The 139,379-nt window shown below is 53.1% G+C and overlaps 5 protein-coding genes and 3 long non-coding RNA genes across 20 annotated transcripts; 5 read left to right on the top strand and 3 right to left on the bottom strand.

The window, feature by feature from the left end:
• The first annotated feature begins 12,700 nt into the window (after positions 1 to 12,700).
• LOC125152570 (interferon lambda-3-like) lies at positions 12,701 to 13,481 on the top strand. Its single transcript, XM_047834650.1, has 5 exons — positions 12,701 to 12,710; positions 12,795 to 12,865; positions 12,990 to 13,128; positions 13,211 to 13,299; positions 13,386 to 13,481. The coding sequence occupies exons 1-5, from the start codon at positions 12,701 to 12,703 to the stop codon at positions 13,479 to 13,481; spliced, it is 405 nt and encodes a 134-aa protein (XP_047690606.1).
• A 13,469-nt stretch (positions 13,482 to 26,950) lies between these two features.
• On the top strand, positions 26,951 to 28,510 carry SYCN (syncollin). The gene is made up of 2 exons (XM_047835143.1): positions 26,951 to 27,528; positions 28,347 to 28,510. Exons 1-2 carry the CDS (start codon positions 27,134 to 27,136, stop codon positions 28,354 to 28,356), a joined length of 405 nt encoding a protein of 134 aa, XP_047691099.1. The 5' UTR covers positions 26,951 to 27,133; the 3' UTR covers positions 28,357 to 28,510.
• Positions 28,511 to 29,342: 832 nt separating this feature from the next.
• On the bottom strand, positions 29,343 to 34,440 carry NCCRP1 (NCCRP1, F-box associated domain containing). The gene is made up of 7 exons (XM_047834649.1): positions 34,393 to 34,440; positions 32,227 to 32,575; positions 31,554 to 31,616; positions 31,418 to 31,469; positions 30,739 to 30,834; positions 30,010 to 30,148; positions 29,343 to 29,877 (listed from the first exon to the last, which is right to left on the bottom strand). Exons 1-7 carry the CDS (start codon positions 34,438 to 34,440, stop codon positions 29,737 to 29,739), a joined length of 888 nt encoding a protein of 295 aa, XP_047690605.1. The 3' UTR covers positions 29,343 to 29,736.
• A 4,646-nt stretch (positions 34,441 to 39,086) lies between these two features.
• On the top strand, positions 39,087 to 46,621 carry LOC125152780 (uncharacterized). The gene is made up of 4 exons (XR_007147313.1): positions 39,087 to 39,163; positions 40,419 to 40,480; positions 45,866 to 46,048; positions 46,284 to 46,621. It is a non-coding gene; the product is annotated as an uncharacterized LOC125152780 (long non-coding RNA).
• A 1,102-nt stretch (positions 46,622 to 47,723) lies between these two features.
• PAK4 (p21 (RAC1) activated kinase 4) lies at positions 47,724 to 93,129 on the bottom strand. 9 transcript variants are annotated; one of them, XR_007147305.1, is made up of 11 exons: positions 92,978 to 93,122; positions 58,535 to 58,608; positions 57,062 to 57,320; positions 53,855 to 54,313; positions 53,203 to 53,640; positions 51,749 to 51,882; positions 51,404 to 51,530; positions 50,132 to 50,257; positions 49,165 to 49,299; positions 48,518 to 48,732; positions 47,724 to 48,378 (listed from the first exon to the last, which is right to left on the bottom strand). XR_007147305.1 is itself a non-coding variant. In XM_047835137.1 (11 exons), the coding sequence occupies exons 4-11, from the start codon at positions 57,263 to 57,265 to the stop codon at positions 48,577 to 48,579; spliced, it is 1,779 nt and encodes a 592-aa protein (XP_047691093.1). In that variant the 5' UTR covers positions 57,266 to 57,320; positions 58,535 to 58,608; positions 66,380 to 66,443; positions 66,897 to 67,128; the 3' UTR covers positions 47,724 to 48,576. The 9 variants fall into 9 exon arrangements, 7 of the variants coding, with proteins under 7 accessions (XP_047691093.1, XP_047691091.1, XP_047691092.1 ...); XM_047835137.1 differs by lacking the exon at positions 92,978 to 93,122 and adding exons at positions 66,380 to 66,443; positions 66,897 to 67,128 and having other exon boundaries at positions 47,724 to 48,732; XM_047835135.1 differs by having other exon boundaries at positions 47,724 to 48,732; positions 92,978 to 93,121.
• Positions 59,749 to 64,430, top strand: LOC125152778 (uncharacterized). Of its 4 annotated transcripts, none has more exons than XR_007147308.1 (3): positions 59,749 to 60,412; positions 60,974 to 61,199; positions 62,201 to 64,430. It is a non-coding gene; the product is annotated as an uncharacterized LOC125152778 (long non-coding RNA). The 4 variants fall into 4 exon arrangements; XR_007147309.1 differs by having other exon boundaries at positions 60,974 to 62,920; positions 63,970 to 64,430; XR_007147310.1 differs by having other exon boundaries at positions 60,974 to 62,932; positions 63,970 to 64,430.
• Positions 69,379 to 76,766, top strand: LOC125152779 (uncharacterized). Of its 2 annotated transcripts, none has more exons than XR_007147311.1 (3): positions 69,379 to 70,085; positions 70,627 to 70,722; positions 75,482 to 76,766. It is a non-coding gene; the product is annotated as an uncharacterized LOC125152779 (long non-coding RNA). The 2 variants fall into 2 exon arrangements; XR_007147312.1 differs by having other exon boundaries at positions 69,379 to 70,100.
• Positions 93,130 to 101,316: 8,187 nt separating the features above from the next.
• Positions 101,317 to 115,650, bottom strand: ACP7 (acid phosphatase 7, tartrate resistant (putative)). Its single transcript, XM_047836661.1, has 12 exons — positions 115,530 to 115,650; positions 108,923 to 109,123; positions 108,434 to 108,616; positions 107,429 to 107,552; positions 107,150 to 107,212; positions 106,938 to 107,052; positions 106,738 to 106,845; positions 106,590 to 106,647; positions 106,444 to 106,511; positions 106,262 to 106,333; positions 103,303 to 103,440; positions 101,317 to 101,382 (listed from the first exon to the last, which is right to left on the bottom strand). Exons 1-12 carry the CDS (start codon positions 115,648 to 115,650, stop codon positions 101,317 to 101,319), a joined length of 1,317 nt encoding a protein of 438 aa, XP_047692617.1.
• Between the last annotated feature and the right edge of the window lie 23,729 nt (positions 115,651 to 139,379).

Below are 139,379 nucleotides of genomic sequence, written 5' to 3'. Positions count from 1 at the left end.
CCTGAGCCGAAGTTGGACGCTTAACCGACTGAGCCACCCAGGCGCCCCAGGATTCTTTTTTTTTTTTTAATTAACATTTATTTTTAAGAGAGAGAAAGAGAGCATGAGCGGGGGAGGGGCAGAGAGAGAGGAAGACCCAGAATCCAAAACAGGCTCCAAGCTGTTGGCACAGAGCTCTAATTCACAAACCGTGAGATCATGACCTGAGCCGAAGCCGGATGCTCAACCGACTGAGCCACGCAGGCGCCCCTCTTTCATCGTATTTAACGAGAAGTCTGGAACAGCAGGGTTCGTGTGAAGCTGTGTTGACCCGGGTGGTCCACAGGCTACATACACCTAGCTAGTCAGCACTTGAAATGTAGCTGGTACAAGCTGAGCTCTGCTCTAAGTATAGAACATTCTGCAGAAATTGAGGAATTTTTATTAAAAAAAATTTTTTTTTTCACATCGGGCCTGCCAAGTTTCCCCACTGTAAAGCTACTCTTTTTCTCTTTGTAACAAGTAAGTGAGGAGACTTTGAGACTAGGTAAATGCGTATTCCTTCCCTACCTCTGACCCGTCCATGTTGGCATCCATTGACGGTGGTCATTTGACGGCTACTGTTAGGACAGTTACCGACGAGTGATTCTCTTTTTACACGTATTCGCTGGCATTCTACTCTTGGGAAGAGCTTTTCTCTCCTCCCTCACTTATGTATTTACCGATGGATTTCCATCAGCACAGACTCATGACTCCTTATTTTATTCAGTGGATTGTAATTCTTTGCTATCCTTTATTTTGGTATTTCAGTTGTTCCGGATTAGGTCAGTAGGGTTCAAGAGGGCGCCTGTGTCTTTGTGCGTGTTCCCGTCATTCTTTGAGCACCGCCTTGCTTTCTGGAATACAATTTTTAGTAATCCCCCCGCCCCTTCCAGGTCTGTAAAGAGCCACTTCTCCAAGGAGATCTGGTTATTTTCAGTGGAGCACAGTGTTTGGAGACGGAGATCTGGGTGCGAGGTGGGTTGATTGCTTCAGGAACACCATTGCTTCTACTCTCTCTGAGGACAGAGGGACAGAGCCAGGGAATAGATAGACGTACGTACAGAATTTTGGCTCAGTGTAAAAGGCTAAAATCTTAACAACTTTTACACTTGAAGGCACCTGGGTGGCTCAGGCGGTTAAGCGATTGACTCTTGCTTTTGGTTCGGGTCGTGATTTCACTGTTTGTGAGATCCAGCCCTGCATCAGGCGCTGTGCTGACAGCAAGGAACCTGCTTGGGATTCTCTTTCTCCCTCTTTCTCTGCCCCTCCCCCACTCATGTGCATGCTCTATCTCTCTCAAACTTAAAACAATTTTTTACACAGATTATCTGTTGAAATTATATATTTTTAAATATTATAAATATATTTGCAGATATGATATATTTAAATATATGATATTTAATGAATATTTCTATTATTTTCTTTTTCTTTCATATATTTATTGGTCACATGTTATTTCATATATTTCTTTTTACTTTTTAAATGTGGCTACTAGGAAATTTAAAATTACATACGTGTCTCACATAATACTTATATTGAACAGTGCTGGTCTAGAGGGCATGACGTCTTACTGGTTCTAGACTCTTTCCACCCGGCTGCTCCTCCTTCCTCAGTGTATCAGTACTGTCTCTCATCATGATCATAAAATGGCTGCCACAGATCCAGCCATCACACAATCACATAACGGACCAAAAAACCCAACCAAACAAAAAAACCAGAAGTGGCAAAGATTACAGCTAGCTGTATCTATACTTATTCTCTTTTTCTTCCTTTACTGAGACAAACTAAGTTTTAAGTGGATCCAAGAGCGCTCTCCTAAAGACATTTTCCAGCCTTCCCTGCAACTACAGCAGCGGGTATTGCCCAATGCATATGAGTGAAAGTGATCTGAGCACCCCATGAGTCATTCCTTTGAAGGAAATGGCAATGCCCGTCTCTTTCTCCTTTCTCCTTTCTTGCTGAATGACAAGAATGAGAACAGTCATTTTATTTTGCCTTCAGTTTTCCAGGGTATTTTCAGTGGCTATAGAATTCTGTGTTGACAGCCTTTTTTTCTTTCAGCACATTGAAAATTCAGGGTAAGTTATATATAGACCGAGGTCCTTTCTTTCTGGAGCTCCCTCCATATTGAGATTTCTTCTCTCAATTTCTACCTGCTCTGGAAGCCCCAAACTCTGGCATCTGACACCTCAAATGAATGATTACGATTTTCTGCTTGAGTTCTAGCTGCCTCTTCCCGCACAGACAGAGATGCGTCTCTAGGGGAAAAGCCATGTAAACTTAGATCTCATACAGTGCGTTCTTGTCTTTAAAAGGTTGAATCCTTTCCAAGTTTCTGCCTGCCTCTAGTTTCTCTCCAGTGCTTGTAAATAGTTATTTTAAAAAAAAAATTTTTTTTGGTCCAGAATTGGTAATTGCTGTGTGTGGGGAAGGTAGTCAGGGCCTTCTCACCTGTCCTTGTCCTATCCTTCTCCCTCTCTGGTTCCCTCTCAAGTGAGTGATTCCACTCAGGGTCTCTCCTGTGGTTGCAGACCACATGTCAGCTGGGATTTGATTGATCTGAAGTTTTGACTGGGCTGGATGCCATTGATGGCTCACTCATATGGCTGGCTGTGAGCTCGGCAGGGAGAGTTACCAGAGCACCTGTAAGTGGCTTCTCCATGCGATTTAGACTTCTCCCAGCACTGCACTCCCTGGGCAGTTGAACTTCGTACAATGGGGTTGGCTGACCTCCAAACGGTGTTTAAAGGACAAGATGTGAATGCTGGAGGCCAGTTAAGGGCCATGTCCAGAAATGACACTAAATTCTATTGGTCCCAGTAGTCTCAGGCCCTGCCCAGATTTGAGGGACTGGTGAAAAGTAAAACTCAGTCTTGATGGTGGAGTGGAAGTGCCACACTGCAGCAGAGCATATAATAGAGATTGCTGGAAAATACAGTTTGACCACAATAGACACAATTTCCCTCCACGCAATACTCTAAGTGTGTACGATGCTGTGTGAATGAATGTGAATGTCTGCCCAGGGTCCATGGCTTCCAGTGCCCTGGAGAGTAAAAAAATTGGCACACCTCCAGAGGTTTTGTCTACCACTAGTATTAGGGGATAGAAGACCAGTTAGTACCACTCTCCGTGGTCCTGAATCTGTGTGATTTCTCCCTGCCCAAAGCCATGCAGGAGAATGGTCCAACTTTACCAACACACACACACACTGCATGTTCTTTCCTTGTCAATATTGGCAAAAATTGACATGAAATATAATAATAGAAAAAAGAGAACCATTCTGTTTTATAACAATAGCAAGAAGTTGGTGACAGGTCACAATGGATCTGGTCATATTCTAAGCACTATCCCAAGGTGAAGTCCTTAAATTCACACAATAATCCTATGTTGTAGGTCCTATTATCCACATACATTTTGAGGCCAGGAATAGGGAGGAACAGAGAGGTAAATTTCCCACTCAATGTTACACAGCTAATAAGTTAGGATTTGAAACAAATTATTGTGGTTTTTTTTTTTTTTTTTTGAGAGAGACAGAGACAGAGACAGTGTGACTGGGAGAGGGCAGAGAGAAAGGGAGACAGAGTCCCAAGCAGGCTCCACACTGTCAGTACAGAGCCCAACACAGGGCTCAAACTCATGAAACTGTGAGATCATTACCTCAGCCGAAACCAAGAGTTGGACACTTAATCGTCTGAACCACCCAGGCGCTCCAAAACAAATTATTGTTGACAGACTCCGTGCTCTTAACCACTATAATATATGGACTCTAAAAGAAAATGGGCAACAAAAGTAAATGTGAAAAGTAAAACTTTTTTTACTGATACCATCCTTATTTCTGGTTCTTCAACACTATTGCACGACAGAACCCAGTGGTTTTCTTTACACCCCTGTACAGACTCTCCCTGAAATTATGAATGAGGGTAGACAGGAACACAGATGGGGGTCAATGAAGTAGAGGAGGAGAGAGATGCCATATGGAAATAAAAAGACAGAGGTTAGTTTAAAATAGCATTTTCAAAAGTCACAAATGCTCATAGTTTTTTGTTTTCCTTGCTTTCTTGATGAAAAATTGGTAAAATAAATAAAGCTACCACTTTTATATTTCATTTACATCATTCATGTACTAATGGTAGTTTTATAGTTACAAACATTTTTGCTTTATGATTTTTGTGGTTTACTAGGGAAGGTGGCTCTGTTCTTACCCCCTCAAGAAGTTTCTGATATTCAACCATTCCCACAAAGGCCACTTCCAGGCTGGTGATAATGTGGAGGACAGAAAGAAGGGAGAGACCAGGAGAAAAGAAATGGAAGGGGAGATTCCAGGGGGCTGAACCAGATTTGCCATAAAGCTAAAAAAGTTCACCTTTGGTTGGGTTTCCTGGAAACAGAGTATGAGATGAGAGCCTCCTAGCCCAAGCTTTACTGGGGAGGATTCTCAGGAGATAGACATACAAGGGAGTGTGCAGAGCAGGACTGGGTAGAGGGGGAAGCTAAACCACCATACACTTGAAAACGAGGTCCTACAGGGAGCTCTGGAGCTGGGAAGGCCCTTTGGAATTGTTCCAAATTGACACAAGGAGTTCAGGCCTTTCCGTTTCTATATCAGTCAGTTAGTGGTTGTGGGACACCCTCCCCCCCACCAAGAACTGGAGCATAAACATAGTCCCAGCTGGTTCCCAGTGGATGATGGAAATTTCCATGGAGGGACCTGGCTGTGCACTGTCGGCAGCTTGGCTCTGACCACCACAGTGTCCACTACAGTCCACCCCTTGTCTTAGTTGAGCCGCTTGCTCCATATGCTCAGTTTGTTCCATCTGGGAAGAGTTTTTCCAAGATTCTGGCTAGTCCAGTCTTCTGGAGGAACTTGATAAAGAAGGTTTAGTAGGATGATCTACATCCTGCTTCTGCAGCTGGTCACAGGCAAGTTACTGATACTTATTATTCCCTTCTGCACCATACATTGTAGATTCCCTTCATCTTCAACTAGAAATTCTACTGGCTTGGATGGGTAACCCAGACCCTTATCCCAGAGTGGTGTGAGGCCCTTGCTACCATGACCTTCTCAATCTATGGCTGCAGTCTACCTGTGCATTTTTTTCCCCATCAAAGCTGGCCAACAGATTAACCGAACTGAAGATCCAGTGGATCACTTGAGTGCTAAACATATGCTTCCCCATCTCCACTGTACAACAGGGTCAATTTCCCCTGCCAAAATGTTGCTCATTGGTGTCTTCTCAGAAGAGCAGTGGCTGGGTAACAATCAGAACTTAAGGTTCAATGGGATTCTTGCTGAGTTTCAGGTGGAAGGGACCCTTGACTGGGAACCAGGATCTCTCATTCTGCAGAACCTAAATTTTTCTGGTAGGAAGCATGACTTTCTAAGGTGGGTCAGTGGAAATGATGGTAAGCAATGCCATTTTTGCATTCGCTCTTTGGTTCCCGGACTCATTTTTTCTACTCGCTGGGGGCCCAATACCATATGGTGATGGTTGATTTGTGGTATATGCTGCATACTCAGTAATTTCCATTGCAGAATTTCCATTGCAGGCGGAAGCCTCAGCTACATCTTTAAGAGGCTACTTCACAGCTTTATTAGGCCAAATCTTCTGGGTAGTGAGGTATGAAATGGGACCAGTGGATCCCATGGTTGCATGCCTACTGCTGGGCTTCCTTTGTTATGAAGTCTTTTGATTCATGGTGGTGTTATGCAGGATCCTATGTTGGTGGATCTGAGTTCTGACATCCCTCAGATGGTAGTTCTTGCTGAGGCCTTTAGGTAAGGAGAGGCAAACCCTTGGCTGGGCTATCCCGATCAGGATGAATCAGTGTCTTATTCAGGGTGGAAGGGATCCAATGTCATCAACTTATCACCCAGTGGCAGGTTGGTCTTCTTAGTTCATGGTGCTTCTGGCTAGCAGGCTTGACATTCAGCAGTGGCATTATCCAGATGAGTTTTGTGAGCAGCAACTCAGGCTGTTGGGCCCCATCCATGGCCTTCATCTTGCCACCATGGCTCCCCCATTCATGTGCGCATGGTAGCAGATCTGGGGAGGCTGATGATGGAGGCGGCTGATGTCAGCTGGCTAAATCATTACTTCCCCTTGGTTGATTAGTGTCACTTCTGTAGTAGATGCTCTCCGGTGGCGTTGACATGCAAAACCAAAATACGCTGTGTGTCCATTCCCCTGTGTCCATCCATATACCTCTATCCCAAATGTCCCCATCTGAGGTCATCTCGTCTTTTTCAGGCTAATTTCAAGCTGCTGACCAAGCGTCAGGGCCATTTTCTAGTGCTTATAAATTCTTGCATAGTCACCTTGGGCTACTTCTGTTTCCACATACTGGATGATCAGCTTTACCACCTGGAGCTCTGCCTATTGACAAGGTTTCCTCTCAAAGCTGTCTTTTGGGGTCACCCTTGAATGGGCTGTCATGAGACATAAGTCTATTTTCATCTTAGACCCAAGTACTGAGCCAATCCATCCATGGGCCAAACTTAGCCTCTTTCATTCTCATGGGCCAGTCACAAAGAACCCCCTGCCGTGTGGCCATACATGTGAACAGAGGAATAGGCAGCCATATAACAGCAATAGATGACATGGAAGCTTGGGCCACTTGTTCATGAAGCAGACTTGTCCTCTGGCCCTGCCTGTGTCTCATCTTAGATCTTAGATCTTACAATGAATGGCTGCTTAGATCACCTGGCCTTATGATTTGGTGGGTCAGACAGTTCATAATTGGTCACTTGATGTCTTGAGACATTGAACTTCCTGTCCACTGTGACCCAGCAGCACGCCAGGCACTGCTTTATGAATGGAGTGTACTTTGTTGTAGATGCCCTGACCTTGCTCCAGAACCCTAGTGGGCTCCATTGTGATTTTTCCATTGAGGTTTTGTGTAAATGCCACAAGTGGTCTTTTCTTACCACAGATACCTCAAGTTCCATAGGGTCTGTTGGATCATATGCTTCAAGTGACAGAGGACTCACATCACAGTCTGGACCTGCTGCAGAGTGCTTTTCTTCTCTGCACCCCACTCGAAGCTGACACTGTTTCACATTTATGGCTTGGAGCATTATTCCCATATGCTGTCTGCTGAGTCCAAACATGCCTAACTGGCATTGGGCCTTTTCCTTAGCAGGAAGAGGTGTGACTTGCAATAGTTTATTTTGAAGTGGGCATCCTGACATACCCCACGCCACTGGACCCCTAAAGACTTGACTCATGGAGCAGGTGCCCGGACCTTTGAAGAGTTTCCCTCCCACCCCCGGGAGGATATCTTCCACATACTTGTCACTTCTTCCTCTTACAATCTGATTAGCATGTCGCTGTCAAAGTGTGGGCCAACATGACGTTCCGTGTCCAGATGGTCTAGGTCCTTGCAGTTAATGTTATGGAAGAGGACAGGATGGGCTAACATATCCCTAGGGCCAGATTAAGTATGCATCTTGGCCATCCTGAGTAAATGCGACCGGCTTCTGATTCTCCTTTCCATAAGGGACAGAAAGACTGCATTTGCCAGGGCAATGGCCACATATCACACGGTGAGGCTGTGTTCATTCTCGCTGGCAAAGATACCCTGTCCAGCACAGCAGCTGCAGTTTGGGCTACTGCCTGATTGAATGTGCACATCCACTGTCATCCACCATGATCCAGACGGGCTTCAAAGGGAGCAGGCAAGTGAACTAAATGAGGGTATGACGGGATCACCACTCTTGCCTTCTTCGTGTCTGAGGGCACTGATCTCTGCCATGCCCTCGGGGGTGTGATGATTGTTTCTTAGTTATGATGATCAGGATGGGAAGGGGCCAGCTGCAGATAGTTCCATGATAAGAAGCCCTTCCCCATTGTAACAGCTCTGTGAGGGAGACCTGGGTCAGGATGCCATGTATCACCTGCCTCCATATGCCCCCCCACTCGAACGGAAGGGCCAGAATGGCATCGATATTCATTCAGATTCTGTGTTCCACGATCATCAAAAGGTCTGAGTTGTCACCTGTAACCAGTGCCCTTTTAACCAAGGTAACGGCCATGGGTAGTGGCTTCCTGTAAATGTTTACCGACTGGTTCTCAGAGAAGAAAAGCTCTAATTTGTAGCATTTTCCAGTTTCGATGGTGTAAATACAGAGGCTGCCAACATGGTATCGCTGAGCACGGAGTTTGGAAGACATGTCCGGCAGGACGTCATGATCTAGTATTTCTACGTAGAAATAATAGACATAATATTTTACTTGCCTGGGGCTCTCATAACAGAGCACCACGAACCGAGTGACTTAAAAATGGCAGAAGTGTGTGGTCTCACAGTTCTGAAGGTTGGAAGTCCAAAGTCAGGGTGTCAGCAGGGCCATTCAGGTTTTCGTCTGCAAACCTGTGCAGGAGAATTTCCTCATCTTTTCCAGCTGCCGGCATTTGCCAACAATCCTTGACATTCCTGGGGTGCGTCACTGCCATCTCAGCCTCCATTGTCACATGGCCACCTTCTTCCTCTGTGTCTCTTCTCCCTCTTTTTATAAGCACACCAGTTGTATTGGATTAGGGCCAAACCTAATGACCTCATCTTAAAAAAATTTTAATGTATATTTATGAGAGACAGAGCATGAGCGGGGGAGGGGCAGAAAGAGAGAGACACAGAATCCGAAGCAGGCTCCAGGTCCCAAGCTGTCAGCACAGAGCCCGATGCGGGGCTCAAACCCACGAAGCCTGGGATCATGATCTGGGCCGAAGTCAGACGCTCAACCGACTGAGCCACCCAGGGACCCTTGGGCAGAAGGCTTTTAGGGGAGGGCTCTTGGGAGGTGCACCTGTATGAATATGAGGAAGGCAGGATTGTGGGGGGCAAGGCAGTTCCACAAGACGTTAGCCCATCCTACAGAGAGCTCTGCAGCCGAAATGGCCCCTCAGACTTGTCCCAAATTGAAGCCAGGGACTCAGGCTTTGGTATCTCTATGTCAGCCAACCATTGGCCATGGCCAGTTCCCTGGGAGGGGGACTAATTTTGAAGCAAGGCAGTTCCTTGGAGCTGACAGCACTCCCCCCCCCCCCGGCGGGGGGGGTGGGTGGTGGTGCAGCTGGGAGCCATCAGCAGCTACGTTCCCAACCGCTGGGGCCTGAGCCTGCTGGTCTTGAAGAAGGGATGTGGGTGGAGCATCACCAGGCATTCGTATTCACAACACAGCCCAAGCTTCAGGGCCTCACCTTTGCATGGCCCTTCCCAGTCTGGGGTGGGGCCTTCTCCGCAGGTTCACAAGGTCACACGTTTGTGTAAAATAAGCAAAATAAAACCTTTTCCCCTGGTGGCTCAGTTGATTAAGCATCCGACTCTTGATTTCAGTTCAGGTCATGGGCTCAGGGTTTGTGAGTTCAAGCCCCATGTTGGGCTCTGCACTGACAGAACGGAGCCTGCTTGGGATTCTCTGTCTCCCTCTCTCTCTGTCCCTCCCCCTTTCACTCCCTCTCAAAAATAAAGAAACATTAAAAAAATATTTTCCCTTTCTGTTTCCTTTTTTTTTATTGAGATAAAATTGATGTATAGCATTATATTAACTTCAGGTGTCCAACTTAATGATTTGATATTTGTATACATTATGAAATGATCACCTCAATTAATCCCCATATATACTTATAACTTTCTCTCTTGAGATAAGAACTTTTAAGACTTACTCTCTTAGCAATGTTCAAAGATTCAATACAGTATTATTAGCTACAATCACTGTAAATCACACCCTCAATAGCTCTTTATTTTATAACTGGAAGTTTGTGCCTTTAAAAAAATTTTTTTTAATGTTTCTTTATTTTTGAGAGAGAGACAGACAGAGCACGAGTGGGGATGGGGCAGAGAGAGAGGGAGACACGGAATCTGAAGCAGGCTCCAGGCTCCATGCTGACAGCACAGCGCCCCACTCAGGGCTCAAACTCACAAACTGCGAGATCGTGACCTGAGCCGAAGCCGGACACTCGACTGACTGAGCCACCCAGGCACCCCGGAAGTTTGTACCTTTTGAACACCTTCACCCATCTTGGCCACCTTCATCCCCCTCACCGCCTCTGGCAACCATCAGTCTGTTCTCTGTGTCTATGAGTTTTTTTTTTTTTGTTTATATATAGAAGCTAGATATAGATACAGATATAGATGATATAGATATAGATATATACATGGCTTCTATATATAAGTGAGATCATATGGGGTTTGCTTTTCTCTGACTTGTTTCACTAAGCTCAATGCCCTCAAACTCCATCCATGTTATCACAAATGTCAAGATTTCCTTCGTTTTTGTAGCTGAATGATACTCCCTTGTTATATACAGTCCACACCTTCTTTATCCATTCATCCATTGATGGACACTTAAGTTGTTTCCATGTCTTGGTTATTGCAAATGATGTTGCAGTAAATACAGAGGTGTGTATATCTTTTGAGCTATTGTATTCTTATCTTTGGGGTAAATACCCAAAGCGCAGTTAGTGGGTCATATGGTAGTTCTATTTTTAATTTTTTGAGGACACCCCCCCATACTGTTTTCCATAGTGGCTGCATCCATTCAGTTTTTCAAAAGGAGCCTCTGAATGGTGTAAGCTTCAAGCCCCACTTAATCCTGGATATGCCCCCACGAGTGAGAACAACTCTAGACAATTCATACTAAAGAGTTTGCATAAAGGGTGAGCTGCTGTAACAAAGAGACTCTCAAAACCAGTAGATGAGACAACCCCACGGAAGTATAATTCTCTTCCACCCTACAGCCCTGAGGGCCGTGGTCCAGTTGACAGAACATCTCTACCCAGTTTTCCAGAGACCCAGTTTTTCACTCCCTGCCCCCCTCCATAGGCTCCATGCCCAGGGGGCTTGAACTCATGACCCTGAGATCAAGACCTGAGCTGAGATCAAGAATCAGATGCTCGGGACACCTGGGTGGCTCAGCCGGTTAAGCAACCGACTCAGCTCAGGTCATGATCCCACAGCTTGTAAGTTCGAGGCCGCATCGGGCTCTGTGCTGGCGGTGCAGAGCCTCCTGGGATTCTGTCTCTTTCTTTGCCCGTCCCCTGCTTGCTTTCTCTCTCTCAAGATAAACAAATAAACTCAAAAAAAAAAAAAAAAAGAGTTGGATGCTTAACCAACTGAGCCACTCAGGCAGAGGGCAGGCATTCTTAAACATTTTCACGCATTGGACCTCATGACAGCCTTGCAAAGCTTCTTGAAATAAAGGAAAAGACACAGGACAAAGAAATCCAATTTTTATTGTAACGCGGCTATCAAAATATTTTTAAACCCGTGATATAGTAATTTATGTGCTTCTTCGCTAATGCATTAAATAGAAAGCCACTCGTGGCAGCTTTAATAGCTACTTTAACTTGAAAGTAGAGATGAGCATAAATAATATTGCAAGATGCCTGTTGGAAAATAACATAATAAGAAAACATCTGTGATTTCTTTTGGTGATAAAGTCACAAGCTCTGCCAACACTTGTAGTCTGTTGTCTCCATTCGCAACAGACGAGCGGTGGACTGAATAGTGGCCCCCACAGGTGTTTCCAGTCCCTGGAACCTGTGACTATTTTTAATTTAGCTTATTTTATTTTTAATTTTTTTAACATTTATCTATTTTTGAGAGACAGAGCATGAGCAGGGGAGGGGCAGAAAGAGAAGGAGACACAGAATCCAAAGCAGCCTCCAGGCTCTGAGCTGTCAGCACAGAGCCCGACCCGGGACTCGAACCCACAAACTGTGAGATCATGACCTGAGCAGAAGTCAGGCGCTCAACCGACTGAACCACCCAGGCGCCCCCCCCCCTTTTTTTATTTTAGAGAGAGAGAGCAGGAGCAAAGAAGAGGGTCAGAGGGAGAGAGAGAGAGAGAGAGAGAGAGAAGCAGGCCCTGCGTTGAGCCTCAATCCCACACTTAACCCACTGAGCCACCCAGGTGCCCCATGAATACATTCTTGAATCAATGATCGGCTGAATGACTGAACAGAGAAATAAAGGAATGAGTTCCTTTATTCCACAATCATTTGGGTCCTTTGACGTCCTCAGCCGCACCTGAAGTCCTTAGCAGACACTCATTCCCATCTCGTATTGGTATCACGTGAAGGGGGGCCCAAGAGAAGCTTTCCTCTTCTGTCTCTGCCTTACTGACTCTTCCCCCTGCGTGGCTCCCTGGGTCATCCCAGGCTGTAAGCAGCCTCCCTCCAGAAGCCTTCAGTCCCTTTGTGGAGATGCTTTCTGGGTATCCCCTCACTGTCTCCTGTCCACGTTTGGGCAGCCTGCAGAGATGAGCTCCCCACCCCACCCGGACACCTGTAACCCCTGACTGTGGGTCTGAGGCCGCCCCAGCCCTGAGGAGTGTCCAGCTCAGGAGATCACTTTCCCGTGTCCATTTCCCCTCCCCAGGCTCCCCTGGCCCCGCCCTGCCCCCCAGCTTCCCCAGCCTGGGGCTTCCCCTGGCTCCCCAGACAACCTCGGGCTGTGTTCTGCCATGTCAGCCCAGACGGCCCGTCTGTCCGGGCCACATGGTGCGACACGGAGCTGAGGCAAGAATGAGCTCCCAGGAGGACGTGGAAATTTAGGCACTGTCATCGTCATTGGGGACAGAGCTGCAGCTGGCACCCGGAAGGGGAGACTGAGGCCCCAGGGCAACAGATCCCAGGGCAGCAGCCTCCTCCTCCTCTTGGTGAAAGAGGCTCAGGAGCCGGGAATGCAGCCAGGTGCGGGGCCCTAGAGGGAGGACACCATTGTGAATGTCCCCTTCATTGCTCCTGCCGGGGTCCACCTCTGCCTCTGCTCTCCAGAAAGAGTCAGTCGCCCCACAGGCCTGGACCTGCCGCCCCTGCCTCTTCCCCGGGAGCTGCGACAGCTGCAGGTGAGGGGACAGTCAGGCCCACCCCTGCCCTCACCTGTCCCCTTGCCCTTCTCTTTCTCACCGCCCCTCTCTCCTCACCCTCCCAACCTGTCCTCTCTCACCTGCCTCTGTCTTCCGTCCCCAGGTGTGGGAGCGCCCCGTGGCCTTGGAGGCTGAGCTGGCCCTGACGCTGAAGGTCCTGGGGACCGTGGCCAATGGGTCCCAGGGGGACATCCTGCACCAGCCCCTTCACACGCTGCGCCACATCCACTCCGAGCTCTGGGCCCGTGTGAGCACTCGGGGCACCCAGGCCGTGTCTGCGCTCCGACCACCTGAACGTCCCCCTCTGTCCTGGGTCCTGCCTCACATGTCACCCTCCTCTGCCCCCAGCAGGCCCCCAGACCCGAGGCCACCTCCACCACTGGCTTCCCTGGCTCCACAAGGCCCCGAAGAAGGTGAGTGACCAGGGAGTGACTGGTATCTGGGGACAGCTAGGAGCCCAGATGATAGTCACTGACCCATCCCTTCCTCCCCACTGAAGTCCCTCAGCTGCCTGGAGGCCTCTGTCATGTTCAACCTCTTCTACCTCCTCATCTGGGACCTGAAAGGTGTCACCAGTGAAGACCCTTGTGTCTGATCACTGAGACCCACCTGTAGCGTGTCCCTTGGATATTATTGCCACACCAACAATCTCCCCTAGATTATTGCTTCCAGATCCCTATTTGTTTATGAAGCCCCCAAAAGATGTTTATCTCATGCTTTTCATAAAATGTGTGAAAACAAACTATTTGTGACATTGATCTTGTTTATATGTGACTGCGTAAATGACTGCACGATTGCACAAGTGACTGTGGCCCTCTGAGTGTGTGTGTGGGGAGGGGGCAGCAAAGGAAGGGGGGAGAGGGTGATAGAGTTTATGAAAGAATGAATGAGGAGGGACAGGCTCACTAAGGACGCTTTCAGCTGCAAGTAGCGGAAGATTTCATTGCAAGCTACTTAAACAAGCAGTTGTGATGCCAAGTCATAACATGTCTGGATGGAGGCTGTGGCTGTCAGATCAGTGGGACAAGGGCTTTATCATGGACCTAGGGTCTGTATCTGAGTATTTCTAAGGATATGTGTCAATCTTGTGTTTGTGGTTCCTTCCCCTAAACTTACTGTGGTTCCCAATCCAGAGTGACAATTGTCATGGTGGAAATCTCTTGGGAGGGATGTCAGAGTTGTCACCAAGAAGTTATTTACGTTACACTGTGGACATCATTCTATGCAGACAGTTGTGTCTTTTGCAAACAGTTTTATTTATTCTTTCCCACCCTTTACACTTTTATTTCCTTTTCTTGCCTTATTGCACTGGACGGAACTGTAGTACTACATTGAATAAGAATGGCCTGAGAAGGCACATTTTCTCTCTTCTACAGGGAAAGCCTTCAGTCTTTCACCATTAAGCGTAATGTTAACTCTTTATCAACTTGTAGATACTCTTTGTAGACGCTCTTTATCAACTTGAGGAAGTTCTTATCTGTTCCTATTTTTATAAGAGGTGTTTAAAAATCATGAGTGAGTGTTGAAGTTTGGCAAATGTGTTTTCTGCATTGATTGATATGATCACATGAGTTTTCTTCTTTAGCCTGTTTTGGTGGATTATACTGATTAGTTTTCAAATACTGACCAGTCTTGCATCCTTGGACGAACCCCATTGGATCATGGTGTATAATTCTTTGATCTATTGCTGAATTCTATGTGCTAATATTTTGTTAAAGAGTTTTGTGTCTATATTCATTACTTTTGTGTGTGTGTGAGATAACAAATTCACCTCACTTTTTTTTTTCAACGTTTATTTATTTTTGGGACAGAGAGAGACAGAGCATGAACGGGGGAGGGGCAGAGAGAGAGGGAGACACAGAATCGGAAACAGGCTCCAGGCTCTGAGCCATCAGCCCAGAGCCTGACACGGGGCTCGAACTCCCGGACCGCGAAATCGTGACCTGGCTGAAGTCGGACGCTTAACCGACTGCGCCACCCAGGCGCCCCTCACCTCACTTTTTAAGCTAGTTGAGGTAGTACTTTCTGTTATTTGTAGCCAAAACATCCTTAATGACACACGTGGAAGTGAAAGGTGAGTTTCCCTCAAAGCTGAAGAATTCTGGCTGCATGGGATTATTTGTCACCATCATTCCCTGGGACTGCAGTCGGTATGAAGTGTCAAAGTATCCTTGTATTCAGTACCCATGGAGGAGAGTCAGGAAGATGGACAATCTGGGGCTGCAGTCTGGGGAACCAGCCTCTTCTGCCCACTCCCATCTCTGTGACACCACTCTTTCTTTAAATCTGTTTCTGGAATGTTTCACTCCAGCTCTTTCAAGTCTCTTCTTTCTCATATTCACTACTCCATCACTTCCTCTCTCTTTCCATACAGATTACCTTTCCCTCTACCTTCCAGAAGCTGCAAAGTAGAAATTCCTCATCATCTACACCACTCTCCTACCTTGCTCCTCTGTCCCCATGGATGAAGTGTCTCTCTGCCTGACTTGGGCCAGTGCCTGATCCTGGCCCCTCTTAATTCACTCCCCCATAAAATACCCTTCTCTTGTCCTCTAATTTTCAAAACCTTCTTTACAAGTACTTGCCCATCATCAGGCTCACCTTTCTTAGTCCATAGGTTTCTTTCCAACTATTTCTCCATATCTTTTTTCCATTGGCTCCACTTCCTTACCTACCCCAGTCTCCATAGCCCCTACAGTTGGCTTCTTCCCCAAGAGCTCCACTCAACACCAACAATCTCTTCACAGCTAAATCCTGTGATTGATTCTCTAGTTCTCACCCCAGATGGCCTCCCAGCAGCATAGAACCCATTCTTCATTCATTCCTTCTTGTAACTCTCTCCCATTTTGATATTTGTGATATTATACTTTTCTTATCTTCCTTCAAATCTGGCTGCTACTTCTCAGTCACATTTTCTGGTTCTCTTTCTTCTTCCTACCTCTTAGATACTAGAGCTTCTCAGAGTCCTGTCCCTTTTCTTGCTTCCCTCTTTATGGTCTTTCTGGACTTATACATTTCTATATACATGATATACATTCATACATACATGAATTCACCAACAACCTTCTTGCTGATTACTCTTGTATCAGTCAACATAGGCCAGGTTATGCTATCGTAACAAATAATTCTCAAATTTCAGTGGCTAGTAACAACAGTTTATTGCTCATTCAATATGACCATCATGGGTAGGCTGAGTCCCAGCTCCTCACTGGGATCCAGGATAAAGGTGTAGCCCTAACTGGGATATTGCTGGTCTTAGAGTAGAGAGATTAGAGTACATGGTGGTCTATGTACTCATTCTTAGAGCATCTGCTCCAAAATGGTACACATACTTTCATTGGACAAAACAAATGACATAACCAAGACTGAGGTCAATAGGGCAGAGATTTGTAATTCCTTCCCAATAAATGGATTCCTCACTTTAAAAAGTAAGAACAGGGGCACCTGGGTGGGTGGCTCAGTCAGTTGAGCGTCTGACTCTTGATTTCAGCTCAGGTCATGATCCCAGGGTTGTGGGATCGAGCCCCACATTGGGCTCCATGGTGAACGTGGAGCCTGCTTGGGATTCTCTCTCCCTCCCTCCCTCTGCCCCTCTTCTCTCCTTGTGTGCTCTCTCTCTCTTTCTCAAACAAACAAACAAACAAACAAACAAATAAATGTAAGAACATAATTTGAATGATAAGGCAGTCTAATACATTCTAAAGTCATATCTCCAACTCTAATTTCAAAGACAGGGACAAATTAGCTTTGTTCTTGTGCATAGAAAGCAGCTCAAGTTCAAATCCACACTGGACCACCTCATAAGCCAATAACAACAAAAACTCTAATTCTAAAGGTCCCCTTGCCATCTTCTGAATAATGATCCATAGAAAGGGATTGGCCCGCGGAAACCCCTCTAAGAGCCAGTCTACTGCACCCAGAAGGCAGCGCCACTGGCTGCTCTCCATGGTTCTGAACACCGCTATCTGCCAGAGCAGGGTGGTTTCTTCCATCCCTTGGATCTTGATGAATGCCTGTTAACATCTTCAGCCCTTAGAGGTAATGGTGGTGGTGGTGGCTTTTATTTTTGAGAGAGAGCGCGAGAGAGTGTGTGCCAGTGGGGGAGGGGCGGAGAGACAGAGGGCGGGGCGGGCGGGGGCAGGGAGAATCTCAAGCAGGCTTCATGCTCAGAGGGGAGCACAACATGGGGCTTGATTCCACAACCATGAGATCATGACCTGAGCTGAAATCAAGAGCCAGATGCTTAACGAACTGTGCCACCCAGGTGTCCCGGTTGTTTTTTAAACGAAATACTGTAGCATCACATATAGTTGTAGAACAAAAAGAACCATACCATTGTGTATTAAATGCAAATATGTTTATCAGGGTTTTGTTTTTTTTTTTGCTTAAATAATAGAAAACCCCAACTCAAAACAATCAGGAATTTGTAATCTCATATAACCAGAGGTCTAAGGGTAAAATAGGTCACGAGTTGGCCAGTTCAGGAACTCACAGTAATGTTATCAATAATCCAGATTCTTCCTATCTCTCAGCCTTGCCATTCTCAGCATTTTAGCTTCACCCTTAAGTTAGGCCAACTTATGGTCACACGGGAGCTACTACAGTTCCAGACATTACATCCTCTTGGCAATATCCAGAGGAAGAAAAGGGACAGCATCCTACCACTCCACAGATTCAGTTCTTCTCCAGCCCACCAATCATCTCCATATTGCTAAACTCAGTGGTTGATTCTCAGTCCAATCTTTCATGATCTATTCATAGTTGTTGATATAGGTGATCATTCTTTGTTCTGTGAAACATACTCTTCGCTAGTTCCCACTTGCCTGATATTCCTTCTACCTCTCTGGTGGCTCCTGCTCAGTCTTATTTTCTGATCATTCTCCTCCTCTCCCACTTATAGACATTGGAATATACCAGGGCTCATCCTGGTCTTTATCTTTCCTCAATCTGTGATGCATTCGTCTATTCTCATGGCTTTAGAACATAACCAGCCTCTTCAGCCATGGCTCCTGGGACAGATTGAATTCTTGCTGCAAATTCTCCCCCACACCCTCAAATCCACATCATTGGTATGGCCTCACTGAAGGCAGAGTTTACTTCCCTGCCTCTCGATTTTGGACCAAGTCATGTGGATTTTTAAAGCCAATGACGTATGTCTAAAAGTGATGATGTGTCGTTCTCAAGCTAAGCCAAGCCTCATGGGTTTCCACTTGCCTGGGCTTTGGCCATGGCAATGAGAAGAGCTCCCCTGGCTTGCTGCTGTCCTTCAGGCTGGCCTCAGATCTGAACCAGCCAGACCCACAGCTTGAAGCAGCGCCACCCATCTGAACCTGGCCGGAATCTGCCAGAGATTATCAGAGCCACCTCCGGCTGATCTGCAGATGCTGGGCTCGGTAAGTGGTTATTGTGGTTTTGAGATATTTGTGATTATTTATTACACAGCACAAAGTGACTGATACCACTCCCAAATTTTGATCTTCAGACCTCACCCCTGAACTCCAAGCTTATACATCAAAGTGACTACCGAACAACTTCATTTAGATGTCCAATGGGCTTCTCAAACTTATCATGCCCCAAACATAACTCCCGCTCTTCTCATGTTAACCCTGTTGTTTCTATAATCTTTCTCAGCCCAGTAAGTGGCAGCTCATCTTTCCAGACCCACAGGCGAAAGACCGTGGAATCATCCCTGGCTCCTCTCTTTTCTGTCATTTCTCACATCTGGTTAGTACACCCAGTTGGCTCTAATTGTAAGTATATGCTGAATCTGATGATTTCTCACTCTCTCCACTGCCCCCACCTAGTCTTGTCCACCCTCTTCCCCCTGGACCATGGCAGCAGCCTCCTCCCTGGGCTCCCAGTCTATTCCCCAAACACAGCCAGAGGGACCCTGTGAACACCTGAGTCAGGCCAGGACCCCCCTTGCTCTCTCCTGGCTCCATTTTGCTCAGAGTAAAAGACAAAGTCCTCATATAAGGCCCCACATGACCTGCCCCCCTGACCTCCCTGATCTCATCTACTCCTCTCTCTTCCCACCTCTCTCCATTCTGGCCACACGAATTCCTTACCATTTCTTAAATATTCTTTTGCTCTGGCAGTTCCCTCTGCCTGGAATGCTCCCCCACCCTCCCCCAGCATTGCCATAGCTCCCTCCTTCCCCTCCTCAAGTCTTTGCTGACTTGAGGTCAGGCTTCCCTGACCACTCATTCAAAATTGTTCCTACTCTGTTCCACGCCCGCTGCTTGATTAACTTTTCTCCGTAGCATGTACACCATGTGGCATTCAATCATTTCATTTATTTTCTTTTGCTTATTGCCAGTTTCCCCACGTGGAATGCAATCTCCCCAAGGGCACTGTCTTTTTGTCTCGTTAGTAAAGCCAATTACCCACCCCACCCCACCCCCCAGCCCCTAAATGTGACTGGTATGACACGTCGTTTCTGAGCCGGTGCACACTTTACCTGCTTTCTCCTATGACCAGAGACTGGCAAGGATCCGAGGTATTGTCTGAGTAAGTCGCCAAAGTGACTTGGATGAGCATGTGGTGTGAGCAAGAACCTTTGCAGACGTCAGCCCCTGAGGGTTGCTTGTTCCCGCGGCAAAATGCAGCGTGTCTTAACTTACCGGCTCGTCGTCACCAACCCACTGAGTGTCTATGAAGAGGAAATGAGAACATGTATTAGTACTACTTTTATCATTGCTACTGTCACTATTTTTTTTTTTTTAATTTACTACTCCTCCTACTTTGGGGTGTATTGGCACCAGTCAATCGAATTCATCCCTTGCCTTCTGGAAGTCCCCTTGCTCCCCACGATCACTTTTTCAAGACTTGAGGTATAATAGACATAGAATATTATATTAGTTCCAGCCATACAACATAATGATTCGATGTCGGTACGTATGAATAATCACCAACTAAGTCTAGTTAACATCCGTCCCCGTACATTACTACGATGTTTTTTCCTGTGATGAGACTTTTTCAGATCTATCTTAGCAATGTTCAAATACGGGCTGCAGCATTATTAACTGTGGCCATCATGGTGTGGTTACAATCCCGTGACATTTATTTCATAACGAAGAGTCAGTGCCTTTGCCCCTTTCCACCCATTTTTGTCCACATTCTACCTCTGCCCTGCCTCTGGCAGCCACCAATTCTCTATTTCTGTGAGTTCGGTTTTGCTTGTGTGTGTGTGTGTGTGTGTGTGTGTGTGTGTGTGTGTTGTTTTCATGCGCCACACATAAGTGAGATCCTACACTATTTGTCTTTTTCTGTCTGACTTATTTCACTCAGCATGATGCTCTCAAGGTCCACCTGGGTTGTCGCAAACGGCAAGATTTCCCATTTTCATGGCCAAATAACATCCCATTGTGTACCTATACCACATTTCCCTTATCCTTTCTCCCACTGGTGGTCACTTAGGGTGCTTCCATGACCTGGCTATCGTAGATAGGGCTGCGATGAACATGGGGGCGTAGATACCTTTTTGAATTCGTGTTTTGTTTTCTTCAGGTAAATACCCAGAAGTGGAGCTGCTGGGCCCATAATCACTGTGGTTCCCTGGAAGACTTTAGCCAACACCCAATTCCTCAGGGGATCTCCTGCCCCAGTTAGCTCTCTTAGGAGACATGAGACATTTTAGGGCAGAGTCACCACATTCATTTCCTATGGCTGGTGTAACAAATTGCCACAAGCTTAGTAGTCCGCAACAACAGCATTCACTCTCCGATAGTTCTAGAAGTCAGAAGGTAAGGACGAGACCTCAAAGGCTAAAATCAAGGTGTCGGCAGGGTTGATTCCTCAGGGGGGATCCGGGGAAGAATTCATTTCCTCGTCTTTTCCAACTTCCGCTGGTGGCCTGCATTCCTGGGCTTCGGGCCCCTTCCTCATCTTCAAAGCACATCGCCCCAATCTCTGCTTCGGCTGTCACACCTTTTCCTCTGTGGTCAAGTCTCCCTCGACTGCCCGCTTACAAAGACATGTGTTTGCGATTGGAGTTCACCCAGATAATCCCGGACAATCTCCCCATCTGAAGATCTGTAACGCATTCACATCTGCGAAGTCTCTTTTTACCAAATAAGGTCACATTCACAGCTTCCAGGATTGGTACCAGAATATTTCTGGAGGCCGTTCATCAGCCCACCGCAGTCAGCCTTCTCTCTACCACACCCAGGCTGTGGACAGGCTGGATCCCCTTTTCTCTTCTCCTGGATATCTGTCCCCTATCCGCCTCTCGTGCCATCCCTCGACCTGCCTCTTACCCAAGCTTTGTGACAATCCTTCAATGTTTGTTCTTTCTTTAGGAACAGGAAACTTGGTCTGCCAGCAGGCAAATGGCTAACCCAAGACTCATCTTCGTGTGGCATCATGTGCTCCCCTGGAGCTAAGTTCAGTGTCATGTGGCACTTCTGGGAAAGACCTAAAGGGTAAGGCATTCACTCTTCCCTCCCTCCCTCCCATTGTCCACCTGTTGTCTGGGATTGTGGGTGTGAAGGATGGAGCACAAGCAGCCATCTTGGACCATGAAGAGGAACCCACATATTGACGATGGAGCCACAGTATAGAAGGAGGTTGGGTCCTGACACTGGAGCCCCAGACGGCTTGGGCGACTGCCTCTCTTCATACAAGAGAGACTACTCCTCCTTTATAGTAAAACTCAATACTGATCTGCGATAGGCAGAGTAACTGTCCCCCCAAGATGTCCATGCTCTAATCCCTAGTCCCCATGCAAGTGTAATGGTGGTGGCGCCTGGGTGGCTCAGTCGGTTAAGCTACCAACACTTGATTTAGGCTCAGGTGATAAACCCAGGGTCGTGGAATCCAGCGCCGCCTCGGGTTCTGTGCTGAGCATGAAGCCTGCTTAAGATTCTCTCTGGGAAAAAAAAAAAAAAAAAAAAAAAGATTCTCTCTCTCTGCCCCTCCCCCTCTCAAAAAAATATACCAATGACGAATATAAGCAATAAAAAGGAAACGTCCCATGCAAGCCTCAAAGCTAAAAAGCTACAACTAACTTTTGTGTCTTAGCCCCACTTCACACACGAAGAAGCTGAAGTCTACAGAGGTTGTTCAACGTGCCTAAGTGCACGGAGCTCGTGAAAGGCAGAGTCGGGATTTGAACCTGGACGCCGGCACGCCCAGGCTGCCTGGTGAATCTCCGTGCTCTGGCGCCACCTCGCGAGGGCTCCCAGCCTCCCCTAACCCGTCCCGAAGCCGCCGAAGCCCCGCCCCGCTTCGGGCTCCGCCCAGGGTTTCACCCGCACCCGCACCCGCACCCGCACCCACGGCTGCAGGGACTCTTGAGCCAAAGCTGTTCCAGCCCCGAGGAGTCTCGGACTTCGCTTCCTCCACAGCCTTCCTTCTGAAATTTCATTGGAGTTTCTCTATCTAACCGCTGCCCGGGCGTCCACTTGGCCTTGCCCACCTCCCGAATCCTGCCACGACCTCCTGGTGACAGGTTCCATATTTGGAGCTGCATTCTCGCTACACCTGTCTCGGCTGGGGAGAGACGCTTCTTCAGTGGCCCCCAGCAGCCTGGCGGCACCCGGGAGCTCGCGGGAAATGCAGAGCCTAGATCCTTCACCCAGACCTGTTGGATCGGTTTCTTAAGACCCTCCCCCCTCCCTCCCCAAGCGATTTGCGGCGCAGTGAAGGTTGAGTAGCCTTGACCTAGACCGCAAGGGGGCCATGGGATCCAAGGGAGGCTTGGAAACAAGGAGCCTCACCTGGGGCCGGTGTATCTGAGAATACGGTCTTCAGCCACGTCCTGAAGTTGGATGATGACTGACCTTTTGTCTGTGTTGGAGAAGATTCAAGTTCATGTGAGGCATTAGGTTCCAGGCACGGCCTTATGAGGCTCCCCCTGGGACCCCCAAGACCTGTCCCTTTTTCTATGGCTAACGTGTTTTTTTTTTTTAATCAGGAAAATTCTGTGAAATACGTCTTATAGAAGCTGAAAAACTTGAGGTGTCAATACAGAAAATTCTAGATGTAATAAAGTCAGTGACCTGCGGAGACTTAGAAGACCAAAACCCTACCCAGCGTTTTTCAAACTCCAGGAGGCATCAAATTACCAGGAGGGCATTTAACACTCGGATTGTGGGGCTCCACCCCTAGAGTTTCTGACTCATCCAACGTGGGTGAGGCTGAGAATTTGCACTGACTTCTAACAAGTCCCCGGGGGGTGCTGATGCCATTGATCCGGGGACCACACTTCTGAGAATCCCTATTTCCAAACCATAGGATTATGGCTGCTTGGGGGGGGGGGGGGGTGGTCATATTAGCCCTTAAGGACTATACAGAAATAATCCCACCAGTGACATATCATTGCAGAAGCGTAGTGAGTTCCCCTGATCCAGTGTGAACTTGAGTACCGATCTGAATATTTTCCTGTACTTATGCAACAGACAGCATTTTCATTTCAAGGGTGTGCCACCTATAATATTGTCTGTGTTCAGGCACCACCTTGATTGAGACAAATACTTCCTTTTTCTACTAGTGGCAATTTCACGTGCACACCAATCTCCTTTTTTAGGGTCTTGTGAAAAATGTGGCATTCAGGTTGTGAGCTCTAAAAAGATTTTTTCCTGATGATACAAATCAAAATATACCAGTGGACATTAAGGGGGAAACTGGCTATTCTTTGCACTGTATTCCCAGAGTCCTTTGCAATGCCCCGTTTTAACTCTCTTCACATTGTGTTCAAATTATTGATCTACTTTCTCAAGGGCTCATGGGTTCCTCAAGGGCAGGGCATTCTTCCTTTTTTTTTTTTAAAAAAAAAAAAAAGGAAAAAAGGAGATGTTTACTTTTCTACTATTTGCCCAGTTTGTGTTAATAAACAGTAAGGAAATTGTTTCTGGGTGAAGATGACTATGGGTGCTCACTCTGGGACATCAGAAATGTGCATGGACTTTTGTGCTTTGGAGATTTCATGGGGTGTAGAGCAGGAGTGGTTGAGGGCTGGGGGCTTGTTGTTGATGGTGGGTGTGCTTCTGTCCGGGGGCGGGGACAGAGTTTCTCCCCGACTGTGTCCAAGCATGTGTCTGCGCTGAGTGCGTGCTGTTCTCTAGAACTCACCAGTGAGTCTCAGTGACCATCAGTGGTCGACTGTGTCACAGCATGTCCCTCCCCTCCCCTCCCCCGCCCGTGTATGTGACCCCGGATTGGGGATGCCGTGCCCTCGCGCTGGGTCTCCGTGGGTTCTCTCTGATGCTGGCTGTATACTATGGTCCACAGCCAAGGGTCCTGTCGCTGGGTCTGTCTCCCCATCAGGGTATCCTTGCTGTCCCGTGTCGCTACAGTGTCTGATGTTCGTGGCCCTCTCCAATAGCACTATGCTTTCCTGTCTCCATCCCTGATCCAGGGACCCATGCAGAGCTGGGAGGGTGGGGGCTCTGTGTCCCTGAGGTCAAGGAGGCTGGCTGGGAAGTTAGCGGCTGGAGATTAGATTTCATGGGCTCACAGGAGGAAAGGAGGGGGAAGGATCCAGGTTCTGGTTTGGGGCAGGGCCAGGCCAGGATCCAGGGTCTCAAAATCATCATTATAAGACAGTCACAACTGCTCCCGTCTCTGGAGCTTGTTCCCTGTGCTGGGCACTGTACTTTGTGCTTTATATATTTATATTGATAATGTTTTTGTTCAGTATTACAGATTAAGTATTTATATTATATGTATAAATAAAAATTATGTGGATTGTTCCTAATGTTTATGAATAAGATTTAATTATGTCAGTTATAGATTTCTTTATATAGTTATTTTCTTTTTTTAAATGTTTAGGGGTGCCTGGGTGGCTCAGCCGGTTAAATGTCTGACTTCGGCTCAGGTCATGATCTCACGGTTCGTGGGTTCGAGCCCCACGTTCGCTCTGTACTGACAGCTCAGAGCCTGGAGCCTGCTTCCCATTCTGTGTCTCCCTTTCTCTGCCCCTCTCTCGCTCATGCTCTGTCTCTTTCTCTCAAACATAAATAAACATTTTTTTAACATTTATTTTTGAGAGAGTGAGAGAAAGCGAAAGAGAGAGAGAGAGAGGGTGCGAGCACACGAGTGGGGGACGGGCAGAGAGAGACGGGGAGACACAGAATCCGAAGCAGGCTCCAGGCTCTGAGCTCTCAGCACCGAGCCCGACGCGGGGCTCGAACCCACGAATCACGAGATCGGGACCTGAGCTGAACTCTCAACCGACTGAGCCACCCGGGCGCCCCATAGTAAATTTCTATTGTCCTTTTCTATCATCCCATTGAAGGTAGGAGGAAACCAAAGCTCAGAGAGGTGAGTTCACTTGCCCAAGGTCACTCAACAGAGTGACAAGAGTCAAAACTTTGAACCTACTTCCAAGTGTTTCTAGCCTTTGGCTCCTCACCCCTGCATGACCCTGGCCAAAGCGGGGAGACAGCATCTGGGGGCCCCGGGGGTGGGGGCAGGGCGAGCTGGTCGGGGAGAAGAGCAGACTGCCCCTTGATGTCGCCTTGTGCTGCTTTGTGTTTATTGAGCTCTTAATGTGTGCCAGGCACCGTGCTCAGGGCTGACGTAGTAACAGTGATGGCAAATGCCCACAGGACACTTGGCAAGGGCCCTACCGTTAGTGTTGTCACGGGGACTAACTCACTGACCCCTTATGCCAGCACCCTGAGGTGGATATCATCGTTGTCCCCCTGGGGCCCTGCTCAAAGAGAAGCTGGGATTTGGCCCCAGGCAGCCTGGCTCCGTAGGCCGTTCACTTACCCCCTCCCTCTGTACTTTCTGTCACCCTTTGTAATCTTCATAACAATCATCCATTAAAATTTTTTTTCATGTTTATTTATTTTGAGAGAAAGAGGGAGAGAGAGGGAGAGAGAGAGAGAGAGAGGAGAGAGAGAGAGAGAGAGAGAGAGAATCCAAGCAGGCTCCACACTGTCAGCACAGAGCCCGACAGGGGGCTCAATCTCACCAACTGTGAGATCGTGACCTGAGCCGAAATCAAGAGTCACTCAATCGGCCGCCCAGGTGCCCCGGAATATCACCCATTTTACAGATGAGGAAACCAAGGCCAGACTTGGCCTTACCCACAGAGCCACAGACTTGAAACACTGATTGTTGATGGGTTCATCCACTCTTCACTCTGTGCTTGTCTGGCAGGCAGCCAGGAACTCCCAAGTCTCTGAAGGGTCTTGGCCAGGTTCCCAGATGCCCAGCTCCCTGTCCCCCTGTGAGGTCCCAGCCTACCCACCCTTCCTTTGCTGCTCCTTAAGTTTCCCTTCGGCTTGTGTCATTTCTGCTTGCTGATTGGTCACCGCTTACTGTATGTTACAAGAATTGTCTACTTTTTCCCAGGTTGAAAGGTTTTCGTTTAGGCTGTGTTTGTTGCTATACAAAAGGTTTACATGTTATACAGCTCACTAGGTCCTCTGTTTATCTTATAAATTCAAGATTTCCAGTCTTCTTAAGCAAATCTTCTGGCTCCTGGGAAATGGGGAGGAGGTTGTGGCAGCCTCCTGTTCCTCCCCTCTCCCTCTCCAAGGCTTGCCTTTCTTGGGGAGGGGGGGGGGGTTGTTTGATATCTTCTTGTCCATTTGTAAGCACTCTTTATATATTATAGCTATCATTGATACACTGGCCCACGTGTTGCGATCTCCCACCCCCCACCCCCACCCCCAAACCTTTTTATATGTTGCCTTGAGGTGGTAAAAACCAAGTGTTGTCCTGATATGTCTAATTCACAGATTCTGGGTTTCCAACCTTGGTAGGGAATCTCTCCTGTTCTGGGGGGAGTGGGATCTTTCTCCTCCTCTCCTCCCCTCCTCTCCCTTCCCTCCAGGGCCTCTCTCTCCTTACCTCCAGCTTTTCCTTTCCCAAGGTCCTGTGTCCTGATAAGGGGACTTGCCCAGCCTGGAAACCCAGCCCCCCACCCCCACCCCGCCCTCCGTTGATCTCTCTTTATTTGGAAGTGGGCGGAGGGGGGGTTGGTTTCCAATCCCTGTCGGTTTTCTAGAGCTGTTCGTACCGATACCTATAAGGCTATGCTGCCCTCCTGTTACAAGAGACTCGTCCTCAAGTCCCGTTAATCGACTTTTTAAAAATAACGTTTGCCACGTGAAAGTTACTAGGTTGTATACAAATCTGCCCATCTCGTGTTCAGCGGCTGTGGGTTTCCGGCCTCGGTTAGGAAGGCCTCCCCGCGGGGGAGGCGAGGGAGGGCGACCTTATCTCGCAGCTTCTCCCTTCCCACGGGTCAGGCGCATAAAAGCTCGAGGGGACGCGGCCCGAAGTGTCGCCATGTCCCCGCTGTGCGCCCTGCTGCTGGCCCTGGCCCTGGTGGCCGTCCCCGGCATCCGAGCCGCCTGCCCGCTGCCCGCCGACCTCAAGAGGCCGGACGGGACGCGCACGTGCGCCAAGCTCTACGACAAGAGCGACCCCTACTACGAGAACTGCTGCGGGGGCGCCGAACTGTCGGTGGAGCCGGGCACCGACCTGCCCTTCCTGCCCGCCGACTGGAACAACGCCGCCTCCTCGCTCGTGGTGGCCCCGCGCTGCGAGATCACCGTGTGGTCCCTGCGCGGCAAGGCCGGCAAGACGCGCAAGTTCTCGACCGGCGCCTACCCGCGCCTGGAAGAGTTCCGCAAGGGCATCTTCGGAGACTGGTCCAACACCATCGCGTCGCTCTACTGCAGGTGCCCGCCCGCGCCCCGGCCCCGCCTCCGCGTCCAAAGCGCGAACCGCCCCCCCACCCCAGCCCCCGCCACCCGGCGCCCCCGACCCACGTGGGGACTCCCTAGAACCAATCCCGGAGGGCCCCCTTCCCCTCCCCGCACCCTCCCCCCAGCAAGGCCATGCCCTTCGGACCCAGCTCTGGGATTCCCGGACTCAGAAGCTGACCCCACCCTCCAGCCCGCCTCCCACCTTCCTGAATCCTCCACCTGCGGATCGGTCCAGAGCCTGGCAGTCCTAGGCCTGGCTTGGGGATGGGGAGCCACCAATCCTCTCACCCTGGAGCCCCCAGAACCGAAGCCAGTCGTCCCACCCCCAGATCATCGGGTCCTGGAGCTCCCAGACCCAACTCTGGGACTCCCAGACTCTAAACTGACCCACTGCAAGACCCCAAACCCAGTTCCAGGAAGCCCCCAGCTACCCTCATGCTCCCCCCATCCACCTAGACTCTCTAGATAGGCCTCCGCCCTGGAAACCAGTCCCAGGAGGCCCTGCTAGGGTTCTGGAGTCCTCCAGACACAACTTTGGAGGCCCCTGAGCCCACTCTGCACTCTCCCATGCAAGCTCACAGACCCTGGGGCCCTACACCGAGTCAGAGCTCTCTCCACCTGTTGGGTCCCTCCCCCTACAAGAGCGCCAAGAGCTCCCAGGACACCTAGGTCCTGAACTCAGAGCCCAGCCCCAGCCCTCCACCCCATCTCAGGCTTTCGGAAGCCCCCACACCCTGGATCTCTAAGCCCCTGGCATCCCCCGCTGGTGACAATTTTTGACTCTGTTGCAGGTGTTACTGATGCCTTAGAGGTACCTCGTGTCCAACCCCCACAGAGTGCAGAGGCCCCTCACCTGGGGTATGCTGAAGGCCCCAAGTCCCAGGAGGAGAGAACTTTCTTCCTGCCCCCTCCCCACCCTGTCTTCCCTGCAATATAGAGTGTGCTTGTGAAGTTACCCTGTCTGCCATCTACTCGTGCTTGGGGCCCAAGTCCACACTGGAAAGGGCGGTCGGGGCCGGTGGGGGGGGGGTCGGGGGAGAGAGCAGGGTGGTGAGGCCTGCATCAGCCTATACTTGGGACAATGCTGTAGGTGGGGACATACTCATAGATTCTGCCATGGATTTAGGTGTGCACAAAGGCACACATCCACAGGACACGCGTGTGACATGTACTGGTGGCTGACTGTTAAACGTTCAAATGCTTCCCACACTTTTTGGTAGACAGCCCACCCCGCCCCCAGCTGTTCTGGCCTGCCAGGGACCTCCAGATTCCCTCAGGATTCACGAATGGAACAGCAGGAGGCCTCCAAGGACCCTGCCCAGGCTAAGACCGGGGTCTCCTGCGTGATCTGGCCAGAGCCCCGGGCTTAGGGGTGGTTAAAGACTTTCAATCTCTTCTTCCCCAACACATGGAAAAAATTTTCGTTCAGATTTGCAGTCTGTCCCGCCACTGTCCCCAGCACGATGGCCCCGGATGGATACCATACTTTGCTGGGTTCGGGGGCTCTGGAGGACTGAGGCGGAGAAGTGAGGGTCTTGTGGGAAAAGATATGGGGACGGCTCTAGGGGTTGAGAACTTGGGGGTGCGGGGAGAAGGGGAACAGTCTGAGACTAAGAGATGCCAGAGAAGAGGCAGGAGGCGGCTCCAAGAGGCTGTAAACTGGGGACATGTGGAGAGATCAGCGGTCAAGGGAGGTGCAAAGGGCACAGGGGTGTGGGGTGCTGGAAAATCACGGTGTGAACTCAGTGACATTGTGAAGAAGCAAACGCCAGGGAAAAGACTCCGCATCCCCGCGCACACGCATTTATTCATCGATCCACAAGGATGCACGAAGCCCCTACTGCCTGTCGAGCACTAACTCAGGAGGAAGTGGCCGCTGCCCTCACGGAGCTCAGAGAGTGCGGAAGCAATGCCAACGAGTCAGACGTCCAAGGGTGTGGGAAGATGCCAAGCGGGGAGCCGAGGGCCAGGCAGGAATAAGGGGCCCAGGAGGTGGCCAGCGATCAAGGAGAAGCTGAGGGGTCATGAAGGGATTAAGGGAACAGGTGGTGGTGAGCACCAGGGAGGTGGGAAGAGAAGGCCACAGAGCCGAAGGGTCGGGGAGGTGCCAAGGGATCGGGTAAAGTGTCAAGGCTGTGGACAAGTGACACCGGGGGTCAGAACGGGCCCGGAGTCTGCCAGTCACTCCCTGAACTGCACGGACACGGAGGAGTCCGTCACCCTGGTCCGCCGCAGCCCCCCAGGCTCCATCCGGTTCTTGGTCTTGTGCAGGAAGTGGACAAAGCGCACGCCAGGGCCATACTGGCGGAACACGTGGGACACCTGTGGCAGCACCCAGGGTTAGGGGAGAAGTCCTCGTTAGGGACCTGCGATCCCTACCCTACCCTGCCCTCTGCCCTCTCTGAGGTGACAGGAACACGTGTCTGGGGATGGCAGCCGGGGACAGAGCCTCACCTGGATCCAGCAGCCGGGGCGGCCTCTCCCGGAGACCCGGGGGGCCACATGGTGCTGCGCGATGACCGTGCGGCGGTCGGCTGCCAGCAGCCAGACGTGCAGCTCATAGACGCACGTGTCCAGCCGGCTGTCCTCGTACCTGGGGGTGGGGTCCAGGCCTTCAGCTGCCACTGCGGCCCCGACGTCCCGGCCCCAGCCCCTGGCCCTGATGGCCATTCAGCACACGCTCACTGGCACCCGCTCTGTGCACCCGGGGCCGGGCAGTGCTGGCCACACAGCAAGATGGCCCCCACCCCGCCCTTCCGGGAGTCACAGTCTGATGGGGGAGGCAGACCTGTCACCAGTGAAACCAAGAATGGTGGGGGCTGGGAGGGGGGAGGTCTGGGGGCACATAATGCATAATGCGTCTGCCCCAGCTCGAGGGTAGTCAGGAAAGGATTCTTGTGTAACCACGCGTGACGGAACCCCAAAGGATAAGAAGGACTTTATCTCGAGAACAGGGGGTGCCGAGCATCTCAGAAAGAAGGACCGGCCTCCGGCCTGGCCCATCGCAAAAGCTGGGAGTCTCAGGGCGAAGGGGCTAGTGCAGTGGGCGGGGCTGGGTCCTGCAGCGGGCGAGCCGGTCTTGGTGATGAGCTCAGACCAAAGGGGAGGAAAGGTGAGGTTTCCACATCCGGGAGCCCATCCCGTGAGCTGGCGGGGACAGGCTGGCCGGGCAGGGGCACGTACCAGTCCATGACTGTGATGTCTGGCTGCTCATCGTCGAGGAGCTCCTCCCAGAGGCCCTCGGCCATAAGATCCACACACTGCTGCTTCACGGTCCAGCTGCGGGACAGGGCAGTGGGGGGGGGGGGGGGGGGCGGGCAGTGAGGCCTGGGACGTGCTGGGGTCCTAGCGCCCTCGCAGAGACATCAAGGGCACCCACATAGGGGCGCCGCGCACTCAGTCAGCACCTTGAGGGTTCCTCTATTCCCCTCTGAGGGGCATTCCTTCGGAACCCCATGATGCAGATGAGAAACAGAGGCTCAAGAAGGGAAGTCACTGGCCTTAGGGATCCCAACCGAGGCGCGTGTGACTGAGCCCCTGAGTTACACCGTCTCCCCTAATGTGCAGAAATGAGGCTCGGTTTGATGGAGAATCAATAGTGGCCTGGTGACTCCCTCTCCCGAGGGGAAAAAAGTGGAGAAAACAACACTAAGACCTGTTATTTATTGAACATCTACTACATGCGGGTGGGACCTAGCCAGCCAGACCCTCCCTTGTGTTTTGCGAGCATTCTTTTATGCCAAAGCCTGTGCACCAAGCAGGAGACTGAGGCCCAGAGGGGCAAAGTCAGTGTCTCTAGGGCCGGCAGCCAGACCCTGGGGCAGGGAACCAAACACAGGCCACACGCATCCCGGCCGCTCACCTGAGGTTCTGCTGGAGCTTCTCGGTCCTAATGTACCAGCCGTGGAAGTTGCCTGGCAGGTAGAGGAGCAAAGCGTTAGAACAAGCACCTTCTCCAGGACTGTCCCCTCCCCTCGGGCGCCGCCACCAGCACTCACCCAGAGTCTCCAGGGGCTGCTGGGTGGGACCAGTAGGGGGTGCTGGCTCATAAATGTTGATGCCTGAAATGCACAAGGTGAGTGGAGCCTCAGGCAGGCTGAAATTGCCTCTAGCGCTCCCCCCCCCACCCCGTCCCACCCCTACCCGCCTCCACCGGACTCCCTCCCCCCCCCCCCCCCCCCGAGGGCTCCGCTGGAAGGGCAGGAATCTGTGCCAGACCGGACCTGCCTGGCAGCGACGTGTGAGTCAGAGCCTTGCCAGAGCCCTGGGAATGTCCGGGGGGGGAAAAGCGACGGTGCGGTGAAGAGGGAGGGTGGAAGGAGGAGGGCGTCCTGGCGTGACAGACAGAGGGACCGAGAGAGAGAGGCACGTAGAGAAAGAGACAGAAATACAGGCGGAGGGAGGCAGGGAGAGAGAGGTAGAGATACGGAGTAAGACAAAGAGACACAAGGGGACATAGCAGGGGCAAATGATACAGACGGAGACAGAGGGCCGTGCAAGGTGGGACGGAGAGAGGCGCCAGGAGACGGAGAGGGGCACAATGACGGGAGAGCCGGGGAAGGATGCAGAGAAAGCGAGGAGGGCAGAGAAGGAGAGACGGAGGGCCGCGAGGGGGCCGCGCGCGGCGGAAGAGGCGGGGCCTCGGGGCCGGGTGCCCTGCGGGTCCCGCACCTTCGGGGTTGGGCGAGCGCAGCAGGTTGCGGTAGAGCGGCCGCCGCAGGAACAGCAGCTTCCAGGTGAGGCGGGGGGGCAGCTCCAGGCTCCCGCCGGGCGGCCCCCACTCCTCCAGCAGCAGCTGCCGGGCGTAGGCCTCCGACGGCTGCTCGGGCCGGGGGGACCCGGGGGACTCGGGGGGCGCGGGGGACGGCGGCGACGGCGGCGGGGGCGGGGACGGCGGCTCCCGGGGGCTCTCGGGCTGGTCGGTGTCCATCCCGCTGCCGAGCGCGTGTGGGTCGCGCACCTGCTCGGTCTGTGGGCTCCGGGCGACTGTGCCGGGCTCGGCCGCGGGGCTCGGGGTTAACTGGGGGCGGGAGGGGCGGGGCGCTCGGCGGGCATTTAAGAGACGGGTGTGTTGGGGGCAGGCCCTCGGTCCCAGGCCCTCCGCCCTCAGACTTAGGAGTCCGGGGCCCCAGTCCCCTGCCCCTTCAGACCCAGGAGTCCGGGTCCTCTCCTCCGCCGGGACCCAGGAGTCCGGGCGCCCAGCCCCGCTTCAGTTTCCCAAGCCTCCTGCCTCAGTTTCCCCGGGGCCGGCCGAGGGCCCAGGCATTGGCCCTGGGAGAAGCGTGTGACAAAAGAGCTAATACCAGGGCTCCCCGCCCTCATCAAGACCTGGCATGGCAGGGTTCAGAGGTCAATTGAGGAAGACCCCCTCCTGCCCCACCCCGTTCGCATCCAGAGGGTAGGAGGTTGGGGGGAGGTCCTACCTCTGCTGCTTCCTCCTCCCCCCTCACCTGGGCCACACCCTTGGGACCCTGACAGGGGCATCCGGGTGGCTGAGTCAGGTAAGCGCCTTGATTTCAGCTCAGGTCATGATCTCACAGTTTGTGAGTTCGAGCCCCGCTTAGGGCTCTGTGCTGATGGTGCGGAGTCTGCTTGGGATTCTCCCTGCATGCACTCTCTCTCTTTCTCTCTCTCTCTCTCAAAATAAATAAACTTTAGAGAGAGACAGAGAGAGAGGGACAGAGAGAGAGAGAGAGAGAAAATGAGGGGGGGGGGTGCAGAGAGGAAGACACAGAATCTGAAGCAGGCTTCAGGCTCTGAGTTGTCAGCACAGAGCCTGATGCGGGGCTCAAACTCACGGACCGCGAGATCACGACCTGAGCTGAAGTCTGATGCTTAACTGACTGAGCCCCCCAGGTGCCCCAATAAACTTTTTTTTTTTTTAATTTTTTTTTTCAACGTTTATTTATTTTTGGGACAGAGAGAGAGCATGAACGGGGGAGGGGCAGAGAGAGAGGGAGACACAGAATCGGAAGCAGGCTCCGGGCTCCAAGCCATCAGCCCAGAGCCCGACGCGGGGCTCGAACTCCGGGACCGCGAGATCCAGACCTGGCTGAAGTCGGACGCTTAACTGACTGCGCCACCCAGGCGCCCCTAAACTTTTTTTTTTTAGAAAGAGAGAGATGCAGAGGGACAGATGTGAAGGCGCGAGATGGGGGACCCCAGGGAAGCCCTGAGAGAACAGCAGAGAGGGGAGCAGCAACCCCACCTGGGTTTCGGGGGGCCTGTACCCCTTCCCGGGACAGGGGCAGGGGTTACGACTGCCAACCCCTCTTTCCTCAGAAGTCCTGGGGATTTTGGAGTGAGGGGTAGGGCGATGGTGGGGGCAAGAGGTCGGGGTGCGGAGGAAGTGGGGTGCCGGAGGAACCTGTAGGGCCGGATGCCCGCGGCCACATCCTCCGGGCCCCGTCCCACACCGGCCCAGGCAAGCACAGGCACAGAGTTCCGCACGGATTACCGGCGACAGTTTTCACAGTGGGTGCTTCCTGTGTACTAGGTGCTGTTCTAAGTGCTTATGGGTTCGTTTTGTCCTCCAGCAACAGGGGAGGTGGACGCCCCTATTATCTGCACTTTGGAGACCCAGGAAAGGTGGCAGCACACAGGGGTGGCGCTGCGACCTGGCCCTGCGCACCCAGTGCCTGTGTTGCCGGCGCACCGACCCCGTGTGGGGTGTGTTGTTATTCCCATTTCACAGATGAGGAAAGAGAGGCCACCCTCACAGGCCTGGTCCCATGCTGCCCTAAATAACTCCGTATGCTTCCACGGGCACTTCCTGCCCCGGATTCTTGCAAGACGCCGACAGACACATGTTCCAGACACTCAGAGTTGAGCTCACACCCGAATGAAGCTGCTCGTGTAATTGCGGGCTGCCTGCGTGCCAGGCATTGTTCCGCGTTCTTTAGGTGGAGTAATTAACTCGATCACCACATCCTCCCTAGGAAATGGAGTCCGTCATCGCACCCATTTTGCAGATGAGGAACCGGAGACGCAGAGAGGTCTAGTAACTCATCCGCGGTTGCACAGCTGGCGGGTCGACAGGTGGATACACCAGAGTTTCCGCGGAGGCACACGGACGGGGACACAGAATCAAATCCCCCCACCCCCAGGGAGGAATACTGGCCCGCACAGAAGCACGCGAGAGATGATGGTCACATTTACTGGGTGTCTGTCTTTAACTCATGGAACCTCACAACAAGCCCGGGTAGGGGGGATCTAGCCATGGTTCCTTCATTCACAGATTGGGAAACTGAGGCAAGAGGTAAGATGACCTGTCCTGGGAAAGGTGAGAATTAGCCAGGGTCTTGGGCGAGGGGGGGGGGGGAGGGGTGGCAAGCGGGACCCATGGGAGGGAGCAGACCAACTGTTGCCCTCAAGGGCTGCCACCCAGATGCACCAGGAAGGCCTCAGGGGTTTCCCAAAAACTGGCAGAGCTCCTGGCACATGCACGGTCAGAGACACTCCTCCGGCCGCCACAAGCACACAACACACACCCATATCTGGCCGCCTGCCCTCCTGTCCTCGCTGGAGAGGGAGCACAGGAGCAGGGGTGGGGAAGAGGGAGGAAGAGGAAGGGCAGAGAAGAGCGGGAGTGTCTTTCCAGGAGAGTCACAGTTGTTCCTGGGTCAGAATCCAAGGCAGGGAGTGGCCTGGGGCCAGAGACCTAAAAGGAAGAGCGGCAAGGAGTGTGTAGAGTGGGGTCTACACCCCTGCCCCGCCTGCCCCCCTGGCCTGTCATGGTTTCCACACCACACTTCACATCGTCTCCTTCCTGGGTCCTCACCCCCTTCTATATCACACACACACACACACACACACACACACACGGATACAGTCAGAGGGGTCCTACAAGAGCCCAAACCCAAGCAGACACTCCCCCACTTAAAACCACCATGGCTCCCCAGTGCCCTCAGGCACTCTTGGACTGACATTCGAGGCCCGGATTTCTGGTCCCTGCCCCCATAACCTGTGCTCTCCCATCAGGGATTTTGTTCCCAAAGTTCTTTCCACCTTGAATGACTTTCCCCCTCACTCACCCCCCAGACCCCGTGTGCCAAGCTTTGCAGCATGTCAGACTCACACAGGGAGCTTATGCAGAATGTGTCTTCTCAGGTGCCACTCCCAGGCACCTGACTCAATCCCTCTGGGCCCCAGAATCCAAAATTTCAGAAGCACCTCTCCCCCTGACACTCCTATGAGAAACATTCTTAAATCTGAGGAATCCAGGCCACAACCCGGGGCCCTGCAAAGCCAAGCGGCTTTCAACATTAGGCCTCAAATGTCCCCCTGCCTCCACCTTCAAGGAATAAAGGTCTTAGTGGGGGGACCCATCTTCCAAACAGGCTGAGGCCTGGGTGACCGACATAGCGCCCCTCCTCAAGGGCACCTCTCATGGGTCACGAAACATTCAAGACCGTGAGCAATGGTGGGACCACTTTGGAAATCACTTCGACAATTTTTGTAAGTGTATTTATTTTGAGAGAGAGGGAGAGAGAGGAGGGGAGGGGCAGAGAGACAGAGAGAGAATCCCAAGCAGGCCCTACACTGTTGGCCTAGAGCTCAATGCGGGGCTGGAGCTCATGAACTGTGAGGTCATGACCTGAGCCGAGATCAAGAGTCAGACACGTGGGGCGCCTGGGTGGCTCCGTCGGTTAAGCGTCCGACTTCGGCTCAGGTCATGATCTCATGGCTCTTGAGTTCAAGCCCCGCATCCAGCTCTGTGCTGACAGCTCAGAGCCTGGAGCCCGCTTTGGAGTCTGTGTCTCCCTCTCTCTCTGTCCCTCCCCTGCTCACACTCTATCTCTCTCAAAAATAAACATTTAAAATATTAAAAAAAAAAAGGGTTGGACGCTCAACCGACTGAGCCACCCAGGCGCCCCAACAATTTCTTATGAAACCAGATATCCGGGGAGCCTGACTGGCTCAGTCGAAAGAGCATTCGATTCTTGATCTTGGGCTCTTGAGCTCAAGCCCCACGTTGGGTGTAGAGATTACTTTAAAAAAAAAAAATGAAGGAAACAAAAACAACAAATATCCTTCCACCCTACAACGCAGCCGTCCCACCACGCCGAGGACTCAGCCACGGGACACGAAAGCACAGGTCCACACAAAGGGCCACACGCCACGCTTTTTCATAACAGCTCCAAGCTGAGAACAGCACAAGGTGCTCGTGCTCTCTCCTCTCAGTAAGGAAAAGGATAAAGCATCGAAACGTACAAGCGCGCGCCCGAAACCACACACAGTCACGCAGAGTGGCAAATGCCAAGCGAAAAAGCGCACGTGCTCTGCGGTTCCGCTTAGGGAAAATGCCGGAAGAGGCGGCAGTCACCTAGAATCCAAGAAGGGAGGCTGGTGGCTCCCTGGACCTGGGAGGGTCCCCTTTAAAGAGGCACGAGGCGAGGAGGGGGGGGTGCTTCCTGGGAGGATGAGGCAGTTCTTAGTGGTGGTGGTTATATATGTGTGTGAATACGTTTGTCAAAACTCGCCCAGCGGTGTGTTTAAAATGGGTGTGTTTGGGGGCGCCTGGGTGGCGCAGTCGGTTAAGCGTCCGACTTCAGCCAGGTCACGATCTCGCGGTCCGTGAGTTCGAGCCCCGCGTCGGGCTCTGGGCTGATGGCTCAGAGCCTGGAGCCTGTTTCCGATTCTGTGTCTCCCTCTCTCTCTGCCCCTCCCCCGTTCATGCTCTGTCTCTCTCTATCCCAAAAATAAATAAACGTTGAAAAAAAAAATTTTTTAATGGGTGTGTTTGGGGTGGGGGGGCGCCTGGGTGGCTCAGTCAGTCAGGCGTCCGACTCTTGACTTCGGCTCAGGTCATGATCTCACCGTTCGTGGGTTCGAGCCGGAGCCTGCTTGGGATTCTCTCTCTCCCCATCTCTCTCTGCCCCTCCCCCTCCCCCGCGCGCACTCTCTGGGTCTCAAAAGAAATAAATAAACATTCACAGAATAAAATAAAATGGGTGTGTTGTATTGTAAATTATACCTCAGTAAGAAGCAAAACAAAACGAATACGGCAACTCTTTCTACATACTAATAAGAAATTATCTACAAGCTTATTAAGTGAAAAAAGCGAGGTGACCGACAGGGGACCTTATATGCTACTATTCGTGTGAAGAAAAAAATATATGCAAAGCAAACAAGGATCCCTGGCTTCCCATTGCCTTTCTATCTCTTATTCTTTTAACAAATACTTAAGGATTACATAATAATAAGTAATAATACTTATCAAGTACCACTATTACTTACATCCCCCAGCCCTGTGCATTGGGGAGATAATGTGGAAGAACAGACAGATTCCTGTCCTCACGGAGACTCAGCCCTCGTCGGGGGAGGTATGGACTTCAACAAGTCCAGGGGTAGCTGGTTAATTAACAAACAGCATCAAGTGCTTTGACGAAAAAGAACAGACTGTGAGGACGGAGGAGAGGAGCAGGAAGCCTGCTTTAACTAGGGTAGTTAGGGAGGGCTTCTCGGAGGAGGTGACATTCGAGTGGAGACCCGAAGAAGGGGAAAGAGCTGAGCATATCCAGGCAGCAGGAAAAGCAAGTGCAAAGGCCCTGGGGTGGGACCAAGCTTAGTGTGTTTGGGGAACAGCAGGGAGGCCCAGGCTGCTGGAACAGAGGAATGTAGGGCATTGGGGGGCAGCTTAGGTAGGGAGCGGTAGGTAGGTAGGTGGAATACATTCTAAATGAGACCCCGGGGAAGGTCTCAGCTGGGAAATGATCTCTGGCGAGAGTGGTCAGGGGAACAGCGAGGAGGCAGATGAGGGTGGACAGGACCAGGGCGGGGTCATGGAATGACAGGCAGAGGACAGGTTCAGTATCCCCTCTTGATGGGCCCTGGGCCGCGGACAGATGGTGGCACCATTATCAGAGAGAGGAGTATGGAAGGCGGGACAGATGCGGGCTTGGGGAGGAGAGACAGGAAAGTGCAGGACATCCAAAGGGACGGTGCCAGGCAGTGGCTGGATGTACGAGGCCACAGTTGAGGGACAGATCAGGGCCGAGACCCAGATCTGGGAGGCACCACCGTGTCGACAGCGGAAGAAAATAATGAGATATAACAACAATAATGATTGCAATTATGGAGCGCTTACTCTGGACCAGACACTGCCCAATGCGCTCGTGTGTGTTCACGTAACGCGCTCACTGCGGTAGGTATTGTTATTATTAAGCCCACTTCACTGGGAGGAAACTGGGGCACAGAGAGGTAAAGTGACCTGCCCAAGGTCACACAGCCAGGACGTGGCAGAACTGAGATTTGAACCCCAGCGGGCTGGCCCCAGAGTCTGCACCCCCAGGGAAGGGGGCTGAGGTTGGGGTCCAAGGTCCTCATGCTAGTACCTGACCCCCAGTGGGACCCTTCTTACCAGCCATCTGACCATGGCTCTGCTCTCCTTAAAACCCCTCCCGTAGCCCCAAAGGCCTCAGAGGGGATCCTGGTCAGCAGCCCAGTCTCTAAGTCATGGAGCTGGTCCCGAGCTACCCGGACACCGCCCCTGCCCCCTCTCTGCATTCCGGCAGCTCCAACTGCCATTCCTAGGATTCAGAGCCCTCAGGAGGAGGACAGATGAAGGCTGTGCCGGGCACGGTGACAGGGCTCCATCTTGTCCCAGGTGGGAAGTCCCGCTGGGGTCTGTTGGTCCGTCTGCCCCATTACACACAGTGTACGACTTTCCTAGGGCTGCACAGCCAATGAGCACACACGTGGTGGCCTGAAACAACAGAAGCTTATTCTAAATCCGGAATCAGGGGTCGGCAGGGTCTCGCTCCCTCCAGAGGCTTTAGGGGAGAATCCTTCCTTGCCTCTCGTGCCTTTTGGTGGCTGCCGTGTTCCTTGGCTTGTGGCCACCTCGCTCTAACCTCTGCCTCTGTGGTCATGCTGCTTCCTCTTCACTCTCAGATTTCCCTCTGCTTCACTCTTTTCTCCCCCTAAAGTTAATTTATTTTGAGGGGGGAGGGGCAGAGAGAGGGAGAGAGAGAATCCCAAGCAGGCTTTTTGCTGTCAGGGCAGAGTCCAATGTGGGGCTCGATCCCACGAACCACAAGATCATGACATGAGCTGAGATCAAGAGTCAGACGCTCAACAGGCTGAGCCACCCAGGCCCCTCTGCCTCACTTGCATAGGTCAGTGACATTTGTCATTAAATCTGGGGCCCACCTGACTAATCCAGGATGACCTTTCCACCTCAAGCTCTCTAACCTAATTATATCTATAAAAACCCTTTTTCCAAGTAAGGTAGCATTCACGGATTCTGGGGACTAGGTTGGGGACATATCTTTTCGGGGACTGCCATTCGTCGCCATGCAACCCACGACAGACAGGGATCCCTCAGAGGACCTCCTCAGAGGTCTGGGGAGGCAAGAGAGCCTGGTTCAGTGGTTCTCAAATTTGACTATGTGTCAGAATCTTCTAGAAGGCTTATTAATCGCAGACTGTCGGGCTCCAAACCCTGCTCCCACCCCGAGTTTCTGATTCGGTAGTTCTGGGGTGGGCCAACAGGTGATGCTGGCCTGGGATCCCACACTAGGAACCACTGGCTGGTGGTTGAGCATAAGGTTGCCTGAGCTCAACAGTCGCCACCCTTATCCTGTGTGTCCTTGGGCGAAGGACTTTCCTTCTCCAAGCCTTAGTTCCTCATCTATAATATTGGGCTAACTCCTCCCCACAGTGCTATCCGAGATAGCCCACACTCTCCCCTCGCTCGTGGTATTCCATATTTTTGCTGGTCCTTGACCTTTCAACTTCCTTTCTACCTCAGGGCCTTTGCACAGGCTGCCCCTTTTGCCTACCAGGCCTTCCACTCCATCTTCCCTTCAAACGTCACCTCTTCATAACACACACCTTTCTGCCTTTATTCTACCCAACAGTATATCCTGGCAATTGTTCCCTACTGGTGCATAAACAGCAACCTGGGCCCTCCCCAGCCAAGGTCAGTTTCCCCCCCCCCCCTGCTATTCTCTGTCGTCACACCCCGTTCTTTCTTTCTTGAATTTTGTATGATTTATAAATACCTAGGAGTATGTGGATATGTTCACTTGGTCATGAACCCTGTCACCCCATGAGAATGTCTGCCTCACCAGGGCAGGGCCTTGGGCGGGTTTGTTTTTTTGTTTTGTTTTGTTTTCAGCTCAGGGCCGACAGACTGGTTGCTCTGTTTGCTGAGCAGGGAGGACAAGAAGGCAGGAGGACGAGGCTCCATCCAGTCAAGGAACCGCATCCAACGTGCATGAGTCTAGCTCCCACCAGAGCTAGAGTCTAGCTCTCACGGCAAAACCAGTATCACCCCCAGGGCCCAATCCTACTGGTTGAGAGAGAATGGTCGGGTTCTTGGAGGGCAGGTACCAGGGGCCTTTGAGAAACAGACGGTAGGTTTCCCACCAGGGATGCAGGGGGTGGGGAAGCCCAGCCAGGTCGGGAGGGGGCAGGGGATGGGAGAGAGTCTGGTGGAGGATGCGGGGAGCCAGCTTCGTCCTGCAGGGGGCGACAGAGAGGCAGGGATGAGTTGGGTAGGAGGGAAATGGGAGGGGCAGAGGAGAGAGGAAGAGGAGGAGGGGAGAGTGGTGGGGAGGGAAGCAAAGAGACACAGAGACAGAGGTGTAGATAAAGACAGACTGGGATGAGTTTGGCCAGGGGCAGGGAAGGAGCTAGAAGGTTAGAGACACCCGGAAGGCATTACCTGGGGCAGAGGGCAGGTGGGAGTCCAGCGGCAGGTGGGGGAAGAGGCAAGGCGTGTGTATTTCAGATACATTTGCCCTTGTGCCAAATACAAAGTATTCGCACGAGATCTGTACCGAGGCATTGTTTAGGACGGCAAACAACCGCAAGCTTCCTGAAAAGTCCATCAACAGGGACTGTTTCAGTAACTCACGGTTCATATGCTCCATGGGATAATACTATAGCCATCGACAAGGAGTGCGGTTGCTGTGTCCGTACTAACAAGGAACCACCACCACCATAGAGTGTTAGGGAGGAAAAAGCAAAGGACAGAAGGATGTGTACATTTATGCTAACATTTGTGCAAAGTAGGACACATATCTGCATATGCATGGAGGGATTTGCTGGTACATGCCATACGTTTCTGGAAGGAGATTGCGGGAAACTTGTAGAGAAACTTGTACCAGGGGTCGCCTCCGGGGAGGGGGGACGGGGGAGGGAGGGGGGTTGATTTTGCAATTTATCCCCTTTGGAATCTTTTACATTTTGTTCCACGGGTTTGGGTTACCTGCTTAAATACTAAGAGTCAGCGATAGAATAAGGTAGAGAGACAGAGACGGAGACAGAGACAAAGGTACAGGGAGGAGACGGAGTGAGGAAGAAAGGGAGAGATTCTAACTTTGCTGAACCCCGGGGGCCCCAAACTTCTGTGATGCGTCTGACGTTCTAGGGGCAGGCCGTGAGCTGTCCCCACCTCCCCAAACCACAGACCTGGACCCTGTTTGCTGTCCAGAGTCACTCCCAGCCCCAACACCTCTCAGCCCTAAGGCTTCTTGAGCAACCATCTCTCCCCTGAGCCTTTTTGGGGCCTGGCCCTGGTCCAGTTGACTGGCCACCCCCAGCCCCCCGGGAGACAGACGGTGACAATCTCCAACTGGGTCCTGTGGCCCCTCAGGCGCAGTAGTGAAGGGAGCCCTGCCCGGTCCAGGAGGCTGTGACAGGGCAGTGATGTGCAGAGAATCCCAGGCCACGTGCTTAGGTTCGAATCCCGCCTCTCGCACCTTCTGGCTGTGTGACCTCAGGTTGGTGACTTCCTGGGAGGCTTGTATTAGCTTCCAGAGTGCCGTAAGGGAATCGCCGCAGACTTGGTGGCTTAAACCAGCAGAACGGTGCTGTCTCACAGCCCTGGAGGCCGAAGTCCAAAATCAAGGCGTCAGCAGGGTTTTGCCCCCTCTGAGGCTCTCAGGGGAGAATCTTCTTGGCTCCTGGGAGCCGCCGGTGCTGTTCACACTGCAGCCCTCCCGTGTCTGCCTCGTCTTCACGTGCCTTCTCTGGGCATCGCAAACCTCCCTCCGCTTTCCCTTCTAAGGACAGGACGTTGTCACTGGATGCAGGGCCCAGCCCGAGGAACCAGGGTGATCTCATCTCGAAACCCTTAATCACACCCGCAAGGGCCCTTTTTCCACAGAAGGGATTTGGAGGCTCCGCGTGGACGGATCTCCGGGAGGCCGCAAGGGGCGCCATTCAACACCCTGTAGGGTTAAACGAGATAAACTCGGAGCTCAGCAAAGCCCTGGACACGGACTATTTTGACGAATGTTAGCTATGACCTTGATTTTGCTTGGGCCACTCGATACTGTTCAACGTGCCAGATCGGTTGCCTACGTTGAAGACTGAAGAGCTCTCACGTGAAAATGGGGATTTCTCAAGGAAAAGCAGAACACGTGGCACCGCGGGGCCGAACTCCCCCAAGGCCACAGCGACCTGAGAAGTGACTGCTCTTCAGAGGGGTGTGTGTGCCCCCCACTTTCCCACTCCCTGATGTTACCCACCTGGCCCCGGGGCTCGGAGGCTGAGCCTCTTGGACCATGTCTGTCGTGCTCAATGCTGCAGCTCCACCGTCTGGGCCACCCAGGGCCTGGCACAGAAACCAACAAGAGACCTGAGACTTTAGGCCTGGCCCTCCTAGGCCACGGGACCCGGGGCAGGGCCTTACCCTCTGTGGACATGATTCCACATCTGTGAAATGGGGGAAGGCATGAGATGCTTCCCTGGGCTCTTTTTTTTTTTTTTCTCCTGGGCCCCTCTTCATAAGCTGTGGGGTGTTGGCAGGTGGCAGGCACGAGGTTTGAGCCCAACAGTGACACTGTGGCAAAGTGCTGGGCGGCCCCCACACCGTGTTCCTGTTCTCAATCCTGGCTGCACGTTAGAATCACCTGCACAGGGGTGCCTGGGTGGCTTAGTCGATTGAGCGTCCAACTTTGGCTCAGGTCATCTCACAGTTCATGGGTTCAAGCCCTGCCTCAAGCTCTGTGCTGTCAGTGTGGAGCCTGCTTCAGAGCCTCTGTCCCCCCTCCCCCACTCTCTGCGTGTGTGTGTGTGTGTGTGTGTGTGTACAATCACCTGGATAATTTTCATTTAAATACCCGTGACTAGGTCCCAAGCCATACCAAAGAGGGTTGCCCTTTGTTCATAGGACAGACCATCAGCATGACCTTGAAGGTCTTTATTCCTCCCCAAACCCCTCTCTTGTTCATTTATTCTTCCTCTTTGTTCCCTCTCCCTCCCCCTTCCTCCCCACTGGGAGCCATTTCATTATGTAAATGAGTCTTTCTTGTTTTTAACCCTGAAAAATGAATATTATTGTTTTATGCCCATAATTTGTAATCGACACACGTAGCCTGGTACTATAGATCTTGATTTCACTTTCTTCTGTTGCTGGGTTGGCTCCCCCTACCCATGGGTGCACTTGGTCCCTGGGTCCTGAGCACGGCACGAGCTGGTGTGCAGCCCGTGTTTATCACTCACTGCCCTAGGAGGGACACCCAGGCCGCCTCCTGCTCCTGCCCCATAAACATTGCTGCAGTGAACATCCTCGTGCTCGCTCCCTCCCGGTCCCATGATTTCTTTGGGAAGTCACCCAGAGGCAGAATTATTGGGAGATACATATGTGCAATACTTACTTCATCAGACTAAACCACACTCTAATTTTTAGCAGACTTGTGACAACTTGTTGAAAGTTGTCTTCCTCTAATTACCAATGAGTTTGTGCTTGTACACACCCTGATTGGTCTTTTGTGTTTGTTTTTTTTTTTTTAATTTCTTTTCTTCTATGAGTTGCCTGTTTATACCATTTGCCCATTTTCCTATTTGGGTCACTCTTTTTCTCATTAAAAAAAAAAATCTTCGGGGCGCCTGGGTGGCTCAGTCGGTTAAGCGTCCGACTTCAGCCAGGTCACGATCTCGCGGTCCGGGAGTTCGAGCCCCGCGTCGGGCTCTGGGCTGATGGCTCAGAGCCTGGAGCCTGCTTCCGATCCTGTGTCTCCCTCTCTCTCTGCCCCTCCGCCGTTCATGCTCTGTCTCTCTCTGCCCCCAAAATAAATAAACGTTAAAAAAAATTTAAAAAAAAATCTTCTCGGGGCACCTGGGTGGCTCAGTCAGTTGAGTGTCTCTTGATTTCAACTCAGGTCATGATCCCAGGGTTTTGGGTGGAGACGCAAGTTGGGCTCCACACTCAGCATGGAGCCTGCTTGGGATTCTCGCTCTCTCCCTCTGCCCTGCTCGCTCACACGCTCTTCTCTCTCTCTCACACACACACAAATCTCCATGTTAGACTTTGCAAATATTTCTTCCCATTCTGAAACCTGTTACATTTGCCCATGATGTCCTTCCTTGAACAAAAGCTTTAAATTTTAACATAGTCAAATTAATTTTTTTTTTTTTTTTTTTTTTACTTTACAATTTGTTCCAATGGAGTTTTAAGTTCTTCTCTGCTCCTGGTCATCAAGTATTTTCCTCCGTCACCTTTATAGTTTTTCAGAGGATGCTGAATCCATCAGAGAAACCTTGTCCCATAGAACTCAGATCATGGAAAGCTTTCATATCTATACCATCAAATTAGTAGCACTGGTTAAAAGTGGCAATTGAGGATGTCAAATGTGGCTACTGCAGCCACAGCACTGAACGCTTCATTTTGCTTCATTAATTAAAAAAAATTAAATAGCCATATGTGGTTAGTGGCTACCGCCCCGGACAGCACAGATCTAGGGTTTTGTTGTGGTGTTAGGTATGGATTCAGTTTTCTTTTATCTCCAGAAAATGAACCAATTTCCCCAACACTATTATTAAACTATCTATTTTTCCCTCGTTGCTTTGTGGGGCCATCCTTATTGTATATTAAGCTCCTGAATACATGTGGGTCGGCCTCTGGGTTCTCCGGAGAAGCCCAGTGAGTCTAGTGAAGAGCAAGAGGTGGAGAATCACAATTCTACACTAACAGACTTTTTAGCCAGACACACAGCTGCCCAGAATGAAGACTACATTTCCCAGCTTCCCTTGCCACTGGAGGAAACCATGTGACTAAACTCTGGCCAATGAGGCAATGGTGCAACCTCTGATCATGTCCTTAAAGGGGAGTGCCTACCTCTTCCAGTCCTCTGGACCACTGATTCAGCCGGCGGGGGGGGGGGGGGGGGGGGGGGGGGGGGGGGGGGGTGGAAGCTGGGAATTTGCATTCCCAGCAAGTTCCCAGGGATGCTGCTGGTCTGGGAACCACACTTCGGAGAACCATTGGTCTGACTTGTTTCACTCACTCATCTTGGGTTTTTGTTAAACATGCCTTTGACCTACAGTCTAATACATCCTGACTTCCCCCTCCCAGGCCTTTGCAGTTTAGAGCACAGCACCCCCTGCTGGAGCTGAGGTAACCCTCGCTGCTTGTGTGGCACCAGGTCGACTCAGAGGCCGGCTGCGACTGTGCCACACTTGCCCTTGAGTGCTCCCCTGTCCTGCCGAGGCTGGAAGCCTGAAGAACTAACTTGTACGGACCCCCTTGCGAGCTGGGGTCAGTAGGGTTCTGCCTGCAGGAGGCACCAGTGCTGGGGGGGCGGGAAGCTGGGAGAACCCCTGTTCCCCCAGCAGCAGAGGCACAAGGGGACTCCCGGGACTCTGGTGGTGCCACTGGGCCCTTCCGTTCCTCTAGCCCCACACATGGCCGGGTTACTGGCCCTGTCGGCTCCCACAGACTTCCCAATACTTTTGTAACTAACCCCCTGTGTTAAATCTCTTGTTTGAGACAGCTAGAGGCCTTTGATGTCACAGGAGCCCCTTCTGCGGAGGCAGGACAGCAGGACGGGCCTGCAGAGACATCCTCAAGGCCACCCAAAACCATTCTTTAAACTGCAGTGACGGTGACTGAAGGGGACAATCACAGCTGGGTCGCCTCCACCATGTAATGGCCCTACAAGGGACTTCCCGTCCTTCACCTGCAGTGGCCTGTCCCGGAGAGGCCCCAGGGAAACAAGGCACTCAGGCTGTGAGCACGGCGGCTCTGTTCTTCACCGTCCTTCGCTGGTTTTAGAATCACAGGCTTACCAGCCTCCTAAAATGAGTGGGGGTTTCTATCTTTTTTCTGTTTCCTGGAACAAACTGTACCAGGTAGGAATTACTGGATCCAAGTCTGGTAGAACTCATTTGTAAAAGCATTTAAGCTCCAAGCTTTTTCGTTAGGGTGTGTTTGGCGGGGGACGGGGGTGTGTGTTACTTTGGACTTTTCCTGTTTTCCATTCCTCCTTATACCAATTTTGGCTCTTCCCAGGGACGTAACAGCTCCACCCAGGCTCCAACACATTCACACGTTCGGCAACAGCTGTCGCCCTTGGTAGGTTTCGACCCGATTCCCCATCTAGCCTTAGTGCGTGTTCCTGGCCGGCCCGGATCACAGACACGGTGCCCCATCCTTGGGGAGCTCAGGGCCTGAGGAGAGGGATGCTGGGGGCGGAGGAGGGGGTGTCATGTGACCGTGGGGAACAGGAGGTGTGGCCCGAGCCGGAATCTCTACATACTTCATGCCCACAAACCAGGCTGAGGTCCCGGGTGCCAAAGATGATGCGACTGGCTCCTCCCGCTGCCGCCGCCCCCGCCACTTCCCGGGTTCCGGGGAAGATGCGCGCAGGCAAGCCCAGGACCAGCCCGGGGCGGTCAGTGACCAGGACTCAGGCAGCGGGGTTATCGTGACGTCAGCCAATTGCTTTCGCCCCTTGTGGAGACCCAGGCTCAGCCCCCACCGGGACCTTGACGTGGAGGGGAGGCTTTGGCCAATGGAGTATCTTCCAGCTGGCCACTCGGGATCCATCTGCCTCTGCCGATTCCTCAAAAGCCCACCTGCCCGCTGACCGATTTTCTGAGTGGCCAATTTACTCGAACGTCAACTCATCAAGGATCATTTCCATCCACCGGACATGCTCAAGACAACCTCTGAAACAAGTTTCCAGCAAATCTCAGATTTGGCCAACTGGTGGTCATGGCACATGGGCTCCGGGAACCTGGCTGTTGGCAGGCCGGCAGGGGAGCGAATCCGGGCCCCTGGTCAGGGGGGTGCTACTGGCTTCTTTGACCCGAACTCCCGCAGAGGCTGCCCTCTCTCCACCCCAACCCCTCCCAATTCCACACCAAGCCGGCCTGGATGGGGGTGGGGGTGGGGCTACACACACACACACACACACACACACACACACAAAAAACAAGAAAACATTTTAATTGTAAAACTAACTCGAGGGAGGGGAGGGTGGGGCGGCTCCAAGGGGACAGGAACCTGATTCTTCAAGTGGTGGTTCTGTCCCTGAAGCTGCCCCGCAGGACAGGGGCCATCCGTCCCCAAGTCGGGACAGGGGCTAGAGTGTTATAAAATGACAATATAAATAGACTTCTAGAAAAGAGGAGGCTGTCCAGGCGCAGTAGTCGTCTTCTGCAGAGGCTGGGGACGGGCAGGAAGCCCTGACCCCCGTTTCCCCATCCAGCCACAGAAAGGGGGTGCAGGACTTGGGGAAAAGGCCACTCTTCAGACATTCATGACCGCCCCCACAATGGCTCAGGCGGGGACAGGGGGCTGCGCTGTATGCTAGGTAAGGTCTCAGCGATACCCACTCGCAGGCTGGAGGACAGAGCGGATGGACCTTCCGCACATGCACACGCGCACACACATGCACACCCGTGAGCGCACGCACGCAGACAGACACACACCTTTCGTAGTGTTCTCTCCACCCACAGCAGCCCCCACTGCAGATGACTTCCAGTGATGGGGGGCTGCCCCTCCTTCCTGGAGACAGGAAGACACAGGGAGGGCCTGTCCCCGAGGGTGGGGGTCCTGGGATCCTCACGTGCTCCCACGAGTCCCTGTGTTTTTTCAAAAGTCACAAAATCAAAACTGGAGTTCAGTAGTAGGGTCCTGCACACCCCCCCACCCCCAGCAAGAAGGGCGGTGCCACATGGAGTGTCTCCCAGGCTGAGGAGTGGGGGCCGGCCCCCTACTGGCCTGCGGCAGGGCAGGGGTGACCCCAGGGGCTCTTTGGTTCAGGGACAGGGCACTGGGCCTCATCTGGTGCGGTTCTGGCGCATGAGGGGCACGATGCTGGCGGGCGGGCCCGCTTTGGCCAGGAACGGGTGCTTCAGCAGTTCAGCCGCCGTGGCCCTCTGTGCCGGGTCACGCACCAGCAGGCGGTCCAGGAAGCCCTTCAGGGACGGGGACACCTGTCGGGAAGAGAGGGAGACAGTCAGGGGATCTGAGTGCCAGCTCCACCACTCACTTGCCATTGGGCCTCCGTGCTCCTCTGTCAAATGGGATGACAGTACCCGCTGCCCAGGGAGGGGGCCAGGAGGTCCCACGTGTACTAGGGTCGGGCCCCGGGGGGAGCAACAAATCCAGCCAGGGGCTCATTTCTTCTGCATTTTCAAGGTTTGTAAGGAGGTGACCGCAGCTGAGCCCTGGGGGCACCTCTCCCTTACCAGGAAGGCTCCTCTCCTGCACCTGGCTATGCTGTGTGTGTTCAGCCAGGCCAGCCTAAGCACAACCACTGTGGGACGGTCGGTGAGGGCTCAGGGGACCCGCGGGGGTAGGGGGTGGGGAGCTCAGCACTGAGCGTCCTCTCCCCTACAACCACCTGCCTGCCGGGCGGGGCCCACCTTGTGCAGGTTTTTCAGTCGAGGCGGCAGGTTGTCCCGAATCATCTTCATGGCTTTGAGGGGTGGCTCGTTGAAGTAGGGGGGCTCCCCATCCACCATCTCGATCACCATCACCCCCAGAGACCAGATGTCCACCTGTAGTGGGGAAGGACGGTAGGGCTGAGCTGTGCAGGGACTGGCTGGTGCTGGGGGAAGCCGCAGAGGTGGGGAGGGGCCCTGCTTCTGCCTTTGCCTCTTTGTGACTGGGGTCCTTGGGCCCTGAACACCCGCTCTGGCACCCACCTTGCCAGACCCACACACTCTTCCCGCAGGGAGCCCTCGAAGGGTTCTGCGCACGCAGCGCCCCTCACTTTTCTGCCAACCACGCCCAGGTCTCCTCGGGGGAGCGACCCTCCCTCCCTCCCTCTGCAGAGCATCCTGGGGTCCCGGACCAGGGGGCCCAATCGGCACAGGTGGGACATAGTAATTGGTTCAGGAATAGGCACGTGACCCAAGCGGAGCCAATCAGAGTCAATTCTAAGATTAATATCCAGGAAAACAGTGCCGTTCGTGGGGTGGGGACGTGGCCATGTACCGAGGGGCTGGGCCAGCTCTGCTCCAACAAGGGCGGTGCCCGCCTGACTGAGGACTACTCCAAAGCAGTCGGGGCTGGGGACGGACAGAGCGCATGGATGGCTGGGCCCGAAGCCGGTCACCATGCCCAACTTCACAGTTCTTGGGACCCAGACCCAGCTAACCGTTTGAGCTGGTTTTGTCACTCACAGCCCCGGGCGTGGCTCCGAACTAGCACCCAATCAGGGACGAATGCACAGAGCACATGCGTGCCTACGTCCTCTCCCACAAGCCCATCCCTGGTGACCCACTTCCCAGACTGAGCCCCACCCCGCCCCCAGCACTCCAGCTGTTTCGGACCGTCACGCTGTACGCCAGGGCCGACAGCCGGACAACCGGGCCACCTCCGGGTTACCTCTGGCCCATAGGGGAGGCGAGAGATGAGCTCTGGGGCCATCCAGTAGGGCGTGCCGACCAGTGACTTCCTCCGCGGTACCTCCTTGCTCACCTGGGCACAGAACCCAAAGTCCGACAGCTTCACCTGCAACAGGGCACAGGCAGCGGGGGTTAGAGGTGCTGGAGGTGGGAGTGAGCGGTGTCCACCTGCAGCCTGGAGGTTAGAGCCGGACCACTGAGTGTCTCCACCATCTGCCAGCAGGGGGCCCTCAGGTGTGTCACCTCCCCAGGATCACACCTTCTGCCTCCCTGACAGGGTCTCCCCTGGGACTCCTGCAGGAAGTGGCCCAAGCCTTACAGGTAACAGATGCTTCATGGGGGCGGAGATCACGGCTGGCTCCAGAGGCCCATGCCCTGGGCCCCGGTGTCCCTGGAGGGAGCACATCTTTAGGTGAGAGGGGCACAGCCCTGCCCACGAGGGCAGGAGGGGTGTGGCCCACGCGGCAACAACCGCGTTCCCAGAACCACGGATTTTCACCTGTTTTGGAGCCACGAGCCCCCTTCAGATTCTTGAGGGTATGTGTGGATCTTCTCACCCCCAGGAAATATAGGCACACGGCGTGCACACAATTTCAGGCTCCCAGATGTCCCCCAAACACGTCTGCAGACGGCTTTAGGGGTTGGTGGATTTCAACTGAGACTCCCAGTGAAACAGGGCCCGCTCCCACCCCTACCTCTACTGGAATGGCTTAAGCTTCCTGGGGGAGGACAGGCGAATCACCAACAGGATTTTGGTGAAAGTCAAGGACCCCTCCCGCTGAAAATCACATCTACTCTTAAAAATATAAATGCAGGTTCTGGGCCCCGGGAGGCTCATCCGTGGACCTCAAATTTGGAGCGTCGGTCCAGAAGATGGGAGGCGGGATGGCGGTCGACGGCCCACCTCTGGGTGCTCGGCTAGGAACAGTTTCTTGGTGGAGGAGGAAGCGTATGGCCGAGAGCAGTGGCCGGCCACTCAGACGCCCTCTGCCCTCTCTGGGCCCAATGCGAGACCACAGTTCCAGCATCCTGCGCTGAAGGCAGACTCCGCCAGCCCAGGCCCCCCGTGGATGCGTGAGCGGAGCCCCCCACCGCCCCAGACCCGACTCCGGACTGTTGATGAGGCGCAAACTTACTGCTCCTTGAGCCACTGAACCTGGGATCAGAGATACCCTCGGAGCAGAGGAGAGCTGGGGAAAGGTGGGGGGAACTGGGGAGAGGCGGGGGAAGCCCGAGCCACCCTGCTCCTCACCCTGCCGTCGTGGGTCAGCAGGATGGAGTCACTCTTGATGTCGCGGTGGATGACGCCCTGCGCGTGGAGCACAGACAAGGCCTGCAGCACGGCCAGGCACACGGCGGCAATCTGCTCCTCATTCATCCTGCGCGGGATGGGGGTCAGCGACTGGGGCAGACAGGGCCCCGGCCGGGGGTCCGAGGGGGATGCGGCCCTCCCGGCCCCGAGACGCGGCCCCGCCCCAAGGGGTCCGAGGGGACTTCATCCTGTCGTGGGACAGGTCTGAGGGGACGCAGCTCCCGCTGGAGAGCCTGGGGAGGCAGCAGGCTGGGTGCCCGCCGGGGTCCAGCTGCCTGGCGGTACCTGGTGTGAGTGACGATGTCGGTGAGGGCGCCGCCCTCCAGGAACTCCATCACCACCCAGAGCTCATCCCCGACCAGGTAGCTGTTGTACATCTCCACCACGTTCTCGTGCTGGTAGTCCCGCATGATCACCACCTGGGCACCGGGCTGGGTCAGCGGGGTGGGGAGGGCCACCCTCCCGCCTCCTCTCCCGCCCCGGGCTTGGGCCCCGCCATGCCGCAGGCCCAGTCCCACCTGTCACTCCCGCTCACCGGGGTCATCCTGGACCGCCTGCCCCAGTGCCAAAGCCAACAGACCCCAACGGCAGCTTGAGGCCTGATGCCTGCGTGGTGGGGGGGCGCCCCCCCACACCCCAGTTTCGGATCCTGCTCTCTGACCAGTCCTGAGCTGGTCTGAGTGGCCCTGATGACCAGGCTGGTGTTGGGAGAGGGACTCGGGAAGAGAACATCTACGCACAGGGATGAGACCTCAGCACAAGCAGGTTATCAGCCAAGGTCAGAATAAAAGGCTGGGGGGGATGGACTTCAGGGGCAGAGGGCCTAACGAGGCAAAGCCGGGGGTTGGGGGTGGGAACACACCGCTTGCAGGGGTCCCGCTGAATAGCTCCCGGTGCAGCTGGAGCCCTGTAATGTTGGGGGGCCGGGGGAAGGGTTACGGGGACAGCTGAGGAGTACTGAGACGGGGAGGCAAAAGCCACAGTTTAGACCACCTCCAGGCCTGCCGTCCTGGGACTCCTGCGTCAGAGTCTGGGGCCTGCTTCCTCTGGGGAAGGAGCCGGGAGTCTGCCTTTGTAACAAGCTCCCTGGCAGACGCCACAAGAGCCAAAGCCAGAGGCTGGACAGACCCAAGGGCCTAGATGGGGGCTGGACCTCAAATGCTCGGCCAAGAGGCCAGGCCTTCATCCTGAGGACACTGAGGGGTGGGGCGCGGGCGTGGGATAGTCTCACACGTCACATGTCAAAAAGAGCCCTTTAGCGGCTGTGTGGGGAATGCCCAGGGGGCGCCCAAGAGGGGAAGGCCGGGCAGGGCCAAGCGGGAGAGGCTGGGGCTACGCAGGGGCTGATGGGCTGGGAGATGGGGAGGGGCCAGAGCTCTGAGCTGGGGTCAGGGAGGGTGGGGCCTGAGACAGGGGACCCGGGAAGGGGCAGGGCTGGGACTCTGGGGCCAGTCTGGGAGGGTGTGAGGGGCCTGGGGCTCAGAGAAGGCCAGTAACGGGACAGAGATGCAGCGGGGGGTATGGGGGCGCAGAGGTGACAGCCCGGGGAGGTGTGAGGAGTAAGGAGAGGAGGTAGGCCCAGAACCCAGCCCCAGGGAACCCCAGCCCTGAACGGCCTTCTCCCATCCCCACCCTTACAGGGGCTGGCCCAGAACGGGCCTCGAAACCCACTGGTGGAGGACTCCAAGAGGAGGGTGACGGCGGGGACAGGAGGGGACAGGAGGGGGCCCGAGGCCCACCTCATTGAAGAGCAGCTCGCGCCTCTGCTGCTTGCGCAGATCCATCTTCTTGACGGCCACCAGCCTGCCCGAGCTGCGCACGGTGGCGATGCACACGATGCCCGTGGAGCCCTCGCCGATCTTGATGAAGTTGTCCAGGTAGGAGCGAGGGTCGCCGGGGTCCACCACCAGCTGCAGGGCGGCCCGGAACTGCTCGTGGGATACTCGCTGGGGTTCCCGCTGTGGCGAGCGGGGCCCGGGGGGCCCAGGGGCGGGGGGGACGGCGGGGGTGGTGACGGGGCGGGCCGGGGGGGCCAGCTGAGGCTCGGAGGCATGGGGGCCCAGCACTCCTGGGCTGGGGGGTCCACGGGCTCGGGTGGGAGGCCGGGAGGAGGAGGACTGGGGGACAGCCCGGCCCCCTGCCGACGGCCCATTGGGGGCCAGGTTGTGAGGCTCCCCCTGCAACAGAAAAGAGAAGCAGCTGTCAGTGGAGGGGACGGGGGCCGGCTCTGCTCCCTGAGCAGGACAGGGGCCCTGGCTGCGGGACAGACACATGGCGGTCAGGATGGAGATGGACAGCGGGCTGGGCACAGGTTGGGGTTGGTGGGTGGGGAACAGGGGAAGCTGTGGAAAAAGGGACGGCGGGAGGTCCTGGGGCAGGGGGATTGGTTACCTGGGCACCCCGGGACGGGTGGTCCGTATCGGCCCTCGGGTACGTGTTAAAGGGCCGACCAGCTGCCACTTTTGCCCCACTGGCCAGACCGGCAGGTTGGGGGGTGCCGACGTCAGGCCCAGAGAGGGGGCGTTTATCCCGGGAGGACTCCTGGGGTCCCCCCGAGCCCTCCCTGGAAGACTTGGGCCTCTTCTCTGGCCCCGCCCGCCGCCTGTCACCACTGCCGCCACCCGCCTCGCTGCGACCGGCGACCCGGCCTTGGCCGCCCGCTTTCTCTGGGGCCCCTCTGGCCGTGCTGGCCGGCTCTGCGGGCATCCCGTTTTCCTGGCGGGCTCGGGCAGGTGGCGGCGGGCTGTCTCTCCGGAGGGAGTTGGAGCGTGTCACCGACATGTTCTCAAACTCGTCGAGCAGCAGCGTGAGGGCCCCATCCTTGGCGCCTTTGCTGCCCCGCACGATGGTCTGGGGTCCGGGGCAATGGCGGGATGGGGGCCGGGCAAGGAAGAGGAGGACACAGGACGTGGATCCGACACACAAGGACAGCACGACACAACACACACAAAGACAAGACAGAGACGGAATGAAGAAATGCCATGGGGTGATGATGGGGCCGGGCAGTTGGGGGAGGCACCGGCGGGGGAGGGGGGGAGGCTGCAGCCCCTCCCATACCACTGAGTTGTCTGTCTGTCTATCTGTCTACCGCCAGAGGAGAGCTGGAGGCTTCACCTCCCACAGGGCTGGCTGGGCCCCCTGAGAAGCACTCCCTGTCTTCTGCTCTCCAGGCTGGGAGCAGGCCTCTGCCCTGTGAGCCGGAGGGGAAGGAGTGCAGAGCCCACGCCAGCCCATAATCAGCCCCGGAGAGCCGGAAATTACAGGATGCTAGCTAGGGCCAGGGCACGGCTCGGACCTCCTCCCCTGCAGCCCGCGAGGGCCGTCAGCCCCAAAACCACACTCTTGGGTTCCCTGGAAGCCGAGGGTGGAGGACAGGGAGAGTCGGGAAGGACCGGGCCCGAAGCGCAGGGCACGAGTGCCCCAGGAGCAGCGGGGGCAAATGCAAATTCCCATGAGGGCCCGGTGGACCCAGAGTGTGTCCTGAATCCACCCAAGCCTCACCTGCCAAGTCCACCCCGATCCGGGCCATGGCCACCTCTTCCCTCGAGTACTGAGTCAAGGCCTTCAGGACTCCCCCAGCCCCCACTCAGCTCCAGACACATAGGCCTCCTCAAACATACCAGGCACGCTCCCACCTCAGGACCTTTGCACTGACTGTCCGCTCTTCCTAGAACATCTTTCCCCCCAGGTATGCCCACAGCTCCTTCCCTTCCCTCTTTCAGGCTTGCTCGGCGTCTCAGAGGGAAGCTTTTGCTGACCACCCGCAGCCTAAAATGCCCGCCCCTAACTCTCCCTGTTCCCCGTTCCCTGCCTTCTTTTTTCTCTGGAGTACTCAAAACCAGCAGACACGAAGCACTCATAAGCTGACCATCGCCTGCACTCCCAGTGCAACGTTCATGAAGGCAGCTCCTGTCTCTTCCTGTTTTTGTGCTCTTGCACATCTCAGCGCCCAGAACAGTGTCTGGGAGGTATGCAGACAGTGCTCGGTAAACACTGGTTGAACCGGTGAGTGAGTTGAGGGGGGGCTGGGAGGAGGCCGCGGGGAGCAGAGAAGCACCCCCATCCCTCTGCCATCAGTCACTGCTATGCGGGGACGCGGGCCCAGGGCGGCCAGGCAGCCTCAGGCCGGAGCTGCCTCTGCTGTGCAGAAAACACCGATGACACAAAAGCCACCTACAGGCCGCAGCGCCCCTGCCCCTGCCTCTCCTGGGCCTGGCTACCAGCGCAGAAGCCCGACCCTGCCCAGGAGCCCAGTGAAGAAGGAAGATATCCGCTCAGACTCTGGTACTGGGATAAGAGGCTAAGTCCCTGGGGGTTGGGGGAGGGCCCGGGAGGACTGGAGAGATTCCCAGCCGAGGGCAGCGAACACCAGCCCACGTGGCACCTTTGCATGAATTACGACCAGGCACCTCATCCTCCTGGCAGGGCTCACGGCGGACAGGCTAAGCAGGGGCTAGACTGTAGGGGCTCCCCCGGGGAGGCCACAGCCAGTGCTCCAGGGGCCACGGGACCAGCCAGGGGTAGAACTGAGGGGGGCTGTGTGGGGCCCAGGAGAGCCAGAAAGAAAGATCCGGAGGTGAAGCCTCGGCTGCTTTAAGCCGTGGCAAAAACTTCAAAATATTCAAAAGGCCTGCGTGGGATGCCCTCACACCTCGGTGGGCCACCGGATGGAGATTCCGGTCACCCTGGTGAGCGTCCGCCCTTGTGTCCCCACCCGCCACGCCACGCGGATCACTAAGGGCGCCCTCCCGCCAGGCAGGGGCCGGGCACCAGGAGAGGATGAGTCAGCTGCAGGCCTGTCCCCAGGCGCTGGGCCCGCGGACGGGCACACCCATCTCCGCCCCTAGAACGACCCTGGCTGCATGCCCCTGGCCCCCGGCCCTTCCTGGTTTCCACTGCCCCTGGGGTGAAGTCCACGCTCCGAAGCCAGCTTCCCGGGCTGGGCAGGCTCACACCCTGCCACCACCGGGCCAGCCTCACCGCGGGCCACGCCTGGGCGCCTGGACCACGCAGACAGGAAAGGGCTTAAGAGCACAGGCCTTGGAAAAAGACCTCCGTTCAAATCCCAACTCCACCCTTTTGCCCAAGGTGGCAGGAAACCAAAGCCCCAAACTGAAAGACCCCAAAGGCTTCACTTGGACCGTTTCCTCCACTAAAAGCCGAGCCTCCTCTCCATTCGGCACAATGACTCCTCCGCGCCCCTCAGGGCTCAGCTCAGGTGTCCTCCAGAAGCTGGCCAGGACTGTGGGGCTGGGTCAGCAGTTCCTCTGAGCCTAGCCCTGACCATGGGGGATGGGGGGGTGGGGAATCTGTCCCTCGCCCCAGGACAAGTTTCTGCTACTGGGGACAGGGGCATGGAGCCCAGGGAGAGGAGCAGGAATCGGAGCTGGTGTCGGGGGCTGCTGCAGGGGTCAAGGTAGCGGTCAGTGTTGAGAGGCAAGGGGAGGGATCAGCGGGTGGAGGAGTGAAAGGTCGGCACGGGGTGACGAGGATTGGGGCGGACGGTTGGGGTGTGTCGATCAAGCGTGGGGTTAAGGGCCGGGGGCGCCGTGGGGGGTCGGTGTGGGGCAGGAGGGGTGGAGGTGGGCGCTGGCCTACCTTGGGAGCCCCGGGCTGGATGGAGGTGATGCAGGCGGGGTCCACGAGGGGCTTGGGCCGGCGGGCCGACTCCTCGATCAGGCTCTGCCACTGGCGGGGCAGCCCCGTGAACTTCTGCTCATGCTGGTCAAAGCCCGTGTGCACGCGGTGCTCGAAGTTGGATGGCGCGGAGATCTCTACCCGCTTCTTCTTCTTCCCAAACATGGCGCTGAGGCTCTCGGCACCACGAGGGTGCAGACGCGGGCTCCTATCAGCAGGCCTGCGGGAGGGGGCCACTCACCAGAACCCGCCCAGTCCTCTCTGCTCCTCCGGCCCTGCCCTGGTCCTGTCCGTCCTCGTCTCCTCCCTGGTCTCCCGTCTCCCACATGCAGCCCGAGGGACCCTGTGGACACCTGCCCCCGCTCAGAGCCCTCAGCCGAGTCCTCCCGGTGGCCCACCCCACACAACCTGCCCTTGTCACCTCCCCTTTGTTTACGCTCACACTGGTTTTCAAACCTCAGCGCCTTTGCACTGGCTGTTCCCGCCCCCTGGGACACTATTCCCCAGTATCCACACATGGCTCCCTCCTTCCCCTCCTTCAAGTCTCAGAGTTGGTGAATCTTCAAGTAAAAGACCACCCCACTAGCCTTCCATGATATCACTTCATAACACATTTAACGTCTGGAAATTCCACTGTTCTTGTGTTTACTAGCTCCGTGTCTATACCCGTCAGCACTGGAATATCAGCACCACAGGCCAGGTCTCACCTGCCCAGTATCTCTGTGTCCCACCCCATTCCCAGAACCATGCCAGGCACACAGAGTGTGCTCAGTGACCGATTCCTTAAAGGCCTGGCCTCAGCCACCTCTGCTTTCCCAGCCCGGAGTCTGGGCTAACCCCACACATTTTTGGCTACCTACCCAATCACAGTCCCTGTCCTATGCGCGACCCCTAGGAGTCTCACCGCAACACTCCCACTTTCTAGATGAAGGAACCGAGACTCACAGAAGTGAGTTCACACAATGGGGAAAGTTCTGTGCAGCAGATACAAGCAGACAAAACCACGCCTGCCTTTAGGGGCCGTGGTCTCCAGGTGAATACTTACTTAGCACAGTACCAGGCAAGGCATAAATGCTCAACGAAAGCCAGTTTTACAACCAAAGGGGCTGTAGGGGAGATGCGCGGATCGCAGTGTCCCACGGGGAGACCAGGACGATGAGGGCAAGGGGAGTCAAATGGCCAGAGCACAAATCTCCCTCTGCCACTACTATGCGTGACCTTGGGCAAGTGACTTGACCTCTCTGTGCCTCGGATCAACCGGCACAGGGCTGCTGTGAGGATTAACTGAGTTAACAGGAGCGGAGCCGGGCGTGGAGCGAGGGCCTTGTCCACGTGTGTGACTCTCGTGAGTAGTATTCCTTGCAGTGTCTGAGGGAGGAAGGGCCCCGGGTCCTGCTCCCCTGTCCCACACATGGGCCCCAGAGTCCCACAGACCTGGTTTGATGCTGGCTGTGCTAGAAGTGCCCTCGGGCAGGTGACGTCTCCTCTTGGGGCCTCGAGTTACTCATCTGTAAAATGGGAAGAAAACATTCATTCATTCATTCATTCATTCATTCATTCACCAATAACCCACTCCTCTGTGCCCAGTCACGTACTGGTTGATGCTGGGACACAGTGGTGACCAAGATAGCCCTCTGACAGCCCAGAGCGGTCAGGGCTGGGGTCAGGGAGTACCAGACTGGGGTGAAGGATGGTAGGTGGGGGTCAGGGGAGGCTTCCCAGAAGACAGGCCGTGTGAACGAAGGCCCAGAGGATGAGGGGAAACGCACTGGGCGGGGATCTCCGTCTGGTTCATGCTGGCCCGCCAGAGCCTGGCACAGTGCCTGACACAGGGTCGGCCCCAAGCTTAGTAAGTCTTGTGACCTAATGAGGACCTTCAGCCCCCGGTTCTCCTCCCTCCCTGTTCCTCTCCTGTGGGAGCAGCTCTGTGAGGTTAGAACAGGCTGCCACCCCTAGCCCAGAGGTAGGACCATCAGTGGGTAGCCATCTGGGAGAACCGGTCTGGTGGCAGGAGCCCAGTGGGAGGGGGTGGGGACCCAGCAGACAACCTGTCTCAACTGGTCGGGGCCTCCTGGGCAGCAGGTGGCCACAGCCAGATCTGGCCAGGGCTCCCCGAGCAGGTCCAATTTCCCAGCTTGCTCTGGGGCCCCTGGCTGCCAGGAAGTGGTGTGTGAAAGCCGTGGCCAGGGCGGGTGCCCCTTTGCCTCTGCCTCTTTCCCTTCTCTGACCCCAACCAAGCCAGGAGCCCCTTCGATGTCTCTCCCCCGTTCCAGCCCACTGACCCCTGCCCATCCTTCCCGGGAGACTTCCATCCCTGTCCGGGCTCTCCAGCCTGTCTGCCCTCGGCTGTCCCCCCCTTCCTAGTACCCCTCCTCGCCTTGTCCCCACAGCCGGACCTTCCCCCATCCTCCCTGCTGTCACCCCGGAGCCTCGCCTCCACCTCCTCACTGTGTTCCCAGCGGTGCCCCCACCCGGCCCCAGGCCCAGCCTCACCCTCACCTTGGCCTCTCTCACGCAGCCCTACCCATCCTCCACCCAGCAGCCCACAGCCCGAGGCACCAAGTCACTCCAGGGGCATAAGATTAGCCACGTGACCCCTCACTAAATCCGGGAGAGGGAGGGGCGGACCCTGAGTGGGAGGAGCTCAGCACAGCCTGCAAGGTGGGACAGCCAACTCAGAACCCTCCCCCAGAAGCCCCAAGCCACCCTTGCACGTTGCAGCCCGCCTGTTTATCCTGCCCTCCGCTCGCTCGCGTGACCCCTGCAGGGGAAGGGGATGGAAGGACACACCTCCGGATATTTGCCAGGGGGCCACCCCTTCCCTCTGGGCACCTCATGGAGGGCGGGACAAACAGAGGAACTGGCCGTGTTTATAATGATCAGGCCCCGGCTCCACCCTGGGACAGCTCCCAGCTCTGGCGGCTCCCTTGCCCGGCTCCCCGCCCCCACCGAGTCCCCAGGCCCCTGAGCAGCCCGGCTGCTGTGCCCTGTGCCGCCTTATCTCCTGCCCCTGCCAACCAACCCACCTCGGGGGCTCACTGTGTGGCTGGGGGCCGGCCGCTCGGCCACTCTGTGCCTCGGTTCCCCCCTCTGTTAAAGACAATAATGCCAGTGCCTGCTTCCTGGAGTTCCTACAGGAGTCACAAGTGAGAACACGAGGCCCTGACCGCCTGGCCCGAAAGCAGCTGTGGGCAGCACTGACCTGAGCACCCACTGTGTGCCGGCCCCTCCTCTAAGCACCCTGCCCGGAGTCCCTCATGTAATCTGCACACGTGACCCACGAGGAAGCAGCCACTACGCGTGACAGACAAGGTAAAACGAGGCACGGGGAAGGCGCGGTCCACTTGCCCAGGTCACACAGCTTGGCAGCAGAGTGGGGGACACGAGGCTCCAGGCCTGTTAACCCGAAGCCCGTGCCCGGCCAGTTCTCGGAAATAAAGGCGGCTGCCCCCTCGGAGGCCCGTGCGTGCCAGGCTCTGCTCGGCGCCCTCTGCCCCCAGTCCCATTCCGCCCTCACAACCGACTGGCCCCAATTCACACATGGGGAGCCTGAGGCCCGGAGAGAGGAAGTCTCTCGTCCGGGGCATCCGGGATTTGAACTCGGGCAGGCGGGCACCAGAGTCCAGGCTCTTCCCTGCCTGGCCTGCCCGGAGGGCCACAGGGACGCCCTTGTTTCCGTCATCATCGTCATCACCAGGGTGCCCTCCCTCCCACTCAAGCCTCCAGTCCACACCCACACCCTGCCCTTCAGGTCCTGCCCTGACCCTTCCTGGGGCCGAGGGTCCCCTACCCCCTGTCTGACCCATCCCAGGCCCCCAAGGGTAGAGTGGGGTTCCTGCCCCTGCCTCCCATCCTTATCTGCCTTTACCGCAGCCTTCGGCAGGACAATCTGAAGCAGAAAAGATGTCCACAAACCAGTCCCTGCCACCAAATGTGCCACACCGAGGCTCAGCTCTGGGACTTCCATCACTACCACCACCACGAGGGCCCCGTGAACCCTGTGCAGATGCAGACGCGGAGCTCACGGACCCCCTATGACCTCGGTGGGGCAGCTATTCTCATTCCCACTTCGCAGATGTGGAAACTGAGGATCACAAAGGTGAAATCTCTTGCTCAGGTTACCAGGCAGAGCTGGGCCTAGAAGACAGGGGGATCTACTACAGGGTCGACCTCCTTAAGCCTTCTGCTGGCCCCCAAGGCTCCTCCGTGTGGCCCCATGGCCTGTACGATCGGCCTGTCACCTCTGCCCCCTCGTTCACTCTGCCCCAGCCACATGGGCCTCCTTGCTGTTCTTCAAACCCTAGACGTGTCCCCACCTCAGGGCCTTTGCACTGGCTGTCACCCCACCTGCTGGAACTTCATTCTCCCTGATCTGCACATGGCTCCCTCCCTCCTCCCCGCTACCCGAGTCTGTGCTCAAATATCCCTGCTCCTGTCCCGGCTCCCTCTATGCCTTTTTCTTTGCACCTGTCTTCTGTCTTGCTCCCCAGTGTACCCCGTCTACAACATGGCCCCAGCCCACACTAGGTGCTCAAGGAACCTGTGGTGAATGAACTGATTCATCTGTACCCACTACGCTACAGCCCTGCTTGGGCACCTCTGACTCTGCCCGGGCGGTCCCTGGGGCACTCTGGCGGAGGTGTGCCTGGGACCCAGGGGCGGCGGGTGAAGCAGCAATGTCAGGCAGAGGGAACAGAGGAGGACAGCGTGCAGACGCCTCTGAAGCCTAGGGTCTGATCCCAAGAACGCAGGCCCATTTTGCATTCTACTCTCGTACGGTCATTGCAATTAAAGAAAGTCTTTTGAATTATTCAGCATGTGGGACAGGCGGTTTCCAACCTGTCCCAGCAAAAGCTTCAGATTTTCTAGTCACCCCTGCATTCACTGGTTCTACACTCTGAGCTTTCAGGAGAAAATGATACCCACCCTCCCACCCACCCAAACTCTCCCCACCAAGGAAATCGGCCCCAGGGGGAGAGCAAGATCCACTTGTGGGACGAAGCTGTCTGGGGAGTGTGTGTGTGTGTGTGTGTGTGTGTGTGTGCGCGCGCGCACGCGCGTGTAAAACTCCTTGCCTCCTGTCCCCTTCCCTCCCCCCAGGCTCTGAATAAAGCTGCAGTTCTGGGAGCTGACCTAGCTGGACCCCAGGGGCCCAGGGAAAGAACAGGGGATGTGACAGGATCACAGTCTCGCTTTCACATCCACCCAAACGAACCCCTCGATCAGGAAGAGGACCACGGAGGAGGGCTCACTGGCCCCGGCCTGCACTCAGGGCTTTCACCCGTGGCTCCCACTCACCCTTCTGTCAAGACCTTCACCCACTAGCTTTGGGAAGTCCCTCCTCACCTCAGTTTACCCCATCTCCCCTGGCTGTGTTCTGACAACGGAAGGAGAGTCCGGCCTCCTTTCCCGGCCTCCAGCAGAAGCCTCGCTGCCTCCCTTAATCCCCCACCCTTCCCACCTCCATACCTGTGCTCAGCTCTTGGGTGCCCACCTGTACAGCGCCCTGCCCTCCCCAGTCCAAATCTCTCTCCCAGTCTCCCGCCCCGAGCTGAGTTCCTCCAAGGAATCCTCAGGGACCTTGACCCCAGACCCTGCCACGAGCTCTGGGCCTGACAATACCTACTCTACCCACAAAGGACTCCATCACGCTCCTGCATCCACCCACCGTCGATAGCTACTGAGGGCTGATCTCTGCCAGGCTAGGGCCGGGCCTCCTAGCGGTGGTCAGGACGGCCAGAAGCCTCCCTGCCCGTGCAGAGCCCACGGTCTACGGGAAAGGAGACTGTCGATAAATGAGCTGAATCAGAAAAACATCTAGTAAGTGAGATGGTAAGCGCTGAGGACATACACAAAGGAAGGGTCAGGACCTTGTTGAGGGTCAGGAGAGGTTGGAATTTTCAATGAAGTGATGGGGGGGGGGCGTGGCTGGGAAGGGGACACTTGAGCAGCGACCTGACAGGAGAGCAGAGAGGGAATCATTGGGATACCCGGAGGAAGAGCACTGGGCAGGGCAGCACAGAGGGAAGAGTCAGGACAAATGTCCCCAGGTGTGGTCAGAGCAGAGGAGGCCGAGTGGCGGGGCAGGTGGTGGGGGCAGATCATGTAGGGACTTGGGGGCCACGGAGATCACTCTGTCCTTTCCCTGGAGTGAGGCAGAGCCACACAAGGGCTCTGAGCAGGGAAGGGACGTGGCCTGACTCGCGTCCACGGGCTCCCCATGGCCAAGTGTGGGGCACAGACTGGGAGCGGGGAGCCCGGGGAGGTGCAGGACGTGACAGTCCAGCGGAAGACAGGGGTGGGCAGGCCCACGTGGGGGCTCAGGAGGGAGAAGCGGGCAGGCTCCAGGCGTGTGGTAATGGTCGCGATGACGGGACTTGCTGAGGACCGACACCACTTTCCGCACTGGCTGCAGCAAGCGCGCCACGGGGGCGGGGGCTTGGTCCAGTCTTGCCCATCACCGCACCCCCGGTGCCTGGCACATTCCGCCTACCCTCTCCCGGCCCTTCACATCACCCAACAGGTTACACACTCATGAGTGTGCCTATTGTCTCCCACTAAGTCAGTGGCTCGGCACAGGCGGGACCCACGTTTCAGTTGATCACGGCTCGGTCCCAGCACCTAGCGCGGGCTGTTCCTTCTTGGTGGCCGAGTGGATGGAGGGGATGGGCGCACGCTTTGGTGCCGACTCTGGCCCAGGCCCGCACCAGGCGTGCGGCACCAGGCGTGCAGACAGGCCACAGTGAGCCCTCCGCACGGTTCCTCTTCCTTTCTCCTTCCCAAACCAAAACGCTGAGGTCCAGAGAGGGGAAGTCACTGCCCAGGGCTGCCCTGCACCAGGTCACAGAAGTGCCCATTCTGACCCACAGAGAAGGTCACCACCCCCTCTGCCTCCTGCTTCCCTGCGGCCCAGGCTCCAGCCAAGGCCTTTGCTCCAGACAAAGGACCCCAGAGGTTTATGGGACAAGAACGACAGCAGAGACAACTCTATGCCGATAACCAGAACCAAGATCAGAAAGGCTGCCTTGGTTAGGAGAGAACCAGAAGCAACGGTAAACCAATAGCTCTCCCCAGGCCTCCCCCTTGGATAAAACTCCCCACTGGGACTTACCAAGCCCCAGGCCAGTTGGGCTCTTTCAACCTCAGGACCTCATCCCTCCCACTCTCTTCACTACAACTGCGCTTGCCTCCTGCATTTTTGTCTCAGATGCCTCAAGCCTGTTCCAGCCTCAGGGCCTTTGCACCTATGCTTCCCTCTGCCCGGAGCTGCGTGGCTCACCCTTTCCTGACATTTGTGTCTCCGTGCAAATAAAACCTCATTAGAAAGGTCTTTCTTGACTCCTGACAAAGTTTGCAACCCTGCTTTATCCTCCTCTGTGGCATTTATTAGTACCTAACCTCGTGTACATGCAGACTGTTGGTCCCCTCCTCCTCCTCTCCCCCCAGTAGAGGCTCCCTCTCCCTGAGAGCAGGGGTCTCTGTCTCATTCTTGCTGTAGGCTTGGCATCCGGAGCAGTAGGCACTCATCAGGTATTTGTGGAGCAAAGGAGGGATGCCATTGCCCAAGTGATGCGTCCAGACCCTGAGGGGGGACAGGCGAGGCTGGTGGAGGTGGAGAGTGGACATCAGTCCCCGATCCCTGCCTCACACCACCTGCAAGTCCGAACTTGAGGCTCCAGCAGGAGTGGGTCCGGGCTTTGGAGACCAAATCCGGCTATTTGTGAAGAAGCTGGTGCATGTTCCAAACAACACAAGGGGCACCCACTGCGCTCCTATCCCGGGGCCCTGCCCACCCCAGGGAGGCCCACCCCAGCCACGCTGTGCTGCCGAGGCTCCAAACGTGAAGAAGTGACAGCCTATTTTGGCGACAGGCAAGAGGCAGGTCATACAGTGACAGATGCCGCAGGAAACCCATTGGTCCCCATAACGGGTAAAATCCCATGAGATGACACAGATCCAGGGGTCCCCCTGGCCTGGGGAAGTCTGGGGAGCGAGGAGCAGCCCTCCCCCACCCCAACCCGGCCTTTGTGCAGACAGTGCCAGGCAAGGACTCGGGAGGCGGTGGGTGGTTAGGAGTGGGCCGCCCAAGCTCTGCCACCGGCTCCACCACTCCCAAGCTGTGCGCCCCTGTGCAAGTGATTCAACCTCTCCGGGTCTCATCCGCAAACCAGGGATGACGACAGTCCCTGTCTCCTGGGACTGTTTGCATGACGGAATAAGGCGACGCGTGAAAAGCATTTAGAACAGGACCCGCCACCAAGCGGGTCCTCGCTACGGGTGAACCTGCTGCTAGGAACAAATAAATAAAAGAGGAGGCCGGGCACAGCCGTCTCCTGGCCAGCACAGGGGTGCCAGCCTGTCTCTGTTGCCTTGCTTTCTCCAGGGCCCGGATGGGGGGCAGAACGGGCTACACTGTCCGACGACGGGTCTGCCTCTCCTGCCGCACCAGGAGCCCTCCGACAGGGCAGGGCCTGGGGCCATCTCAGCCCCTCTGGGTCCCCAGCCCTGCCCAACACAGGGTGGCACACAGCTCAGAGCGGGGCTGAATGAAGACACAGTATTTCCTGTGCCCAACCGGGCCGGGCAGGTGCCCAGAGCCCCAAGGAGGCCAGGCGGCTCCTCCGGCAGCCCCAGGCCCGGTGCCCCGCACCCCCCACCAGGCACAACAGGACACAGACACAAAGGGCACCCCCAGAGGTGCCCAGGGTGGGGACAGAGGCCACAACAAGCCTGAAAGTGTGGTTGAGCCCCCAGGGACCAGGAAAATCCGATTCGACTTCATTCATTCTTCCCCTGAGGGAGGGCAGGAAGGAGGGAGGGGGTCACAGGCGGGAAAGAGCATCTGGAGCCCCCCCCCGCCCCCCGCCAAACAACTCCCCGCTACACACGCGCGCGCACACACACACACACACACACACACACACACACAGAGGAGCCCTAGACACTGAAGTACATGAAGCCGCCCCACCGCATCTTGGTGACAGCAGCCGTACAGGAGCCTCGGAGCAGGAAAGGACATCCCACCCTGAGCCTTAGTTCCCGCCTCCGGAATATAGGCCCCAGCAGCCGTGGCCGAGCTCCGAGTGGGAGAAGCGGCCGTGAAGAAGGGCCTGGCCCGGAAGAACCAGAATGGAAGGGCCAGGATAATCGGCAGCCCCGCAGCTGCCTCTCCACACAGAGTACAGAGACCACCCCCCACTCCCCGCCGAGACGCACAGACTCCCGAAAGAGACCCACAACACATGCCAACGAGATACACCATACAGACCAGCCACCCACCTTAAAACACAGGCACCCGCGCGCATATACACAATCCCAGATGGTCCACAACTGTCGGATTTACCTAGAAAGGACCCAGACACATACTCAGGAACACTCCCCGAGACGGAGTTAGACCCCGAGACCCACACATCCCTAGCTCCACACACAGAAGGTAACGAGACCCCACACCAGACCCAGGCACACCCATGGCCAACCCCAGGGTCATCCGGGGTGACCCAGCGGGGCACAGCCCCTCAGGACCACCCCCATGAAAGCAGGCCCCGGGAATGTGCCCCCACAGAGGTGCTCAGGGGCCTGCGCTGAGGCACGCAGGAAGCCCCAGGAGACAGACACCTGCCTCTGAGCACGTGGAAACACGGCCACCTCGCCCCTGGCCCCGAGATCGGTGTGGGCCCTTGAGCACGTGTTACCCTGGCCCGGGTGGCTCTGGTCGCCAGGCGGTAGGACTGCCCTCCCACGCCCCATGTGGTCCTCCCCTTTCCTCCCCTGCTGCCCGAGGCCAGGGTCGGCTCACCTCCACCATCCTCTTCCCTTGTCCCGGGTCACCCTCACTGGGGCAGGCCAGCAGACAGGCTTCCAGCCGGCAGAGCAGTGAACGGGGATCAAGGGGTTCCCCGGCCCACGACGCAGGCGCCCACCAAAGAGAGCTGGCTGGCTCTGCACCCCAGCCTCTCTGGCAGCGGGTGGTGCCGAGGCCCGCCCTGGCAGGAGCCGAGCTCGCCAGTGGCTCCGGTCCACAGAGTGGGGAGGGAGGAGGGAGGAGGGAGGAACAGAGGGAAGGAGGGGCCAAGCTTGGAAAGCCGGGGCCACGTGGCCACAACTGCCCCGGCGGAGGGAGGACCTGGGCAGGGACACAGCAACGGGGGACCCAAGCCCCAGCCCTTTGCTTCAACGGGGTAGTTCCCCACTGGCACCCCACACCCCCGTGCCAGGCTTGGTGCCAGGGGCCAGGGAAGCAGTGGCCACACAGCATGGGGCTGAGTACCCGAGAGTGGCTGGCCAGGCAGCCAGGTTTGAGATGACAGCCCGGGCTGGAGGAGGGGGGCGCTGGTCAGGGTGGGGGGCCCCTCCGATGCAGAGGGGCGGCTGGAGATCCAGAGCTTGCTGTCTCTGCCCCCACCGGCCACCTCGTGATTCCAGCAAGAGCTCCGAGAGGGGCCGCGAAGGGGGCCTCTCCTGCTGTACCCCACTCTCTCATTAGATGCAGGGAAGGTCACGGCGGACCCCTGACATGGCCATCTCTAGGCGCAAAAGTGGGACTGGTGGGCGTGAATGGTGGACATGTGGAGGGAGAAAGGCAGGGAGGGCTGGGGCCTCGTCACGCTCCGCTGGCTCCCGTCTTCCAGGATGCAACCAACCTTCTGAAAGTGAGGGGCCCGACTCTCCAAGAACTGACTCTGGCTGGGCCCGCTCTCGGCACCTACAGCACACTCACCACTGCCCTAAAAGGGAGAGGTACTTTACCAGGGTCCTTTTACAATGGAGGAAACTGAGGCCCAGAGAGGTTGAAACACTTGCCCCAGGCACCCAGCAGGGAGATTGGGCACCAGGCTTCCCGGACAGGCCTCTGTGCCCTTCACCAGCTGTCCTGAGCATGAGGCTGGCTTGCCCTGAACCCCCATTCCACACAGGAGAAAGTTTAGAGAGGGGAAACCTAGAAGGTGTGTGCACACCCCGCCCCACCTCTGCCTCCCTCTTCCCTCCCCTTCCAGATCTTACTTCCTCTACAAAGCCTTCGGCGGCCCAGGTCAGAGCGCACTGCGTAAAATGTGTTTTTTGTGTCTGTCTATCTTCTCCCTGACAGGGGACTTGGGGGGCAAGACGGTGGGGCTGCCTGCTGTGTCCCTATCCACATTTCCGGCCCTGCCTCAGACACCTTCTTCTCCAGGAAGCCCTCCTTGACACCCGGCTGGGTCTGGTACCTCCTCCAGACTCCATCCTGGTGCTGACTCCTCCAGGCCACGCTGTCTCTGCCATGTCGGTCTCCCTCATTCGTTCACACATTTCCGGAGCTCCCGGCACCTGCCAGGCCGGCCTGTTGGAGGCCCTGACAATTCAGCAGGGAACAAACTAGACAAAACTCCCTGCTCCAGGGACTGACGTCGAGTGGGACTGCTTCCCCACGGGGGCGGGGTCCCGTGAGCAGCGGAGACCAGGTTCTCAGGTTCTCACAGGTGGCCTAGGACGGGTGCCCAGTCGATGGTAAGCCCGTGAGAACAGCGAGCAAGTGGCCCAGGTGGGCAGGTGGACAGAGAAGCCTGTGTCCTTCCCACTCTCCTGCTCTGGCGCCTCTACAGAGACGACTCCCGGCGGCCAACTCCCCGAGGACTTTATCACTGGGACCAGGAGGACCGCACCGGCTCCAAGGTCCTGGAAACCCCACCTTCCCTCCTCCTGTCTACCACCCACCCACCAAGCCAGGGGCTCCCAGTCAGGCCCAGGCTGGGTCCGGCATGGGGGGGCCACAGCAGGGCAGGTCTAGGAGACCCCAGAAGTCCTAGATCCCAGGCCACGCCCTCCTATATGGGGTGGGGCACCTGTCAGGCAGCCGCCCAGAGAGGAGCCAAGTGGGTGGGCCCCCAGACCTTCCCAGACCGGACAGGCAGGTTTGGGCTCCGGCTGGCTGGCTGGCTGGCTGGCTGGATTGGGCAGTTCTGGCCAGCCAAGGGAAACTAGGTCCCAAGGGGAGGGATGGGGGGAGAGGGAGGGAGCACTCTTTCCCCAGAAGCCACACTGGAAACAAGGGGTCCTCCTGGGAACAGGCTTCAGGGGCAAGGAGAGGTGGCTCCAGGACCATCTCACACCGGAACAGATTGTTATACGGCTCTGTGTACATAAGCCCCAAGTACAGACTAAACCAATAAACCCATGCAAAATTCATCACACTCCGTCACATCTGGGCTTCATCCATCCCCTTTCTTCCCTTTCCTTCTCTCTGGCTCTACAGGACACAGGCCCAGGGTTCAAAAGCCAGTGGCACCAAAGGGTAAACAGTGACAGGACTGCGCCCTCCCGGGCGGCCCCAGCTCAGCCCCAGAGGCAACCTCTACGCAGTGTCCTTTCTTTTGCAGTGTCCTTTCTTTTCCCGAGAGAGCCTGCACAAGCGCGCGCGTGTGCACGCGTGTGCGCACACGTGCTCGCACACCGTTTGAGAAAACAAAAACAAAACAGAAATGGCCGCACACCACGCGTACTCTTCCGACCTTGCTTTTCTCAAAAACGTGCCTTGGGTCCTCCGCACTCCCGGCACAGGGGAGGAGCTCAGCAGCACCCAGCGGAGGTGAAGACACACCCTGGGGACCTAGCACGTGCTCTCCCGGGCACATTCCCTCGACACCTAGAAAGCGCTCTCCCGGGCACGTACTGAGCTCTCCCGGCCAGCGGACTGCCGGCCTCAGGGACGCGCACGGGTAAGTTCCCGCAGCACAGTCGGAATCGGCGAGAGAGACTGGGAGCGATGCACACGCTCGTCCCCCAGAGACGGATGACGATCTGGGATGTGCTGGCTCCACGGGGTGGTACGCAGCAGTGAGAAGAAATGAGCCACAGCTACCTGTGAATGGACAGTCGAAAGCGAAGGAGCAAACCGCAAAACAATGCGTCCCATGACTTCGTTTAGAAAGAGCCCAAAACTAGACACAATGAAATACGCTGTTTAAGGATGACGACAGAGGCGGCGAAACCCAAGGAGAAGCACCAGGCGGTGACTGTCTCCAAAGTCAGGGGAGGGGCGGCCTCTGGGGCAGGGAGGGCCTGAGAGGGGGTCCTGGGGGGCTGGCGCCAGCTGCTTCTTCTCCTGGGGCGGGGGCGCTACGTGGGTTTCCCCTTCACAGTAACTGGTTACGCTACACATTCGTGCCTGATACCCTCCTCGGCATGCAGGCTAACGATTTCAAATTATGTTACGGGGGCGCCTGGGCAGCTCAGTCAGTTAAAGGTCTGACTTTGGCTCAGGTCAGGATCTGCTGTTCCCAAGTCGAGCCCCACGTCGGCTGTGCTGACAGCTCAGAGCCTGGAGCCTGTTTCTGATTCTGTCTCCCTCTCTCTGCCCCTCCCCCACTTGTGCTGTCTCTCTCTCCCTCTCTCTCTCTCTCTCTCTCTCAAAATAAACATTAAAAAAATTTTTTTAAATAAATAAAATCACGATGTTAGACACAAGTACATACGTGTATATATGTACCTGTGTATGTGTTTATGTATGTATAATATACACACATTATATACATAGTCTTTACGTGTCTTAGGTGATTTTCCAGGCCTCGATCGTTGCAAAGCACTGCGTGCACTTGAGCTGTCGCGCGGAAGGACCGGGATGCCCGAGCCAGTCCCCACGGGGCCAGGTAGGTGGTTTCCAGCCTTCTGCTCTTACAAATGGTGTGGCAAGACAACACCCGTGTGCAGATGTCACTTCATGGGTGTGCCAGCATGTCTGTGGGCCACGTGCTGACAAGCGGGCTCGCTGGACAAGGACCATCACCGCCAAGCCGCCCACGTGAGCGCTCCCCACCCCCCACAGCCCCCCGGCCTCCCAGCCCGGGGTGCTGTCTCGCTCTCTTCGCTCCTTGCCTGTCAGATAGGGGAGGTCTGGCCCCTCTCGGCCTACTTTTCATTTGCATTTTCTACTTAGGATGCACACCCCATCGTAGTTTGAAAGCCATCAGACTCCTTTCCCGCCAAGCGTCTCCACCAAGCCTTTGCCTATTTTCCACGGGCCCAGGGAGACCTCTGTAAATCCAATCTATGTCCCTTTCCTGCCGAAACGCTAGCGGGCACGCACGGCTAAAGCCACCCCCTCTCCAGGGTTCCCCAGGCTCTCCCAGCCTCTCTGGCCTCATATCCTCACCTTCCCTTTCCCCCCAGTCGCGGGTGCAAATTCCTGCCCACGTTCAGGGTTTCTGTCAAGAGAAATCCAATCCATGTCTGCCCTGTGTCACCAGGGCTGGGGCGGGGTGCAGCCTGGTCCCTGCCCGCTGGGGCCCCTGATCAAGGATCACACAAATGAAATGTGAAATTCCAGCTGAGCCAGGCTGGTTGGAGGGACGAGAATGCGGCGGAGCAAGGCCAGAGAGGGGCAGCAGCCAGGCCACAGGCGAGCCAGGGGGAGCCGGGTGGGTGCTGGCGAGGGGCCTGTCCTTGCCAGAGACAACTCTGGCTGTCCTGTCTGCGGAGGACGAGATCGAGGTGGCTTGAGTGGGTGTGGGGGACAAGTGACAAGACACAGCATCGGTCCAGGCAACTGATGAAGGCAGCCGGGACAGCGGGACGCAGAGAGAGGGGGACAGGCCAGGGCGATAATTGAGGAGTCAGATACAGGGGCTGAGGACGAGGCAGGCGTCAAGGGGTCTCGGAAGTTGGGTAAACCACAGGGCCACCTTCCACACAAGGGGGCCTGAGAGGAACTCCAAAAGAGACAGGCCCCAGGCCCAAGAATTCTGGAACAGAGGAAAGTGGAGGCCTCACTCTCCCTGATGTGAAGCCCCACTCACAAAGCCGCAGTAATCAGTGCGGATAAACACACACGGGTCAGCGAGCCAGAGCGAGGACCCGCAAACAGACCCGCACAAATAGACACACTGGTGTTTAAAAAACTCATTTTGCGGGGCGCCTGAGTGGCTCCGTCGCTTAAGCGTCCGACTCCCGATGTCAGTTCAAGTCACGATCTCACGGTTGGTGAGGGCAAACCCCATTCAGGCTCTGTGCTGACAGTGAGGAGCCTGCTTGGGATTCTCTCTCCGCCCCTTCCTGCGGGCACACGCATGTTCTCTCTCTCTCTCAAAATCAACAAATATACTTAAAATAAATAAACACTGGCTTTTCCTTCTTTGTGGTAAAATATACGCAATATTTATCATTTCAACCATTTGTGAAGTGTATAATTCAGCGGCCTTAAGTATCTCTGCAGTGTTGTGAACCCATCACCACCGTCTACGCCCAAAATGTTTTCATCATCCCCAGCAAAACATCCTACAGCCATGAGACAGCAGCCCCCATTCCCTCCTGCCTCCCAGGCCCTGGGAGGCTCTGTTCTACTCTCTCCGGGAACTTGCCTATTCTGGGTGTCTCCTTTAAGGGGGATCTTACAACACTTCTCCTGTGTCTGGCCTCTTACGCTAAGCATAATGTTTTCGAGGTCCACCTACGTGGGAGCATTTTTCAAAATGTCACTCATTTTTGTGGCTGAAAAATAACTCACTGTTGTATATACACACATCATATTTTGTGTATCCATTCATCCGTTGACAGCCACTTGGGTTCCCTCTACCTTCTAGCTATCGTGAACAATCCAACTACGCACACTGATGTACAAATATCTATTCGAGCCTCTGCTTTCAACTCTTCCGGGTATATACCTAAGGAGTAGAACTGCCAGGTTATGTGATGGTTCTGTGTTTAACCGTTTGAAAAACTACCAGACTGTTTTCCACGGCGGCTGCACCGTGTTACGTTCCCATCGGTGATGCGTGAGGGCTCCCAGCTTCTCCACATCCTCGCCAATACTGGTTAGTTTCCCTTTATTGGTAACATTTATCCTGGTAGGTGCGAAGTAGTATCTCGCTGTGGTGACTTACTTCTGGCCCCCCCAAAAGGCACAAGCAACTCAATGGAGAAAAGAGCACTTCCCGTAAACGGTGCTGGAATCATGAACCCTGATCTTCAACCCCGCCCTTTGCACCCACGTTAACTTATAATGGATCGCAAACTCAAATATAAAACCACAAAACTTTCAGAAACCAACCAACCAAACCAACCTTCAGGATCTAAGGCTAGGCAGAAATGTTAGACTGGATATGAAAAGACCCATAAAAGGAAAAATTAATAAAGCAGACCTCATCAAAATTATAAACTTTTGCTCTGCAGAAGTCCACAAGAAGGGGGGGAAAATCTACCGATTGGGAGACAAGATTTACAAGCCACCTATCTGACCAAGGACTAGTCTCTAGAAGAACTCCCCAAATTCAACAGTAAAAAAAACAAGCAACCCCGGGAGAAAATGGGCAGAAGACACGAAGAGACATTTTACCAAAGACGGTGTAGGGGCGCCTGGGTGGCGCAATCGGTTAAGCGTCCGACTTCAGCCAGGTCACGATCTCGCGGTCCGTGAGTTCGAGCCCCGCCTCAGGCTCTGGGCTGATGGCTCGGAGCCTGGAGCCTGTTTCCGATTCTGTGTCTCCCTCTCTCTCTGCCCCTCCCCCGTTCATGCTCTGTCTCTCTCTGTCCCAAAAATAAATAAACGCTGAAAAAAAAATTTAAAAGAAAAGACGGTGTAGAGACAGCAGTCAGCACATGAAAGGATGTGTGGCGACAGACACAAATTAAAACCACAATGAGTTACCGTTAACATGCCTAGCAGAGCGGCGAAAATCAAAAACAGCGGCAACACCAAATGCGGGTGCAGATGCAGAGAAACGATCATTCGCACACTGCTGGGGGGGGGGGGACGTAAAATGGTACAGCCGCTTTGGAAAATGGTTCGGTGATTTCTTTCTTTTCTTTTTTTTTGGCAATTTAGACGTGCAACTGGCCATACTGCCCAGCAAGTGCACTTCTGGGTATTTACTCCAGAGAAACAAAAATTTACGTTCACACGAAAACCTGTATGCAACTGTTTATGGCAGCTTTATTTGTAATAGCCGCCAAAATGAAAACAACCCAGAGGTCCTTCCATGGGTGAAAGGATAACCTGTGGTACGTCCATACCATGGGATACTCGTCAGCAAGAAAAGGGAACCAACGATTTTTTAAAAAATACCTATTCTGGGGCGCCTGGGTGGCGCAGTCGGTTAAGCGTCCGACTTCAGCCAGGTCACGATCTCGCAGTCCGTGAGTTCGAGCCCCGCGTCGGGCTCTGGGTTGATGGCTCAGAGCCTGGAGCCTGTTTCCGATTCTGTGTCTCCCTCTCTCTCTGCCCCTCCCTCGTTCATGCTCTGTCTCTCTCTGTCCCAAAAATAAATAAACGTTGAAAAAAAAAAATTTAAAAAAAAAAAAAAATACCTATTCTATTTTTTAACGTTTATCTATTTTGAGAGAGAGAAAGAGAGAGAACAAGTGTCCACGGGTGGGGGAAGGGCAGAGAGAAAGAAAGAGAATCCCAAGCAGGCGAAGAGCCCAACGTGGGGCTCCAACTCACAAACCGTGGGTTCATTTCCTGAGCCCAAGTCAGACACTTAACCGACTGAACCACCCAGGCGCTCCAGGAACCAACTATCGATACACGCAACAACCTGGGGAACTCTCCAAAGAATTAGGCTGAGTTAAAAAAAAAAGCCAACCGAAAGGTTACATACGGTAGGATTCCACTTACATAACATTCTTTTCTTTTTGAAACTGTAAGCTTTTTTGCTTTATTTTATATTTTAAATTCTCCTTATTGTTACAGTTCTTTACATCAGGGCTGTGAAAATTGTTTCACAGTACATCACATTTTTGAAATGCAGGATTATAATAATGGGGAACGGACAGATGAGTGATTGTCAGGAGGTAGGGACGTGCCAGGGAGGGCATGTGGCTATAAAAAGGCATCAGGAAGGAACCTTGTGATGGAATGTTCTGTCTCTTGACTGTATCAATGTCATTATCCTGGTTGTGGTCTTGTACTAACTATAGTGTTTGCAAGATGTTACCTCTGGGGAAACAGGGGCCTTCTCTGTGTTATTTCTTGCATCTGCCAGTGAATCCACAGTTATCTCGAAATAAAAGCTTAGTCAAAAATATTAATACTTGAGGGGAACCTGGGTGGCTCAGTCATTCCAGAGGCTGCTTGGGATTCTCTCTCCCTCTCTCTCTGCCCCTCCCCTGCTTGCTCTCTACCTCTTCCTCAAAAATAAATAAATAAACATTTGAAAAAAAAATATATGTTTTTTTCAATGTTTATTTGAATTATATATTATATATATAATATATATATTATATAATATATATATTATATATATAATATATAATATATAATATATAATATATAATATATAATATATAATATATAATATATAATATATTTATATATATAACATATATATATGTTGCCCACCTTTTAGCCTTTGAACATGCTATTCACTCTCCTTGGAACACCATTCCACATACTAACTCTTGTGCCTCTTTTAGCCTTCAGCTCAGAAGTCTCCTCTTCCAAGAAGCCTTCCCTGATTTCCTAAGCCCAGTTCTCTGGGCTTCCTCCTCCACAGCCAAGGCAGTGATCTGTGCTCCACGGTCATTCTGGCTGTCACCGACTGGTGCTGTCTGTCTCCACCACTAGAGCACAAGTTCCATGAGGGAAGACCATGGGCTGACCGGCCACCAGCCTTTCCCCGGCGTCAGCCAGAAAAGAGCTGGAGGCACAGCGGCACTCAGGGAATATCTACAAAATCAATGAGTGAGTGGCAGTGAGAACAATAACATAGCTCGCACGCAGTACAAGGATTCTCCACGCCAGTCTCTTTTGAGTGCTTTCCGTGGATGAAATAATCTTTATACAGTCCCATTTTATAAATGGGGAAACTGAGGCCAACAGGGGGAAGTCGCCGCATGCCAAAGGTCACCCAGCCAATAGGCAGCAGAGCCGGGGAACGCATCCAGAGCCTTTGATAGTCATCTCCACCCCCGACGGCCTCTCCGGAAAGGCTGGATGAGCCTGGCTACCAGGGGAAGCAGAGGGGCACAGGGGGGCAGGCAAGAGAAGAGACCGTCTGGCCCTCAGCCTGCAATCCGTTCCTCTGTAGTGGGACAAACAGACCCCGGATGATATCAGAGTTCCTTTATCCCTTACAGGTGCTCAGTGAAGACCCCTTACATGTCAAGGGCCTGTGACTGAGTCCCATGTGGTGACCTGGGAAGCCAGCAGTGCCCTCCATGGACAGAAAATGCCGATGTCACTTGAGGTTTCAAACCACCGCCCCCCCCCCCCATGCCCTCCCGAGGCTCCCCCAGGGCTGGGCTGCTTTCATCTGGCAACTGTGGGGGCGGGGGAGGCAGCTCCGACCCACACTGGGGAACATTCCTATTGGCACAGGACTTCATTTGTCCACCTAGAGAAACCTCAAGAGCAAAATATTGAGAGCAAATTACAGCCAAGAGCTGGCGGTCTGGTGTCATTACACTCGGCTTTAAAAGCTGCGGAGCAATATGGGAGACTGTGTAGGGAGGCACCAAGGGACCACGGTGAGGCCTGAATACCTGCAGGTGGGCACACAGGGCTTTCCCCAGGGCCAGGGTGTCTCTCCTCTCAGCTGGGCAAGAGGGCCTAAGGGGGGCCGTCAGGTGATTCCCTGTCCTCTTGGGGCATCTGATAGCTCTCAAAATCCACAAAAATAGAAGCAACAATTAAAAGGAAGAAAAGGGGCACCTGGGTGGCTCTGTTGGTGAAGCGTCCGACTTCGGCTCAGGTCATGATCTCACAGTCCGTGAGCTTGAGCCCCGCATGGGGCTCTGTGCTGACAGCTCAGAGCCTGGAGGCCGCTTCGGATTCCGTGTCTCCCTCTCTCTCTGCCCCACCCCACTCACACTGTCTCTGTCTCTCTCTCTCAAAAATAAATAAACATTAAAAAAAATTTTTTTTAAAAAGTAAAAGGGAAAAAAGACGGTTGGATTTCTTTGACAAAGCTGGTGACACCTACCTTCCAGATCTGGGTGGTCGTTAGATGGGGGTACACCTTAGAATCATTCATTAAACTGAACAGGGAGTGATGTACTTTTTGTCTACACATGTCCTATTTTACACTCCCGTGTGGCAAACACCAGGGACGGCAATTCTGACAGCTGGAAGCTTCCTCTATACGCACCTGTACCTTCAGACAATCTCCCTCTCTTGAGCTCTTTCTCTCAACACACACACACACACACACACACACACACACACACACACACCCAAGCTGTAAACTGCTATCATAATAACAACAGTCCTCCTTGGCCCCTTGCAGCTCTTGGCCTGTTTCCTTCAAGGAAGGCACAGGCCTGCAAGCAGCCAGCCCTGGAGCCCTTGGATGCTGCCACGGCCGGGGTCCCCGTACCCTGGACACTCCCGTGTCCCATGTGCATCACTCTTCAGTGAGTGAGCCCTTCTGGCCAAGGGAATGTGTCCCTGCCCTGCCCTACCCCGGGGCACCAACAGCCAGTCATACAGAGTAGAAGGACAGAGTTAAGATTTAGTGAAGTGTCCCCCTGGAGGACACTTTACTGGCTCATCGGTGCCCTATGCTGGAGACACAAGACGGCAGCGAGGCCAGCTGCGAAGCATTCCGTCCGGGCGCCCTGCTGGCCCAAAACGAGGCGGTGGGCAGGGTGCTGTTAACACCCCACACTGCAGAGGAGGAAAGTGAGGCTCAGAGAGGGGAGGGGCCAGCCCAAGGTCACACAGCGTGTATCAGAGCCAGGAGCCCGTGGTAGGTGTGACGCAGGCCAAAGTCTGCTCGCGTAACCGTGTTCATCCTCTCGTTTCATGCGCCCGGTAATTATTACGCACACAGTGAGCGCCAGACACGGTTTTAGGCACTGGGGACACAGCAGTAAAGAAGACAGTCCCTCCTTCCCAGAGCTGAAGTTCCAGTGGGGGAGATAAGACAATACACAAGTAAAAGAAATAGGACGTAACAAGGGGGCGACGACAGGGAGCACAGTCAGGGGGGTCTCCGAGGCGGGTGGCACTGGAGCTGGACCAGAGGGCAGGGAGGAAGCCACGAGGCAACCCAGGGTAGAGGGGATGGCCACCACAAAGGCCCCCGGACCGAAGCCCGCCTGATACACGCCAGGATGTGCGAGGAGGCCAGCGTGGCCGGGAGCGGTGGAGGCAGTGGTACAGTTGAGGTCAAGGAAGCCCACGCGGACTGTGGAAGAAAAGTAGCTCCCATCACACCCTTTTCTGCACGGTCTCCGCCTGGCTGAGTCCTGACCACAGCCCTCCTAGGGAGGTGTGGTCCCCATCGTGTCCCCGAGGAGGCGGGTGGAGGATGGGACAGCTTCCCAGGCTGGCCCCGCTGGCCAAGGGCAGAGCCAGGCCAGGAGAGCAGCTCTGTGCCTAAATGACCACCAGGCCAGCTAGTGGCCAGCTAGGGGGTGACTCAAGGATGGGGTTGGGGGACAGGAATGGCTCTCAGCTGGGGGCCTAGGGGTCCTGGCAAAGCAGGAACCCGAAGTCATGCGCTCCTGACGACAGTTCGTGGAGGCTGGTGGCTGACACACAGCCCTTTGCCCAGGCCCCAGCAGTTCCCGAGCCTCTGTCCTCAGGTACCCCCCGCCCCGCCCCACTCTGCTGTATCCGGATACCAGTCTGACTGGGAGCAATGGAAGAATTTTTCTTTCGATCCACTCAATTTTTAAAATTTAATGCAACTTATTTTATTTTATCTTATTTAATTTTTTTAAGGTTTTTTTTTTTTTTAACATGTATTCATTTCGAGAGAGACAGAGTGTGAGTGGGGCAGGGGAAGAAAGAAAGGGAGACACAGAATCCAAAGCAGGCTCCAGGCTCTGAGCTGTCAGCACAGAGTCTGACGCGGGGCTCGAACCCAAGAACCGTGAGATCATGACCTGAGCCGAAGTCGGATGCCTAACCAACTGAGCCAGCCAGGCGCCCCCTAGGTTTATTTTAAAAGTGCCCCAGGCACTAATGTTGATCTGATGTTCATACATATAGTACCACCTGGGAAAGAAACAGAACCTGAATATAATCAAGCCTCTAGACCTAAGTCCCAATTTACAGGAGGCACAAGGGACAGAGGAACACGTTAAGAGACACAAGGATTCATCGGCTGGGTCCAGACTGTGGAAAACTCGAGGGGACAAAGCACTAGGGTCTTTGATAGATACACAATGCAAACAGCAAGCACACAAAAGCGCTGACACGAGAGGTCCCACAGACGACAGAAGCCTTAAGGGGCCTGTCAACCAAATGCAAAGCACAGACCTTGTCTGGATTCCAAATCAAACGAACAAATTGAAAAAAAGGATGGTAAGACAATTGGAGAAATGTGAGGATGTTCACGAACTACCAGCTCTTTTTTTCCTGTGACAACAGTATTGTGGGTTTGTTCTTTTAGACTCTTTAATCTCCTTCAGGAGGAAAATTGGGAAAACTTACGGCTAAAGTGTATGACGTTTGGGAATTGCTTTGAAACAACCACGGAGGTGGGGACTGCGTTACGAGATGAAAAAGCCCGGTGACGTCATTGGTAACTGTGGATGCCGGTGACAGGGACAGTGACGGGGACCTGGGGAAGGCATGAGACCACCCCTCTGAGCATGAATGAACACTTCTACACAAAGGTTTTACACATTTTGCAAAAGGAAGTGTGACCTACTGATAACAGCAAAGAATTACGGCTTGCTCGCCCAGTGAATCTTTTATTACTAAATCCAAACACGTGTCCTGCCTCTAAGAACTGTAACAGCGATCGCGGCCAAAGCGACCATGACGACATACGGATGGCAGCGCTGTGCTGAGCGTCACACACGCCACTGACTCGCTCACTCCTCCCAGCTACTCCCAGGAGGCAGCGGGAACCCATCTCCTGCTCCAGATGTGGGAACCGACGCCGCTGCGGCATCCGGGGCTCCGGGGCCCGGCCGGGGCCCCAGGGGAAGCTCTGCCAGAACCGGAGAGGCCCAGTGGGGAGCCCTTGCCCTGAGTGGGCGTGGGAGACGAGGCCAGTGAGCCCTGGCGAGCACTGGACCCATTTCCCCTCGTTCTCCTCAAATAGTAAAGGCCCCCGCGATGCAACCTCCACATCTGAGCATAAGCTTTTGCTGAAACCAAACCCTGGGTTGCCCCGCAGGAGCTTGAAATGGTAACCGGCCACAGAGGGCACCACCAGACTTTTGGGCCCGCGGAGGGATCATGGGTCACAGGATCGGTCACGTCAGGGTCTGCCGCCTGCCCGGACAGTCCTCCCGCGAGGCAGCAAAGCCGGCCCCAGTACCCCCAAATATCAGTGGGACGCTTGCCCCCACCCCCACTCCAGGTGCCAGGAGAGGTGATGGGGGCTGCGAGGGTGACGCCAGCATCCTTCCCATCCCTGTCCTGGGCTGGTGGACACCATCTCCCTCTGTGGCTTCAGCAGGATCCTGGCTAAACGGGAAGCCGGACAAGCTTCGACTCGCGGAGGAGGGAGTGAGAAATCGAGGCCGGGGAAAGGGGGAGAGAGGAGAAAGGCAGAGAGACATGGGGAGAAAGAGAGGAGGAGGGCAGGGAGACAGAGAAGGCCACCTCCAGGAGCCTGGAGGACCCAGGGATGGGAAGACGGGACAGCGGCAGAGGCTGTACCGCCAGCACGGAAGCCCTCCCAGGGCCCAGCGGCCTCATCTGTAACGTGGGAACAACAGTCCTATCTTCCGACAGTGCGCCTGTGGGGGTAACGTGGCTCAATCATGCCATGTCAGAAGACTGGAAAGTGCACCCAACGTTGCAGAAGTGAACACGTTTGCTATCATTTCTGTAGGTCGGTGGCTCTCATCTTAGCTAATCACCCAGGGAACTTAAAACAAAACAAAACAAAACAAAACAAAACAAAACAAAACAAAACAAAACAAAACAAAACAAAAACTAATCAATGCTCGGGCCCCACAGCCAGAGATTGGGATTCAAACAAACGATCTGGGCTCGATAACCCCAGATGCTTTAAGGTGCAGCTGGGGGGGGGGGGGGGGTGGTAAGTGGGATGTCAGGGGCTGGGCAGGACACACAGCTCCAGGCCTGAGGCCTGGGGGGTGGGAGGGGAGAGGTGGGATTTGTAAAGTGAGACAGACTGATGACAGAGGGGGAGGGAAGTAGAAAGGAGGGCCGGGGAGGGGCAGGGGCATTGCCTGGGAGGCCCCTCTGCCTGCTCATCCTCCCCCACCTCGGGCCACCAGGAATCTGGGGCCTGCAGAGGAATGCAGGCGGGCCTGGCACGGCCATCTCCGGGTCCCCTCCCCCTGCACAAACTCCCAGGAGCCCACCTCCGCCTGGCCCAGCCAGAAGCCTCCCCTGGGAAGGCATCAGCTAGCCCTCAGTCCTCCAGCCCTCCCAGGCTTCTCGGAAGGCCCGTCCTGAACCCCTTCTCCTTTTGGGTTCTCTGCAGGTCACATGCTGGACCAGGCGCCAGGCCCAGCACTTAGCAGGGGTGGAGTGAGTGGCCCTGACAGCCAGCAGGGAGCTAGCAGAGCTTATCACCTGCTCTGGTGGGCGGGGCAGGGGGAGGGGCGACCTGAGAAGGCCTCCCAGAGGGGGTGACCTCTAGTTCAAGACTCAGCGAGGAATACTTGAGATGAGGGCACTTAACAAAGGTGGGCAAGGCTAAGTGCAGCAGGCAAGCAGATCGGGGCAGGGCCTGGTCCACCAGAGGGGGCTCCAGGTTTGGATCCTCGCCCCCAGGCAGTGGGAGACATGGAAGGATGTCAGGCGGAGAAGGAACCCGCGCTGACCTCAGCCACACCAGCTGCCCTCCACCTCTCTTCTTTCACGGGGATGGGAAACACCAGCTGGTCCACTGGAGGGTGCCAGGGTATCCCCAGGTCCTGCCACCCCAGAGGGGTAGAGCTGGGCCCTGGTTCCTTCCTGCCACGCTGTGAGGAGACTCCTCCAGAGCTGCTTCCCGCATCCCTGAGCCTGTTCCCCGATAATTAAACTGTAAGCTGATTAGTCAAGGAAAACCTTTAATTAGCCCTTGAAATCATTCAGGAAAATTACAACCTCCTCTCCGGGCACCCTGCCCGCCTTCTCCCAGGGCCCAGGAGTGATGCCAGGGAGGAAGCAGGGTCTGGGGAGGGGGACTTCTGCCCCTAATGTGAGCCTCACCTGGCAAAGGCCAAACCTAGGGTGCAAGGCACCTTGTGGGAGAGGAAGGCACGGACTCCCCCGGCCACATCACGAAGTACCTCGGAATAGATCCAACAAGAGGTGGGCAAGGACTGGACAAGTCCAAGTGCTGGAAAAGCAGGGCACGTTCCTGAGAGACGTCAGAGAAGACAAATAAATGGGGAAATATACCATGTTCATGGACTGGGGAGACACAATGTTGTGTCTGGGTGTGTGACAAGATGCTTGTCTAATATTTAAATAGAACTCAAGAAGCCAGGAATGGCCCAGACACTCTTGAAGAACAAGTAAGAGTGTTTGCTCTCCCCATGATCAAAACTTCTTATCAACTACAGAAATTAGGGCAGCATGGTAGTGATGCAGGAATAGGCCAAAAGAGCGAGAAAAGGACAGAGCACTCAGAGAAAGACCCAGTTATACAGACACGTGATTTATGAGAAGCCTGACTGTGGAGAAAAGTGAGCCTGTTTTTAATAAATGGTATTTGGAGGATTGGGGATCCAGATGAAGAATATGAACCTGGATGCCTACCTCACACCACACACACACACACACACACACACACACACACACACCCAGGACAAAGAAAGACTAAAGGTGAGAAGCAGGACTATAAAACTGTAAAGGAAATGAGTGATACATTTGACCACATTAAAATTAAGAGCTTCTGTTCATCAAAAGATACAATAAAGAAGGCGAAAAGACAGGCAGCAGGCCAGGAGAAGATACGTATAGCATCTCAGAAACAAAGGCTCCCATCCAGAACCTAGGATTTAACTCAAAGAACTGACAAATAAAAATGCAGACAGCCTGATGGAAAATGGGCAAGTGACTTGAACAGGCTCTTCACAAGAGAGGAGCTTCCAGATGTCCCAGGAACAGGTGAAAGGCTGCTCCACCTGACCGGCCACCAGGGAAAGGCAAATCGGCAGGCTGAGGAGATACCACCAGACCTGCTTAGCACCAGCTTTCAGGACAGGCTGGCACTCCCCGCTGGTACCACCCTTACCCTCTATGAAAGGGGTCAAATAGTCATGGCCACCTTCTGGGATCCCGGGATGCACTGAGCAGACGTACAGGAGTGCTACGTGGGGCGCCGGGCCTGGTACGTGCAAACCTTCCATTAGTTTTCCCTATTAATCAGTCTAGGGAATAAGCACTCCCCAGACCCGAGGTCATTTCAGGCCCTCCCCTGCCTCTGAGCAGGGATGCCCCAGAAGGCTGAAAGTCCAAGAGGCAGACGCCAAGTGGGTAGCAACGGGATCTGTTTATCCACCAACCGCTGTGTCCCTGGAGGCCACAAAGGGCCAGAGTATTTGTGGCAGGGAAACGAAAACAATCACGTTCATATTTATACGCCAGGCATTCAGCTAAGTATGTTAGGAGCAGAACTTCATAGATGCCCTAGAACACCCAGAGTGGCCTCGATTCTACAGAAGAACCGGGACGTGGAGAGGCCCGCGTGGCCGTCTGCATTCAAAATCCAGACTGACCACAGAACTGACACTGCTACCCTTCAATTCCCCGAAGGCCCCTGCGCTCTCCCAGCCTCAAGTGCCCATCCCCAGCCAACCTCTATCCACCCTTCAAGTGGTGTTCCCTCCTTACCTGGGGCAGATCTCCCGTCGTTGGTCACTGCACTCAGGTGACAACAGCACTCACAGCTTAGCACAGCTCATTCATTCCTGCTTTCACGTTTAGTCCACCAGCGTTGACTGAACAATCACGACACATACACATCAAGCTGAGGTTCTAGCAAGGGACACGGTAAGGGTCTCCCACGCTTACCCCCCCAGCCCATGAAGCCAAGTTAGGAGGGGCAGGGAGGACAATAAGCCAAGTGACCCACAAATCCTAATGTAATGTAATGTAGGACGAGTGCTGCAAAGAAAATCAAGCAGGGGAAGGCGGGAAGAGCCGGTGACAGGTCGCAGAGGAAGCAGCATGAACCAAAAGCCCTGAGGCAGGACCCAGCCTAGAATGTTCCAGGAACAGCATGGCGGGAGAGAAGGGGAAGCTGGCAAGGAAGCTGGGCCAGGATCTCATGCCCCACCCCCCCACCCCTGCTCCAAAGAGATGAAGCCACAGGAGGGTCCCCAGCAGGCAGAGACACGATGTGACCCCAGCTCCCTCTGTCCTCGTGGGAGGATGGACTGTGGGGGCAGCGGGGGTGCGGGGAGTGAGGAGGTGGGGGAAGAGAGTGGATTAAGTAGGGGCTGACACAGGGAGAGTGAAAGGTTCTGTTCTGAAGGTACAGCGAGTGGCTTTCCTACCATGGTGGATGCGAAGGAAGAGGACAAGAGGAGTCAGGATGATACCAGACTCCTGGCCGGATCTACAGGATGGATGGGGTGCCCGTTGATGAGACAGGGTCACTGGGGGACGACGGGGGCTTGGGAGTCTGGCTTCCTTCACCTGTGTGTCGACCTTTGACCAAGGTCTGTGCACTAAGACAGGGTACACTAAGGGCCACCTACTGTGGTCACCTCTGGTTCCCGTGGCCCCAGCACAGCGCCTACTCAGGAATAAGCACTTGACTCCTACTGGAAGGATGGGTAAGAGCTGGCAGGGACAGGAACATGGGAAGGACAGAATAACGAGAGGACTCCAATCAATGATAAACAAGCACATGTTACTTCTGCAGAACAGAATATAAAATGTTCCAAGCTCAATTAAAAACTTTGACCGGCCAGGGGTGCTGGTTAAGTGTCCTGTCCGCCTCTTGGTGTCGGCTCAAGTCATGATCTCTCGGTTGTGGGTTCGAGGCCCGCATGGGGCTTTGTGATGTTGATGCAGAGCCTAGCTGGGATCCTCTCTCTCTCTCTCTCTCTCTCTCTCCCCTCTCTCTCTCTCTCCCTGCCCATCCTCACCTCTCTCTCTCTCAAATAAACTTAAAAAAATTAAAAAAGAAAGTTTGACCAAACGTTGGTGAGGATGCGTAGTGCACACTGGTACCATACCCTACCTCTGACCCAAGCAAGGCACCCTGGGTAGATTCCCTGGAAAAAGCATGCACACGTGCCCCAACAGACGAATTCAAGGACACTTATACCCTGCACAGCAGGAGACAGAGAGATCTGTTCTGGTTTATTTCCACGACAGAATACTACATAGCAGTGACGGCAGACGAGGGGCCTGCCACACTCGAGCGCTCGGCTGGACCTCCCAGATTGCGGACCAAAGACGGCGGGCACAAACGAGGACGCGCCGGAGGACTCCATGTATGTGAAGTTCAAAAGCAGGCAAAGGTGGGGGATGCATGCCTGGTAAGAACTCTCCAGAAAAGCAGGGACGCAGGGACCCCCAAGGTCAGGGGGGTGATCACTCCTGGGGTCGTGATCGAGAGAGTGGGGGTGGAGGCTTCCAGGGTGAGGTGTCCTGTCTCCCCCCGGGTGTGGTGAGGGTGTCGGTTCCTCCTATAATTATGTGAAATTGAGGCGTGCGCTTACGCGCATTTCCGGAGGCATATTACGCTTCACGATTGGTACACGTATAAAAGTAGTAGAATCATAAACATACATAAACATACATAGACACACACGCGGCAACTCGGAGTCAAATCATCTGGGGTCAGGCTGCTGTGGAAGATCTGGGGGCGCCCGCGGGCAGCAGAGGAGGGGTCCCTAGGGAGAGAGGAGGCAGACCGGCCTGGGGGTCCTCACCTGAGGGGCAGGTGCTGAAGAGCCCTGCCCTCCGGCCATGTCCTACTTTCTCCCTATTCCCAGCACTGACTGCTGAGGGGAAGGGAGGGGAGGGGAAGGGAGGGGAGGGGAGGGGAGGGGAGGGGAGGGGAGGGGAGGAAGGGGCAGGAGGAGGGCGGGAGGAGGCCCAGGATAGCCAGGCGGCTTCCCTTCCCGTGGTGTGGGAGCGGCTGAAACCAGACTGGGGAAGTGAGCCGGGCCGAAACCTCAGCACAATGCCACTTTATCAGGAGTTTCCAGAGCCAGGCCCCAGGCACCTGGGGGTGGAAGCAGGGAGGGCCTGGAACCCCAGGAAGACACAAAGGGGGGGGGGGAGGGGGAGGGGGGGCGCGAGAGAGCCTTCTAAGCCCTCAGGCTTAGTTCCGGGGGTGGCACAGGTCGTGTGCCAAGGTGGTCAGGAGGCAGACTCGGCAGTGGCCCCAGGCAAGTCTCCCAGGCTCTCAGGAACGCCCCGATCTGGAGGGTGCTGGCGGGGGCCAACAAGTCAGTTTGCAGGAGCACGCAGAGGGAGGCCCGTGAGCAGTCCTGGTATCGGGTGAGACTATGCATATTATCACTAGCAGCTAAGTCTCTGAGCGCCTTCGATGCACTCTGCCTGAAGATTACGCATTTATATCCTCACAACAACCCTTCGGCGAGGTGCCATCGTCGTCCCCGTTTTACGGATAAGGACGCCACGGCACAGAGCGGTTAAGTGACCACTCAGCTAATAGGGGCAAAGCTGGCGCCAGAGTCCATGCCCTCAGCCTCCACCGTGTCACTCAAGTTAAGAACTCCAGACTGGAGCCAGGAGGGCCTGGGGTTCGAGTCCCGGATCTGCCACTTATTTGCGCAGGGGTTGCCAGCCTGTGCCTCAGTTTCCCCTTCTCAGGGAAAGTAAAAATCCCACAAACGGCTCCCGGGAAAGGAAGCCTGGATGGCTTTCAACAAACACAGAAATGCTCCATTTCATTCACATGAAAATCAGGACCTTACAGGTAAGGACGGGCAAAGATCAAAGTATCAGGTAACACCCAACCACACGGCCAGTGCGGAGGGAAACCTCAACCTCAGAGGCACCAGACCCCGGGGCTGGGGTGTAAACGGGCAGGCCAGAGCCCTACGGGCAGAGCTACCAGGGTGCGCACCTCAGACCCCCGAGCCCGTCTCCAGAGCCGCACCCAGAGCCGCGCTCACAGGCGTGAAGCCCTGTCCAGAAGAGGGAAAGGCTGGAAGGGCGGGAACGGCCACTGACGCGAACACAGGCGCATCAGGGGACATCACTCGATGTCCCCTGGGGACAGAGAGCGCTCCACAGGAGGGAAGGGGGGAAACTGCAAGGGTTGGGACAGAATACCAACATGGGAAGTCGGCTCCACCTGGGGAGAAACAAAAGGGGGCAGATCGCGTGCAGGAACAGACGTCGCAAGAAAGAAGAGACGCCGGGAACAACGGCTGTCTCTGGGAAGGGGACGGACAGCCAGGCCCGGAGAGGGGCTTCCTCGTCACCCTGTAGCCTGCTGTGCCGTGCGGAGGTTTGCAACTCTTATGTAGGGGACAACGCGCACACGGAGCAAAAACGAAGACGACGCTGGCAGAGAGAAATGAGGTTACTAAGCCCTCCCCCTCCGGGCCCCTGGGCAGAGCCACCGCGAGGATGCTCAAAAAGCACAGCCAGCGCCTGGCCTGGCCGCCCCGGAGGCTGGGAGCCCGCGAGGAGGACGCCGCAGCCCAGGAGGACGGGGCGCACGGAAACGGAGACTGTTAAAATTGTTGAATTATTAAACTGTTACCGCAAGCTCACCGTGGGCCGGGCAACGTGCTAAGCGCTTTCCAGCATTGATCTACAACCCTCCCAACGGCCCATTTCACAGGTGAGGAACGTGAGGCCGGGAGGCTCCGGCTCTTTCCCAGGGGCCCCAGCTAGGGGGAGCCGGGATGCTGTGGACGGCGTGGCCCCCGGCACGGAAGTGGTCACTGCCCCTGAGGACGGCAGCAGCACCTGGGGAAAGGCAGGGCAGGACCAGAGGGCCCCAGGAGACAGGCTGCGGTGAGGGGTGGCTTCTGTCTCATCCGCCACAGCCAGCTCCCCTGGGACCTGGCAGAGCTCCCCTCTGCCCCCCTCTGCTCCCCCCACACCTTCCTGTGGGCCAAGGCGGCCGGCGGACAACAAGCCCCAGCCCCGGAAGGGTGGTTGGGGCGGGAAGGGTCCCATTTCCCTGGCCGTGACTTGGAAGGAGACCGCTTCCTGCTGGCAGCATCTGTGGCCACCTGGCTCGGGTGATGGGATAAACAGCTGCTGGGGACACCCCGACCGGCGTCTGGCCAGGAAGTCTGGTCTACTGTGAGCCAGCAGGACAAGGAGGGGCGAGGCAGTGGATAAGAGAGCGAAGGGGTTGTGGGGGGCCCCGAGAGGGGTAGGGACCCGGGGCCCAGAAACAGCCCAGGTTGAACAGACCTCCAAGGAGCTTCCATCTAATAAAGAGGAGCCTGGGTCAGGCCCAACTGGACAGGAAGAGACCTTGTCTCATCAAAACCACTTCCAAATCACTGAGGACAGCCACAGCAGGCAGTGACTCCAGAGTCTGAAGGCCTGGAGTTCCCGTCCTACCTCTGCCGCTTGCCTGCTGTGTAATCGTAGACTTGTCACCTACCTCTCTGGGTCTCAGTTTTCTCATCTCTAAAGTGGGGACAATAACAGTACCTACCTCGTAGGCTGTCTGTGGAGATCCAATGGGTTCATATGTGGAAAGTACCCACAATTTCGACAGCACACAGATCCCTCCTCCATCACTGTCGCCCTCATCCTCTCCGCCCTCATCTGCTGGGACTATTACAGCAGCCTCCCTGAGGTCTCCCTGCCACCGCCCCCCCATGATCTGGGCCCCACATGGCAAAAGGAGCAACCCTTATAAAAGAGAAACGGGATGGGGGCGCCCGGGTGGCTTAGTCTGTTAAGTATACTCTTGATCTCGGCTCAGGCCACGATCTCAGGGTTCATGAGTTTGAGCCCCGAGTTGGGCTCTTCTGTCACAGTGCAGAGCCTGCTTGGAATTCTCTCTCCCTCTCTCTCTGCCCCTCCCCACCTTGTGCTCTCTCACTCTCTCTTTCAAGATAAACTTTAAAAAAAGTTTTGTTTTTTTTTTAAAGAAAGACACCAAATGTTGCTTGAAACTTTCCAACGATCCTCATTAGACACAGAACAAAACCCACACTCCTCGCCTCAGCCTGTCGGCCCCCCGTGTATCTGCCACATCTTCCCCGCCTCCCTGAGCTCAGTGCCTGCTTGGTCGCACTGGCCTCCGTGCTGGTACCTGACCATCTCAGGGCCTTTGCACTTCCCATGCCCACTACCCGCTCTATTCTTTCCACCTCCTTTCTAGGCCTGGCTCACTCTTTCTCATCGGTCCGATGTCTCCTTCTCTAGAAAGCCCTCACTGACTCCCCAGGCTGGGCCAGGTGCTTCCCGGATCCTAACCTTGACGCTTCTGCTTCTGCTTCCCCATCCCAGCCCTGACGCTCTGGGCCGTCATTGTCTGGGGATGGGGCCCGTGTCCCTGGTATGCCAAAATCCATGCAGGCAGGGCCAGGGCCGTGTTGGTTGCCAGTGGGACCCGTGGTCAGACACACAAAGAGTGTGACAGGCTCTGCCTGTCGCTTTCCACACTTCACCTGCTTCCTCCCTGCCCCGTTCCTGAGGAGGTTCAAGTCAGTACGGTTTCCTTCCCGAGAGATGCGTCCCCAGGAGAGCTGCGTCAAAGCTGTGGTCACTGCCCCGGATGCCCTACGGGGCAAAAGCCTGGGTGTGGGGGCTCCGTGGGTGTCAGGCCCCAGCTAAGCCCATCGCGTGAACCACCTCCTCAACTGCTCCCAGCCAGCCCGGGGGCGGGGGGTGGGCATAAAGCCACCATCTCATGGCTGAGTAAAGCCATTTCAGCAGGGGCCATGAACTCGCCCAAAGCAGGACGTGGCGTGAAGGGAGCCCTCAAGCCTGGTTGGAAAGCAGACTGGTACAAGTGCTTAGGACAGCAATTTGGAAGGTCCAGCAGTTCCACTGTGAGTCCCATGCCCGCGAGAGACTCTGGCCACGGTATCCAAGGAAACACGTTCTAGAATGTTCGACCCAGCACCGTCACTGTCCCAATGGGAAACCACCCAAATGTCCACCAAGAGGTGAACAGGTAACTCCTGTGTGGCATAATCACAAAAAGAAACACTCACGGCCGAGACCGTGAATCCTAGCGCGACACGCATCCTCGCGGAGCAACAGGCGGACTCTAACGTTGAGCAGGAAACGCAGGCTGCTTACCGGGATACCACTTACATGATCCGTGAAACCGGAAAACAGCGGCGGTCAGCCCTGGCTGGCCACCAGAGCCACGTACTGACCCCAGCCCCACCCCAGACCCAAGCGGATCCAAGTCGGAATCTCTACGGCTGGCCTGGGCAACGGCATTTTTGAAAGCTCTCCAGGTGACTGCAGTGTGCAGCCAGGGTTGAGGGCTGTTGCTCTGTCATTCGGGAACACTCTCAAAGGCAGTAAAAGTAAGAAGACCCGCAGAGGAGCGCTGAACACCAATTCCAGTGCCGGGCAGCGCCGGCAGGGTGGCTGGGGAGGGGGCGGGGCATTGAACTCAACACTGCAAGCTCTGAGCTCGTCACAGGCCCAAGCTGGAGGGGGGAGTGCTCTGTTATACTGAATGCTTCACTTTCTTCCCTAGTCTAAAATGTATCGTCAGGAATAAGACTGGCAAGTAAGAAATGACTTGCCTAAGGTCCCTCGGCCGGTGACAGGGCAGGGACCCGAACTTGGGTCCCCAGTGCCAAAGCCCCGTCCCTCCTTTTCTGTGCCAAGCCCGGGATGCTGAGCAAGCTGGAACCGCGAGGGCACGAGGCTGGGCTGACCTCATGGGGCTGCCTGGCAGTGTGCCCACCCAGTGACCCTGCCCAGAAGGGGGCGGGGCGGCTGGCTGAGAAAGCCAGGAGGCGGATGGAAAGAGGCCCTCCACGGTCTCTGAGGTCCTCCCAAGGAAGACAAACGCTAACACAGCACCTACCGTGTGCCAGGTCCTGGGTCAAGCGCTTTACACCTTGCACCCTCACGGCAATCCCACGAGGTGGCCACTATCGCTATTTCCGTTTTGCAGACGAAAAAAACGGAGGCCCAGAAAGTTAAGCGACTTGCCCACAGTCACAGCCCGTGAGCGCTGGAGCTGCGTGTGAATCCCTGCTCCAGCGCCCGCGCTCCGAACCAGTCCCCAGTACTGCTCCACAGACCCCGGGCAGGTACCCATCCCCTCCCTGCTCCACCGCCCCTCCCAGGCCAGGCACCCCAGGGGTACGGATGAAGCCACGTGTCACTGGCTGGGGGTCTGCTTCCAGTCTGCTCCCACGAGGGGATGCCGAGAGCCCTTGGAGGCCAGGGATTCCGTGTCTCTTCCACTGCTATGGTCCCGGCGCCCGGCAGCGTCCATCGTTCGACCACCAACAGCCGAGCATCCTCTACCGCCGGGCAGGGCTTCAGGTGGGTGTTCAGGGAAGGAACAACATGGGGGAAACTCCCGCCGTGGGGGGCCCACATTCTGGGGAGGAGGCAGGGAATAAACGGTGCCCTGAAAACCCAAGTAGGAACAGAGCGAAGGGCTGGGGAGAAAACAAGATAGTGAGATAAAGAGTGTGAGGGACCGTGAGAACTGGGTGGAGTGACTGGCAGTGAGGGGGCAGGGTGGGGAAAGGATTCCAGGCAGAGGGAACAGGAAGGTCAAAGCCCTGGAGGGGGGCATATGCCTACAGAGAGTAAGAACAGCAAACAGGCCAGTGGGGTTGGACCTCGAGGAGGGATGGGGAGGAAATGAGGTGGGGGCGACTGAGGACCAAGGTGAGAGCTTGGGGCTTACAGTACAGAGGATACTCAGCTTTGTACAGGGTCCCACTCAAGGACACCCTCTCCAGGCAGAAGCCCATCAGACTCATCGAACTCTGGGCCACCCACAAACACCCCACTCCCATAGGTCCGAGGGAACTTCTCTTCCCAGATCACGCCCTTCCAAGAAGCCCAGAGACAATCCATTCCAGTCCAGGGAGTGGCTCAGCTTTGCCCGGCCCCCTGCTTCCAGGAACAGACCTTCAACAATCTGCAGTATGAGGACTGGGGGCAGGAGCTCTGGAATCAGTCAGACCCAGCTTGGAATCGGCCTCTGTCACTCAACAGAAGCTACCTGAGCCTCAGTTTTCCCGTCTGCAAAGTGGGTCTATCCGGTACCCACTTCACAAGATTGTGGTAGAATGAAACAGCACTGAGAACAGCGTGAGCCGTCATCAAATGATAGACAAGGTTATGTTTGAGAGCATCGTACCATTCTGCGCCCAGAACTCCAGAGTTTGAATCCCAACCCCACAACTTATTCGTTAGATGATCCGGGGCTAATCACTTGGGCTCTTAATAATAGTGCCAACCCTGTAAGGCTGTAGTGAGGATTAAACATATGTAAAGCATCTAAATGAACTGGCACATAGCGATTTGTAAGTGTTTGCTATTATTTTCATTATTTGCGGGAGGGGGCTTTTACTCCACCAGGACATCCCTGACCTCTCTCTGGGACATTCCTCCCGTCCTCCCCAGCAATGCATCCCTCTAGGCTTTTAACTTTTGACCCTCAGGTACATCATCTGTCAGATTCTGACCTTTGCCCTCCTTTGGCCACGCCCCCCATTTGATCCCTTAAAAAGAGGTCCCCCAACCTAAATCTCATGCATCTGCTCCGCTGGTTGCTGCCTTAAACCTGCGAACCACCAACCCCCTTAGCTGCGATCTGTGACCCTGGTAGGCGCACCCGGCCTTCAAGTGATGAGTTCTGACCCCCATTTTTGACACTCGCCCCGAGCCCCCTCGAACGCGCCCCATTCTAAATTTCGAAATTTGCGCTCTCCTTCGCCACTCCCCCTTCGCTAGTTTGACCTCTGACCTCTCCTACCCCACCCTCCCCAGCAATATTGACCCCCGACCCCTCGGACGCGACCCTTCCCTCCTGAGTGAACTTTGACCCCAGCGGCCCCGCCCCCTACTTGTGTAAACGATCTCCCACCGCCATCGCCCGGCCCACCCCAAACCCCTGGCCAGACCGTTTATCCTACCGGATCGGCGCTGCAGTCGCTCGCGGCCTAGCCGCTCGACTCGGAATTCCGAACCCTCACACGGCCCTCAACTCTCTTGCGCCGCCGCCACCGCGGCCACTGCCGCCGCCATGTTAAATCCCCAACGAACATCCGGGGCTTTCCCCCCTCACCGCCCACCAGTCCCCATAGCAACGGGGCTGACCGGGCAGGGGGCAGGGCCCACTCGGGGGCGGAGCTGGGCCGCTGGCAGAACCCGCTCCAGCCTCTGATTGGTGCATATTGTCCAATCGGAGGCCTTCGGGATGAAAATGCCAAGCGGGGATTGGAAAATTTGGAAAGGGTGCCGGGAAGCTGGCTCCCCGCCGGATCGAGTTCTTAAAGGGGAAATGACTATTCTCTTGTAACAGACCCACCTTACACTAAAAAGAGTTGGTGGGTGGAAAGCGGTAATGCGCAATAGTGGCCAGAAACAGTTAGGACGAACTTCTTATGTGCCAGACACCCGACCAAATGCTTTACTTGCATCGTTCCGCTAAACGCTCACTAAATCCCTATTTTATTGTTAATACCCAATTTACGGATAAAGAAACTGAGGCTCAAAGTGGTGACCTAGCTGCCTCAGGATTACAGGACATAGACAATGAGGTTTTTTTTTAATGTTTATTTATTTTTGAGACAGAGAGAGACAGAGCATGAACGAGGGAGGGTCAGAGAGAGAGAGGGAGACACAGAATCTGAAGCAGGCTCCAGGTTCTGAGCTATCAGCACAGAGCCTGACGCGGGGCTCGAACTCATGGAGATCATGACCTGAGCTGAAGTCGGTCGCTTAACCGACTGAGCCACCCAGGCGCCGCAGATAATGAGTTTTGAACGACAGTCTGTCTGAGTTCAGGAACTTGACCTGAAATCAAGACACTATTTGATCTTACTCTTTTTAATAAGTTTTTAAAAAGTGAATAATGTGTCAAAAAAAAAAAAAAAAAAAAAAAAAAAAGGAAACTACCAGAAAACAACAAAATCCTTAAGCTAAACCCAGACAAGCTGTCCTGTGATTTCACTCACTGGGCACCAGCTACCTTGCCCTTCCAGAAAAATATCAGGTGCTCTCCCACCTCAAAGTCTTTGCATTGTCTGTTCCTTCTGTCCAGAGTAGACTTCCCCCAGGTACCCCAGGGCTCCCTGTCTTGACTCCAGTGTTTTACTCCTGTATCACCTTATCAGTGATCTTATACCTTCGCACCTTAACTAAAGCAGCAAACAACCTTCTCTCGAGCTACAAAACCCTTCACTTTGTCTGCTTTTTTTTTTTTTATTTCCCTGCTGTAATCACCTTCTAACAAACGAGATGATTAGCCAATTGTAGTTATTGTTTTTTGGTAGTTCCCTCTACTGAAATGTCAGCTCGAGGAGGGCATGGGTTTTGTCTGTTTTCTTCACTGTGCATGCCCCAGTACCCTTGCACTGTTGGTATGTAGATGATCAATAAACATTTACTGAATGGGGTGGTTGGATGATTCCTAAATCCACCCCCACAGAAATACTCTTAAACGCTGAGTGCATTCTGCCTCCCCCCCCCACACACACACCGGAATAGTGTCTAGCACATAGTAGGCATTTAATTAATGCCTGTGGAGGCAATGAATGGATGATTGCATGAGTCATTTTTTTTTTCTGTACGTTTACCTACCCCTTTTGTCTTTAACAGAATCAGAGGCATACGTTTATAAAGAATTTTATATGTTTTTAAAAACATATAAAATGGGAAGAATGGGAAATATCACCAGTATCTTCCCATGTCATTTTCTTCGAGAGCATTCGTTTTAATGGCTTCAGATGCCATCCTGTCAATGAACTCTGATTTGTTTAACCACTCATTCTTGTTGAACATCGAAGCTGTGATAAATATTTTGCTATTATAAATAATACCCCCCCCATTCAAGCAGTTAAATATTTGTGCACATCTCTAATTATTTCCTTTGAATAAATTCCCACAAATGGAACTGCTGGGTCAAAGGAAATGTACAACTTTAAGATTTAATAATAGTAACAGTTGCCATGCCTGGAGCTAAGCTGTGTAATTTTAACAACAGGGGCTATGATTATTCGTGCCTGCGCTTCGCAGAGGAAATCCAAGCTTAGAGAAGTAACTTTATTTGCTCAAGTCACACAAGCTAATGGGGCAGAGCCAGGGCTCCTCCCCACCTTTGGTTCCCAGCCAAGGCTTTCACTACCTGCCCTCTGCTGCCTCCCGGCGGCCCGGAACACAGGCTGCCAAATTGTGCTCCAAGGATCCAATTCACATTCCCACCAGCGTTCAGAGGGAACGTGCACTTTTAGGCATCCTTGCCAGCATTAAACATTCTTGTTTTTGTGCTCTTTTGAAATCTGTATGTCTTACAGAGTCTCCGCTTTTTAAAAGTCAAGTCCAGTAGCGAAGATGATGGCACGCGATCCAGGTCAGAGTGATGGGAGGAGGGCCGGGGGTAGCCTTTGCCTCTTTGCGGCCCTCTTGAAGGCAGGGCATTAGGCTCTTGGAACTTAGTTGGGGATCTCGGTCAGAGATCAGACCCCCGGAACAAGCCCAGTGGTAGATCTCCTCCGAGGGCTTCCTCAGGATGGGCAATTAGACCCTCTTCCTTCAGGGCTCTGAGAGAAAAAAATCAGCCTCCTCCAGAAGGCTTCCTGGAGGAGGTAGCCAGGAGGTGACCGCCCAATAGATCGAAACAGGTGAGGAGGACTTGGCCTCATAAAAATGGTAAATTTCAGTACATCAAGGGAAAAGATGACTGGCGATACATAGATGGCAGATAAAGCTTTCTGTCCTTCATATGTAAAGAGCATTTTCAAATCAGTAAGAAAGATGAACATACAACATAAAAACAGGCAAAACACATGAACACAAATTTAAAATACAACGAATACGGAAAAAAAAATGGAATTGGCAAATCAAATGAATGAAATGGATATTAAACTCTTAAACAGATCCCTTTTTTGATCTCTCAGAAAAAATTTTATGTCATAATTAGTGCTGACGAGAATACCAGATAGCAGCCACTCTCATACCCCACTTATAGGACTATGATCTTGGGGTAGGCTTTTGGTAATATCTATGAAGAGACTTAATAATGCTGTCAACCCTTTGATGCAATTCTTCTTCTTGGAATTGTTCTTAAAGGGAGAAAAAAAAGACATAGACAAAGGAATATATGCGAATGTATAGGTGACGCTTGAATAACACAGATTTGAACTGCATCGGTCCACTAATAAGCATATTTTCAAAAAAATTTCTTTCTTTATTTATTTTGAGAGAGTGCATGCACACAAGCAGGGGAGGGGCAGAGAGAAGGAGAGACAGAATCCCAAGCAGGCTCTGCACCATCAACGCAGAGCCAGATTCGGGGCTCCAACTCACAAACTGCGAGATCATGACCTGAGCCGAGATCAAGAGTCAGATGCTCAGACAACTGTACCACCCAGGCACCCCACTAATAAGCAGATTTTTAAAAAATGTTTATTTATTTTTGAGAGAGAGTGAGAGGGGTGGGGGAAAGGGCAGAGAGAGAGGGAGTCACAGAATCCAAGGCAGGCTCCGGGCTCCGAGCTGTCAGCACAGAGCCCGACGCGGGGCTCGAACTCACGGACCGTGAGATCACGACCTGAGCCGGAGTCGGACGCTTAACTGACTGAGCCACCCACGTGCCCTTACTCACCATCGTTTTTTTAATTACTAATGTATCATACCATACTTCACAATCTCCCTATTGTTGCATATTCGTGTTGCTTCCAATTTTTCCCAGACTCTCTAAACACTTTCCCTGTATGACCTTATCTAATCCTCACCACTTCTCTATGAGGTGAGATCTTTAGCCCCATTTAACAGATGAGGAAACTGAGGCAGGGGAGGAGAGCGGGAGGTGGAACAAAGTCCCACCACTTGTAAGCAGCTCCGCTGGAATTTCCCCCCAGGAAGTCTGACTTCAAAGCTGATGCTCTTCAAGACTGTTCACATTCATTCAATAAATACATTCGTCGAACGCCATCCGTGTGCCAAGCCTACTGGATAATTACAACCACCGACATTTACTGAAGATTTTCTATTCTAGCAGGCCCTGTGCTAAGCACTTTACATGCACCACCTCATTTAACCCCTACAACCAGCCTATGCACTTTTGTTATTCCCATTCTCCAAATGGGCGAACAGGAACAGAGAAGTTAAGTAACTTCTCCAAAGCCACACAGGCAGCCTGGCTTCAGGGTCTAGGCTTCCAAACATTTCTCTTCTTTTTCAGAGAATAAATGCTTGAGAGAGAAATAATAAACACATGAACCAATGGATAATACAAAACAAGGTGACAAGGGGAGCTCGAAACGTGTCACAGGGGGCGCCTGGCTGGCGCAGTCGGTTAAGCGTCCGACTTCAGCCAGGTCACGATCTCGCGGTCCGGGAGTTCGAGCCCCGCGTCGGGCTCTGGGCTGATGGCTCAGAGCCTGGAGCCTGTTTCCGAATCTGTGTCTCCCTCTCTCTCTGCCCCTTGCCTGTTCATGCTCTGTCTCTCTCTGTCCCCAAAATAAATAAACGTTGAAAAAAAAAATTTAAAAAAAAAAAAGAAAAGAAACGTGTCACAGAATACAAGATTGTCGCCATAAAAAGAGTGCAGAAGACACAGGACCCAGCGATCCCACGCGTGGGTATTTACTCCAGAGAAATGAAACCATATATTCCCACAATGACCTGTACAGGAAGGTTCATGGTGCTTGTTTTTGGGGTTTCGGGGTTTTTTGTTTTATTTTTTTTCCACAGCGCTTGTTTTCACATCGCCGGAAACTGGAAACAACCCAAAACGTCCATCAACTAGCAAACAGATAAACGGGTTGCCATATATCCATTCCAGGACGCTACTCGGCATAAAAAGGAAGGAGTTGTTGATAAGCAGGGCCTCATGGATGAATTGCGAATGTGTTAGGCTGAGTGAAAGAAGCCAGCCTCTTACAGTTCTATTCCTAGCTTTCTGGAAAAGGTAAATCGAATCTTTGGTGACAGAGGGCAGAAGCTGGGGGACAACAGGAAGGATTCGCGGCAAAGGGACAGGAGGGAAACTTTGGGGTGGTGGAAATGTTCCGGGTCTTGATTACAGTGGCGGTTTCATGGGAATACACATGGCCCAAAACTCCTCAAATTGTACACTTTATTTTTCAAATGTATGTATTTATTTATGTATGTTTAAAGTTTATTTTTGAGGGAGAGAGAGAGAAGGGAGGGGCAGAGAGAGAGAGGGAGACACAGAATCCAAAGGAGGCTCCAGGCTCTGAGCCATCAGCACAGAGCCCGACGCGGGGCTCGAACCCACGAACCACGAGATCATGACCTGAGCCGAAGTCGGAGCTCAACCGACGGAGTCTATCCCAATGCTTTAATTCCAGGGTATTTTCTCCGCAGTGCTGATCGCCATCCGGAATGCTCGCATGATAGTATTTTTGTTCATGGTTTCTTCTGTATCTCTCCCAGTAGAATTTAAGCCTCACAAGGGCCAAAACCACCGCCCCTCCTGGGAACACTCACCCCAGCTTGCTGGACACACATCTGTGGAGCCTCCAAAATCCTCGCTCCGCTTCGCCCTCCCAGAAGCTGTAGGGGCTTCCGTCCTGCAACCTGTCACTTGCTGGGCATGTCACACACGACAGGTGTTGCAATCGGCCAGACGTGCCTGTCTCCTGCGCACCCGGCAGTGGGAACCCCGAGGGCCAGGCCTTCATGTGATTCACCTAAATTACCATTGTTCCTCCTATTTATTACCTGCTCCTTCAGCGCCACATTAAGCATTTTGTCTGCACGTCTCCTGCCTTCCCTCATTCACTCAAGCAGTGTTCATTGAGGGACTGCTTTGTCTCGGGTACTGGCACTCCAGGGGTAAACAGAGCTGGCAGAAACCCCCGTGCCCCAGGAGCTCAGTTTCCGATGGAGGAGATAAAGAATAAATCATGAAAGATGTATCTCCATAGCGGGTCCCAAAGCAAACGTGATCTGAAGGCAAATAAAGCAGGGAAAGGTGATGGGAGGTAGGGAGTGGGATGCCATGTGGGGTTTTTTTTTAAGTTTTTAATTTATTTACTTATTTTGAGAGAGAGAGAGAGAGAGAGAGAGAGAGAGAGAGAACAAGCAGAAAAGGGGCAGAGAGAAGGAGAGACAACATCCCACGCAGGCTCCGCACCATCAGCGCTGGGCCGGATGCGGGGCTCGAACTCACAAACCGCGAGATCACGACCGGAGCCGAAGTGGGACGCTCAACCGACTGAGCCACCCAGGAGCCCCGCTAGCTAATTAAATGTGGGACATGACAGAGGCGCCTGGGTGGCTCAGTCTGTTAAACATCTGACTCTTGGTCTCGGCTCAGGTCATGAGCTCACGGTTCGTGAGTTCAAGCCCCGCATCGGGCTCGGTGCTGATGGTGCAGAGCCTGCTTGAGACTCTCTCCTTCCCTCTGCCCTTCCCCCGCTTGCTCTCTCTCTCTCTCTCTCTCGCTCTCTCTCGCTCTTGCTTAAACAAAAAATGAAGGCTGTGAGAAAAAGAAGAGTCAAGGACAACACGACACCAAGGCTTTCAGACTCATTTAATCCCAAGGCAACCCCATAATGTGTGATCCTCCTTTTGTGACAGATGAGAAAACAGAGGTTCAGAGTGGGCTGGTGACCTCACACCCCACAGGAAGGGGCAGAGCTGAGATCCAAACCCAGTGCCGGGCCTTTGCTCTCTGTGGACCCCACCGCCCAGGTACGTTCACAGCCTCCCCCAGGCCTGGGATGGAACAGGCCAGGCCCACACGGGCACCAGCTCAGGGCAACGACCGTCCAGCGGGTGACTTCACGGGCTGGGTGCACCCCTCTGTGGCATTCCCTCATTGTTTGTCACCGGCGTTGGGTAACTGTGTTTCTCTGCTCACCCGTGAACTCCTACAGGGCCTGATGGGGGCGGATTCATTGCTGTCCCCGGCGTGTCCCTGGCATCGCCCCGCCGGAGCCTGGCGTATGGTGGCCATCAGTAAGGCAATAAATATTTATTAAGCACCTACCTTGTGCTGGCCTATGCCGGGGAGAGCCCTGGGCACCGCCCTCCCGGGATGGACAGTCCAGTGGGGGAGACAGACCCACCCCCCCAGAAAGTGTCACCCGGGGGATGGGCTGGTTTTAGAAAGCTGAGCCCGTGCATCTCATAGAGCGATTAAGACGAGTGAGCCTGCAGAGCTGGGGACCCACGGGCTACCTCAGGGAAGCCCTGAGCCCTGGGGCTGGAGCCCAGCTCGGCCTCGGATTCCCGGAGTCGGAGGTCTGTCACCAGCTCAGAGCCCTCCTGTGGCTCCACTGCACATAGGATAGAGGACAAAGTCCTCTGATCTTTCCCTGTCACCCCTCTCTGCCCCTCTCTCCCCCTCACTCACTCTGCCCCAGCCGCCCCGGCCTCCACTTCCACGTCGACACCCGGGCAGGGCCAGCCACATTTCTGTCTCAGGGCCTTTGCACTGGCCGTTCCTCTGCCCAGAACACTCTGGTCCTGTGGCTACTCCCTCTGACTCCTTCAGATCAAATGTCACCCTCTCAGTGAGGTCTCCCTGATTGTCCTGGTGAAAATTGCAAGTGTCCCCCCTCATGGCCCTTCCCTGCTTTGAGGGTAGACGCCCAGTAAATAATCGTCGGGGGGGGGGGGGGGGGGAGACAGAGGGGGCGGAGAAGAGGAAGGGGAAAGGGGAAAAAAACAGGCAGGTCCGTGTAAGCACCACTAGCTTGGAGGCTTACACGGACTAGCACTAACACTAGGAGTGTTAACACTTCTCCCCTCCAGGATTAAGCAGTGCTGGGCTGGGAAACTGAGGCAACACCGGTTGGTACGCCTTGGGCCGGAAGGCCCGCCCAGGAGAGAGTCACCAGCGCCACCTGCCGGAGAGTGGTGTCATGACGGCCGTGCCCACCCTGCTGACTCCGGGCGGTGATGCGCGGGAGGGAGAGGAGACGGGCCAGGGGGCACCCCCAGCGGAAGTGCAGAGTCGCAGCGATGAGCCTCTTTATTCCAGAGGCCCCGTGGGCGCCCCGCCCCGTCAGTGCTATGCAGGAGAGCAGGGCTGCCCAGCGCCCGCCTCACTCGGTTCCTGTACACCTGCCCTCTCGTTACAGCCAGAGGGCACCCCCACCTCTCCAGGAGGGGAGAGCGGCCCCAGCTCCCCGAGGGCTGTGTCCACCCCACATGGGGCCTCAGAAGGGCTGGGAGACAAGGCCCGCCCTGACTCTCCACCCGGGCCTGGGCAGCGTCCGGTCACACTAGCCAAGGCAGCAAGGCCCAGGGCTCCTGACCAGGGCTGCCCCTGGGCCTAGAGGTACATCATCCGGCCAAGCAGGGGTCTCACCACCCAGACGTCGTCCACAATCTTCCCGTCCTGCAAGGGACAGAAACAAAGGAGGTAATGACAGCTGGACCTTCAGACTCCAGGGCCAGGGACCTGGATTCAAATTCCAGCTCTACCTTTAATGGGCTGTGTGAGACCGGACAAATTGCTAGCCCTCTCTGAACCTCAGTTTTCCTCATCTGAAAAGTGGGCATGATAGTAATAGGACGTACATCATAGATCTTGTAGGAATGAAATGAGATTATTTGTAGAGGGCTTTTTAAATTTATGTTTTATTTATGTTTTATTTTTATTTTTATTATTTTTTACTTACTTTTATTATTTTTATTTATTTACTTATTTTTATTATTATATTATTTTTATTTATTTTTATTTACTTTTATTATTTTTTATTTTTATTTTATTTTTACTTTTATTATTTTTTATTTTTATTTATTTTACATTTTACTTATTTTTATGATTTATTTTTATTTATTTTTATTTTTTACTTTTATCATTTTTATTTTTATTTATTTTTTTGGCGCCAATTTTTATTTTTTATATTTTTAAAAGTTTATGTATTTTGAGGGAGAGTGCGTGTGTGCACATGTAGGGGAGGGGAGGGGGGGGTAGAGAGAGAATCCTAAGCAGGATCCACTCTGCCGGTGCAGAGCCGGACCTGAGGCTCAGACCCATGAACTGTGAGATCATGACCCGAGCTGAAACCCAGAGGCCAATGCCCAACCGACTGAGCCGCCCAGGCACCCCGAAGGACGTTTCTGAAGGGGCCCCAGAGCATGGCAAGGATTGCATAAGTGTAGGATATTATTATAAGCACAAACCCCAGAGTCAGACAAACCTCACTCACATCCCAGTGCAACGGCTCTCTCTCCATGACTGTAAGCACATTATCCAACTCTGAGTCTTAACTCCCATATTCTACACACTGGGAGAACCGAATGGGATAACACATAAGCCTACCCCCGGAGCGCGTGGGGCTCAATAAATGGAAGTTATTTATAATAAAAAGAACATAGTTGAGGAGGGGGGAGGGGGAAAAGAAGAAGAAGAAGAAGAAAAGAATATGGTCTTTAGGGTCATATCTCAGCTCTGTCACCCTCCAGCTGTGTGACCCTTGGAAAATTATTTCCTGTCTCTAAGCCTCAGTTATCTCATCTGTAAAATGGAAAGAAACCCCCCCCCATGTGATGGCTCTCGTGATTCAAATACTACGAGATGGAAAGCATCTAGCACAGCATCGGATATACAACAGGTGCTCAATAAATCATCATCATAATTATTATTTTAAAATTACAGTGGCAAAAAGTGGTGAACCGTGATTATTTGGGTGCATCTAACCTTAAGGCGTCTCAACCACCCACATGTCATATTGGTTTCCCACCTCTTTCAGTCCCTGCTTCATGTTGATAAACATCTATGGAATTTACCATGTTTGGGAAACTGTTCTCAGCACTTCTCTATCATAAGTCATTCAACTATTATCATCCCCTTTAACAGATGGGAAAATTGTGGCTCAAATAGTTGAAATAAGTTGCTCGAGGTCATCCAGCTGGTAAGTAGCAGAGGCAGGATTTGAACCCAGGATTTCCAGCTCTGGAGTCCGTGTGTTTTTGTTTTTTGTTTGGTTTTGGTTTTGGTTTTTTTAATTTTTTAATGTTCATTTTTTTTTTTTTTTTGAGAGAGAGAGAGAGAGAAACAGAGGATGAGCAAGGCAGGAGCAGAGAGAGGGGGGACACAGAACTCGAAGCAGGCTCCAGGCTCTGAGCTGTCAGCACAGAGACCGACGTGGGCTCGAACTCACAAAGCGGGAGATCATGACCTGAGAGTAGGTGGGCCGCTTAACCGACTGAGCCACCCAGGCGCCCCCGAAGTCCCTGTTTTTAACCACTCGACTCCAGAACACGCCAGGCCCGATTTCTCAGGGAGGTGATTGGACCACTGCTCACTGACCTGGTCGTCGGACACCTGCTGGATGTGGATGTGGCTCCCATTGAGGATGTGCAGCCGCGTGTACCCGTACTCTTTCACGCGCAAGGCGCTCCAGGGCCGCGGGAAGAGGGAGAAGGGGGTCAGCCGCTCCTCACAGCCCTGCCAGACAGAATCATTCAGACCCAGGGCTGGGGAGGGTGGAGGACCCGCAAGGAGCAGAAACAACCTCCCGGGCCAGGACCCTCCTGCCCCCAAGGAGGGCAAAATCCGTTAAGACTTGACCTCACTGATGCTCAGCATTGAGGGTTTTGACCCAGCCAGGCTTCCTGTGCCCTGGGTCTCTGACTTCTAGAAAAGTGCATGGCTGGAAAAGACTGCCCACTGCAGCATTTTCTGTAAAAGCCCTGAGCTGGAAGTCACCCAAATGCCCATCAGTGGGGGTCCGTTAAATAAATTATAGCATAGCCATCACAAAGCAGGGCTCTACAGAAAGGTGGCCAAGATGTATAATAAAAGGGAAAACGCAAAATAGATAAAAACCGGTGGGTCTCAACACTGGCTGCACAACAGACTCCCCAAGAGAGCTTTTTAAATCACCAGTGCCTGGGGGAGAGGGTGTGCTCATCCTCTACAAGCAGCAGAACACCAGGCGACATGAGCAGAGACCATGAGGGACCGCCATCATTGTAATAACTAATGGAAGCAGCCATCACTATAATAACGGATGGAAGCAGCCATCACTATAATAACTAATGGAAGCAGCCATCACTATAATAACGGATGGAAGCAGCCATCACTATAATAACTAATGGAAGCAGCCATCACTATAACAAATGGAAGCAGCCATCACTATAATAATGGATGGAAGCAGCCATCACTATAATAACTAATGGAAGCAGCCATCACTATATTAACAAATGGAAGCAGCCATCACTATAATAACAAATGGAAGCAGCCATCACTATAATAACGGATGGAAGCAGCCATCACTATAATAATGGATGGAAGCAGCCATCACTGTAATAACAGATGGAAGCAAGAATCATCAGTAGATCGTGAAACTAATGGTGAAAGTTTGAGGAATAGCCAGATATTGGCAGAGTCCCAAATGATCTCTCCAGGAGTAATAATATATATTAGTAATAATTATATATAATAAGATAAAATTATAAAACATTAATAATAGAATAATAACTACAACAAATAAAATAACGTAGAGATTACAACAAAGGCAGCTAAATGTTCACACCTGGGAAATGTTGGTAAAGGGGATATGGAAAGTCTTTGTATTTTTGCAACTGTTCTGGAAGTCTGAAGGAATGTCAAAATTTAAAATCAAAGAAAAAAACCAATCTGTGCTGATTAAAGTTCAGAACAGTGATCACGTAGGAGGAGGAGTCTTCTGGTGCTGACCACAGTCTATTTCCTGCTCCAGGTGGTGGCCAACACTGGGCCAATGTCAGGGCCCCTTTCTCGAAGATTCTCGTGTTTGTTGTGGAGTGGGGCCCAGACATGGGAGTTTTAAAACTTCCCCATGGTATGCGCACCAAAGCTGAGAACCCCTAGGGTATGAAGCATGATCCAAGTTGTTTTTTAAAAGTGGGCAGTACAGTAACACATCTCTATCAAGACAATGACTCCGTTGTACATGCAGAGAACATTCTAAAATGCCATCCAAGAGCCAGAACAACAGAGTAGGACTACGAAGGGGTGTGGAGGGCTGGCGTTCACCTCCTGCCCCCTGAACTGTTTGAATTTTTGTCACAAGTGGTTCTTACTTTGATCGTCCTGATTTGTAAGAACCGGCTTAAAAAACAAGCCCTCTCTCCTTGCAGAAATGAGTGATTGCAAGGCAGAGGGCGGGGGGCAGGAAAACACAAGATGATCCTGGAGCACCTTGGAGCGCCAAAAAATAAGGAAGTGCTCACCAAATGACAGGGGCACGTGGGAAAAAAACACAGCACCTGACCAGAAGCCTTCCCAGTGGCCCAAACAGGAGCAGTAAGGTAATAGTGGTCGTATCAGACTATCGCCCACAGGATAGAATCATTACCCGTGAGTCCAGACTGGTATAAATCAATAACTAACTACATAAATGGAACAGAAGGGACAACTTTTGCTCATGGGAGGCTTCTAATTAATAAATCTAGGAGGAACGCGGGAAATAGAAGCTCCCCATTAGAACACCACAGTGATAATTCTTGCTGGCAAGACCCGCCAAGGGATTCAACACTCAGTGGGTGAAAGCTTGAGGACAGACGGGATATTTGCATGGCGGCAAAGTATCTCCCTGAAGACACTTGTTAATTAGAAAGGGAGCCATAATACATTCACGGTGGAGGAACCCAGCAGACACCTCCTTCACCAGGTGACGCAGAGAAACACCCCCAGGAATGAGACACGCAGACGGCACGTCACCCCCGGTCACACCATCACTTCTGGGTGACGTCCCGGCACTGTCTTGCCCCGAATGCATAACCCGAGGCTCAGCATCAGACATGCCCAGACCCAAGGGCCATTCTGCCAGACAACTGGCCGGGAGTCTTCCAAAACGTGAAGGATGAACGACAACGAAAGACGGAGGAACCGTCACCGATGGGACAAGACTCAGGAGACACAAGATACTGGACACAGTGTGGGATCCCGGAACAGGGGGCGGTCGTTAGTGAGAAGTTCGGGGAAATGGGACTAGTCTGGAGTTCAGGTGCGATGAGGATAATAATAAGCCCGGTGCCTCTGGATGATCCGGTGACCGGGGCAACCCCTGCCACTTAGGGAACCCACTACTGAACGAGCATCTGATTGCCTGTGCCTCTGTTTCCCCATCTGTACAATGGGCATGCTACTAGGGGCACCTACACTCTCGGGTTGAGAGTTGGTGACGGTGACTATACAAAGCACGTGGCACCGAGGCCAGTACAAGAGGCGATGAAAGTCAAGAGGCCAGAAGCAGAAGGCGCCCCCTTCCCGCCCTGCTCACAGCAGATCCAGTGATGATGTGGACGGGGCCTCGGGGGTTGGTATACGGCATCTCTCGGCTGCCATTAAACACCTGGAGGAGGGAGCGAGGAGGAGAGGCACGTCACAACAGGCCACACCCCGGGGCGTCCAGGGGTCCACCGACACCAGCCACACGGGCCCTTGGCCCTCCTTGAGCCTCACCTGGTAGTCGTAAATGGGCCACAGCCGTTCGTACGAGTGCTCGTGAGCCCACAGCTGCAGGTCGACCCCTGAGACAGAAAAAGTGGGGGTCAAGCCCCTTGACCCTGGAGAGATCAGGGGGCGGGGAACTCCCCCGGGTCACTCACCGTGTTTGTAGAAAAGGTCCTCCAACCCATACAACTTGCCAAGGAGGCCTTTGCGAACCTGGGCAGGGCGACAGAGGGGGTGAGTGGTGAATCGGGCCGGCCCCCCACGTGGCGCTCGGCACCCCGCCCCCGGGGAGGGGGTCCCCACCTTGCTTTCGTGCCACGTACAGTCGTCCAAGTCTGCATTGGAACAGTACATGGGCCGGTGGCCCATGGTGATGATCCACGGCCGGGCCGCCCGGTTCTTATTGGCTTTCTGGAGAGAAGGGCCCAGAGTGAGAGAGGCAGGGAGAGGGGAGGGGAGGGCAGGCTGGTCAGGGGATGAGAGGGGACCTCCAGCCAGGTTACCTGGAGGTCGCTCTCCAGCCAGTGGAACTGTCTCTCTACGAGGTGGTGGCCATAATTGAGGAAGAAATACACTTCGGTGGAGAAGGAGATGATGTGCGCGGGGCCCAGATCCCAGCTGGAGGGGTCAAAGGGCATGGGTCGAAGGCGGGGTCTCCTCTGCATCTCCCGCCCTTCGGGGGAGGGAAGCCAGTCCCCCAGGCCCCCCAGATTACCTGTACCACAGGCCTTGGTTGTTCCCCGGCATGCTGAAGCGAGCCTTGTAGTGAGAGAAGTTGCTGGATAAAAGGAAATAAAGGGGTGGGAAGAGACTCTGGGTTCTCCGGTCCCACCCCCACCTCCCCACTTCCAGGCTGGGTCTGGCTCCCAGCCTAGCCCTTATCTCCACCAATCAGCAGCTGCAGCACGAGGGACTAAGGTGAGACACTACTAAGAAGGACACATCCGTTTTCACCGCTCAGGCCCCCGCCCACCCTGAAGCCCGCGGCCCTCACTAGCGCTCTTCGTGATTCCCAGGGCAGGTCATGTAGGGCAGACTGGCGGCCACAGGTTCGATGAGCCGCATGAACTTGTCGCCGACGCGAGCGTTGTCCTGATCCATGTTGTAGGCAAAGTCTCCTGAGGGGCGGGCGGGGAGAGAGTGAGGACCCAGGCCCGGCTCTCCGGCTCTCCTTCTGCCAGGACTGAGACAGCTGCTCAGTCGGCTGTCACTCTGGCTCGGAGCCATCCCGGTTCTCCGATCCCTACCTCACACCCACCCACATGTGCCCTTGGGACTGTTTCCCGAACCTCTGGTCTGAGCGCCCCCCCGCAGGACCGTGCTGGTCTCCTGTGCTCTGATTACACCGGCCCACATCTTTGCCCGCCCTCTTGTCCCCTCCCAGGACAACGATGTTAAGAGCGACACGGTCTGATACTGGTTTCGTACCAGGCACAGTTCCAAATGCTTCACATTCTTGATCACCTGAATCTTCAATACACCCTCTGAGGTGGATATTATTATGACCTCACTTCAAACGGGGAAACTGAGGCCCAGGGGGCCCGTGCAAGGTCACAAGGCTGGCTAGTAAAGACCCAGGAATCAAGCCCCGAGAGTCTGATTCCAGAGTCTGCGGCCTTGAACCTTATCAGCCCCAATCTCCATCTCCCATCTGTTTCCCTGTCCCTTGAAACCACAGTAGCAATGATAATGACAATGAACATGTAGCACTTACAGCATGCTGGGCAATGTCAACTATTTAGTCATGACGACAGTCCCGTGAATTCTGACCCAGTCTCAGCTGTCACAGGGGAGTAACGCAGAGGACAAAAGCAACGCTCTACGTGTTGGGAGCTGGGATTCTCACCCGGGCGTTCTGGTTAACCATAGACACCATCGCCAAGGTCAGGCGCATCCCCGGTCCCTTCAGAACCACACTGGCCCCGGCCAGGTCCCCTCAACAGTCCTCCCACCCACGCCCCACCCCACACCTCTGGGCGCACCCTTGCCGATGCCTCACCCACATGGAGAACAGCATCGTACATGCCCTGCTGGGTGTCCCTGCGCAGCCGGGGTAAGGCCTTCGGGTTGTCAGCCCCCAGGTCCCCAAACACAGCCAGGCGGGGACTCCAGTGGGGACCGTTCTTCAGGGCCCTGAAGCGGAACCGACGGCTCCAGCCCCGAGAACTGCCGCAGCGGTAAACTGAGGGAAAGGGAAAGGTCGTGGTCAGCGAGGGGCACCCCCGGCCGTCTCCTCCACCGCCATCCACCTTCAGCTGGTGGGGGGAGGCGGTGGGGGATCGAAGGGTTCTGACCCGTGCCTCTGGTCCACCCGGCCCTGGACCCCAGCGCCTTCCATTTTCATCTTCAAGGTCTCCTACAATGGGGTCCAGGTAAACAGAGCAGTTGCCAGCCCAGCCCGAGCCCCCTGCTGGTGGTAGTAGCTTCTAGTCTACACCGCACTCCTCTTCCTGCTCCCTTCAACACTTGGGTCCGGGGCCCCTCTCACCGTACTGGACCCCCGGCAGCAGCCCCCGCAGCGTGACTCGGTGTATATAGAACTTCCGCCGGAGCACGCCCCCATCCACGAAGGGGCTGAAGGTGCCCTGGGCCCGGAGGGGCAGGGGCCCCGTCAACTGTAGGCCGAACTGCACTTCAGAGTGGGTGGGGACCCACGTGGTCCAGGTTACCGTCATGGAGCCTGGCTCACCTGGGGAGAGAGAGGAACAGAGTGGGGCTGGGCGGTGAGGCCTGGGGGGGGGGGGGGGGGCGCTCAGAGGGGGGAAGGGAAGGATGCACCGAGAGCGAGGGCCAATAACTAAGAGCTCCTGAACACCGAGGAGTCAAGGGACACAGTTCCGGAGCTCCCCAAGTTCAATCCCGGCTCTGCCGTTTCTAAGCTGTGCTTCCCTGAGCAAGTCGCTTCACCTCTCTGAGCCCGTTTCCTCATCTGTAAGGTAGAATGACAATAATATCTACTCTACAGGGTTTTGATGAGGCTTAGGTGAGTAAATACGAGTAAAGCGCCTGCAACAGTGCAGCTGGGATTACATTACTAATATCATTATTCACTCTGTGCAGACCTTGTGCCACTTTACATGCATGATTTAAAAAAAAATTTTTTTTTTAATTTATTTGAGAGAGAGAGTGAGAGAGCGCGAGCTGGGGAGGGGCAGAGAGAGAGAGAATCCCAAGTAGGCTCCCCAATGTCACCAGGCACCCCCATACCTGATATTATTTGGGGGTTATAAATTTAGATGTCTAGAAGCCTGCTGGGTAATATAAACGGAGACAAGGGCCAGCTGGAAGGAATAAGGCAGCAAGGAGTTATGGTGTGTGTGGCCAACTGTAGACCCTGCCCTATCTCAAAGGGGCGGCCATCGCTGGCTCTGGTGACAGCCACCATGTGGGCCCAGTGCCACGAAATCTGTCAACTTCTAGACTAAGTCTCTATGTGGTGGTTTTCCATGCTTTAGCGCAGAGCGGGATGCGGGGCTCAATCCCACGAACTGTGAGATCACGGCCTGCGCCGAAATCAAGAGCTGGCCCCTTAACAGGCTGAACCACCCTGTTCAGCACCCCAGAGATCCAAACTTTTAAGTGACAGTTCAAAATTCTTAAATGTCAGGGCACCTGGGTGGCTCAGTTAAGCGTCCGCCTTTGGCTCAGGTCATGATCTCGCGGTTGGTGAGTTCAAGCCCTGCGCCCGGTTCTGTGCTGACAGCTCGGAGCCTGGAGCCTGCTTGGGATTCTGTGTCTCCCTCTCTCTCTCTGCCCCTCCCTTATTTGTGCCTATAGTCAGCTACTCTTCATGTAAGAGGATATACACAAGTTATCTACTGGTTTCTACCAAAGAAATACAGGAAGGATACAGCAGAAAGGAAATAGATGGGTTACTTACATGGGGTGGATGGGGTAGAAAAGGGGGGGACAGGAACCGAGCAGGAAAGACCAGGAACCGAGCAGGAAAGTCTATAATTCTAAGACTCTTAGAATTATAGTCCCGCTTCAAATTTCCTTCACGCACTCCCCAAATAAACTAACAATTAAAGCCACCCAGGATGTGGGGAGAAGCCAGTATGGAATATAAATACCGACCAATGGAGGTAACTATATTTAAAAAGTGAACAGGGGTGAGGCGCCTGGGTGGCTCAGTCAGTTAAGTGCCCGACTTTTGATTTCAGTTCAGGTCATGATCTCCCGGTTTGTGGGTTCGGGCGCCCCGTTGGGCTCTGTGCTGACAGCTCAGAGCCTGGAACTGCTTCAGATTCTGGGTCTTCCTCTCTCTCTCTCTGCCCCTCCCCCACTCACGCTCTGTCTCTCAAAAATAAATAAACATTAAAAAAATTTTTTTAAGTGAATAAAGTAGCCACACCGAAGGGGTGGGTAACCACGGGAACTAGGTCTCGACCGGACACTGAGAGACTATAGAGAAAAGGTACAAACCTCCAGTGATAAAATAAATAAGTCACCGAGATGAAAACAGTACAGCACAGGGAATATAGTCAATTATATCGTAATAACATTGTATGGTGACAGATGGCGACTACACTTACCGTGGTGAACACTGAGTAGTGTATAGAATTGTCCAATCACTATGTTTTACACCTGCAACTAATATAACGTTGGATGTCAACTTATACTTCAGTAATAAAAAAATGTTTTTAAAAAGACGACAGAGGGGCGCCTGGATGGCTTAGTCGGTCACGCGTCCGACTCTTGGTTTCGGCTCAAGTCATGATCTCGAGGTTTCATGGATTGGAGCCCCAAAGCGGGCTCCGTGCCCACAGCGCAGAGCCTGCTTGGGATTCTCCATCTCCCTCTCTCTCTGCCCCTCTCTGACCCACGTTGTCTCTGTCTCTCTCAAAATAAATAAAATAAACCTTAAAAAAAAAACCCAAAACCTCTCTCCTTTCAGAAAAATAAAAAATAAAAGGACTACAGAGGAAAAGGACCACACACACGTTGTCACCTACTAAATGTTCTCCGGAACCGCTTTATGCCCATACTCGCGTGGAGCAAATAAGTAAGCATGTTGTAGAAGTGGAAGGTAGGTTTCTCAATGCTGGTGAGAGAAATTACAAACAAGGAAAGAAAACGGCCAAAATAAATCCTTGATTTAGAATCAGAGGTATCAGGGGCGCCTGGGTGGCTCAGTCGGTTAAGCGGCCGACTTCGGCTCAGGTCATGATCTCGCGGTTCGCAAGTTTGAGCCCCGCATCAGGCTCCGTGCTGACAGCTCAGAGCCTGGAGCCTGTTTCAGATTCTGTGTCTCCCTCTCTCTGACCCTCCCCAGTTCATGCTCTGTCTCTCTCTGTCTCAAAAATAAATAAATGTTAAAAAAAAAAATAGAATCAGAGGTATCAGCATGATCTCATGGTATGTAGCGTATACACACAGATAGACGCGAAAATAGAGATGTGTGCATACGCGTGTAACACACACATGTTGCCTAGCTCTGTTCGTGAAAGGGCCTAGAAGCAATGATACCTCGGTAGCCGCGAGCACACCGAGTGCTCAGATCTTAGTTTCTAAATACCCATTCTCCAGTGAAAGAAACTGGGGCTCCTTGGATAAGCGGTTGATTCCAAAGATGGGGCAGGAAATATACAAGATAAGCCTGGAATAACCTATGATCCCAGAAAAAGTGGAAGTGCTCCCAAAATGATGGGGGTTTGTTGAAAGAACACAGAAGCCAATCTGAAAGAAATCCAGAAGACTAAATCCGAGACAGTTTGAGCCACAAAGTAAATAACAATAGTACTATATATTTAACCGATGGAATAGTGGGTATCTGTAAGTCTATACTGACATAAAAGAATGAATGAATGGATAGATGGATGGATGGATGGATGGATGGATGGATGGATGGATGAAGGGGGGAAGGAACAGCTCTCCCTACAGAAAGGTTTCGTTAGATGGAGACAGGGAATTAGAAAGTTACAAAGTCACAATTAGGCAAACACCACCTAACAATTGTTGCAGGCAAGATCCACTGACAGCTGCCAAAATTGGCTGGAGGAAGTTTCAAGAGAAACATTCATTTGCATGGTCTCAAGGAATCTCCCCCAAGATACTCATTAACCACAAAGGGAAGAATAAAAATCCTGCCCTGGAGAAACCCAGCACGCACCCCTGTAACCAGGCGGTGAAGGATAACAGCCTCAGTAACAGCCATAAACTGTGTCAGCATCATGAACTCTCTGATAACAGGCACCGGGAAAGACACAACATCGCAGCGGTGATAGTCTTGCCAGAAAAACACATAACTTCATCCTAATCTTGAGAAAATACCTGACCAGCCCCAAATGAGGGCTACCCTACAAAATAACTGCTCAGTGCTAAATAATGTCGAGGGCACGAAAGACAAGGAAAGACTTTGCAACTGGCAGGTTGGAGATGACTAAGGAGAACAACTAAATGCTGAATGACAAAATAACCGAGTGGAAAAAGTGCTGACATATGAACAGGGTCTCTCGTTCAGTTAATGGTATTGTACCGATGTTAACCTCCCGGCTTAATAATCAGACCGTAATTATGTAAGACGCTAACATAACACTAGGAGAAACCGGGGGAGAAGGAAACTCTAATTTTCTGTTAAATCTAAAATTAGTACAAGCAGGGGAGGGGGGGGGCGCCTGGGTGGCTCAGTCGGTTAAGCCTCTGACTTCAACTCAGGTCATGAACTCACGGTTTGTGAGTTCGAGCCCTGCGTCGGGCTCTGTGCTGACAGCTCAGAGCCTGGAGCCTGCTTTGGATTCTGTGTCTCCTTTTCTCTCTGCCCCTCCCCCGCTTGCGCTCTGTCTGTCGAAAATAAATAAATATATTTTAAAAATTTTTTGTAATGAGTACAAGTTAAAGTTTTCAAACAAATATCTTAGGCTCTTGAGCCAGCCTGCCTGCGTTCAAATTCCAGACTGCGTGACCCACGGTCAGACCCCTCACCTCCACGAGCCTCAGTTTCTGCTCCTATAAAATGGGAGTACCAATAGCACCTACAGCATAAGATCCAATTTGAGGTGAAGTGAGTTATCTATCTGAGGGACTTAGTAAGAGTGTATTTGCTCTTGTTACTGTGCAGGCCAAACAAGGGACAGCTGTCATCCCACTGGATTTCCACAGCAGCACCATGAGATGGGTTTTATCATTGCTCCATTTTACAGAGGCTTCCAGGCAAAGTGCCTTGTCCTGGGTCAGTTGGTCAACAAACGCCAAAGCAGTGTGTTTGTGAGTTTCAGGTTCTACATTGCAACTAACCTTTAGGCCACGCTCTTCCTCAAGTGTCAAGGACATTAAAAAAACAAACAAACAGGGGCGCCTGGGTGGCTCAGTCGGTTAAGCGTCCGACTTCAGCTGAGGTCACGATCTCGCGGTCCATGAGTTCGAGCCCCGAGTCCGGCTCTGGGCTGATGGCTCAGAGCCTGGAGCCTGCTTCCGATTCTGTGTCTCTTTCTCTCTCTGCCCCTCCCCCGTTCATGCTCTGTCTCTCTCTGTCTCAAAAATAAACGTTAAAAAAATTTTTTTTTAAAACAAACAAACAAACAAACAAAAAACCAACAAGGAAAGACTCAGGAGCTGTTACAGAGAGGAGGTTAGAGACATAGAGTCAGAAGCAGTGTGGAGTCGTGGGTTGGATCCTGGATTAGAATGAAGACATTAGTGGAAAGATGGGTGAAGTCCATAGTTCAGTTAGTGCTTTGATGCCAATGTTAATTTCTTAGCCTTGACAACGGTACCATGGGTACATAAGACATTGACATTTGGGGAAGCTGGGTGAAGGGGGTACAGGAACTCTGCACTCTCTCTGCAACTCTTCCATAAGTCTAAAATTATTGCAAAATAAAAAGCTAAAATTATTTGAAAGACAGACAGGGCTGTGTGCTGAGATTTGGTGCAGGATCGAAAAGCTATGGGCACAATAATTTGAAACTCCTTTTAAAAGCCTGCTCCCCAGGGGCGCCTGGGTGGCTCAGTCAGCATCGGTCATGATCTCAGCTCTCGTGAGTTCAAGCCCCACAGAGGGCTCTGTGCTGCCAGCTCAGAGCCTGGAGCCTGCTTCAGATTCTGTGTCTCCTATTCTCTCTGCCCCTCCCCTGCTCATGCTCTGTCTCTCTCTTTCTCTCTCTCTCTCTCTCTCTCTTTCTCTCAAAAATAAAATAAAACATTAAAAAAATAATAATGAAAAAAGCCTCCTCCCTGTTTCAACCAAGTGCCCGTGAGAAACCAAATTTTCTTCCTAGGTATCATCCAAAGCAACCTATTGCAACAGCAGCAGAAGCAGATGTGGGGAGAATCTGGCTGTCTCCTATGAAGCCAGACATTAAAGAGGCTTAGAAAGATGTAAACCAGTGCTGCTCTTCTCATGAAATTTTTCTTTTGCATAGTAACATCTCATGAAAAATGCCATTTACCTAATGCAGAGCAGATTTATGAGTGTTCACGTTAAATGACTTAAAGTTTGTAAATGCCTCAGTTTTAGTTTCTAAGATGCAAATATCTGGCTATAACTCACATAAACCAAAGGTCTTTGAGGTTCTCAATAATTTTTAGCTGTGCCAAGGGGCCCTGAGACAAAAATGTGGGAGAGGCATGGATGCACACAGGCCAAGCTCCGCTTTGCCCCTTCACAGGTAATATCTCATTTACTCCTCGCCGTGAGGTCACACTAACATTTTCCCATTGTCCAGATGAGGACGCTGAGACCAGAGAGGTTAAGTCACTGGCCCATGGTCACACAGCAGGTAAGTACGATTAAACTACTTACACTGGGATTAAAACCCGGGAAGTTTGGGTACAGAGGCTCCAGGGTCCAAGGCCTTACCGCCACAGGGCACCACGGCCTCTAGATCAAGGATCAGGAGGCAGCTTTGTGGGGACACAACGGGCAGGGACAACAGCAGCCCCCTTTGGGGAATGCTTACCACCGGGTGGACACGGTAATCATTTCCCACACAGCCAGAGGAAACACTGCTTGGAACCCCATTTAACAGAGGCAGACAACCGAGGCTCAGGAAGGGCAAGCCCAAGGTCCCACAACAAATTGGCATGGGATTCCGGAGCCCCCAACCCACGGGGCCTCCCGGGGAAATGCCCAGGAAGTGCTCACAGAAACTTACCCGGGTAGGACAGGTGGACTTGCTCAGGGGGGGCCCTGGGAGCCTCTGGGGCCCCTCGGACTCCGAGGGAGAAAAACAGGAGCACACAGCAGCAGGACGAGCAGAGACAAAGGAGGCGCATGGTAAGGGGACGGTGAGGGACAGATGGGGGAGGGGAGGGGTCCACAGTAGCTCAGATTCCGGAACAGCGCGAAGATCAGGAACATGCGAAGAGCCTGGGAGGCAGAGTGGAGGGAGCGCAGGCAATGCTGGGGGGAGGGAGGCAGGACGGTTATCCGGATGCTGCAGGGAAAACAAGCGTATTGATCATTACCAAGCGCCCGACGTCCCGAGACTCGCTGTGTGCTAGGCACTTTGCATACATTAAGTCACGGGCGCCTCACAACATTCCTATGTGTGGTGGCTACTGTGATGATCCCCGTGTCACCGGGTGTCCCCTGTGTCACCCAGGAGGGAAATGAGCAACAGTGATTCAGTGCACAGCTGGGGATGTGATGGAGCCGGGACTGGAACCCAGGGGTCCCGGCCCCAGAGCTCCTGCCGTTAAGCGCAGCTCGCTCTCGGTGACAGGTTTGGGAGTGGGGTGGGGGCTCGGGGTAGCAAGTTGCCCTTGGCAACCCCGTAACCAGCACTCCGCCTGCTCTCAGCCACCGCAGCTTTTTCACCTTTTTACCTCCACCCCTAGCATTGCACTCGGCTCTCAGACCTCGTCGCTCCCTATTTGGTCCTCCAGCCTTCCATTTTGGTGTTAGTGACCCCAACCCCCCACTCCAACCCCAGATCCCCCCCGGAATTCCACCCTCCCGGAGGCGACCCCAGCCCTCTCTGCCCTCTCCCCAGCATCCCATCCTGCCTCGGTGACCCCAATCCCGCCCCCGGCGCTGCACCTGCATACCCACCCCCCTTCTCCCCAGCCCCTTCTGGCCGGCTCCCGTTCGCTCTCCAGCTCCCCCAGGACCTGCCGGGGCACAGCCGGGCCAGGACCGTCAGTCAGCCCGGACGCCGGGAGCTGGAGCGGGGGACGCCCTCCCGGTCCCCGGCTCACCCTCGGGGGCGCCAGCTGCCCGCACGCGCGTCTCTGGCCACCCGTGCGGCGGCGGTATTTATGAGTTTGCAGGCATCGTGGCATCCTGCCGCCCACAGCTGTCCCAGCCCCGGAAGAGCCTGCCTTCTCGAGGTGACGGGCTCCCCAGGCAACCCGGGCCCCGGGCCACACAGGTCCGGCCGGTCCTGGGCGCCCCACCCCCCCACCCTGGGTGGGGCGTGTGATGGGGGCCCAGAAAGGTTTGGTACGCCGCAGCCAACACCTCCAGGTTGACCACCAGATGAGCGCTGAGACAGGTAAGGCTGAGCTGGTCCCCCAGGCGCCCCACCCCGCGACTGCGGAGCCCCCAGGGCACGGACGCTGGCTCCCACCCCTGGAGCTGCCAGATCCCGCGGTACCCACGTGTGCCAGCCGCGGGGGTCTGCGACCCAGGCGATTCGATTCCCCCATCCCTTCCGGCCGGCTCGTCTTCCTCTAAACCCCTTCCACCTTCCTCCTTCTCCAAGCTTAGCTCACGGATTCCCCCCCCCCCACCCCCAACCCCCACTCAACCCCGGGGCACACTGAAAACACAAAATCAAAATCCAAGAAAGACAGTGCCGCTTCTGGGCTGTGCGCCCTCGGCCGGTTGCTTAACCTCGCTGAGCCATGGCTTCTTCACGCCTAAAACGAAGGTATTAATAGTGCATATCCTATGGGCGGGTGTGAGGCTTAAACCAGGTGAGGCAATTTCAGGCTGAGAACCGGCCTGGCCCAGAATAAAGGCTGGATAAGAATCAGCTGCTTTATTATTATTATTATTATTATTATCATTATTATTATTATTGCATGAACTCCAGAAATGGGTCTGAGGTCTAGGTGGGAGCAAGTGAGAATTTTCCAGCAAACCTTCGGGAGCTGTTCGGAGGTTGAGTGTGGCTTGCTACAAAATATGTTTGGGGGTTCCTCCAGCAGCAGAAAAAGTATGGAGGGTCCAGGTTTTGGATTGTTCTCTCTTCTCGGCAGCAGATAAAATGACCCCGCCCACTTGGTTTTTGTAATTCAAAGTATAACAATGTCCCCAGGTTGGGTACAACAGATTTCCCGAGTGACACTGAAGGGGCGCGGGGTTCCAGATGGGCCTTTTGTACTGTTCGGATTTTTTTTTCACCTTCCAGAGTCCCCATTACAGCTTAAAATGTAACAATAAACAATTCTTTCATCCTCAAACACCCTCAATTCCCACTCCCGCCCCCAATTGCAAGTTGCCCTTGCTTTTCGTCTTTCTTGCAGAAGCTGAGGCTTCTAAACTTTTTTTGTGCTAAAGACGCTTCGGGAGGGCTGGTGAAGCCCTTCCCTGAATCATGTTTTTACAGGCATGAAATAAACACACAGGATTACGAAGGAAACCGATGCTACTGAATTATAGATCTTGAAATATTTTTTAAAAATTTTTAAGTTTATTTATTTATTTTGAGAGAGAGAGAGAGAAAGTGCGAGTGGAGGAGGAGCAGAGGGAGAGGGAGTGGGAGAAAGAGAGAGAATCCCAAGGAAGCTCTGCACTGTCAGCACAGAGCCCGACGTGGGGCTCCATCTCACGGACCCTGAGAGCGTGACCTGAACCGACATCAAGAGTTGGACGCTTACCCGACTGAACCACCCAGGCGCCCCAATATTGAAATATTTTTAAAACAAACACATGATACGGTGAGATGTGCGCTTCCTTCTTAATGCATTAAACTTCAAGATCTAGTGCAGGTTCAGAAAATTATGGCAAACTCCAAAGTTTTAATGGATGAACAGAAGATGGTTGAGTGGCTTGCAATGACTCAGTGGGATTTGAAAACAACTTTGATTTCTTCTCATGGCAGAGCTGAAAGTCTGAAAGTAGGACAGAAGGACATGGTAAATTTCAATCACAGCAGCCCTTCTGTATCCTCTTAAAAATTATTGAGGACCCCAAAGACGTTTTGTGTATACACACACACACACACACACACACACACACACACACATATAGGTTATATCCATTGCTATTTGTCATGCAAGAAAAATAAAAGGAGAGGTTTTTAAAATTTTTTTCTTGGGGCGCCTGGGTGGCGCAGTCGGTTGAGCGTCCGACTTCAGCCAGGTCACGATCTCGCGGTCCGTGAGTTCGAGCCCCTCGTCGGGCTCTGGGCTGATGGCTCGGAGCCTGGAGCCTGTTTCCCATTCTGTGTCTCCCTCTCTCTCTGCCCCTCCCCCGTTCATGCTCTGTCTCTCTCTGTCCCAAAAATAAATAAAAAATGTTAAAAAAATAAATAAAATAAATTTTTTTTCTTAATGTTTATTTATTTATTTTTTGAGAGAGAGACAGAGGCAGAGTGCGAGCAGGGGAGGGGCAGAGAGGGAAGGAGACACAGAATCCGAAGCAGGCTCCAGCTGTCAGCACAGAACCCGATGCTGGGGGGGTCAAACTCATGAACCGCGAGATCATGACCTGAGCTGAAGTCAGATGCCCAACCGACTGAGCCACATAGGTGCCCCGAGAAGTTTTTATTTAGTTTGTTTATTTTGAGGCACTGGGCAGAGAGTGAGAGAGAGAGAGAGAGAGAGAGAGAGAAAGAAGCCCAAGCAGGCTCTGCACTGTGAGCATGAATCCCAGCGCCAGGCTCGATCTCATGATCTCTGAGATCATGACTTGAGTCGAAATCAAGAGTCCCACACTCAACCCACTGAGCCACCCAGGTGCCCCTAAAATGAGCAGTTTTTCAAACGCAGGAATACACATGCGTACATTTCATTAGCTGTCCTATCAATGATGTCACCACAGGTCGAGCAGCCTTCGGAGCGTGAAAAGGACGAACACATCTCAGTATCATTATGAAAATAGTTCTGGGGTACCTGGGTGGCTCAGTGGGTTAAGCGTCAGACTTTTGATTTCAGCCCAGATCATTCTCCAGGTTCGTGAATTCAAGCCCCACCTGCAGCTCTGGGCTGGTGGTGCAGAGCCTGCTTGGGATTTCCTCTCTCCCTCTCTGTCTGCCCCTCCCCCAGTCATGTGCATGCGTCCATGAACGCACACTCTCTTTCTCTCAAAAGTAAATAAACTTGAAAAAAAGAAAAGAAAAGAGTTTTGATCTCATTGACGCCCTGAAAAAGGTCTTGGGGATTCACGGGGGTTCCCCAACCACTCTTTGAGGACTGCTGAGTTAAAGGGCAGTGAAAGCAAAGAGGTCATGGGCTTTCCCATCCAAAATCACGTAGCCGCTGAATTCCATCCACCAGCTCCGGTTAAAAGCCCCAGTAGAAAAATAAATAAGTAAAAAAAAAATAATAAATAATAATAATAATAATAATACCACTAAATAAGCCCCACTAGAATTGTTTGTACCTGCTGGTCTCTGATGTGGTGGGTGAGGGGCTCACAGCTCCCTGTGCCCCGCCCCCCAGCCCTGCTCCCATCACGGCCTTCCCCTGTTGTCCGGACAGACGGCCGTAGAATGATTTCCAGATCCTCTCATCAGACAGCTTTGTGTTTTGAGAAATAGCCTTCTACTTCCCTATTTCTGCTTCTCCTTAGAGAGGAGAGAGTCTCGTGGTGGTGAACAGAGCACAGACTCTGGGGCCCGACGGCCTGGGATTAGATCGAGCTCTAGCGCTGACTGACGTAGGCAAGTTACTGAACTTCACCGGACCTCAGTTTCCCCATCTGTTAAATGGGAATAATGGTAGTAACTGTCTCAGAGGGTTGTCATAAAGATGAAATAAGGTAACAGATAATAAGCAACAGCACAAAGCAAGGGCCACGCACGTCCCTTCCAATGATTATTATATCATAGACATCTGGTCTGCTCCGTTTGTAACATGAGGCTGTGATGAGCTTCCTTTTCTAAATCATTAAAAAAAATTTTTTTTTAATGTTTATTTATTTTTGAGAGAGAGAAACAGAGTGCAAGCAGGGGAGGGGCAGAGACGGGGGGAGACACAGAATCCCAAGCAGGCTCCAGGCTCCGAACTGTCAGCACAGAGCCTGACGCGGGGCTCGAACCCATGAACTGTGAGATCATGACCTGAGCCGAAGTCGGCCGCTCAACCGACTGAGCCACCCCGGCGCCCCTCTAAATCATTTTTAAATTATTTGAACCTTCTTCCTTGTGAAATACGACATACATATGCAGGGTACCTGAAACACAAGTAGTCCACTTCCTGAATTAGGACAAAGGGACCGTCCCTGTATAACCACCACCCAGGTGAGGCAACAAATTCTACCAGCTTTCCATAAGCTCCTCCCCACCTCCTCCCAGGCACTACTTTCTCCGTCCCTGAGAAGGTGCCTACTGGACTGACTTTGACCTGGTTTAGGTTTTACTGCCTAAGTATGCCTCCTTAGAGACAGGAGTTTCATTGTGCCTCTTTTCCACACGATGTAAATGATATTCTATAGTATGAACTCCTGTGTCGGCTTCTTTCCCTCAACGCTACGATTGTGAAATTCATCCAGGTTGGGTGTGTGACGCAATCCGCTCGTCCTCGTTGCCGAGTAGTATTCCATTGTGCGAATACACCACAATATGTTTCTGTGTTTACACACCAGCTGTGGCTGGAAATTTAAGTTGTTTCCATTTTTTGCTCTCGCAAATGATACATAATGAGCATTTTGTTCTGGTACGTTCACAGCATAGGGTGGTCAACCTATACAGCTGACCCTTGAACAATACAGCTTTAAGCTGCGTGGGTCCAGGGACGCCTGGGTGGTTCAGCGGGTTAAGCGTCTGATTGCATCCCAGGTCGTGATCTCACAGTTCGTGGGTTCAAGCCCTACATCGGGCTCCATGCTCGGGCTCTGTGCTGACAGCTCAGAGTCCGGACCCTCATTCAGATTCTGTGTTTCCCTCTCCCTCTCTCTCTGCCCTACCCCTGCTTGTGTTCTCTCTCTCAAAGATAAACATTTAAAAAATAAATTGTATGGGCCCACATGTCCGTAGACTTTGTAAATACAGTATTATCACTATATTTTCTCTTCCTTATGATTTTTTAAATTATTTATTTATTATTATTTTTTTAATTCTTTTTAACATTTATTTATTTTTGAGACAGAGAGAGACAGAGCATGAACAGGGGAGGGGCAGAGAGAGAGGGAGACACAGAATCTGAAACAGGCTCCAGGCTCTGAGCTGTCAGCAGAGAGCCCGACGCCGGGTTCGAACTCACGGACCGTGAGATCATGACCTGAGCCGAAGTCGGACGCTTAACCGACCAAGCCACCCAGGCGCCCCTATTTATTTATTTTTTAGTGTTTATTTCTTTTTGAGAGACAGAGAGAGACAGAGCACGAGTGGGGAAGGGGCAGAGAGAGGAGACACAGGATCTGAAGCAGGCTTCAGGCTCTGAGCTGTAAGCATAGAGCCCGACACGGGGCTGGAACTCATGAACTGTGAGATCATGACCTGAAGTCAGACGCTTAACTGACTGAGCCACCCAGGCACCCCTATGATTTTTTAAATTTATTTGAGTCCCCTCTTATTTTTTAAAAGATTTTATTTTATATGTTTATTATTATTATTATTATTATTATTATTATTTAGAGAGAGAGAGAGGGAGAGCATGAGAAGAGGAGGGGGGCAGAAGGAGAGAGAGAGAGAGAGAGAGAATCTCAAGCAGGTTCTGCATTGAGTGTGGAACTCAGTCCCACAACCCTGGGGTCATGACCCGAGCTGATGAAATCAAGAGTTGGATGCTCAACCCATTGAGCCACCCAGAGGCCCCTGAAGATTCTATTTTTAAGTCATTTCTACATCCAGTGTGAGGCTCAAACTTACAACCCCAAGATCAAGAGTCACATGCTCTACCGACTGAGCCAGCCAGGTGCCCCTTCCTTATGATTTTTGAAATAACATTTTCTTTTCTCTAGCTTACTTTACTGTAAGAATACAGAATATGGTACCTATTACATACAAAATATGTGTTAATTGACTGTTTATGTTATTGGTAAGGCTTTCCATCAAGAGGAAGTTCTCAGTAGTTAAGTTTGGGGAGAGTCAAAAGTTATACTCAGATTTTTGACTGCATGGGAAGGTCACTGCCCCTAACTCCTGAGTTATTAAAAGGGGCAACTTATTACACATTGCTCTTGGGTATGAACCCAGGAGTAGAATGGCTGGATCATAGGACATGTATGTTTATCTTTAGTTGATATTACCAAAGAGTTTTCCAAAGTAGTTGTAATAATATCTTCTCCCTCTGGCCATCTTGGAGTACTTCCATTGCTTACCAACACTTGGCATTGTCAGCCATTTCGTTTCTAGCCATTCTGGTGGATGTGCGATGGTAGTTCATCGTAATTTTAATTTGCATTTCCTGATGAGTAATAAAATTCTCATTTGCATATTGGCCTTTTGAATATCCTTTTTTGTAATGTGCTTGTTCAGGTGTTTTGCCCAATTTTCTATTGGGTTGCCCATTTTTAAAATGGATGTGTTTTTCATATACTCAGGACACAAGCCATTTGTTAGTTGTTTGTACTATGAACACCTCCTACTCTACAGATTGTCTTTTCATTTTCTTAATGACATTAACACGATTTTTAATGTTTATTTATTTTTGAAAGAGAGAGAAAGCAGCATGAGTGGGGGAGGGACAGAGACAGAGAGGGACAGAGGATCTGCACTGACAGCAGCGATCCTGATGGGCTCGAACTCACAAACCACGATCACAAGATCATGATCTGAGCTGAAGTCAGATGCTCAACCAACTGAGCCACCAGTCACCCCTCTAATGGCATTTTCTAGTGAACAGAAGATCTTACCTTTAGTGCAGTCCAATTCCTCAGGCTTTTCCTATGAATAATTATTTTTATGTCTTGTTTAAGAAATATTTCCATGCCTCCAAAACATGTTGATGTTCTCTTACGTTGTTTTCCAAAATCTTTATCACCTTGCATTACATTTAAGTTGGTTGTCTATCTGGAACTGATTTTTATTGTATTTTTTTAATGTTTATTTTGTTTTTGAGAGAGAGAGACGTGAGTGGAGAAGGGGCAGAGAGAGAAGGAGACACAGGATCCGAAGCAGGCTTTAGGCTCTGAGCTGTCAGCGCAGAGCCCAATGTGGGGCTTGAACTCATGAACTGCAAGATCATGACCTGAGCCGAAGTCGGCGTTCAATCTACTGAGCCACCCAGGTGCGCCTGGAACTGATTTCTGTCTATGGTGTGAGGTAGGATTTTTAATTGTATTAAAATAATACACGTGGCTAATACAATAACGATAAATAAGTCTACTTTCTTAAGGAGATGTCTTCTTAAAAGAGTAGTTTCCATTATGGAATTAAATCATCTTATTACTGAAAAAGAAGACGTTGGAAAGAGCCGGAAAGGCTTATCAGCACAGGGAACTGACAGACCTGGATTTGAATCCTGGTTCTTCCACTTATCGGCTGAGTTACCTCGGGCAAGTCCTGCCCTTCATAGTCTCAGTGTCCTCATCTCTAAAATGGATATGGCAGTGCCTACCTTCCAAGTGCTTGGAAAGATACAACATGTAAAGCCTGTGATAGAGGGTGGGGCACAAAGAAAGAGCTCAACTGATAGTAGCTGCAAAGAGTAACAAACGATTTTATTTAATCAGTCAGTGTCCATTTACCCCTGAGCTACTACTGGTGACCGTGGGTGCCCCTCCTCGGAGCATATTTTTTCTTAGACACCGGATCTGAGCTGAATCATGATCATGTCGCAGTCCTGTATTATTTTTACTGGATTCTTCTTGACATTCTTTGATACTGGCTGCATGATACTCCAGTGGGTGGCATACTTCTCCCATACTAAGGAGAAGCAATATGGCATTAATGGTTGAAAGCTAGGGCTTTGCAGCCTGATGGTCTGGGTTCAAACCCAACTCCAACATTTAGCAGCTATCAGTCTTTTGCCTCTCTGTGCCTCAATTTCTTTACCTGTAAAGTGGGAATAACACACTCTACTGCATACTTGACATATGTTAGAGGGTTGATGTGAGAACTGGGTGAGCAAGTGGAAGTAATGAACTAAGAACAGTGATAAAAACAACGCTTGGTGCAAACTGAGTCCTCGAAAATCTTAATAGAAATATTTCAGGATTTTGAGGAGCACCTGGGTGACTCAATCGGTTGAGCACCTGACTTTTGATTTCTGCTCAGGTCAGGATTGTAGGATTGTGGAATTGAGCCCCATGTTGGGCTCTGAGGAGCGTGGAGCCTGCTTAAGACTCTCTCTCTCTCTCTCTCTCTCTCTCTCTCTCTCTTTCTCTCTCCCTCCCTCCTGCTACCCCTCTCTCCTGCTCTCTCTTTCTCTCTAAACTTAAAAAATATATATGTTAAAAAAAAGAAATATTTTGGGGCGCCTGGGTGGCTCAGTCAGTTAGGCGTCCGACTTCAGCCCAGGGCACGATCTCACGGCTTGTGAGTTCAAGCCCCGTGTCGGGCTCTGTGCTGACAGCTCAGAGCCTGGAGCCTCTTTGGATTCTGTGTCTTCCTCTCTCTCTCTGCCCCTTCCCTGCTCACACTCTGTCTCTGTCTCTCACAAATAAACATTAAAAAACATTAAGAAAAAAAGAAATATTTCACGACTTTGAAATTTGTCGCAAGAACGTAAGATGGACTGACGGCTGGACAGGGGAATCCACAGATGCGTGATGAAGCAAGAATAATAAAATGTTAATGGTAGAAATCCAAGTGGTGGATACATGTGTGTTTCTTGTAAAATTCTCTCAATTCTCCTGTGTGTTTGAGAATTTTCGTAATACAGCGTTGGGGAAAATACTTGAGGAGACCCACGTGGCTGTTGTTGCTGATGGCCATGGGAAAAACAGAGCGGCAATGGATTTCTGAGCACTTGATGTGTATATGGAATAGTTGGGGCGCCTGGGTGGCGCAGTCGGTTAAGCGTCCGACTTCAGCCGGGTCACGATCTCGCGGTCCGGGAGTTCGAGCCCCGCGTCGGGCTCTGGGCTGATGGCTCGGAGCCTGGAGCCTGCTTCCGATGCTGTGTCTCCCTCTCTGTCTGCCCCTCCCCCGTTCATGCTCTGTCTCTCTGTCCCCAAAATAAATAAACGTTGGAATAGTTAGTTTCATGGCCCTGACTGTCCGTAACGCAGGCGTTAGGAGGCCCATTTTACAGCTAAGGAAACTGAGGCTCAGCAAGGTTTAGCACTTCGCTGTGTGGTCTTCGGGTCACTGACTTGGTGGGGCGGGGGTCGAGGAGGAGGGTGGGATCCAGCGGAGGTGGGCGGTAAATGGACAGATTCCTTCCAGGAAGGTGGTCTACGACTCAGGGATGGTGACCCGGGCCCACAGATCTTGGGGTCCCTCGTGGGGAACGATCCTCATTACGGCAGCTGCCTCACATGGGAGCCCGCTCTGTGTGCCAGGCATCATGATGGACGCTTTGCATGAATGAGCTCGTTGATACCGCACCCCGGTTATTAGCCCCATTAACAGGTGGGGAAACTGAGGCTGAGAGAGATTGAGCGACTTACCTAAGACCACATAGGTATGACCACGTAGTCAAGCTGTGACTAAAACCCTGACGGGAGTGATTTGAAAGCCTAGGACGGGAGCACTTTTAGGAAAGACTTTTCCACGGTTGGGATATTATCTCTTGAGAAATATTATTAGCTCCACCCTCAGATTTATCCAGAATCTGCCCGCCTCTCTCCCTTCCCCAGCATCTACTCATCGTCTCCTTCCAGGACTATCTCAGCAGCTCCCTCCTTCGTCTCCCTGCCCCCAGCCTGACCCGGCAGCCTTCCCCACGTGTAACCAGACTGTTACTGTCCCCTCCCCTGCCCAGAGCCCTCCTGTGGCTCCGTCTCATTCAGGATAGAAGCCGGAGTCTGCCCTGTGGCCCAGCCCACCCAACCTTCCCCATCACCGTTCTGTCCTCTCTCGCCACGCCCCCTCGTGCTCTCTCTGCTTCAGACACGGGGGCTCCCACATTGTGCCTTGAACACAGCAGACACATTACCTCGGGGCCTTTGCACTGGCTGTTCCCGCTCCCTGAAACATTCTTCCCCAATGCTGGCATAGCAGCCCTCCCTCTTTCCTTCAGGCTTTACCCCCATGTCACTTTCTCAGCGAGGCTCTCCTTGACTTTCTAATATAAAATCGCAGTCCACCTTCACATACCATTTGCAATCCCCTAAGCCAGGGATCTGGGAACTTCTTCTGTGAAGAGCAAGGTGATAAACTAGTTTAGGCTTTGCAGACCATGTGGTCTCTGGCATAGCTACTCCACTCCGGGGTTAGAACACAAAAACAGCCACGGGCACTATGTAACCCAACGAGCATGGCTGTGTTCCAGTAACACTCCATGTACGGACCCTGACATGTGAATTTCATGCAAATTTTAGGGGTCCCAAAGTCTTCCGTTGATTTCCTTTTCCCGACCACGAAAAGGAGTAAAAACCGTTCTTGGCTTGGGAACCATACAAAAACGAATGATGGGCTAGATTTTATCTGGAGGCTGCAGTCTGCTGACCCTGCCCTGAGATCCCCCTGCCCAGTATTTTCACATGGAACGCCTCACTTTTCTTTTTTTTTTTTTAATTTTTTTTTTCAACGTTTATTTATTTTTGGGACAGAGAGAGACAGAGCATGAACGGGGGAGGGGCAGAGAGAGAGGGAGACACAGAATCCGAAACAGGCTCCAGGCTCTGAGCCATCAGCCCAGAGCCCGACGCGGGGCTCGAACTCACGGACGGCGAGATCGTGACCTGGCTGAAGTCGGACGCTTAACCGACTGCGCCATCCAGGTGCCCCATGCCTCACTTTCTAACAGATTAGAATATTTCCCCCGGCGTTACGTCTGTCTGACTTCCCCACTAGGTTGTCAGCTTCAGGAAGGCGAGGATTTTGTCTGCGTGGTACACGGTAGCTGTACAATAAAGGTTTGTTAAATGATTGCATATGTGAATGAATCCTCACTATTGAGAACATGAGCCCATCTTTACTTCCACACCACCTTCTTCACTGGGGGTAACCAAGGCCGTTGCCTACTCCCTAGGGCCCCGCTGCTTCCAGAGGAACCCGAAAGTGCTAGGTTCAAGAGTTTGAGATTGGGGGCGCCTGGGTGGCTCCGTCGGTTAAGCACCTGACTTCGAGTCAAGTCACGATCTTGTGGTTCGCGAGTTCAAGCCCCGCGTCGGGCTCTGTGCTGACAGCTCAGAGCCTGGAGCCTGTTTCCGATTCTGTGTCTCCCTCTCTCTCTCTCTGCTCCTCCCCCGCTCACGCTCTGTCTCTCTGCTTCTCTCTCAAAAAATAAGTAAACATCGAAAAATTAAAAAAACAAAAAAGAATTTGAGATTGAGAGGAAGAGACGAACAGAGAACAACTTCCTTTCATCCAAACCTTTGGCTGCATTATTTCATCCTGACTATGATGTCATGTGTCAGGGGACCTGTGAGCCACTGGAGGTGAGGGGTGTGACCAGGACACCGCTCGCCTCCTGGGAGATGCCACTCTGCCTCAAATCATGGTAGGAAGGAAGAGTGACTCACCCTATTGGATATGGAAGCTTCCTGTGACAGACCCAGGGGAGCCCCCCCGAACACTCAGTCTCCCGCCTACCTGAGGCTTCATCCTTATAGTCATGACCTGAGCCAGTGGGTGCTCACTATGTGTCAGGTGCCATGAGTGGGATTGTGTAGATTCCACACTCCTCCTCATACCCTCGTGTTCTAGAACGGGAAACTGAGGCTCAGAGAAGTGAACTCACTAACTTGAGATATATGCCTTAGTAAGAAGAGCTGAGAATCATTTCCAGCGCCCTCCGCCCAGAGACATGAGCCATCACATCCTGGATTTCACACCTCAAGTTCAGGGGCATCTCCCAACACTGTCCAATCGTGGGGTGGGAGTGATGGTTCCATAAGATCCAGAAATTGAGGCCTGGGACAGAGTAAACCCTTCACACATGTGAGCTCTCATCAGTATGTACCCACCTATCTATTGTTCCATTGTTTGGCTGCATTGGAGTCACATTGAGAAGGGTAGGGAAGGATTGACTTTAAAGCCAAACTATATAAGAGTTAAAAACAGATGTTATTTAAAATTACCTTTGGGGGGCGCTTGGGTGGCGCAGTCGGTTAAGCGTCCGACTTCAGCCAGGTCACGATCTCGCGGTCCGGGAGTTTGAGCCCCGCGTCGGGCTCTGGGCTGATGGCTCAGAGCCTGGAGCCTGTTTCCGATTCTGTGTCTCCCTCTCTCTGCCCCTCCCCCGTTCATGCTCTGTCTCTCTCTGTCCCAAAAATAAATAAACGTTGAAAAAAAAAATTTAAAGAAAAAAAAGAAAAAGAAAAAAATAAATAAAATAAAATTACCTTTGGGCACCTGGGTGACGAGTCTGTTAAGTGTCCAACTTCGGCTCAGGTCTCACGGCACGTGAGTTCGAGCCCCTGCATCAGGCTCTGTGCTGATGGCTCAGAGCCTGAAGCCTGCTTCAGATTCTGTGTCTCCCTCTCTGCCCCTCCCCGACTCGAGCTCTGTCTCTCTGTGTGTCTCTCTCAAAAATAAACATTAAAAAAATTTTTTTAATTGCGTTTAAAAACTCTTTGTCTTTTTTTTAAAGAAGAACATTTCCAGAGTACTCAGTGGGTGCCACGGTATCATTCTAAGTGCTTTACACATCCATGGGGCACCTGGGTGACTCAGTTAGTTAAGCATCTGACTTCGGCTCAGGTCGTGATCTTGAGGTTCATGAAACCAAACTGCGTGGGGCTCTGTACTGACAGCTCGGAGCCCGGAGCCTGCTTTGGATTCCGTGTCTCCCTCTGTCTCTGCTCCTCCTCCACTTGAGCCCTGTCTCTCTCTCTCTCTCTCAAAAATAAATAAATGTTGAAAACACAAGCAAAAAAACCCACCACATTTAAGTGCTTTACACATCCTAACAAGGGTGTGAGGTAGGGATTTCATTATACCCATTTCACAGATGAGGAAAGCCAAGCATAAAGTGCCTGCCTCTGGGTCAGCCACCGCCGATGGCTTAAGCCGCTTACCTCTGGGCAAGACGTCCTGTTTTTCCTCACACATTAGAGCTGATCACTGAACGGTGATTTAGATAAAGCTTGAGTTGAGGTTGAAATCTGAGGACAATAACAAAATACTACTGAACACGGACCCATGATATCTTAGAAATGGGTGTTATTATATACTGGGAGCACAGCTACCACTGAAACCCATGTTTATTGAGTAGAATACCCTTTAGGGAGTTGGTTTTGTTTTGGAGGGGAGGATTTTCCCTGAGAACACAGAACCGAATGCCTGTGATATGTGTGTTCACTCTGGCTGGGGTGTCGTTGGTGGTAGGTCACTACCAGGCTGTGTGTAAGACACCACCCAAATATTGTATTTTGTTTCATAGAACACAGTACAGAGTTGTAAGACCCCTGTGTACAGCTTAAAGGACAACAATTTAGAAGCCCGTAAACTCGTCACCTGGATAAGGAACGAGCTCATCCTCAGTGTCTTAGCACCACCTGTGTGCCCCACCCAAGTCCCGTGTCGCCATTATCATGGCCTCTTGTGTTACTCTTTTTTCTTTTCTTTATAGTTGATCACCTACGTGCAATTCCTCCGTCGTCCGACACCATAATGGTTGACATTTCTTTTTATTTTTTTAATTTTATTCACCCACTTATTTATTTATTTATTTTTTAAGTAAGCGCTAGGCCCAACATGGGGCTCGAACTCACGACCCCAAGAGCAAGAGTCACATGCTCCGGGGCGCCTGGGTGGCCCAGTCAGTTGAGTGCCCGGCTTCGGCTCAGGTCACGATCTCACGGATGGCGAGTTCCGTTGGTGAGTTTGAGCACCACATCGGGCTCACTGCTGTCCGCGTGGAGCCTGTGCTTTGGATCCTCTGTTCCCCTCTCTCTCTGCTTCTGCCCTGCTTGTGCTCTCCCTCAGAGATAAAATTTTAAAAATCTATGCCTTATAAGAGGCTGCTATATTTAAAAAAAAAGAGTCACATGCTGTACTGATTGAGCCAACCGGGTGGCCCTATGACATTTCTTTTCAATGTTTTAATTTTGTTTTTTGGTTTTTTTTTAAGTTTTATTTATTTTTGAGAGAGAGAGAGAGAGAGAGAGAGTGAGCATGCACGCATATGCGAGTAATCGGGAGAGGGGCAGAGAGAGAGGGAGAGAGAGAATCCCAAGCAAACTCCATGCTGTCAGCAAGGAGCCAGACGTGGGGCTTGAACTAACGAACCGTGTGAGATCCTGACCTGAGCCGAAATCAAGAGTTGGATGCTTAACCGACTGAGCCACCCAGACACCCCGATGTTTTAATTTTAGAATAATTTTAAATCGACAGAAAGTTGCAACACAGAGTGCTCCAGTGTAGTAGACCCCTTGCCCCGTTTCTCCTGATGTTCGCATCTAGTATCTTACAAAACCACAGTACGTTTGGGGCGCCTGGGTGGCTCAGTCGGTTGAGCGGCCGACTTCAGCTCAGGTCATGATCTCACAGTCCGTGAGTTCGAGCCCCGCATCGGGCTCTGTGCTGACAGCTCGGAGCCTGGAGCCTGTTTCAGATTCTGTGCCTCCTTCTCTCTCTGACCCTCCCCTGTTCATGCTCTGTCTCTCTCTGTCTCAAAAATAAATAAACATTAAAAAAAAAAAACACAGTACGTTTGTCAAAACTGAGAAATGTATGTCAGTACGGCATTATCGGTTAGACCACACACTCTGGGTTCACCTTTCTCATGGTAACTGTGATCCTAGTATATAATAATATCTATTTATCCACTGTTATGGTTGAGTTTTTAAAAAGTGATAAAGGAACACAACCATGACTAGGAAACACTGGAGCCCAGCGGCCTTTGACGGGTCCATCTGGCATCCCCCTGGGGTCAGGGCTCGTGCCTGAACCTCTCCCTGCAGCCCCACTGGGCAGCTTTGTAACCACTCTGGAGCTCTCTCCCAAGCTATGGCCCCAAGGGAAACAAGAAAGCTTTTTGCAAGAGAAGGAAAGGTTAAAGAACAAGAGAAGAGCCATCTATCTGTGTAAGGAGAGGGCACACCAGCCACTCTTCAACGGAAGTCCTTGGGAGAGCAAGAGCTGGACCATATCCAGATCATAATCTGGTGGCAGCTTCCTTGAGAGTCTACACAAACCCCTTCTGGAGAATTCAGTGGGTGAGGGCCTGAACGAATCCTAGAAAGCATACGGCTAACCATACGTAAATGAGTGTTACTGTCAGGGCAGACATGTGGGCCACGTCCCGCACAGCCGGCCTGAATGTGGTCAGCCCTGTGTCTTCCACTTTTGAGAACACCCCCGGCCTCCCACAGCTCTCATGAGTGGGAGCCAAGCAGCACATTTGTTGGGGGAGAAATGAGCCCCCTGGGTGGGGATCCAGCAGCCAGTTGTGGAGGGAGAACAGGGTCTCCATCATGGCCGCGACAAGTCAACTACAGACAAGAATGTGGTTCGTGTCCATCCAGCCGTTCTCTCCTCAGGTTAAAAATCAAAAGAAAACAAAACAGTTCAATGGCAGTTGGCATCTGGGGATGACAGCCCTCAACGTGAGTGTCCCTGCAGTCACATGGTCCTACTAGGACTGGTTGACCAGTAATCTTGAGACTAGCTGACGTGCTGGGATTTCCATCATCCTTGGGGTTCCCCTCACTTCTCTCCTGTGAAGGGCCCCCTGCGTGTCTGGGGTCCCAGTTCCTTCTCTTCCTTAATGATACTTTCATTTTATAGAGCACATCCTCCAGCTTCTTGAGGAAGGGGTCTCAGGAGGCACATTTTTTAAAGCTTGTGCTTCAGAAAATGTCTTCAACTCCCCCTCTCGCTCAAGTGATAGTTTGGCTGGCTATAGAATTCGGGGACAGAAAGTAGTTTCCTTCAGAATTTTGAAGGCATTGCTCCCTTGTCCTCACGTTGGTAACATAGATGGTCCCGATGTACAATAATGATTCTCGGCTTATGATCTTTTGACTGTTACGATGGGGCAAAAGCAATACACATTCAGTAGAAACTAGATTTCAAATTTTGGATTTGGATCTTTTCCGGGGCTAGTGATATGCAGGGATGGGCATATCACGATGCTGGGAAGTGGCAGGGAACCACGGCTCCCAGTCAGCCCCGCGATCGTGAGGGTCAACAACCAATACAAACAACCATCTGTTTTTCACTTTCAGTACAACATTCAATATTGACATAAGATATTCAACACTTTAGTGTAAAATAGGCTTTGTATGGGGCGCCTGGGTGGCGCAGTCGGTCAAGCGTCCGACTTCAGCCAGGTCACGATCTCGCGGTCCGGGAGTTCGAGCCCCGCGTCAGGCTCTGGGCTGATGGCTCAGAGCCTGGAGCCTGTTTCCGATTCTGTGTCTCCCTCTCTCTCTGCTCCTCCCCCGTTCATGCTCTGTCTCTCTCTGTCCCAAGAATAAATAAAAAACGTTGAAAAAAAATTAAAAAAAAAAATAGGCTTTGTGTGAGATGATTTTGCCCAACTGTAGGCTAATATGTAAGTGTTCCGAGCATGTTTTAGGTCGGCCAGGCTAAGCTATGATGTTCAGCAGGCCGGGTGTATTAAATGTGTCTTTGACTTCTAGCACTTTCAACTTAAAAAAAAAATTTTTTTTATGTTTATTTAATTTTGAAGGAGAGACAGAGCATGAACAGGGCAGGGGCGGAGAAAGAGGGAGACACAGAATCCGAAGCAGGCTCCAGGCTCCAAGCTGTCAGCACAGAGCCTGATGCGGGGCTCGAACTCACGAGCTATGAGATCATGACCTGAGCCGAAGTCGGAAGCCCAACCAACTGAACTACCCAGGAGCCCCTAGTACTTTCAACTTATGATGGGTTCATCAGGACATGATCCCATCGTAAGTCAAGGAGAATCTGTATTGTTCTTAAGAAGTCTCAAACCACTCTGTTTCTCCACCTTTTGGTGTTATTGATGGTGATGGTGACGACGAGCTTCCCAGTCCAAAGCTTAGTAATCTGTATGCATGTTAGGAAAATTAGCCCTTTGTGTGTGATACGATTTGTATTTTTCCCATTTTGTGAGTGTTAATGGCTGGATTGATCGAATTTAGACATTATGTATTAAGTTTTCATTATGAGAGATGGAGATTCTGATTCCTTACCCCATCACCTTCTTTCTCCCTTCCCTGTAGCTCAACTTCTTGCAAGCTTCAGACACAAGCTCCTGACTGACGAGCTTCTCAGGTAAAGCCAGAATGATTTAATCTAATCACATCTGATCAGGTTGCTGTACAAGAATCTATTAAGAAAATGATGTGGGGGGCGGGGTGGCACCTGAATGGCTCAGTCGGTTGAGCATCCGACTTCAGCTCAGGTCATGATCTCACGGTTCATGGGTTTGAGCCCCACGTTGGGCTCTGTGCTGACAGCTCAGAGCCTGGAGCCCCCTTTGGATTCTGTCTCCCTCTCTCTCTGCCCCCCCTCCCCGCTCAGTCCCCCTCTGTCTCTCTCAAAAACAAATAAACTTTAAAAAACTTTAAACAAAGATAACGATGTGAGGGGACAGATTGACGTCCACCACAATGAGCGAAGCCATTGCCCTGAATCCGCTTTGTGCCGAAATATGAGTGATCGCTTTGAAAGTCTGGCGATTTCTATTTTAGAGTGTGGTTTTCAAAGTTTTTTGGTTTTTGTTTTATTTTTAGAGAGAGAGTGTGAGCAGGGGAGGGAGACAGAGGAGAGAGAGAAAGGGAGACAGAGAGAGAGAAATTCCCAAGCAGGCTCAACACTCAGCATAGAGCCCTACATGGGGCTCGATCCCATGACACTGGGATCATGACCTGAGTCAAAAGCAAGAGTCAGACGCTCAACCAACTGAGCCACCCAGGCACCCCTCGAAGTTTTTTGACTGCAACTCAGAGTAAGAAATGTATTCACAGCGCAACCCAACCTGCACCCACATCTGCACATTTATTATTTAGTTGAAAGTTTTGCATAACTTGTGTGAAAGGCAGCCCTGGATGAAATGATCTCTTCTGCTATTGTTTCATCTTTGTTTTCAGATTCCCACACAAATCCACCTAATCAATTTCAAAGCCTCAGCAGATCCATTACCTCCTTTCTGTAACAAATACGTACTTAAAATTTTTTCCGCACAAATATTTTTAAATTTATGTTTTATTCAGCCCGAGTGATGTTATAATTTGCATTACAATTGCAATGCAACAAGCCCACTTTAAGTATGCAGTTTAATGACTTTTGACAGTTGTGTACCACCCCAGTCAAGGTAAAGAACATTTCTATTGCTCCGGAAAGTTCTTTTGTGCCCCTTTGCAGTCAAACCTCTCACCACCCGCCACCCACCCTCCGGGGTAACTGCTGTTCTGATTGTTATCACCGTAGATTAGTATTATAATAAATATTTTTTAACGCTCCTTTCGCCACCCCGAAATAAAATTTGTGGATAATATAACCTACCCACATACCAAAAGTGTTTTTTTTTTTTTTTAATCAAGATAATGCCCTTATTGTGATCTAAGGAAAGAATAAGGGGAAAGTAATTTGTAATACACTAATGAAAGACTCAGGCCTGATAAAGCTTCAAGACACAATGATCGGGGAGGGAGTGTGTACACGGGGCAGAATCTTCCTGAATGCTCTCTGACTGCCACAAACAAAACAGACACAGTATACTGTATTTGTGATTCGAAGAACCCAGTGGCGAACAATGAACGAACCTCCCTTGGTGGGAGCGGTGTGTGCATTTCTGGAAAATGTATAACTTTGTTTATAAGTAAACGGAACTCGGTGCTGGACGCGGGTAATTATAAACAGGTTCTTAACTTCCACGAATGTCTCATGGATTGTAGTGTGGGGCTCTCTGTCGGGGCCACTGTGGGAAGCCTCATGGGACATTTGGCATCTTGGTGCCCTGGTCCCCTGTCCAGGAAGTGATGGTCGCTCCCCCTAATCCTTGTAATAAAAACCTTCCTCCAGTTTCCCAAATGCCCCCAGGGGAGAGGTGGCCACTCCAGGAATGATCCTCTGTCACCGTTCCAGGAGCCCCTGGCTGGCTCAGTCTGTAGAGTATGTGGCTCTTGGGCTCAGGGTTGTGAGTTCAAGCCCCACGCTGGGCGTGGAGCTTACTTAAAAAATATATAATGAAATAACCACGATTCCAAAAGCATTGCTTTATAGAATAGTTCCTCCCAGGGCGGGGTTTCAGTGTGGGGCCGCCTGGGAGGAGGGAGTAAGCAGCCAGCTGACACAGCTGGATTCCAGCTCCCCTTTCCATTTGCCCCCTGACGCCACCTGGACCCTCCCCTCTAAGCCCTTCCTGCAAGTTCTGAGCCCCTCTTCCTGTCCCAGAGCCCACTGCTCCCCCTTCCTGCAAGTTCTGAGCCCCTCTTCCTGTCCCAGAGCCCACTGCTCCCCCAACGAGTGGAGCTCCTTCTTTGGGAAGTGTGTGACATATCTGTCCCTTCGTGTGGCCTTCCTCTGACATCCTTTCCCTTACCTTTGGGGATTTCTCCTCCCTCGTACTCCCTTATAAGGATTTCAGTGGAATCTCGATATCCCAGGGATGAGGGCTGCAGGCCCCGGGGCCAAATCCAGCCCACGTCCGTGTCTTCTTTGGTCTGGAGAGGCGGTCCCACTGATGTGGCCAACTTGAAACAGTCATGCCAGAGACTAAAGAGCATCAGCATTTGTTAGGGTGGCTTTGAGCCCATTCCGTTTCTTAACCCCTCTGGACCTCCATGTACTCGAAGACAAGAATGAAAGTGATGATTATATTTATGCAGAAAAAAAAGTTCATTCAGCAGGCCCGATACGCAGTCCCGAGAGGCGCCTGTTTTCGTGACTGGCCCTTAGCCAGCACCCGCCAATGGAGCTCTCTGAATGTTCTGACAAGATTGTTTTTGCACACTTGGGGGCTCGAACCACCCTGGCGCTTGTTTGTCTAGATAGTTGGTGCAGAAAATATAATTTGCAGCTGAGGGGCGCCTGGGTGGCTCCGTCGGCTGAGCGTCCGACTTCGGCTCAGGTCACGATCTCGCGGTCCGTGAGTTCGAGCCCTGCGTCGGGCTCTGTGCTGACCGCTCGGAGCCTGGAGGCTGCTTTGGATTCTGTGTCTCCCTCTCTCTCTGCCCCTCCCCCGTTCATGCTCTGTCTCTCTCTGTCTCAAAAATAAATAAACGTTAAAAAAATTTTTTTTTAAAGAAAAGAAAATATAATGTGCAGTTGAACGTCTCCTTTTCTCCTGGAGCTCTGGAGTCAAGCTTCAAATACTGCGTGCCTCCATGGCCAACCTCCGGTAAAAACCCTAGACTCCTAAAAAAACAAAAACAAAAAAACCCTAGACTCCTAGGTTCAAGTGAGCATCCCAGGTGGACAATATTTGCATGAGCTGTCACCCATCATTGCTGAAGGACCTAGGCTGCATCCTGATCGCTCCGCTGGGGGCGGGGGGGGGGGTGGGGGGGGAGGGACTCTTGGAAGCTTGCGCCCGGTTTCCTCTGGATTTCTCGCCATGCACCTTTTCCCTTCCACCGTAGTAAACTCTAACTGTGAGCATTGCACCCTCTGCGTCCTGTGACTGCTTCTGGTGAATCACCAAACCCAAGGGTGGCTTTGGAGACCCCCACCACAATTCCCAAGATGCTCTGGGAAACAGTAAAGGAAACCCAATTCCAAGAGGCTTTGAAGATTGAGGGCATTTTTTCCCTCTTCCTAACCAGGAGGTATGTAACACCTGGGTTGGTGCAGTGGCTCAGTGATGACAGCGAGGGACACCTCTGTCCATTTTTCTCCTCCATCATCCTCAGCATGCTGTCATCCAACTTGGGATTTGCCACCCAATTGCCCCAAGATGGCCGCCAACGCCTCCTGCATGACTGTCTTCACTCAACGTTTGCCACAAGAAAGAAAACATTTCTATTTCTTTATTTTATTATTATTAATATTTTCTTTAGGGAGAGAGAGCATGTGCGCTTGCCCAAGTGCACGTGAGTGGGGGAGGGGCAGCAGAAGAGAATCTTTTTTTAAATCTTTTATTTATTTATTTTTTACATCTATTTATTTCTGAGAGACAGAGCGTGAGCGTGCATGGGGGAGGGGCAGAGAGAGAAGGAGACACAGAATCCAAAGCAGGCTCCAGGCTCGGAGCTGTCAGCACAGAGCCCGACGTGGGGCTCGAACTCATGGACGGTGAGATCATGACCTGAGCCGAAGTCGGACGCTTAACCGACTGAGCCACCCAGGAGCCCCGAGAGAGAGAGAATCTTAAGCAGGCTCCACACTCAGTGTGGAGCCCAACTCAGGGCTCGATCCCACGACCTTGGGATCACGATCTGAGCTGAAATCAAGAGTCAGATGCTCAACTGACTGAGCCCTAGGAAAGAAAACATTTTATACACACACATGCACACACACACACACACACACTGTATGTGTAACAACACTGTAACATACACACCAAAAAGTCCATAAACATACAGCATAAATGGATTATCATAGTGCAAACACTCACATAACCAACAACCAGGCCAGGAAATGGGACACTGCTTCACTTTGACGTCTTCCTCGTCACGCCCCCTCCAATCACAGACACCTCCCCCCAGTTCTGTGTGTCTCCCAGTTTTTATCAAGCAGGATAAAGTCACCCAGATTGCCCCCATCATTCTTCCCACAGACCTGGCCATTTCTACCTCAAATGAAACTAATTCCCTGAGAATATTACTGTCTGGTCCTGAATAAAACTGAGGTTCTCTACGCCAGGAAGAAGGGTCTGGATTGCGACGTGGACAACATGTCCATAGCTCGGGGGGCACAGATCTACAATCTATAGTAACATCGAGCATCAGGTGGGACCCCCAGCCCTTCTGAAAGCCCCTGGGGGGGTTCCAGCCCTGCCTTTGGTCAGTAGAATCCCCTGCCATAATGGGTGTTCTGTTTGCCAAAACCCGTTTTTACTAAAAAGTTCCAAACATACAGAAAAGTGGATAGAACCGTATAATAAACCCCACCCATTACCTCTGTCCAGATTTAATAACTGTGAATGATTTGCCATGTTTGCTTTGTCCTTTTTTTTTTTTTTCCTGAACCATTCGGGAGTAAGTTGTAGACAGGATGACCATTCATCTTAAATACTTAAGCACACATCAGGTAAGAATCAGGCCATTCTCTCACTCAACTGCACTGCTGGGGCCCCTGGCTAGCTCAGTCGGTACAGCCTGGGGCTCTTGATCTCAGGCTTGAGTTTGAGCCCCACATTGGGTGTAGAGATTATTTAAAAAGAAAATCTTGGCGGTGGGGGGGCGCACCTGGGTGGCTCAGTCGGTTGAGTGTCCGACTTCGGCTCAGGTCATGATCTCACCGTTCGCGAGTTCGAGCCTTGAGTCGGGCTCTGTGCTGACGGCTCAGAGCCTGGAGCCCGGTTCGGATTCTGTGTCTCTTTCTCACGGCCTCTGCCCCTCCCCCTCTCGTGTTCTGTCTCTCTCTCAAAAACACATAAACATTAAGAAAAAAAATGTTTTTTTAAATAGTAATAATACCGACTAACACTTCTCTGGCATGCTTTCTTTGCTACAGACACCATTCTTTGCCTTTCCATGCGCTCCGTCTCATCAGCTCTAAGATGCCCTGTTTGTACGAGGCATCTTAGAAAAAACAGAGCTGGGGCCCCTGGGTGGCTCAGTAGGTTAAGTGTCTGACTCCCCCTCAGGTCATGACCTTAAGGTTTGCGAGTTTTTGGTTTTTTTTTTTTTTAATTTTTTTTTTTCAACGTTTTTTAATTTTTATTTTTGGGACAGAGAGAGACAGAGCATGAACAGGGGAGGGGCAGAGAGAGAGGGAGACACAGAATTGGAAACAGGCTCC

This window comes from Prionailurus viverrinus, chromosome E2 (assembly GCF_022837055.1).
Source record: "Prionailurus viverrinus isolate Anna chromosome E2, UM_Priviv_1.0, whole genome shotgun sequence".
Taxonomy (NCBI): domain Eukaryota; kingdom Metazoa; phylum Chordata; class Mammalia; order Carnivora; family Felidae; genus Prionailurus; species Prionailurus viverrinus.
The sequence above is the reverse complement of the archived record's forward strand: the minus strand, read 5'-3'. Positions and strand labels throughout refer to the sequence as shown.

Coding starts and splice junctions, on each gene's coding strand:
- ACP7 (XM_047836661.1), bottom strand. CDS start 115,650: ATGCGCCTCCTTTGTCTCTGCTCGTCCTGCTGCTGTGTGCTCCTGTTT. Junction 109,124..115,529: donor AGTCCACCTGTCCTACCCGG/GTAAGTTTCTGT, acceptor CTCTCTCCCCAG/GTGAGCCAGGCTCCATGACG. Junction 106,334..106,443: donor GGCCCATTTACGACTACCAG/GTGAGGCTCAAG, acceptor TCCCTCCTCCAG/GTGTTTAATGGCAGCCGAGA.
- SYCN (XM_047835143.1), top strand. CDS start 27,134: ATGTCCCCGCTGTGCGCCCTGCTGCTGGCCCTGGCCCTGGTGGCCGTC.
- NCCRP1 (XM_047834649.1), bottom strand. CDS start 34,440: ATGCCTGGCACGCAGGCAGCCCGCAATTACACGAGCAGCTTCATTCGG. Junction 31,470..31,553: donor GCAGCCCCTGGAGACTCTGG/GTGAGTGCTGGT, acceptor TCTACCTGCCAG/GCAACTTCCACGGCTGGTAC. Junction 29,878..30,009: donor GCCCCGGCTGCTGGATCCAG/GTGAGGCTCTGT, acceptor GTGCTGCCACAG/GTGTCCCACGTGTTCCGCCA.
- LOC125152570 (XM_047834650.1), top strand. Junction 12,866..12,989: donor GGGAGCTGCGACAGCTGCAG/GTGAGGGGACAG, acceptor TTCCGTCCCCAG/GTGTGGGAGCGCCCCGTGGC. Junction 13,129..13,210: donor CATCCACTCCGAGCTCTGGG/CCCGTGTGAGCA, acceptor GGTCCTGCCTCA/CATGTCACCCTCCTCTGCCC.
- PAK4 (XM_047835135.1), bottom strand. CDS start 57,265: ATGTTTGGGAAGAAGAAGAAGCGGGTAGAGATCTCCGCGCCATCCAAC. Junction 50,258..51,403: donor TGCTGACCCACGACGGCAGG/GTGAGGAGCAGG, acceptor GCCCTGTTGCAG/GTGAAGCTGTCGGACTTTGG. Junction 49,300..50,131: donor GCCTCCCCTATGGGCCAGAG/GTAACCCGGAGG, acceptor TCCCCACTACAG/GTGGACATCTGGTCTCTGGG.